The sequence below is a fragment of the Lithobates pipiens genome, unplaced genomic scaffold, assembly GCF_037356315.1.
Source record: "Lithobates pipiens isolate NorthernLeopardFrog02 unplaced genomic scaffold, aLitPip1_a1.2 Scaffold_13, whole genome shotgun sequence".
Taxonomy (NCBI): Eukaryota; Metazoa; Chordata; class Amphibia; order Anura; family Ranidae; genus Lithobates; species Lithobates pipiens.
Window position 1 is genome coordinate 172,952,524 of NW_027507718.1, and position 144,179 is coordinate 173,096,702.

Below are 144,179 nucleotides of genomic sequence, written 5' to 3' on the forward strand. Positions count from 1 at the left end.
TCTTGTACCATCAGAACTGCTTTTGTGGTGCTTGTGTGTGTGATAGCAGCCAGGACTGCTGCTCCTCTGAAAAGCAATCCATATACAGATCGCTTTTCAGAGGCATTTGAAAGGTGGTAAAGAGGCATTATGTTGCCTCCTCACCACCTGTTTTAAGCCCGTAAATGTAGCATCACTATACCGCAACTGTGCAGTCTACACAGTTGCGGGGTAGTTGCAGTGCAGGCCCATTCACCCTGAGCATACCTCCAGCTGCAGCCACAGCATGTGTACACCCCCAGCTGCTCCCTCTGCAGCTAAAGGGGGAGAAGTTGGGGGTGGTAAAAACAGCTTAACCATGTAGTTTTACTGCCCCTCCAATAAGCCCTTGGTTCACATCTGCATGGCTGCATGCTGTGTGTAGGGCAGCCCATGCATTTCAATGGGCTTCCATACCCACAAAAATGCAGGGAAAGAAGTCCCAGAGCTTTTTTTTTTTTTTTTAATTGCGCTGCACCAAAAGCACCCCATGTTTCCAATGTGTGGGGTACCATTAAGACTTAACGGTACCCCTAAAGAACAGAGCATTCGTCTGTGTGTCAGGCAAACGAGCGCGACAAAAGCACGAGAATTTTTGTTGGGCCAGGTATGAGTGCTCGAATGACCGAATTTTAATGGTTCAAAGAATGTCAGGCAAAATGGTCGGCCCTCACACATGTTCACTTCATCGAATCTGGCCCTCTTTGAAAAAAGTTTGGACACCCCTGTAGTAGAACATCTGCATTGTCGCAACCCACATTACCACGCCCTCTTTTGGGCAACACGAGTCAAGCGAGGGGAAAACAAACACAACACGTCACCATAGATACTGAAAAATACACTTTGGGTTTACATACACTTTAAGTGAACAGCCTCTACTTCTTTAGGATCTGTTTACACATTTACGGTATATTGCGCTGACATATACTGTATTGTATTTAGGCAGAAAAGTAAGAAATAGGGACTAGCCAGGCAGATGATGCCCAGGGCCCCAGTCTGTACGACTCTGGCATCTTAAAGAGGAAGTAAGCCTTCCTGCATACTTTGTACCTATAGGTATGCCTTATTCTAGGCTACACATAGGTACTGTAAATATCTCCTAAACATGTGCCGTCATAATAATAATAATGATGATGATAATGTCATCAGCGCATGCACTCTGAAGGAAGGACTGTTATACAGCGCATACAGTGCAGGCATTGCCAACAGGTGAGTTCATCAGAGCAAGGAGAAAATTGTTCCTCTGATAAGGATTTTGTTAACCGGTTCCCGACCAGTGCACGCCGATGTACGTCGGCAGAATGGCACGGGCAGGCATATTGGCGTACAGGTACGTCCAATCTTCAATGCCGCCCTGGCATCGCGAGCGCGCCGGTCGAGACCCCCGCGAGTCCGGTCGCTGGCCCCGTGGACTCGCTCGCTGCGGGCATACCCGCGATCGTCTCACGGGACGGCTGAATGGAGAAATGCCGTTGTAAACAGCATTTCTCCATTCTGCCTAGCAACTAGTGACGCTGATCTCTGCTCCATGTGATTGGAGCAGAGATCAGTGTTCACTAAATGAAAGCCCAGCCCCCCACAGTTAGTAAAACACCCCTAGGAACACTTAACCCCTACACTGCCACCCACTGGTTAACCCCTTCACTGCCAGTGTCATTTACACAGGAATCACTGCATTTATATAGCAGTGATTGCTGTATAACTGACAATGGTCCCACAAATGTGTCAAAAATGTCCGATGTGTCCGCCATAATGTCGCAGTCACAATAAAAATCACTGATCGCCGCCATTACTAGTAAAAAAATAAATAAAAAATTAAGAAAAATGCCAAAAAACTATTTTGTAAACGCTATAACTTTTGCGCAAACCAATCAATAACCGCTTATTGCGATTTTTTTTTTTACCAAAAATATGTAGAAGAATACGTATCGGCCTAAACTGAGGGAAAAAAAATGTTTTTTTTTATATATTTTGGGGGATATTTATTATAACAAAAAGTAAAAAATAATGCGTTTTTTCAAAATTGTCACTCTATTTTTGTTTATAGCGCAAAAAATAAAAACTGCAGGGGTGATCAAATACCACCAAAAGAAAGCTCTATTTGTGGGAAAAAAAGGATGTCAATTTTGTTTGGAAGCCACGTCGTATGACCGCGCAATTGTCAGTTAAAGCGACGCAGTGCCGAATCGCAAAAAGTGGTCTGGTCTTTGACCAGCAAAATGGTCCGGTCTGTAAGTGGTTAAAGAATGTAACACTGTTTCCCGTAGATGGAGAGAGCGAGGCTATAGTGGACAGTTAATAGATAGAGGCAGAAGACTGGCAGAAAATAGAGAACGTGGTGATCTGATTGGGATGGGAATTCTTCTGTTATTAAGAAGGTACGGTCTAGTGGGAGGAGAGGTGTTCACTTTGTGACCACTTACAACAATATAACCAGATTGTTTCTATCATAAAACACTGCTTCCCTGTCCTATATGCGGACAAAACTTTGCATCATATTTTAAGACAGGGGTGCAGTTTTTCTATTAAGAAAGCTCCTACTTTAGATACTATGCTTTTGCATTCTCTATTTCGTTCCACTTCCCCTTCCATTTCATGGTTGGGGACAGTGGGCTCCTATCCATGTGGTTATAACACCTGCAAACAGTGCAAAAAAGACACAGAAAAAGCAAGTCTGTCATTTATTTTTCAACAGGTAGAACATATCCAGTAAAACGTTTTAAAAATTGTAATTCAAAGATGATTGTTTACCTAATTGATTGCAGTACTTGTAGAGTACAGTATGTGGGATGCACTAGACGCAATCTACGTATTAGAATATCAGAACACTACAATGACACTTTAAATAGTAATGCAAAAAATATTTTAAATGCATCTAAACCCTTTAGAACAGTTCATGGTGGTAATCGGGAGGGGGGTGAATACACACCATACCCTACTTCAACAGGATGGTGTGGTGGATACACAGATTGAATACTTGATTTCCTAGTGGAATGAACAGTAGAATTCATGTGAACTTGCTTTTAAAATACAATAATATAAATTGATTCCACGGGGGGGGGGTTAATAATTGTTTTCCCTTGAGTTTTCAGTCTGTTTTCATTCTTTCCCTCCCCCTTTTCTTTGGTTCTACCAACCTAACATGATTTTAAATTTAATTGTGCCGCCCCTCCCCCCCCTTTTTTTTTTTAACCACTTTCAGACCGGACCATTTTGCTGGTAAATGACCAGAGGTCTTTTTACACTTTGGCACTGCGCTGCTTTAACTGGTAATTGCGCGGTCATGCAATGTTGTACCCAAACAAAATTTGCGTCCTTTTCTTCCCACAAATAGAGCTTTCTTTTGATGGTATTTGATTGCCTCTGCGATTTTTATTTTTTGCGATATAAACGTAAAAAGACCGCAAATTTTGAAAAAAAAATGATATTTTCTACTTTTTGTTATTAGAAAAATCCAATAAACTCAATTTTAGTCATACATTTAGGCCAAAATGTATTCAGCCACATGTCTTTGGTAAAAAAAAAGTCAATAATTGTATATTTATTGGTTTGCGCAAAAGTTGTCACATCTACAAACTAAGGTACGTTTTCTGGAATTTACGCAGCTTTTAGTTTACGACTGCCTATCTCATTTCTTGAGGTGCTAAAATGGCAGGGCAGTACAAAACCCCCCCAAATGACCCCATTTTGGAAAGTAGACCCCCTAAGGAAATTGATAAGAGGCATGTTGAGCCCATTGAATATTTTATTTTTTTGCCTCAAGCGATTGAATAATGACAAAAAAAATATATTTTTTTTTTTTTACACAAAGTTGTCACTAAATGATATATTGCTCACACATGCTATGGGCATATGTGAAATGACACCCCAAAATAAATTCTGCTGCTTCTCCTGAGTACGGGGATACCACATATGTGGGACTTTTTGGGAGCCTAGCCGCGTACGGGGCCCCGAAATCCAAGCACCGCCTTCAGGCTTTCTAAGGGCGTAAATTTGAGTTCACTTCTCACTACCTATTACAGTTTTGAAGGCCATAAAATGCCAAGATGGCACAAAACCCCCACAAATGACCCCATTTTAGAAAGTAGACACCCCAAGCTATTTGCTGAGAGGCATGTTGAGTTCATGGAATATTTTATATTTTGCCACAAGTTGCGGGAAAATTACAAACTTTTTTTTTTTTTTTTCACAAAGTTGTCACTAAATGATATATTGCTCATGCATGCCATGGGCATATGTGAAATGACACCCCAAAATAAATTCTGCTGCTTCTCCTGAGTACGGGGATACCACATATGTGGGACTTTTTGGGAGCCTAGCCGCGTACGGGGCCCCGAAAACCAAGCACCGCCTTCAGGCTTTCTAAGGGCGTTACAGTTTTGAAGGCCATAAAATGCCAAGATGGCACAAACCCCCCCCAAATGACCCCATTTTGGAAAGTAGACACCCCTAAATTTAGGGGTACACTAGTGAGACTAGGTAATAAATGGCGGGTGCCCTGAAACTATAAAAAAATAACTAACCAACCAGCGTCAGCTGTAACCGTTATATGGTGATCACTGGTGAAAGGGTTAACTAGGGGGCAATCAGGGGGCTTTATGCGGTAGTATAAGGGGGTCCCTGGCGCTATAAAAAGCTGCGGCGAACCTAAATACCTACCTGCCTAACTAGCGTCACCTGTGACACTAATACAGCGATCAGAAAAACGATCGCTTATTAGGCTGGGTTCACACTGGAGCGATGCGGGAACGCCACAAATCCGCGGCGGGTTCCCGCATCGCATGCCTCCCGGCGGCAGTTCACACTGCCCTATGCGAACTGCTGGGAGTGTCAGTGAAATGTTAATGACACCCCCAGATCAGTTCGCATATCGCAGTGCGATCTGCAAACTTGGATCGCATGGTGTGAACACACATGCGATCAGATTCTGCTGCGGACCAAAAAAAGGGTCCCGTGCGAGTTTGCGGCGGGTGCGACACGAATTCAGCCATACTATCTGTATAGCTGAACTCGAATCGCACAGAGATCGGATGTGATTTGCACTGCAGTGCGGTGCGAATCACATTCGTTCTCATAAACCGCTGCAATGTGAACCCAGCCTTAGTGACACTGGCGACGGGGGGTGATCACGGGGTTAAACCTTTATTGGGGGGGTTAGGGGGGTACCTTAGAACTAAAGGGGGCTAACCCTAACTGCCCTAACAGTTATTACAGTCACAAATGACACCCGCCGGGTGATCAGGGGGTTAAACCTTTATTAGGTAATAAATGGCGGGTGCCCTGAAACTATAAAAAAATAACTAACCAACCAGCGTCACCTGTAACAGTTATATGGTGATCACTGGTGAAAGGGTTAACTAGGGGGCAATCAGGGGGCTTTATGCGGTAGTATATGGGGGTCCCTGGCGCTATAAAAAGCTGCGGCGAACCTAAATACCTACCTGCCTAACTAGCGTCACCTGTGACACTAATACGGCGATCAGAAAAATGATCGCTTATTAGGCTGGGTTCACACTGGAGCGATGCGGGAATGCCACGAATCCACGGCGGGTTCCCGCATCGCATGCCTCCCGGCGGCAGTTCACACTGCCCTACGCGAACTGCTGGGAGTGTCAGTGAAATGTTAATGACACCCCCAGATCAGTTCGCATATCGCAGTGCGATCTGCAAACTCGGATCGCATGGTGTGAACACCCATGCGATCCGATTCTGCTGCGGGCCAAAAAAAGGGTCCCGTGCGAATTTGCGGCGGGTGTGGCGAATGGCTGAACTCGAATCGCACAGAGATCAGATGTGATTTGCACTGCAGTGCGGTGCGAATCACATTCGTTCTCATAAACCGCTGCAATGTGAACCCAGCCTTAGTGACACTGGCGACGGGGGGTGATCACGGGGTTAAACCTTTATTGGGGGGTTAGGGGGGTACATTAGAACTAAAGGGGGCTAACCCTAACTGCCCTAACAGTTATTACAGTCACAAATGACACCAATGCAAAAAAAAAAAAAAATAAAAAAAAAAAAATGACATTGGTGTCACTGTGACTGGGGGGCAGGGGTAATTGGGGGGGTGATCGGGGGGGTGTGAGTGTGCCTGGCATGTTCTACTGTGTAGTGACGTGTTGGTGCAACTCACCGATCCTCTCTCCTCGGTGTCGGAACGAAAAATACCGACACGGAGGAGAGAATACATCACTTCCTCTCCTGTGTTTACATTACAGGAGAGGAAGTGATGTCACGAACGATTCCTATTCGTCGGGAGCGATCGCGAGGGGGTGGCCATGAACGAATGGCCGCCCCCTCGTCCGGGATCGCTCCCGCACGAATACCGACCGCCGCAGGCACCGGGCGGGGGCCCGATCGGGCCCCCGACCCGCGGGAAGGCAGGGACGTACATGTACGCCAATATGCCTGCCCGTGCCATGCTGTCGACGTACATCGTCGTGCGGCGGTCGGGAAGTGGTTAAGGAGGAATGGATACTTTATAAACTTGATTTTATTGTAACTCTATATGCTACGGGGAAGGCTTTTGCCGAAACATGTTAGCGTTTTGATGTCGCACTGCTGTCTGTGCTCAATAAAGATTGAAGAAGAAGCAATCGAGTTGCTGGCATTCTTTTTGCAATTTTGATGTATGGGACACAATGGCCTAAGGACTGTTATTTTAGCTCATCATTCTATAAACATTCGGTAGAGCTTGGGCGAGTCTTCTTCTACATCCCCTCTCAAGCATCTCTTCTCCAGAGAGAATAAGCTCAGGGCTCGTAACGTTTCCTCATAACTAATATCCTCCAGATCCTTTATTAGCTTTGTTGCCCTTCTTTGTACTTCTTTGTACTTTCTCCATTTCCAATACATCCTTTCTGAGGACTGGTGCCCAGAACTGGAAAGCGTACTACATCTACTAGGACCTCCAGGTCCTTTTCCATCCTAGATTCCCCCCCCCCCCCCCCCCCCAGTGTATAGATTGCATTCATATTTTTGCCACCAAAATGCATTTTAAAATTTTCTACATTGAACCTAATTTGCCATGTAGTTGCCCACCCCATTCATTTGTTCAGATCTTCTTGCAAGGTTTCCACATCCTGCAGAGAAGTTATTGCCCTGCTTAGCTTAATATCGTCCGCAATTACAGAGATTGAACTATTTACCCCATCCTCCAGGTCGTTTATGAACAAATTAAATAGGATTGGTCCCAGCACAGAACTCTGGGGGTCCCCACTACCCACCTCCGACCATTCTAAGTACTCCCCATTTATCACCACAATGTGAACTCGCCCTTGTAGCCAGTTTTCAATCCATGTACTCACCCTATGGTCCATGCAAACTTACCTTTTTTTGTACAGTAAACGTTTATGGGGAACTGTGTCAAATGCTTTTGCAAAATCCAGATACACCATGTATACGGGCCTTCCTTTATCTAGCCTCCTCATAGAAGGTTAGTAGATTGGTTTGGCAAGAATGATTCTGCATGAATCCATGCTGATTACTGCTAATGATACTGTTCTCATTACTAAAATATTGTATATAGTACCCTATCATCCCGTCCAAGAGTTTACATACCATTGATGTTAGGCTAACTGGTCTGAAATTCCCAGGGATGTATTTTGGGCCCTTTTTAAACATTGGTGCTACATTGGCTTTTCTCCAATCTGCTGTTAACATTGCAGTCAGTAGACGGTCAGTAAAAATTAGGAACAATGGTTTGGCAATTACTTGACTGAGTTGCCTAAGTACCCTCGGGTGCAAGCCATCTGGTCCCGGGGATTTATTAATGTTAAGAAACATTACTTCCTCTTAAAAGGAGCCACCGGCCAGGTATACACAGGATTACAAATGAAAAAGGTTTTAAAGCCCAATTACAATGACAGCAGTCAGCACCCAGTAAAATAACTGTTCTACATACCCCTACTCTTATTCTGCAAAACATGTTTTAAAGTGGAACTTTACCCAAAAAAACTTGATAAAAAAATAATGTTCTTTAGCTAGGAGCATACATTCCACATTACTAATTCTGCTACCAATATTAGGGCTGTAAATTTCCTCCAGCATTGCTCCAGAATGAAGCCCAGAGCCCCTGAACAGCAGTAAATCATAAAGTGGAACTAAACCCATTAATTTAACAGTTTTAAAAAAAGTGACATTCCTGGAATGCTGGGATTGCTAACTTTCACATTTGCTTGTGTCCTTATGACCAAACTGTCAAAACATCAAATGGCTGGTGTCATAACTGATCATATGTGCAGCACCATGGCAGTTGAAGATCAAACAGATGCAGCTTCCTTGGCTGTAAAGGATAGGAGGGTTTAATTCCACTTTAAGGCTGCATTCACACCTGAGCGTTTCTTTTTATTGTTATTTTACCCACGTCAAAAGGTCAAACTGCAGGTGTTTTTCTTCAGGCTACAAAACGCTCAGAACAGGGGCCATTGAAATGAATGGAATTTTGCTTGTTGGGCGTTTTACGAGCTGAAAATGTTCAGGTGTGAATGCAACCTAAGGCTGGCAGCAGATCAGCCTCAACAAATTCGGCAGTGCCTAAAAAATGTCGAGCAACTGAGCATGTGAATAGCAGGGTGAGACAGTATTACTAGATTTTAAACAGTATAGGCACTTATTTTTAATGTTTTACATAGCCATACCTGCTAAAGATGCCAGCCTTAAAGAGGAAGTAAACCCTAATGGGTTTACTTCCTCTTTGATTCCCTGCAAAGGTAAAGCATAATCGATTACTATGCATCGCATAGTAGTCCATTATGTGTCACTTACCTGACACAGGAGCCAGCTCAGTCACCGCAGTCCTCTGTAGTCCGGAGCCTCCATCTTCTTGGTGGGTCTCGCTGCTCTGGCGCTGTCATTCGTCGGAGCCGCGATGACATCACTCCCGCGCATGCGCACAGGAGCCGCCACTCGCGGCATATCGCTGTTAACTGTGGCGCACTCAGTGCGCATGCGCCGTAGACAGCGGTGCCGGTCTTTCGGCAAATATCTCCTAAACCGTGTAGGTTTAGGAGTTATTTCTTGGACCTACAGGTAAGCCTTAATCTAGGCTTACCTGTAGGTCAAAATGGTTTGTAAGGGTTTACAACCACTAAGTTATTTAGTCTAAATTGTCCATAGTATGTGTATGTATGAATGTGAGTTGAATGTGAGACCTTAGAGTGTAAGCTCCTTGAGGGTAGGGACTGATGTGAATGTATAATGTATATGTAAAGCGCTGCATAAATTAACCCTATATAAATATCAGAAATAAATTTAGCAGGACTTAATTTTCTGATTAAAGTTCCACTTTAAGTGAGAACACTTGTGATGAGGGGTAGGTCTTGTTACTCAGCTACAGTACATCAGCATGGAGCACTGAAATTTAAGGACAGTAAGCACCCTTTTTTACTGACACATTTGATGGATATATTTGAAAAGAATGTCCTAGCACAAATCGGTCACAAATCCTAACATGTGAGAGCATAGGACTTTAAAGCGGAGTTCCACACATTCTTTAGATTTAATTTTTCTACAAAAAGCATAGCTGTTGACTTTTAATAAACCAACACTTACCTGCCCCATGGTCCAGCGATGTGGCTCCTCTCCTCGGCACCATCATGGTAACTGTGGGTACCTGGCCTTGACAGCTTACGGCTTCACCGCCGGGTGCGAGTCGCGCTGCTCTCTCCTATCGGCCAGCCAATCTTCTGGGGCCCGAGTTTTGTCCCAGAAGATTGCTCCCAGGGAGGGGCTGCCTAGGGCGAGAGGAGGAGTTGCCTAGGCAGCCGAAGATAGGAAGCAGGAAGTCCCATGAAAAAAAAGGTACACCCCCCCCAAAACATGACATGCCAAATGTGGCATGTCAGGAGGCGAGGAGTGCTTAAAGCGGAAATTCAACTTTTTGGTGGAACTCTGCTTTAAGGCCTTATGTATACAGGACATTTTTCAAACTCTCCTAGAAGCCTTTCCTCCTGGCAGCAGCGTTTTGGCAGGAAAAAAGCTTTTAGGCGTGTTTACAGGAGTCAAGGGGTTAGGCAGGAATTCATTTTATTGGCCATAATTATAATTTATTCTGGCCACTGAAATAAATGAACGCTCAAGTGATAAACGTGCCTAGCGTGAAATTGCATTTAGGCGCCTTTAGCGGGGGTTTTCCTGCCAAAACGCTGCTGCTCCTGGACGCATTGGCAATGGGTTTATTTTCCATGCCTCTAAAATCCATGGCTGCTAAAATCCTGTGTGTGCATGGACACATAGTCTAATATTAAGAGGAGTTTAGAAGCAGGGAAAAACAAAACAAAAAACGAACACCTAGGAGCAACTGCCACGAGGTCTAAGGGCCGGTTCATACTGCTGCATGGTGCGAGACTGCAGCACAATGCAGTGCAAATCACATGCGCTGTCCGTGCAATGCAAATTCAGCCATACAGATAGTATGGCTGCATTTACAGATCACACTGCGATATGCCAACTGATTTGGGGGTGTCATTAACTTTTAATTGACACTCCCAGATAGTATGAACTGCTGCAGGGAGACATGCGATGCTGTGGAGTCGCAGGGTTCCCACATCGCAACAGTGTGAACCGGCCCTTAAGCCTAATACACATGGTCCGAATGCGGGGTGGCATCAGCCAGTTCGATAGAAACGTCTGACATTCAGCCTATGTGTATGGCAGCCAATCCGACAGAAGCCGGCCGTTCAGCCAAAAAAGGATCATGAAGAAGGTCTGCCGATTGGCTCCTGATCTGTGCTCTCAGCCAATGGCTGAGAGTGCTGACCGGAATGATCTCGCAAAACACAATAGCACAGCAGGGGAGTTTGCGCTACTAACATTAAATTGTTAGTACGGCGGCTCCCACCGGAGCTGTAAGGTTTATTTTTATTTTTAAAAGACTAGTAGTGTGTACCAGGTTTTAAGAGAAAAGGGGTGGGGGACTTCAATTGGGCTTTTGAGACATTCACTCAACAACTTAAAGCAGATAATACAAATGAATCTATAGATTAAAGACTGACAAGTATCCACTGATAAGGTGACTGATTTGGTGTTTTTTTTTTTTTTTTTCCATCTCTACTGGGTAAAGGGAAGTTAGCTATGTGCTTTTCTATTTAACCAGTACTGAAAAAACATGCAAGTAGTTTCATTCTTATTTTTTAATAAAACAGATACAAACAAAAGACAACAGACAAAAAATGTAAGGTGGCGACATAAGGAGAAAAGGACCCTGCCCACACAAGCAATCAAAGATGTAAAGTATGGCAACATATATACACCAAATGCCTACCGTCATTCATGCTTAATTTCATGAATCAAGACTTATCCAGTGCTTATTCATCTAACTTTAAATTGGGGAATGGTTTAAAATATTAAACTGAGAAATGCTGTATACTCTTTAAAAAAAACTATCTTAAATTTCTTCAAAGTCTTACTTATCAGCATTAAACGTTATTGATTAAGAACGGTCTTAATCTTTAAAACAATGCATAGTTTTGCAACTGTTGCTATAAAACGTATAACATGTCTGCATACATGAGCAGCACTAGATTAGCAAGCATTAAACCAAACTTGTGTACAGCAACACTTGTCAGAAGGCATATGCTTTCATGCATAATTGAGTCGATTGACAATTTCTTGAAATACCTACAAGAACAAACAGAAATATTCAATGCAATAGCAATACTTTAAATTTAAATGGAAACAATGGGAAAATTGGAATATATGAATTCTTTACTTACACAAAAATTTGTAAACAAATAGGACATTGCTATGAAAAGGGTCTTCTCTTTGTCATCAAATCTCCAACAATGAATGACATGTCCTATACAAAAAAAAGGTGAAAGGATTTAAAAATGGGATATAACAGCTTACCTGTAAAATTCTTTTCTTGGAGTACATCATGGGACACAGGGCCACAGTAATTACTGTATGGGTTATATGGCACCTTCAGGTGATGGACACTGGCAAACCCTAAGACAGGAAGTTTAGGTCCCTATATAACCCCTCCCCTTACTGATAGTACCTCAGTTTTGTAGCAAAGCAATAAACGTGTAACCAAAGAGAGGAGGGACCTTTGTGTCCCATGATGTACTCCAAGAAAAAGATTTTACAGGTAAGCTGTTATAAAAATCCTATTTACTTTATAGTACATCACGGGCCACAGTAATTACTGTATGGGATGTCCCAGAGCAATTCCACCTGAGGGGAGGGGGCACAGACAAAAGTAGGGTACAATCAGACCAGAGGACCTATACTGCTGCCTGCAGTACACTGCGCCCAAAGGCGATATATTCATGCCTTTTTACATCCACCTGATAGAATCTGGTGAATGTATGGACTGAAGACCAAGTTGCGGCCTTGCAGATTTGAGCCATGGAGGCTTGGTGATGCACTGCCCACGAAGCACTAACAGCCCTAGTGGAGTGCGCTTTGATTTGAAAAGGTGGAACTTTCCTCTTCAAACCAATGAATGTAGTGACTTTTCTTTGTTAGAACAGGGTTCTGGAAAAAATTACGGTAAAAATATCCTGGTTTAGGTGAAAACCTGAAACCACCTTTGGCAGAAAGCTAGGATGAGGACAAAAACCAGGCAAGAGCTTTTTGCATGGCGCTTCGGCTGACCAACTTTTCAACCATAAGATTCTACGCATATGTACCAACCCAAGCGTAAGGCGAGAGGTTTGAAGAATAGAATCTCGGATTGTGTCAATTGCAAAACACAGAGCTGCTGGAAAGCTCAACTAACTCCTGGGCCTGCTGTTCAGAGAAAACCTTGATCACCTGTTTCAAATGGTCTCTCAAGGATTGAAATACCCCAATTGCCACTGCAGGTTGAGCCACTGAACCTGCCAAGGAAAAAATATCTTTTAACACGAATTCCAATCTCTTATCAGTTTTATCCGTAAGCATTTACGCATTGTCAACCAGACAAGTCAAACTTTTATTCACAGAGGATATAGCAGCGTCAATTGTTGGTATACTACACATCTTAGTGATTTTTTCCTCCATAGGATAAAGTGTTGAAAACTTTTTAGGAGAGAAAAAATGCTTATCTGGGCGATCCTACTCAGAATATATAAGCTTTTCCAGCAATGAATAGATAGGAAAGGCACACAAGGCTTGAGGAGGCTTCAGTGAACCCAAACAAGAAGTGGGCTCTTCAACCGACTCAATTAAGGGTAGCTTAAATGTAGACCAGACCATTTCAGTAAGAGAATGCACCAGCAACTTCTCAGCATGTGAAGCTGAAGAAGGTCCTTCCCCACTTGATCCCTCAGAAGAGGAGTCAGTCTCTCCATGGTCCCCTGAGGGGGATTCATTTTCCACCTCCCACTGTTCCTCTATTTGAGGATCCTAGGTGGCAGAAGGGGACCTAATGTGCTTTCTTCCACTCTGTGAAGATGGGATTAAAGTTGCTAACTTTTCCTCTAATCCACCGATAGTTGAGGAAAAACCTCCTCAGTTACATAGACAGGGGCTGAAATGTCAGAAGCAATTGCAGCCCCTGATGACCCGGATGGCTCACTCTAAACAGCCTCCCTAGATCTTTAAGGGGGGATGGTGTTGCAGAGGAGGTGTTCTTAGGGCCTGAGGGCGACCTTTTTGTGACCTTATTTTAGCAGTATTTGTACCATTCCCTCTGGTTATGGTGCTGAGCACAAACGCAGAGGTACAGCCAAGAAAATGCACCTACTGCTGAGCAATACTCCAGCAACTACTGCTGCTTATAAGCTCAACCTGATGCAAAGTAAATGTGTCCTGGGAATGCCTGTGTCAACCAACACTCACATACGACCCTTCTGCTCTGCGTCCCTCCTTTAGCTGTATGCACCTGAAAAAAGGTGCACTTTATAGCTACACAGCCTGTGTTGTGGGCGCTGAAGCACGCCGACATCGCTAAGCCCCGTCCCCTTTCCTCCGATCACCCACCGCACCCCCCTCCCTCATCTTTTTCAAAGATACAACTTTCCCACGCAGTCGTATATGGAGGAAGGCTGGGGTGGAGGAGAGCCACAGGATGGCGGACTGCTGTACCAGTGGCAGCGGGAGCGGCGCGGTACACCTCCGACTGAGCCACGATGCCTCTGCCTCCTGGGGTGAAGCAGTCCAGGTGGGGAACATTCCCCAAAGGAAAAAAAAAAAACCCTTCCCTCAGTCTTACCTGGGGCTTGGGCTGGAGGAAGCATGCAGCTTGACACAGAGGTGAGACTGACAAGCATGGAATCAGGTACGTGCTCTTGACAGCCCACTGGTGACTATAGGCATGACAACAACATTTATTTTAAAGGAGAAATACCCACAAGAATTAGAAAAATTCCTTAGGAATCTCCCTTACCTTATCCAGCTGCAGAGTTCTGTTATAAAAGACCCAAACTTCATCTCTCACGGTGGGCTCTGTTAAAAAACCTTCAGGGACTGGGGCCCCCCTTTTTATTCGGGGGATCAACAGCCCTGGGCCTGCAATGACCACCCCACCAGTAATATGGCTGAAAAAAAAAAAAAAAAAATACTGGATCCCGGGGTCCAGCTCTCTAAAAAGAGAAGCGTACAGGTAAACCTTGTTTCTTCGGACACGAGGCCTGGGTACCATTCTATTTGGTCTGGAAAAGACACTTTGAATGGATCCGGTTGCATGGCCTGCCCCAGTAAAGAATATTCCAGTGGAGCTCAGTACAGCACATCTTTACTCGTGAACAACACTTAAGACACTGGTGAAAAAAACTGAGGTACACCCAGTAAGGGGAGAGGTTATATAGGGAGCTAAACTTCCTGTCTTAGGGCGTGCCAGTGTCCATCACCTGAAGGTGTCATATAACCCATACAGTAATTACTGTGGCTCTGTGTTCCGTGATGTACGATAAAGAAAAAGTTATACAAAATCACAAACTGATCACCTTTTTATATACTGTATTTAGGCCTGTTAGACATGGGCTTTAGCTTCTATAGCAGCAGTGTGAACAGCAAGTTTTTACAAAACTTTCAGTTAGCTTCAAGCAGCTTTCTCAAATCTTTTAAAGCAGGGGTGCCCAACCAGTGGCCCGCGGAGCCCTCTGATGTGGCCCGCGACCTCCTGCTCTGGGATGGTGGGTTGGCAAGTCCAGATTGTGGGCTGCCAACCCATCATCCCAGAGCATCAGTGTGGTTAATGAAGCTGGCGGTAGAGAAAGCAAGTGGCTACAGAGCTGCATAAACCGATGATCCCTGTATATCGCCGCCTCCTGTCACAGGCAGAGTGATACCAAATGCAATCTGCCTGGGACAGCAACAGCCAGTGGTGATGCCTTTAATAACAGTCTTACATTCAGGTAAGTTTATTACTAAAATCGCATATGGGCATGTCTCTTCTGCAATGGTTACTGGGCTGCTTTCAAACTGATCCGCAGGTGCAGCGCAGAACACCTGTGGATTACCTGCATTGAGCCATAGACTTTTGTTATTACCTGCAGGTGTGGTGAGCTTTCAGAAAGTGCACCACACCTGCAGGATATAATAGAAATCTAAGTGCAGCTAACCCGCAGGAAAGCCACAGGTGTACTGCACTGCACCTGCAGTGCAGGTAATCCACAGTGTGTCAGTGTGAAAGCTGTATTAGGCCCCTTTGGCATGATCGGTCCAACCCAATCGGACCCTCTGTTCACCTCTATTGAGCCGCAGATGTAAACAGACTTGTGGCCATATACACCCATCTACTTCCAATCTGGTCCACTTAAAAAAACAGAAGGGGGATCCGTCCCATTCCATCTTTGCAGATCAGATCGGAGGGCCCATAGAGTAAAGAAAGCCATGTCCGTGTCCGCTCTGCATATGAAGGGTGGACATGGACTTGTCATCTGCCCACTCCACTCATTGTGGCCCGCGATTGGTTACTAAGTCGCTTAAGTGGCCCTTGCTCTTTAAAAGGTTGGGCACCCCTGCTTTAAAGGCTAGGTTCACACCTATGCAGGCTGCAGTTGATGCGTTTTCCTGGTGCATGTTTGATGCAATTTGTGGTTTTTGGGATGTGTCTGTCATGCAGGACAAACCAGCAAAAACGCCAATGTTTTTGAGGCATTTCTGTTGCAGTTCCATTGAAGTCTTCATATATATTAATAGTAAAAAGGTCAGGTCTGAGCATGTAGGCCCTTTACAAAATAATCTAGAGTGGGTGACTGGGAACAAAGAGAAGGCTAATTTATTAAATACTTTCTTCAGCTCTTTGTATACAAAAGAGCATGGAGAAGCGCATGTCCATAATGGGGGTGGTAGTGACACAGCCTGAATAATCCACAATGGCTCAAAAGTGATATGGCCCAGAAATATTTAGACAGAATAAAGGTGGATAAAGCACCTGAACCTTATGGCATCAACCCACAGATCCTAAAAGGATTGAGCTCTGTAATTTCAAAGCCATTGCATTTAATTTTAAGGGACTCATTAATGACGGGAATAGTACCACTGGATTGGCGCAGGGCGAATGTGGTGAAAGAATTCAGAGAGTAGTGGTTAATGATTCTAATGCCCCATACACATGGGTCGGATTTTCTGACGGAAAATGTTCGATCGGACCGTGTGTGGGCTCCATCGGACTTTTTTTGTCAGATTTCCCGACGCACAAAGTTTGAGAGCGGGATCTAAAATTTTCTGACAACAAAATCCAATCGCATAAATTCCGATCGTGTGTAGACAATTCCGACGGACAAAGTGCCACGCATGCGCAGAATAAACTAAGAGACAAAAGCTATTGGCTACTGGCACATTTATAGTCCCGACGTACGTGTTTGACGTCATCTCGTTCAGAACGATCGGAAATTCCAACAACTTTGTGCGACCGTGTGTATGCAATGCAAGTTTGGGCCAAAATCCGTCGGAAAAAAAATCAGACAGATTTTTTTGTCGGAATGTCTGGCTGTGTGTACAAGGCATTATTCTGAATTCTTATCAGGGGTGTACCCCAAGGTTCAGTGCTGGGACCCTTACTTTTTAATATCTTTATAAATGGGTCTGGGAACAAAAGTAACATTTCTTTCTGTCTTTGCAGATGACACCAAGATATGCAGTGGAATAACGTCCTTACAGGATGTCTCCAATTTACAAGCCGACCTCAATGCTCTAATTGGGCGACTATGTGGCAGATGAGGTTTAATGTTGATAAATGTAAAGTTATGCATTTGGGGGCTAAGAATATGCATGCATCATACATACTAGAGGGAGTACAACGGGGAATCCGTAGTTGAGAAGGATCTGGGGGTTTTGGTAGATCATAAGCTCAATAATAGCATGCAATGCCAAACTGTGGTTTCCAAAGCGAGCAAAGTCCTTTCTTGTATTGAGAAAGATATAAATTTTGCCCCTGTTCAACAAATCATTAATAAGACCTCATCTGGAATATGCAGTTCAGTTTTGGGCACCAGTTCTCAAAAAGAATATCAGGGAACTGGAGAAAGTGCAGAGAAGGGCAACCAAACTGATAAGAGGCATGGAGGAGCTCAGCTATGAGGAGAGATTAGAGGAACTGAATTTATTCACTCTTGAGAAGAGGAGATTAAGGGGGGATTTGATCAACATGTACAAATATATAAGGGGTCCATATAGTGAACTTGGTGTGGAGTTGTTCACTTTAAGGTCAACACAGAGGACAAGGGGGCACTCTTTACGTCTAGAGGAAAAGAAAATTAATCTACAAATAAAGGTTTCTTCACAGTAAGAGCCGTGAAAATGTGGAATAGACTCCCTCCAGAGGTGGTTCTGGCCAGCTCAGTAGATTGCTTTAAGAAAAGCCTGGATACTTTCCTAAATGTACATAATATAACAGGGTAATAACATTTATAGGTAAAGTTGATCCAAGGAAAATGCGATTGCCTCTTGGGGGATCAGGAAGGAGTTTTTTCCCCTGTTGTAGCAAATTGGATCATGCTCTGATGTTTTTTTTTTTGCCTTCCTCTGGATCAACTGTGGGTATAGAATTGGGCATATTGGATTGTACGATATTTATTTTATTTATTTATTTTTTTATGGTTGAACTGGAAGGACTTGTGCCTTTTTTCAATCTAACTATGCAAGTCTATAGAACCAAAAACTACTATAGGCCTTTCCAAAAAACGCACCCATTGAAAACGCATAGATGCGACCCATAGGAAATCATGGTAAAAATTACTGTAGTGCGTTTCTGCAGAACTGAAACCACATTGCAAGACGCAAAGGTGTGAGCCTAGCCTAAAGCACCCTTCAGTTTCCGTTTGGAAGCATCATATGTAGATTTTAAAGTCGTTGCAAAGTCTCAAGGTTTTTCACCTTAATGCATAGAATGCACAAAATCTTCTGTATGGCAGCTGCCCCCCCGAGCTCTCTTTTTTCTTACTCAAACCCGATCGTTATAGCGTAGAAGACAAGCCCAGCAGCTCCAGCTGCTGTCTTGGGTTCTCATTGGAAAGATTGATAGTAGCAGGGGCGATTGGCTACCGCTGCGGGAGTCGGGCCAAGTCCTGCTCTCTGTGTCAATGGACGCAGCAGCAGGACTCGGTAGCACACCCACACAAGTGCTCCTCTTGAAAGTGCCTCTCCGTTGTGGCACTTGATGAAGATGAGGGGCCAGGAGCACTGCCAGGGGCAAGTATGATATGTTTTTTATTTTAAAATAAATCACTTTAATGGGAGTGCTGATTGTCACTTTAACCACTTAATAAAACGGCATATAGCCGATTAACGGCTACAGGTCGGTTTGCTATCTCTGAGAGGCCGTTAATTAACGGCCTCCCGGAGAATAGTACCTGCGCGCCCCCCTGGGGCGCGCACGCCGGAACATCCGTGCTCGCCGAGTTCACGGGACCCGGCGCAACACGGATCGCGGGAAAAGGACCAATGGCAGCGGTCCTTTACCACGTGATCGCTCCGTCCAATGACGGAGCGATCACAAATGTAAACAATTCGGCTTGCCGGGTCATTGTAAGGTCATCAGTCTCCTCTCCTCACACTGATGCAGCGTGAGAGCAGAGGAGAACAATCGAGTGAAAATCTAAGAAACTGAGTGCCCAGCAGTGCCCAAATAGTGCCACAACAGTGCCATCTATCACCTGTGCCACCTCTGTGCCACCAGAGCCACACCAGTGCCACTACAGTGCATACCAGTGCCACACCAGTGTCACCTGTGCCCATCAGTGCCGCCTGTGCCCATCAGTGCCACCTGTGCCCATCAGTGCCACCTGCGCCGCCTGTGCCCACCAGTGCCGCCTGTGCCCACCAGTGCCGCCTGTGCCCACCAGTGCCATCTGTGTGCTAATCAGTGCCACCAGAGCCACACCAGTGCCACCAACGTCACTATAGTGCCCATCAGTGCCACCTGTGCCCATCAGTGCCACCTGCGCCACTGCAGTGCCCCATCAGTGCCGCCTGTGTCCATCAGTGGGGCCTGTGTCCATCAGTGGCGCCTGTGTCCATCAGTGCCCACCTGTGCTGCCTGTGCCGCCTGTGTCCATCAGTGCCCACCTGTGCCGCCACAGTGCTCTGCAGTGCAGCCTCACCAGCCACCAGTATGGCAAAAAAATATTTTACTAGTGAGGAGGCCTACAAGCTTCTAAGTATGACCAGCGAGAGCAGCGGGGAGCTCTCTGAGTCTCAGTCCGATACGGATTCGGCCTATGAACCCGTTACAAGCAGTGGGTCTGATACAGAATCAGAAGAGGAATGTGTGCCCGTGAAAAGAAGGCGTTCTGGTGTGGAGCCGCAGCCTACTACCAGCAGAGCAGAGCCGTCCACCTCGAGAGCAGAGCCGTCCACCTCGAGAGCAGAGCCGTCCACCCCGAGAGCAGTGCCGTCCACCCCGAGAGCAGTGCCGTCCACCCCGAGAGCAGTGCCGTCCACCCCGAGAGCAGTGCCGTCCACCCCGAGAGCAGTGCCGTCCACCTCGAATAGGGGCCATGCCAGCCTTCCCTATGCCCTTCAACACCCCCTGTGGCTGCCCTCTAATTCCGGAGAAGCAAATATCCCCCCCTTCACCGCCCAGCCAGGTGTCCAGGTGAACACCGATGATTTTTCAATGCTAGATTTTTTTCATTTGGCTTTCACCGAAGACTTACTATCATCCATTGTGGCCCAGTGCAACCTCTACGCACAGCAGCACATAGTAAGCAACCCTGGCTCTAGTTATGCCCGTCCCTTTCAGTGGAGAGAACTAACCGTAGAGGAATTCAAAATTTTCTTAGGCCTAACTTTTTCAATGGGACTTTCAAAAAAAAAAAAAAAACAATTGTACACCTATTGGTCTACCAAACCTGTCCACCACATGCCACTCTTCTCATCCTTTATGCCCAGATCACGTTACCTAATGATTATGCGGTTCCTCCACTACAATGACAATACCCAGTGCCTTCCCCAAAATGACCCAGCTTTTGACAAATTATTTAAAATTCGGCCACTTCTAAATTATTTCTCTGAAAAATTTCCCCAATTATATACCCCCGAACAGAACATTTCCGTAGATGAGTCCCTTGTAAAATTCTCAGGCAGGCTTGGCATCAAACAGTTTATCCCCAGCAAAAGGGCCCGATATGGGGTTACAATGTACAAACTTTGCGAACAAGCCACGGGGTACATCTACTCCTTCCTGGTGTGCGAAGGAAAGGACTCCCAACTGCACCCCCCTGAATGCCCAGAGTACATTGGAGCCAGCGGAAGAGTGGTTTGGCAGCTTGTCTATCCACTCTTTGGAAAGGGATACCATCTTTATGTGGATAATTTTTATACTAGCTTGCCCCTCTTCCGCAATCTTCACCGGAGAGACACCCCAGCATGTGGTACAGTAAGAGCCAATAGAAAGGGCTTCCCGCAAAAACTCGTCAATGAAAGGCTACAACGAGGGGAGACGGCATCTTTGCGGAACCAGGAGCTATTGGCTGTCAAGTGGAGGGACAAACAAAACGTCCACATGCTGACGACAATCCATAATGACACCTACATAGAAGTTTCCAGAAGAAACGGCCCAATCCAGAAACCAGCCTGCATCTATGATTACAATTTGTTTATGGGGGGAGTGGACTTTAACGATCAGATGATTGAACCATACCTTCCCACAAGAAAATCCCGCCACTGGTATAAAAAAGTGTCCATTTATCTTTTCAGTTTGGCCATGTATAACACTTATGTCCTTTACCAAAAATCTACAGAGAACCCCGTATCCTATCTGTACTACCAAGAAGTTATTTCCGCCCTTTTGTACCCTGAAGGCCCACCAGAAACTATTCGCTCTGATTGTGTGAGCAGACTCTACGAGCGCCACTTTCCTGACAAAATCCCCCTCCCCGAAACAGGCTACAGGCGTCAGAAGAAATGCCGGGTGTGCTCCAGAGGAGGAATTAGAAGAGACACCACGTTTTATTGTCCCGAATGTCCTTCCCAACCAGGCCTCTGTATAGGTGAATGCTTCCGCCGTTACCATACTTCTCTACATTATTAGGGAATTATGGTAAACCTAATTTCCTGTCATTTTCCTCCACACCCCTTATGCCACTGCACTGAACTGTACATACCTCTGCCTTCTCCGGAACCGACCCTGGCCTGTTATATGACCAAGCTTCTGCCTAACGCTAAACGTACCTCTGCCTTCTCCGGAACTGACCCTGGCCTGTTATACAACCAAGCTTCTGCCTAACGCTAAACATACTTCTGCCTTCTCCGGAACTGACCCTGGCCTGTTATACGACCACGCTTCTGCCTAACGCTAAACTGTACCTACCTCTGCCTGCTCTGGAACTGACCATGGACTGTTTCACCACGTTTTTTACCTGCCTCTTGGATTGATCTTTTACCCTGCTAGGCTAGTGGGAACAAAGGGGTCTCACATATGTGAGGGGCTCCAGAATTGTTTTCTGGATGAAGAAAACTAATTTTTTAGTTTTCTCATTCCCGGATTAAGGTCTGGAGACTCGGAGGCTTCAAAGAGATTTGGGCGGGAGAAGCCTCTACCCCTGTCCCCATTATTTCATAGCCTGCTACTCGGACCATGTCCCTGCTTACTCCCAGGATGGACAATATTCCTGCCTGCTACCTGGACAATTACATTCACTGTCGCTGACCATGTCCCTGCCTGCTGCCTGGATCAGGGCTCTCCTCCTGTGGACAATTGGACTACTAAAACCACAGGTAATTTTTTTTGTTTACCCCTTACCCAGAAGAATGTATTTTAGGGTGTAATTATTGGTATGTACGTGCTATGTTAGAAATATGAAGGGCCTTCAAAAATGTGATAGATTGTAAGGAAATTGGCTGCACAATTTATGCTCCTAGAACGCCTGAAGTTGCTACGTCAATGTTGGGCCTCTGTATGTGGCCAGGCTGTGTAAAAGTCTCACACATGTGGTATCGCCATACTCAGGAGGAGTAGCAGAATATATTTTGGGGTGTCATTTTTGCTACGTACATACTATGTGTTAGAAATATCTTATAAATTGACAACTTTTTGTAAAAAAAAATGCATTTTCATTTTTGTCCACATTTTCCAAAAACTTTGGGAAAAAAATGAACCGTTCCAAAGACTTATTATGCCTCCTAGATTATACGTCGGGGTGTTAGCTTTCCAAAATGGGGTCACTTTGTGGGCGTTTCCATTGTCCTGGTGCTCCAGGGCCTTCAAAAGTGTAATAGGTGGTTGAGATATTAGATGTGTAATTTATGCTCCTAGAACGCCTGAAGTTGCTACTTCAATGTTGGACCTGTGTATGTGGCCAGACTGTGTAAAAGTCTCACACATGTGGTATCGCCATACTCAGGAGGAGCAGCAGAATGTATTTTGGGGTTTCATTTGTGGAATGTATATGCCGTGTGAGAGAAATAGCCTGGTAAAATGACAATTTGGTGTGAAAAAAAAATTTAAATAAAAAAAAATCTTTATTTTGCAAAGAATTGTGGGAAAAAATTACAACTTCAAAAAACTAACCGTGCCACGTACTATGTATTATACAGTATAGCTATATAAATGCAGTGATTCCTGTGTAAATGACACTGGCAGTGAAAGGGTTAACCAGTGGGTGTCAGTGTAGGGGTTAAGTGTCTCTAGAGGCGTGTTACTAACTGTGGGGGGGGGGGGGGGGTGGTTGGGCTATCATTTAATGAGCACTGATCTCTGCTCCAATCACATGGAGCAGAGATCAGCGTCACTAGTTGCTATGCAGAATGAAAAAATGCTGTTTACACGGCATTTCCTCCATTCAGCCGTCCCGTGAGACGATCGCGGGTATGCCCGCGGCGATAGAGTCCGTGGGACCCGCCACCGGACTCACGGGGGTCCCGACTGGCACGCAAGCGCACCGCCGCCGGCGCACTCACGATGGCAGGGCGGCATTGAAGATTGGACGTACCTGTACGCCAATATGCCTGCCCGTGCCATTCTGCCGACGCACATCGGCGTGCGCTGGTTGGGAACCGGTTAATCACCTCTGGGTTTTTAATTTTTTCTTATTTGAAAAAAAAAAAAAAACACTTTCTTTGCGTTATTAAATTTTGCAAATAAACAATCTTTCTTCAAAAAATAAAAATAAAAAAAGGCCAAAATGTATTCTGCTACATTGTTATAGTAAAAGTAACCCAAAACAGGATGTATGTGATTTAGTCTGTATGACGGTTAGAGTCTACAAACTATGATATATTGTATATATTTGAAAACTGATTAATCCTGATGTACCGACTATCTCATTTCTTGAGACTCTAAAATGCCAGGACAGTATAAATACCCCTCAAACGACCCATTTTTGGAAAGTAGACAGCCCAAGGTAATTAGTAAGAGGGAGGCTAAGTTTTTTGTAGTTGTCATTTTTTGTCAGTTTTTTTGAAAATGGAAGAAATTAAAATACAATTTTTTTTTCACAAAGTTGCCATTTTTTTGGCACAAGATTTTGGAAACTGGAAAGAAAATGAAAATGTATATATTTAGTTATTAAACACAAATTGGATTTTAATAAGATATTGCTCACACATAGCGTGGGCATATTTATAATTACACCCCAAGGGGCGTGGCCAGGAACAGCATGAGAGAGGAAGTGTGTCTAACAGCTCCGCTACAGCACAGGCAATTGATCCTCTCACAGCAGCGATCCAGCGGTGACAGACGGCTTTCCAATTGGTCAACCTCCCGGTCCACCCGCCCGGCTCTCTGCACCTGTGGAATGGCGAGAAAAAGAGTCATCATACCTGTCAGCACAATACACACTGGAGCAGTCTGCAGGAGACACAGCATGGCATGGAACGGCTCCCCTCTCTGCCCACAGATCTTGATTCTGAAGAACCCGAGCAACCGACTTTGGCTGAAATACTAAGAGCAGTGCATGCGTGTACAGCTTGTATACATTTAAGGAACAGTTTGGGGGCCTAGGGGGAGGGATGTATCCCTGATGAGGCAGGATCTTCAAAAGATCTGGGAACGCACTACTGCAGTGGAGAGCAGAGTAAGCGACATTGAAGCTCGGGAAGCCCGTGTCGCCCATCAGCTGGTCAAAGACACTAGCAATAGAATCGTCAGAGATGCAACAACATACGCATAGTGGAGCTGCCAGAGAAAAATCGAGGGGAGAGACCCAACCTCCTTTGTTGAAGGGTGGCTTATTGAAATATTCCTAAAGGACACCTTTTCCCCGTTCTTTACTGTCGAGAGGGCTCATCGTACACCAGGTTGCCCACTGCAACCAGGTGCCCCTCCGAGGCCCATCTTCTACACTACAGGGACAGGAAAGCTGTGCTGAGAAATGCCCGGTAGAGGGTCAATGTCCAGTTCAATGTCCAGTTATCCAGACTTCTCTGCAGAAGTGCAGAGATGCGGGGCCAAGTTCTCAGATGTGAAGTGGCGTCTGAGGTCTCTGCAATTACGCTATGCCATGCTGTATCCTGCTGAGAGTCACTGCTAAACGACAGGCGCACTTCCTTTAAATCGGCCCACGATGCAGTCCGATTGCAATGAGCAGGACTTATGCCACTGCAGAGAAGATTGATGTGTGCCACACTCCTGCAAGATAAGGCAACTGGTTCCTGCCTGCGCAGAGCTCTCTACAAGCTTTGTAAGGAAAGTCCACCTTTTGTTCATTTATTTTATTTTTTTTTTCACTCTGGTTTTCTTCTTTTACATAATAATTTCTTAAAAGAAAAACGTTTTACGTTTTATTCTGTTGGGGGACATAATATTATGTGAACCATCTTGGGAAGTTGGCAAAATGTGCCTCATCTACGTGAGAAGTAGAGTAAAATCGCTGAATGTGTGTTTGTTCAAAATTGGATTACAGTGGCATGTCCCATTGATGGCTTGTTTTTTTTTCTTTTCCCCTTCCCTCACAAAGGCTTTTTATGGAGGATACTCGACCCTGGAACTCTTACTACACAAGGCTTTGCACACTAGTGCCATGTTGCATAAGGTTGGTGCTAGCAGCTCTTTGCCGGGGGAAGAGGCGGTAAGCAGTATTCTCATCCAGTCTGCCCACTAGGGGTTCTTTAGACCTATTCAGACCTGTGTACTGAGAAGAGTTTTACAGATAATATACTGACAATATGTCCCTATTTGTGCCCATTTCTAATTGTTCCCAATGGCTGAAATACCGGTAATATCTTGGAATGTTAGCTGTCTAAGCTCCCCACTTAAAACGCATGATGATTTCTACCAGTTTGAAAAATTTCCATCCAGCAATCTCATGTTTCCAGGAGACTCATTTAACTGCCCCAGATCGGTCTTAAATATTCTTGGGTGCTGAAGGCGTACCACCTCACTCACACTTCCTTCTCTAGGGGGGTGAATGTGGTGGTGCACAGCTCTATAGACTTCCAGGAGTTTGATACATGTATATATTCAGAAGAGAGCTATATCTTTTTGCATTGTCATTATGGTTTGTTGCAGTGTGTGTGTGTGTGTGTGTGTGTGTGTGTGTGTGTGTGTGTGTGTGTGTGGGCTGGGTAGATATTTAGAGACATAAGAACCCCTTAGATGAACAGTTTTCCTGTTTCTCTAAGATGCATGGAACGCTGTCTAGAATTGACCCATCGATCGGTAACTTGGCCATGCTCCCATCTGTCTCGGAGGCTGTATACAAACCCTGTACTGTGTCGGACCACTCACATATGGCGATTTGTTTGTGTCCCCACTGGCTGAAGCTATTTTCATCTCCCGAGGGGATGAATCGGAGCGGAGCATGCGTGAGTTTTTTGCTAGCCAGGATTCTGCTGACTCCCCTTTAGTGCAATGGGAAGCCTCATCTGAAAGGACTCCTTATCAAAGAAATTGTCAAAGTTAAACGTAACGTAATTCATCTGGGCTGAGGGAGGAGCTGGAGAAACAGGTGCATGTATTGGAAGAGCGGTATTGTACAAGACCCTAGTGACTCAGCCAGGGAGACTTGGTAGTCAGCTCAATCTGCTTATGAGCGGCTGCTGTCTTCCACGGCAGAGAAAAAGCAGTTATTTTCCAAACTAGCATTCTTTGAGGAGGGGGAGAGCATGGGGTGCCTTCTGGCCAGGACTGCTAATTCCCAGCAGCATTGCCATGCTATTGGAGCTATTAGAACACTCCCCAGATCACATTTTGCAGGAACTAGCGGGTTTCTATAAAAACTTGTATCTTCCTACCAGTGAGTACACCCTAGAGTATTTAACAGGGTATTAGCCCGTCACCTCACTTTGGAGGAGCTGCAGACTGTGATTGCGCAATTCCCCAACTGTAAGGCCCCTGGTGCGGATGGTCTTATCATGGAAATCTACAAGCAGTATGCGGGAATCCTTTTACCTTATTTGCTGAAGGGTCTTACCCCCTTTTATGTCCACAGCCAACATTGTCTTGATATTAAAACCTGGGAGGGACCCTGTGGATCTGGGTTCGTATAGACCCATATCTTGCTACAGGCTGGATTCATGCCCAACAAAGCCATGGCGGTGAACCTAAGCAGACGCTTTCTGAATATGCAATCTCCAGCTTATAACATAGGACAGAGGGCCCTGCTTTCACTATGAAGGCCTTCGATAGCGTTGAGAGGAATTATCTGGGGGAATTCTCCAGAAGTTCGGATTTGGGCAAACATACATTTCGTGGGTCCGCTTACTTTACTGCTGCCTGCCATTTGGGCATCGGGTAGTAGGTCTCATACTTTTGCTTTGGGTAGGGGCACAAGACGAGGGTGTGCGTTGTCACCCTTGCTCTGCACTAGCCATTGAACCCCTGGAAATTAAAATCAGAGACCACCCAGGTATTGCCAGCTTCCGTTATGGAGACAGACAGGAAAAAGTGATGCTCTATGCGGATGACACAATGATTCTATTTGGAGACATCGAAGGTTCCCTTAAGGAAACTACGTTCACCATAACAGAATTTGGTACATATTCAGGTCCCAAGTTCAACTGGACTAAGTCCTCCCTAATGCACATTAACGCGGGGGGGGGGGGTTGGTTTACACCATCCAATGCCATCTCCATACCACTGGCTACCTACTTCAGGTACTTGGGGGTCCAGGTGATGCCCAGAATCCTTGACTATGGGAGGCTGAATATCTCCCCACTGCTGCAAAAATAACAGGATTGGATTAAAGCGTGGAAATTTACTCTGCCTGTCGGTAGCTGGTAGGGTACCCAGATCAAAATGATTCTGTTGCCCCTGAAACTCTATGTGCTGCACAACTCACTATTCGTGGTCCTCCTTAAGACATTTCAAATAGTGAACTTCCTATTCCGCTCGTTAATATGGAAGAACCGCTCCCCTAGAATTAAACTTGAACATCTGCAGTGCCCTAAGGATGAGGGGGGTCTAGCAATGCCAAACCCCTGGCTGTACCATCTGCCGCACAGTTACAGTACCTGATAGGAGTGATGAGTTGGGGTACAGAGCGGAGGAGCATCAAAGGCAGCTTATTAGAGACTGTGATGCTGCATACAGTAAAAGGAGAGTCTGTTCTAGTGGCTCTGGAAGCTCTGGTCTTCGGTAAACCACATAAGATATAAACGACTTATAACCTTATGTCAGGGAACTCACCATGTGAATGTCCGTCCCTGTGTAGCAGCGGTTCACTTTCGTTCCAGGAGCCATGCGCAGTGTCCCCGTCAGAGGCGTACGAGTTCCGGAACGAACACGTGGACGCCAATACGAACACGTGGACGCACTCGCGCCAACAGAACGTAGGTACGTACTCACGCACGGCCACGTCCACCAATCCTGGCACATCTCACCCTATATAAACAGGATCCTGACCTGATATCAGTGCTGGATCATCTTCAGCTGTACCTGAGATACCCGATCGTTGTTTGTACCTGTGACCTTGTTCCTGATTACCAGGCTTGCTCGACTATTTTGGATCATCCCTGCTTACTATTTCCTGGACTATTACTGACCTCGGCTTGGACTTCCTACTTCGGCTTGCTTCTCGATTTTGTACCTCACTGCAAGCACGTTACCAGACCCCTGCTAGTCCTTGACTACGCACCTGCCCTTCATTCCTGTACCTCGTTGCCAGCCAGTTGCCAACCTTGCTTGTTCCTGACGTGTAGGGTTTTCCTCACACCTGCTTGGCTTCTGCTGTATCCCTCCAGTGACCGGCATACACCTCTTCTTCCGTGAGGACCCAGCATATTCAGGCCTTCATCTTCAATCCGCAGGCACCTGCACCCTTTCGCTGCCTCCACACTCCGTTCCCACCTCCAGGGGTGCTGAGACCGGAACTGTGCAGTCATTGACACCAAGCACCGCTGCTTCCCAAGGGGCCACAGCATCCCGGTGCTCCGGTCCGGCAACTTCAGCATCTGCACCTGCAGTAGTGGTGCCACCCCCAGAGCCTCGAGTTCCTACTCCAGAGAGGTTTTCCGGATATCGCAGCAAATTCGGTGCCTTCAGAAATGCTTGCCAGTTTTATTTTTTGCTACAGCCTCGTACCTTCTCCCTGGAAAGCACAAAGGTGGGATTCATAATTTCCTTACTTCAGGGGGAACCCCAAACCTGGGCTCACCGCTTATTGGAACAGGGCAGCCCTCTGCTTGATACTATGGACTTTTTTTTTAATGAGATGGCTAAGTTGTATGACCTTCAGTGTGCCACAAATGCAGAGGCCAGTCTCCATGCTCTCCAGCAGGATCGCAGACCCGTAGAGGACTATGTAATGGACTTCAGGCAGTGGAGTTCTGATACTCAGTGGAACGACACTGCCCTACGTTACCAGTTCTGCATTGGACTTTCCGAGCCTCTAAAACAGGGGTCTCAAACTGGTGGCCCTCCAGCTGTTGCGAAACTACAAGTCCCAAGAGGCATTGCAAGGCTGACAGTTACAAGCATAACTCCCACAGGCAGAGGCATGATAGAACTTGTAGTTTCGCACCAGCTGGAGGGCCGCCAGTTTGAGACCCTTGCTGTAAAAGATGAGTTGGCCCGTGTCGGAATCCCCAGTTCTTTGGAGGACCTAATACAAGTATCAATTCAAATTGATTGTCGTCTCAGGGAATGGAGATCTGAGAGAATCAGCCAAATTCGTCCCACATGGATGTTGCCTAAGGTCCCGAATCATCCTCCCATTCCTACGTCTCATGCACCTGCTACCACTTCTAAAGCTCCAGAGCCAATGCAAATAGGCTTGCTTCGTTCACCGTTATCTACGGAAGAAAAGCAGCGCTGACGCCAGAACAATCTCTGTCTCTATTGTGGAGAAGCTGGTCATTATGCAAATACGTGCCCAAACAAGACCCATAAGTTCAATCCTTCACCTCTTGAACCCAATGCATTGTCTTTGACAAAATCTATTCACATCGCTGTTCCCATTTCCTGACAACTTCCAGAAGGAACACTCCAGGTTCAAGCTATAGTTGAGTCTGGTGCCTGTAGCTGCTTCATCGATCATGCTCTCGTTCTTCAACACAATATACCATTGATACCCAAGCAAAGTCAACTCTACATACGGTTAGCGGATGGATCAAACATCAGATCTGGCCCCATTACCCATGAGACTCAACCATTATCTGCCAACATATTACCCGATCATCAGGAACTACTCCGGCTGGACGTTATTTCCTCGCCACTATTTTCAATCATTTTGGGAATGCCCTGGCTACAAGCCCACAATCCCCAAACTGGATGACTGGTGAGGAGCCTTTTCAGTCCGCTTATTGCCTTCAGAACTGCCTCAAGATCTCCCACCATCTGGTCCCAGTCATTGCCTGCTCAGGGCCTACATCTGAGACCCAAAGACTGGTCCCAGCCACATATCATAGTTTCCTAAACGTTTTTGACAAACGAAAGGCTGACACTCTTCCTCCTCATCAGGTTTACGATTGCCCAATTGAATTATCGCCAGGAGCTGAAATCCCTTTCGGAAGGATATTTCCCTTATCGGAACCTGAACTTCTGGTCCTCAAAGAATATATCGACGAGAATCTCAAGATGGGATTTATCCGGCATTCCTCTTCTCCAGCTGATGCCGGAATATTCTTTGTCGAGAAGAAGGATCATTCCCTCCGCCCATGTGTGGACTACAGGGATTTGAACAAGGCAATGATTAAAAATCGAGATCCCCTTCCATTGATCCCGGAATTATTCCAGAGACTTCGGTCGGCAAGAATATTTACAAAGCTGGATTTACGAGGGGCCTATAATTTGATCAGAATCCGTGAAGGGGATGAGTGGAAAACGGCTTTCCGGACACGCTTTGGCCACTTTGAGTACCTGGTCATGCCATTCGGACTCTGCAACGCACCAGCTACCTTCCAGCATTTTGTTAATGATATTTTCAGGGACTTTTTGGATTTGTTCGTGATCGTTTATTTGGATGATATTTTGATATTTTCAAACTCTAGATGCATATCGTGACCATGTAAAACAGGTTCTTCTCAGACTAAGGCAAAATGGACTCTATGCTAAAGCCGAGAAATGTGAGAACGTCGGACCATTCACTTTCTCGGCTTGGTGATATCGATTGAGGGAGTGGAAATGGATCCTAAGAAGGTTTCAGCCATTTTGTCCTGGCCACCTCCAACCGACAAGAAAGGGGTACAACGTTTCATTGGGTTTTCTAATTTCTATAGAAAATTAATCAAGAATATCTCCAGTGTTATAGCACCTATCACACAACTCACAAGAGAACAAAGTCGGTTTCAATGGACTGTTGCAGCTCAAGCTGCGTTTGATAAATTAAAAGGACTGTTCACATCTGCCCCAATACAAAAACATCCTGACCCTGCTCTGCGTTATACCCTGGAAGTGGATGCATCAGAGAATGCTGTAGGAGCCATCCTGTCCCAACGCCAAGGGCCTAAGTCCTTAATGCACCCTGTAGCTTTCTTTTCCAAAAAACTAGGTGCATCGGAAAGGAACTATGATGTGGGGGATCGGGAACTTCTGGCAATAAAATCAGCCTTAGAAGAATGGTGGTACCCCCTGGAAGGGGCAACACACCCAATATTGATCTTCACAGATCATAAAAATTTGGAGTACCTCAGAACGGCCAAACGCCTCAGGCCCCGGCAAGTGAGATGGGCTCTTTTCTTTTCTCGCTTTAATTTCCATATAACTTACAGACCAGGATCCAAAAACAGTAAACCTGATGCGTTATCCTGCATGTTCACAGAAACTGAAGTTTCATCTCCTCCGGACACTATCCTGCAAAAATATCCTGCTGGAAATTTCTTACTAACACAACCTAGTTTCTTATCACAGGTTCGTCAGTCCTCCCGAGGAACATCAGTCTCTCCAGATACAAACCTCCAAGAGAAGGATGGTCTCTTCTGGCAGAGAGACAAACTCTTCATCCCTCAAAATCTCCGCACTTCTGTTCTACAGGTCTGCCATGACTATCCCCTGGCAGGTCACAAGACTATGTATCTCGTTCAAAGACACTTCTGGTGGCCAAATCTTGCAAAGGACTGTAGGGACTATGTCAACTTTTGTCCAACCTGCCTCAGAAATAAAAATAGTAAAAATAAAGCTTGTGGACTGTTGAGACCATTACCCATCCCTGAAAGACCATGGGATAAAATCGCAATGGATTTTATTGTTGAGCTCCCTCCATCTGAAGGGTTCTCTTCTATCTTTGTGGTGGTGGATCGTTTTTCTAAAATGGCACACTTCATTCCCATGAAAGGAACTCTGTCTGTGACTGAGACAGCCAGAATATTCATTAAAGAAGTTGTTAGGCTCCATGGAATTCCTAGTGATATTGTCTCTGACCATGGAGTTCAGTTCACGTCAAAATTCTGGAAGTCATTGTGTGAAGCATTGGGTAACGAACTGAATTTTTTCTCAGCCTATCATCCCCAAACTAACGGGCAGACAGAACGTACTAATCAGACGTTGGAGCAGTACTTGCGTTGTTTCACTTCCTTTTCCCAGGAGGATTGGGCCTCATTATTACCCTTGGCAGAAGTTGCATTCAACAATTCTACTCTTATGGTTTTCATCCTTCTTTTCTGCCAACATTTATACTGGATTCTCCTGTACCAGCTGTCCAGGATAGGCTAAATTTCTTTGTTACCAACAACCAGGTACTTAAGGAAACCATTTCCAAGGCACAGGAAGACAATAAAAGATTTTGACAAGAACAAAAGGGGGGAATTGGACTTAAAGGTCGATGATCGTGCATGGCTTTCAACCGCAAATCTGAAATGGCATGTCCCTCTAAAAAATTGGGACCCAGATATTTGGGACCTTTCCCAATTAAAAAGAAAATCAATCCAGTGGCCTATGAACTTGAACTTCCCGACTCATTCAGTATCCATCCTGTGTTCCATGCTTCTTTACTTAAGCCTAATGTACTTAATTCCTTTCCAGATCGGGAGATAGGCCCTCCAGAAGCTGTGTTGGTAGATGGGGAGGAGGAGTTCGAGATCAAAGCCATTTTGGATTACAGGAAACGTCAAGGACAAAACCAATATTTAATCAAATGGAAAGGCTTTGGTCCTGAAGAGAATTCCTGGGAACCCGAAGTGAACCTCCATGCCCAGAGGCTCATACGGGCCTTTCATCGCTCTCAAAGTTTGGTTCGAAGAGGCATCCGGAGGCTGCCCTTAAGGGGGGGCACTGTCAGGGAACTCACCATGTGAATGTCCGTCCCCGTGTAGCAGCAGTTCACTTTTGTTCCAGGCGCCATGCGCGGTGTCCCTATCAGAGGCGTACGAGTTCCGGAACGAACGTACGCACACCAATATGAACACGTGGACGCACTCGCGCCAACCGAATGTATGTACGTACTCACGGCCACATCCACCAATCCTGGCACATCTCATCCTATATAAACAGGATCCTGACCTGATACCAGTGCTGGATCGTCTTCAGCTGTCCCTGAGATACCTGATCGTTGTTTGTACCTGTGACCTTGTTCCTGATTACCCGGCTTGCTAGACTATTCTTTTGGATCATCCCTGCTTACTATTTCCTGGACTATTACTGACCTCGGCTTGGACTTCCTACTTCGGCTTGCTTACTGATTTTGTACCTCACTGCCAGCACGTTACCAGACCCCTGCTCGTCCTTGACTATGCATCTGCCTTTCGTTCCTGTACCTCGTTGCCAGGCAGTTGCCAACCTTGCTTGTTCCTGACGTGCAGTGCTTTCCTCACGCTTGCTTGGCTTCCGCTGTATCCCTCCAGTAACCGGCCTACGCCTCTTCCTCCGTGAGGACCCAACATCTTCAGGCCTTCATCTTCAATCCGCAGGCACCTGCACCCTTTCGCTGCCTCCACACTCCCTGTTCCAACCTCCAGGGTTGTTGAGACCGGAACCGTGCAAGAGGCCACCCCCAGCAGTCTGACTCCGCTGTAAGGTACGGGATACCTTATTCAAAAAGTATGGAATAAAACCAGATATCTGCAGGGAGTGACTGGATACAGATGGAATTTGGCCCGATTTGGTCTAATGGAACCTACCTTGAAATTGCCAAGTTGCAACACGGGGCCTTATGGAAGAGGTACGGGGTGCTATACATTAGACATATTTTCCTTAACTGAGTAAACAGCTGTCTTCCATGCACTTTTATTATATGCAATTAAGGCATCCCTTAAGACAGCTCAAAGTAGATCTTCTGAATGGTCTTCTTCTCCGACACCATTGTTTAACTTGATCAAAAGAGCCTCTACCACCAAGGTATTTATATCACAATGTTATAGTATCTTGTTGCAGAATTTTCTGAAAAAACACCCTCTGTGAATGCTGGATAAAGGGGAGTGAGATGTAGGTCAGATGGATGGGGACCAATGGGAGGAAGCTCTCCAGGTGGTGTCAATCTGTTCACTGAATGTCTCGCAGAGGCTAATGCAACTGTACATCTTACTGAGGGTGTACTATACCCCCCATAGAATGTATATTATGGGTCTCAGGCCCACCCCGCTATGTACTAGATGTAAACAAGACCATGGTGACCTGATCCATCTATTGTGGAAGTGCCCAAAATTACATTCCTATTGGAAGTGAGTGGTGGGCACCATAAACAAGATATTTCAGATCTCTATGCCTCTAGACCCAAAACCCTATTTGCTCAATTTGCTGGAGGCATTTGAATGGGGAGAGTGTACTAGAGTAGCAGTTATCAGAACCCTATTACTGGCACACAAGTTAATAATGATACATTGGAAGTCAGAGGACCCTCCTACGATTAAGGAATGGATCACTGGAGTGGGAAATATGCTCCAGATGGAGAAAGTCATATTAAAACATAGGGGATGCACCCAAAAGTTTGAAAACTCTGGGGCCCGTGTCCCGGTGGATGTGGTTATGGGTAGGTTACTAGGTCTGAATGCCAGTTGAAACTGATCTCAACAACATTGGAATGGGAAACATGGGTTATGATAAATAATAGGGCTCCAGGAGAGAAAGACTTGGATGAGAGGGATAGTCTTTTATTGCACCATACTAGAGATCCAGTTATGTTCAATTCACAGTGTTGTTATATTTACTATGCTCTATAATGGACTACACATGAAGCCTCAGTCTGTATGTATATGTTTACTTTAATAAACCTTTTCTTTGGATAAAAAAAAAAAAAAAAAAAAAAAATTACACCCCAAAACCATTCTGCTAATCCTCTTGAGTAAGGAGATGCCACGTGTTTGAAACTTTTACACAGCCTGGCCACAGAGAGGAAACTGGCATCCAAGAAGCACCTTAAACTGATTGTAACCCTGCATCTTGTAAAAAAACTGTTCAATTTAAAAGAGAAACTCAAGGCAAAACATACACGCTATACAACGCAGTTTAAAAACAAACTGAAATAATGTGGTTGCTTAAGTGTACACACCCTCTTATAACTGGGAATATATCTGTGTTCATAATTAAGCAATCAAATTAAAACGCATGTTAAATAGGAGTCAGTACACACCTGCCATCATTTAAAGTGCCTTTGATTAACCCTAAATAAAGTTCAACTGTTCTAGTAGGTCTTTCCTGACATTTCCTTAGTTGCATCCTACAGCAAAAGCCATGGGCCTTTCAAAGCATCAAAGGGATCTCATTATTAAAAGGTATCAGAAGGGTATAAAAGAATTTTCAAGGAATTATATATACCATGGAACAACAATCTCTCGTATTCTTCATGTCTGGGCTATGGGGTAGAGTCGCAAGACTGAAGCCTTTTCTTATGAAGAACATCCAAGCCCGAAAATGTTTGCAAAAAACACATCTGAAGTCTCCCAAAAGCATGTGGGAAAATTTGTTATGGTCTGATGAAACCAAGGTTAACCTTTCTGGCCATGATTCCAAAAGATATGTTTGGTGCAAAAACAACACTGCACATCACCAAAAGAACACCATACCCACAGTAAAGCATGGTGGTGGCAGCATCACACTTCAGCGCTGTTTTTTTTCAGCTGGAATAGGGACCTTAGTCAAGGTAGAAGGAATAATGAACAGTTCCAAATACCAGTCAATATTGTCAAAAAACTTTCAGGCTTCTGCTAGAAAGCTAAACATGAAGAGGAACTTCATTTTTCAGCATGGCAACGACCCAAAGCATACATCCAAATCAACAAAGGAATGGCTTCACCAGAAAAAGATTAGAAGTTTTGAAATGGCCCAGCCAGAGCCCAGACCTGAAACAGATTAAATATCTGCGGGAGTGATCTGAAGAGGGCTGTGCAGAGGAGATGACCCCACAATCTGACAGATTTGGAGTGTTTTTGCAAAGAGTGGGCAAATATTGCCAAGTCAAGTGCCAAGCTGATAGACTCATACCCAAAAAGACTGAGTGCTGTAATAAAATCAAAAGGTGCTTCAACAAAAGTGGGTGCACACTTACAATAATTGTATATTTATTGGTTTGCGCAAAAGTTGTCACATCTACAAACTAAGGTACGTTTTCTGGAATTTACGCAGCTTTTAGTTTACGACTGCCTATCTCATTTCTTGAGGTGCTAAATTGGCAGGGCAGTACAAAACCCCCCCAAATGACCCCATTTTGGAAAGTAGACCCCCTAAGGAAATTGATAAGAGGCATGTTGAGCCCATTGAATATTTTATTTTTTTGCCTCAAGCGATTGAATAATGATAAAAAAAAAAATATTTTTTTTTTTTTTACACAAAGTTGTCACTAAATGATATATTGCTCACACATGCTATGGGCATATGTGAAATGACACCCCAAAATAAATTCTGCTGCTTCTCCTGAGTACGGGGATACCACATATGTGGGACTTTTTGGGAGCCTAGCCGCGTACGGGGCCCCGAAAACCAAGCACCGCCTTCAGGCTTTCTAAGGGCGTAAATTTTTGAGTTCACTTCTCACTACCTATTACAGTTTTGAAGGCCATAAAATGCCAAGATGGCACAAAACCCCCACAAATGACCCCATTTTAGAAAGTAGACACCCCAAGCTATTTGCTGAGAGGCATGTTGAGTCCATGGAATATTTTATATTTTGCCACAAGTTGCGGGAAAATTACAAACTTTTTTTTTTTTTTTTCACAAAGTTGTCACTAAATGATATATTGCTCACGCATGCCATGGGCATATGTGAAATTACACCCCAAAATAAATTCTGCTGCTTCTCCTGAGTACGGGGATACCACATGTGTGGGACTTTTTGGGAGCCTAGCCACGTACGGGGCCCCGAAAACCAAGCACCGCCTTCAGGCTTTCTAAGGGCGTTACAGTTTTGAAGGCCATAAAATGCCAAGATGGCACAAACCCCCCCCAAATGACCCCATTTTGGAAAGTAGACACCCCTAAATTTAGGGGTACACTAGTGAGACTAGGTAATAAATGGCGGGTGCCCTGAAACTATAAAAAAATAACTAACCAACCAGCGTCACCTGTAACAGTTATATGGTGATCACTGGTGAAAGGGTTAACTAGGTGGCAATCAGGGGGCTTTATGCGGTAGTATATGGGGGTCCCTGGCGCTATAAAAAGCTGCGGCGAACCTAAATACCTACCTGCCTAACTAGCGTCACCTGTGACACTAATACAGCGATCAGAAAAACGATCGCTTATTAGGCTGGGTTCACACTGGAGCGATGCGGGAACGCCACGAATGCGCGGCGGGTTCCCGCATCGCATGCCTCCCGGCGGCAGTTCACACTGCCCTATGCGAACTGCTGGGAGTGTCAGTGAAATGTTAATGACACCCCCAGATCAGTTCGCATATCGCAGTGCGATCTGCAAACTTGGATCGCATGGTGTGAACACCCATGCGATCCGATTCTGCTGCGGACCAAAAAAAGGGTCCCGTGCGAGTTTGCGGCGGGTGCGGCACGAATTCAGCCATACTATCTGTATAGCTGAACTCGAATCGCACAGAGATCGGATGTGATTTGCACTGCAGTGCGGTGCGAATCACATCCGTTCTCATAAACCGCTGCAATGTGAACCCAGCCTTAGTGACACTGGCGACGGGGGGGTGATCACGGGGTTAAACCTTTATTGTGGGGGTTAGGGGGTACCTTAGAACTAAAGGGGGCTAACCCTAACAGTTATTAGTCACAAATGACACCCGCCGGGTGATCAGGGGGTTAAACCTTTATTAGGTAATAAATGGCGGGTGCCCTGAAACTATAAAAAAATAACTAACCAACCAGCGTCACCTGTAACAGTTATATGGTGATCACTGGTGAAAGGGTTAACTAGGGGGCAATCAGGGGGCTTTATGCGGTAGTATATGGGGGTCCCTGGCGCTATAAAAAGCTGCGGCGAACCTAAATACCTACCTGCCTAACTAGCGTCACCTGTGACACTAATAAAACGATCGCTTATTAGGCTGGGTTCACACTGGAGCGATGCGGAAACGCCACGAATCCGCGGCGGGTTCCCGCATCGCATGCCTCCCGGCGGCAGTTCACACTGCCCTATGCGAACTGCTGGGAGTGTCAGTGAAATGTTACTGACACCCCCAGATCAGTTCGCATATCGCAGTGCGATCTGCAAACTCGGATCGCATGGTGTGAACACCCATGCGATCCGATTCTGCTGCGGGCCAAAAAAAGGGTCCCGTGCGAATTTGCGGCGGGTGCGGCGAATGGCTGAACTCGAGTCGCACAGAGATCGGATGTGATTTGCACTGCAGTGCGGTGCGAATCACATTCGTTCTCATAAACCGCTGCAATGTGAACCCAGCCTTAGTGACACTGGCGACGGGGGGTGATCACGGGGTTAAACCTTTATTGGGGGGGTTAGGGGGGTACATTAGAACTAAAGGGGGCTAACCCTAACTGCCCTAACAGTTATTACAGTCACAAATGACACCAATGCAAAAAAAAAAAAATGACATTGGTGTCAGTGTGACTGGGGGGCAGGGGTAATTGGGGGGGTGATCGGGGGGTAAAGGGGGGGGTGTGAGTGTGCCTGGCATGTTCTACTGTGTGTGTAGAGTGTTGGTGCAACTCACCGATCCGCTCTCCTCCGTGTCGGAACGAAAAATACCGACACGGAGGAGAGAATACATCACTTCCTCTCCTGTGTTTACATTACAGGAGAGGAAGTGATGTCACGGGGGATTTCTATTCGTCGGGAGCGATCGCGAGGGGGTGGCCATGAATCAGTGGCCGCCCCCTCGTCCCGGATCGCTCCCGGACGAAAACCGACCGCCGCAGGCACCGGGCGGGGGCCCGATCGGGCCCCCGACCCGCGGGAAGGCAGGGACGTACATGTACGCCAATATGCCTGCCCGTGCCATGCTGTCGACGTACATCGTCGTGCGGCGGTCGGCAACTGGTTAATGTACAAAAACACAATACAATACCTTATTTGTTAAAATATACAAGATGATGTTATGCCGAGTAAATAGACAACCAAAAACCTTTCACGCTTGATAGGCACGGCCGGGATGTGAGATCAAGCGGATGCGAGGCAGCAGAGCTCTGATCCTGACACCATCCTACATCCATCCTGGGACTTCCATTCCTCACCCGGCTTACCTGTACCATCATCTTGGGCTCCAAGAAGGCATCTAGCACACCGCGGGCTCCCCCGACGTCCCCTGGCAGGCTCCGATCCTCCCACAATATGCCAAGCTCTTTCCGCCTCCCTTCCTCGGCAGCGGCCAGATTGGACAGGAGTTAGAAATCGGCCAAGATATCTGTCAGCACACAGATGGCCCCTGTTGCCGGGGACCCAGCTGCACCCACTTTGGCAGACATCATGGAGGCAAAAAGAGCCTGGAAGGACAACCTAATGGTAAAAATCGATTACATGGCGACAGAAATCGGCCTGATCCATCACAATATGGATAAACTCAGGTCCAGGGTTTCTGAGGCAGAGGAGAGCATCTCCCATCTGGAGGAATACACCAGGATAGATTCTAGAGAACTCTATGTTTTGCAGATACAAGTGAAGGCACTGCAAGATAAGGCAATTGATACAGAAAACCGCCTCAGATGCAATAACATCCGCGTCCTCGGTCTACCTGAATAGGCGGAGGGCCCAAGACCTGCAGAGACATCCCTTACACAGCTGCTGGACCTTCCTGCTATGCCACCAATGTTTGTCGTGGAATGAGTTCATAGGGTCCCAGTCCCCCCCCCCCCCAATTCCTGGTGCACCTGGACCAGATCCTGACGGCCACCCGTGTTGGAAAAGACCTCCGCTATGAAGGCTTCAAGATCCTTCTTTTTCTTGATTATTCTCCTGAGATCCAGCAAGGTCATTGTTCCTTTACCGAGATCCCCCAAGAGACTCCAGGAGCAAGGTCTAGAGTATAGCCTCCTGTAACTGAACAAGCTCCGTGTGAGAGATGGTGACAGGGCAAGGTTTTTTGAGTCTCCCGAGGCTGCTGTGTCGCTGACATATGTGCTACCCAAGGTCTTCTGATACCAGGTTCCCTGGTATCTAGTACACTGAAAGTGTAACGGCCATCGGGCCTACCATGGTTTCCCCTCTGTTATGATATCCTTGCTGTTAGAATTTTCCTCCCTGATCTTACACATCTCACCTCAGGTCTCTTCCGGCTGTTCTGTCTGCCGAGAACCCCTTAATATCCTGCTGCAGGGCTTTATAGCCATCATACATTTATACATGAGCCCAACATAATGAGCGAGGTTGCCACATTGCTCCACCTCCCTGAACTTCTATTTTGTCTCCTTTGATATCTTTGGGGAAACAGAGAGCTGGACTTCCTTAAGGATCTCCCTGTTGAATTCTCCATTCCCCCCTACTGCCCTGCTGTAGCTCCAGAGTACTGTTCAGTTTTGGGTACAGGCTGCTACCTCGACCCCCCCCCCCCCGGGGGGTGTTGGGTACCAGCAGGGTTTAGCACTAAGTGCTTGGGGTGTTTTCCCTTTTAATTTTGGTTGTTAAGTTTAAGTTTCTGTATTAACTGCTTAGTTACTTTACCAGTGTGAAAATACTGCCCATCTAAGTGTTGCACAATATGCCTATGCCCCACCTTTATGAGGTACCCTGTGGTTTATGGCATTGCGTGACAGACATTCTTCGTACTCTCTTGGAATGTACAGGGCCTTAACTCCAAATTTAAGAGGGCATGCTTCTTCCAATATATCAAGCTTCCATCTTGGTAAATAAATCGCTACCTTGTGTGATCGAGGTAGTCCACACAAACCCACAAGGGAAATGTCATACTAGTAACCCAACTCTGGCAACAGCATTATGTTTTTGTAGGGATCTATATTCCCCCCCCCCCCCCCCCCCCACCATCCCAACCTGCTACCCTACTTCAGATTCTGGAGAGGATTGCCCCATACTGCCCTTCCAAGTTACTTTTGCTGGGAGATTTTAACGCAGTTCTAGCTACAGACCTCCACAGGGGAACTATTGAAGTGGGCCTTATCGGCTGGTCTGATGGAGGCCTGGAGGTGGAAACAATCTGCAACTAGAGCTTATTCATGGTTCTCTACCTCATACAAAACTTTCTCCAGATTGATTTTGCCTTCGCTAATCCTGCTATGCTAGCGGATGTGTTAACAGCTCAATATCTCCCCAGTGATCTGTCTGACCATAGCCCTCTGGCTTTGGAGCTGTGGTCCCCAATGGTGCGGAGTGGTTCCATGTGGCATTTGGATGCTCACTGGATATCGTCCCCTGATATCTCAGACCAAGCCCCATCCATTCTGAAAGAATACTGGAGCATTAATGCGGGGTCTTCTTCCCCAGAGGTAACTTGGAATGCTTTTAAGGCTTACACCAGGGGCCATTACATATCTGCCATTGAGGTGGTAAAAACTAACCAACAGGCCTATACAGTGCATCTGCAGTCTGATGTCCAGAATTATTCCAACAGATATGCTTCGGACCCCTCAGTAGCGAACTTTGACTTATTGCAGGCCTCTAAGAGGGCACTACACCTAGAAGAGGTCACTAGACTGACAGTTCACAATGCTAAACAGTTCTTTGAACAAGGGGACAAAAATGGTAAACTGTTAGCCATGATGTCGCAACACTATTCCCCTCTTACAGTGATCTCAGATCACAGGTGTTTTGCGTGATTGCCACAACTTATCAACGCCTCTATGACTCTACACTACCAACCACTTTAAACCCACAATTCCTAGCCTCTCTCCTTGCCCCTCAGATGAGCAAATGCTACACCTGATACGTCCGATCACCTCAGACGAGGTCCTATCTGTTATTCAGTCCCTTCCTGTAAGCAAATCTCTGTGCCCCGATGGCCTCCCCACAGAGTTCTACAAAACTCAGGGCAAGCTGCTGGTGCCTCTTTTAGCTTCCCTTTTCACACATTGTTTAACTGAAGGCCCATGTCTGAGGCACACGTGATCCTCATTTATAAATCCCCTAAAGACCCGAAGTCCTGTGCCTTATACAGACCTAACTAAACTCCTCACAATTAGGATTAATCCTGTCCTGTCCTCTATGATTGAACCTGACCAAACCAGGTTGGTTTATGGTCCACAAGTCTACAGACATTAACATGTGAAGACTGTTCACAAATATTCACGCCCACCATGATAATCAGGGTTCCAGTTATCGTCTTTTTAGATATTGAAAATGCATTTGACACTGTGGAGTGGCCTTTCCTGTGGGAGTTCCTTAGAAGAATGGGGTTCCCCCTGGTTTTTATTCAATGGTTACAAATAATCTACAGGTCCCCGACTGATGCCATCAGATTGGGAGGTCTTCTCTCACCCTCATTCCAGCGGTTCTGAGGTACCCTGTAGGGCTGTCCTCTCTCTCCCCGGCCCTTTTTGCCATTGCCATGGAACATGTGGCTGAATCTGTGTGTGTCACCCCTCATCAGGGACCTGTGGCTGGAGGAGAGGTTACGCAGACGACCTCCTGTTCCTACATGATGCTGGTCCCTTCCTGCAAGGTGCATTACAGGTCTTGAACTAATTTTCAGTTGTGAATGGGCTCAAGGTGAACTGGTCCAAATCCGTACTGTTTGCTATTGAGCTCAAAAAGGACATGGCGGCCGATTTACAGCCTCAATGGATAGATGGATAGATGAATTCACTTACCTAGAGGTCTCCCGTGAAATTACCAACTACATCCCATTGAACCTGACCCCAGTAGTTAAACAGGTCAAGACTAAACTGAAAGCATTTGAGAACCTTCCCCTCTCCCTAATAGGGCGTGTTAACCACATTAAAATGAAAATTCTCCCTAAATTCAACTGTTTCGCAATTCTCCGCAATGGATTCCAAAATCCTTTTTTACGCATTTGCATGGTATGCTCTTCTCTTTTCTTTGGGGTGCACGTACTCCTCGCTTTAAGCTGTCCACATTAATGCGCCCTATGTCACAAGGCGGCCTACCGCTTCCCAAGTGTCATAAATATTATTTTGCTACCCAGCTGGTCACCGTGGCCTGGTGGCTGAATCCAGACTTGACTAATTAATCTAGGGTACTGGAGGCTGCAATACTACGCTCCGTTGAGGGTCTTAAATGTCTGCCTTTTTGTGCACTAGAGCTCCGTATGACTTAACACCCTAAATGCTCACTACTTTCAGGACCTGGAAAGTGGGACTTGCCTGGGAGCATTATTCACACTCCGGGGTTTCCCCAAATTCTCCCCTATGGAAAGACACTATGCTACCTCAACTATTTAAACTCCCTGAGCCTGTGGCCTGGTCTAAATTTAACATCATATTAATGAAAGATGTCACGTCAGATCTATCACTCCACCCCTTTAACTATTTTGTTTCTAACCACAACATCCCCCCAGTGTATCTTTTCAGATATTTACAACTCTCCATTTCTTTCAGGAGTCATATTCCCCCTGAGGAGAGCCAGCTGGCGACAACGGATTTGGAAAGGATTACAAAGTTATGAATGCTCAGAAAATGCCACTTCTATTCTCTATGCACATCTCCTCAGGGTATCTTCTCCGGAGCTATCTGCGCTTCGTCAACGCTGGTTTACTGATGCTCCAGAGTTAAATCCTGAGACAGGGAGGACTTATTGGACTTTTCATTTAATATGTTAGTCTCCCTATGTGACCATCTCACCCAACTCAAAATTGTCCACAGAGCTCACCTTACCCGTATAAACTATATAAAATGGGACCTGCCCACCCTCCAGCATGCTGGCGCTGTGCTTATCCTCAAGGGCACTTTTATATTTCTGTAAAAGTTCTATTTTGCACACAGGTACCATCGGTATTCAAGTCGCTGGCCGACGCCCCCATTGCCCTCTTCCCAAAGATGTGCCTGCAGGGCCTGATTGAGGATAGAATTCCTAGAGTAGCAGAGAGAACCAGGACTGGTCTCATCCTAGGAATACTCATTCTCATGCTAGGAAAGCTATTACGCTCCACTGGAAAAAACAATACACTCTTCATTTCTTTCTGGAAACTGCAAGTTAATAATGCCCTACCATATTATAAAAATACATACCATCATAGAGTTTGTCCCCAAAAATATGATAAGGTCTGGGCGAAATGGCTAGAGGAGCCCTTTACGGCGGTGGATACTTAAATCCCTGCACATATTATCTTTCGATAGAGGCTTATTGCTTAACGGTGCATGGGGCTCCTTTATGCTTCCGAAAATGTTGACCAGAATGGTCTGTGATACACCGGTTTGCCTAATTTTTATTTTTTGTGTTGTACGGTGTACATCTCTGAGGCCGCACTATAATAGGCCTAATATTCTTGCCTTGGCATTGTATGTGCCCGTGTGGGCCAAGTGCCCGAGACTGGAATGTTGCACTTTGTTACGTGCACAGTTTTGTACCATATTGAAAATGAATAAAAAGAGCTTAATACATTTTTTTTTGTATATATGTCATGCTTTAAAATTGCATCTGCCCATGGCATAGCGCCACACTACGATACCTAAAAATCTGCTTAAGCGACACTTGAAAGACATTACAGGTTACCAATTTAGGGTAACACAGGAGGTCTGGAGCGAAAATTATTGCTCTCACTGGGAGGTTTGAGGTGATATTTCGGGCAGGACCAGTGTTCACATTTGTGTTCAAGCATGGGCAAAAAGGCGCTTTATTTTTATTTAAAAAAACATTTTTACAGTCGCTTTAATTTTTATTATAAATTTTATTGGTAATCACAAGGGATAAACAGCATCCCTTGTGACAGCATGGGCCATGACAGGTCCTCTTTAAGGATAGATCTAGGAACTATTAGACCCCAGGCCTCTCCTCTGGCCTCCATAGTAGCCAACCAGACACAGATCGGTCTGATTGGCTGCTTCCCAGGCCAGTGACAACCCGATTCTGACATTACACAGTGGGAGGAACAACATCAGTTCTTCTACGTGCCCAGACCCAGATGCTGCCAGTCGTTTCCTTACCAGGACAGTGGAAACATTTGGAAACACTGGCTCTGTTTACACTAGTACTTATATGGTGGTTGTGACAGACCTAGCCAGGACAGAGACTTTTGGAGAGGACGGAATGCTAGCCTCTTGCTGTGTGATTATGGGCCCTGGCATTTGGGAGAATGGTGCTCTTTGTGAGCTGTATACCTGGGGACCCCTGAGTTGGTGTTACTTTGGATTCAGGTCCATGTCCCCCCAAGACACACAGACTCTGGGAACCCTGTATATGCCATATTAGAAATAGTGGCCGATTCATAATGCTGGGACAAATACTGTTAGCAGATGCTGATATCAACTCCAGCCACCTGTCTGTCTGTTGTCTGCTATAATGTAAATTAGTCTAGTATGACTTGTCACAGCTTCTAAGAGTCTTTCACCCATTGTTGTTTGTGCTAATTAACCCTGCAATTGTATGAAGGAGTTCTGTGTTCAGATGTATGATAATGTGTATTGTAGTTAGGGAGTCACATCGGCTGCTTTACGGGATTAATTAGCTCATGTTAATTTATGTTTCTAGTTACAGGTGTATTGTTAGAGTAATATGAGCAGGAGGTAGGAACCTCCTCTTTAACAGTATATAAGACTTGTATTCTTGTTCTAATAAACTGTTTGAAGTTTTATCCTACACTGAGCTATGACTAGTGTATGGGAAAGCTAAGGGGTCTTAGATTGTGTGGTACTGCACAGAGGAGCGATATGGCGAACAGGCTCATCTTGGATACGGGAGTCCGTCACATCGGTAATCAGGGCGCTGGTATGGGGTATGGTGGTGATCTGGATGCTGATATGGGTTATGGCAGTGATCAGGACGCTGGTATGGCAGTAATCAGGATGCTGGTATGGGGTATGGCAGTGATCAGGATGCTGGTATGGGGTATGGCAGTGATCAGGATGCTGGTATGGGGCCTGGCAGTGATCAGGAAACTGGTATGGGGCCTGCCAGTGATCAGGACGCTAGTATGGGGCCTGGCAATGATCAGCACGCTGGTATGGGGTATGGCAGTGATCAGGACAATGGTAAGGTGTAATTGCATGAGAACTGGTGACAATGGGAAAGCTGAAAGGGGCTACCTGTATACTTTAATAATTGAAAAGGGGTCCTGCGCAAATCGTGCCACTCATATTATGTAATCAAGGAACTCGAAATGATAAATCGTGAAAAAATCAACATATATAATAAAAGAAAAAAATGTCCATAAAAAAGCACAAAAACGTTTTTGTGCTTTTTTATGGACATTTTTTTCTTTTATTATATATGTTGATTTTTTCACGATTTATCATTTCGAGTTCCTTGATTACATTATATGAGTGGCACGATTTGCGCAGGACCCCTTTTCAATTATTATTCATTTGATAGTTTGTGTTCACTATTTTTGTCTTGCTGCATTTTTTTGCACTATTGATTAGCACATGCACTTTATATCACTCAGTGGTTCACATTTCATTTATTTACTGATTTTATCTTTTTATATATTTCTTTCCATTTATTTATGATTACTAGTTTAGACATTGATTCACTTTAGTCACTTTTTTCACCGAGTGGCGCGAGGGCTTATTTTCTTTACATTTTCTTTACCTGTATACTTTATTGTTACACTTGAGGCAGTGATCAGAGACACTGGGGCAGGCTGGCACTGCAGTCTGAGTGTGCATTCAGGCTGAAAGGCTGCTGTACACTCACAGGCTGCAGCATTGGTGCTCTCTGCTCTCACAGCCGATCTGTGTGAGAGCAGAGAGAACCGATTATGTGATTGCTGTGATTGGAAACAGCAATCACATGGTACAAGACCATTTAAACCGCTGTGTCTGGGGCACGCACAGATCAGCAGGCTCCTGGTGTGCGCGCTGCGAGGCAACATAGAGGTATGTTAAACCCCATTTTCGCTGCTTCCTGTCTGCCCACAGCCTACAAACAGTTAAAGCAACAATCAACACTCCTATTAAGATCAGTATTCAATAGTTACAGACTGGAGCTGAAGGGTACTTTAAAAAGCTTCAGCAAAGTCTTCTCAAAACTCTGCTAATGCATTGTCAAAGCTTGCTGTTCACACTGCTCTTGTACAAGCTTAAGCCTGTGATAAACAGGCCTTACTGAAATGTGTTTGTCAATTCTAGCTCCCCTCTACTCTCTGCAGAACACATCGGGGGGATTTACTAAAACTACAGCGTGCAACATGCATAGAAACCAATCAGCTTCCAGGTTTTATTGTCAAAGCTTAATTGAACAAGTTAGAAGCTGATTAATTACCATGCTCAGCTGCACCAGATTTTGAATGCTCCAGTTTAAGTAAATCTCCCCATCATGTCCCACTCCAGCTTAAAAGTGTGCCTTCTAGTATAACTAAAGGAATTTTTTTTGTTTTTGGATAGAGTTTGAGAGGAATTGGAACACCGGTCAGGCTTTTATAAAGTGAAAGTAAAAGAAAATCAAAAAAATAAATAAAAATAAAAAATTTGGGTCGTCACCAGAACAGGAATAGAGGGAAAATTTTCCAGTGGTGATACTAGTTCAGGTGACCCTGGTGACAACCAAAGATTCCCTTTTACTTCCTATTTTAGCTAGAGGTCAACCGATATGGGTTTTTCTCTGGCCGATGCTGATATTTAGAAATCGTGGCGGCTGATATATGATGCCGATTTTTTTGGGCCGATATGTTAGGCCGATTTTTCTTTTTTCTTTCCCCTTTTCTCCCCCCCCCCCCCTTCATCTCATAAAATCTAACAGACACCTTTCACACTGGGGCATTTTTCAGGCACGTTTGGGCTAAAAATAGCACCTGTAAAGTGCCTGCAAAATGGCTCCCCTGCAGTCTGTGTGAAAGCCAGAGTGCTTTCACACTAAGGCGATGCGCTGGCAGGATGTTAAAAAAAAAAGTCCTGCAAGCAGCACGTTTTGGAGTGGTGTATACTGCTCCTCCACCATTCCTGCCCATTGAAATGAATGGGCACCACTGCCGAAGCACATGCAATGCGATTTGGCAGCGGCGCTTCACGGGCGCATTTAACCTCTTCCTCGGCCACTAGCTGGGTTATAAGTGCCCCGTTAGCAGCCGAATAGCGCCACTAAAATCACAGTAAAGCGCCGCTAAAACTAGCAGCGTTTTACCGTCAACGCCTGCCCGCTCCAGTGTGAAAGCAGCCTTAAGTAATACAGCAAATTTCTTACATTTAAACATTTATTAAACAAAAGAAACCTCCATTTAGTTCACTTGTATGTATAATTTAGATGAAAAAATATAATACAATAAAAAAAAAAATATATATATATATATATATATATATATATATATATATATATATATATTAAAATATTAAATACACAAAAACAGGTAATCAAACCTTTTTGACCAAAAAAAAAAAAAAAAGGGCTAACTTTACGGTTTTCGTTTTTTTAAAAGCATTAGTGTATTTTTTCCAAAAAAAATTGCGTTTGAAAGACCTCTGCGCAAATGCCGTGTGACATAAAATATTGCAACAACCGCTATTTTATTCCCTAGGGTCTCTGCTAAAAATATATATATAATTTTTGGGGGTTCTAAGTGATTTTCTAGCAGAAAATACGGGATTTTTACTTGTAAGCAAGAAGTGGCAGAAAAGATTTTGTCTTTAAATGATTAAACTGAGAACTCCTACACACAGCTCAGTTCATTCATAAGTGCCCGTTCACACTACCGCGACTTGTCAGGCGACTTAGCCGCCTGACAAGTCGTGCTCCGTTCTGTACTATGGAACCGTTCTAATAGGAGCGACTCAAGTCGCTCCGACTTAGAAAAAGGTTCCTGTAGTATTTTCGGGGCGACTTCAGGCGACTTGCATTGACTTCTATACAGAAGTCATTTTGCAAGTCGCCGCTGAAGTCGTGTGCAGGTCGCGTCTGAGTCGCGCTGCAAGTCGCGTCGCCCCTGTGTGAACGGGCACTAAGTGTAAACATTTGCTCTTTTCTTGGCAGACTGCCCAGAGAGGAAACAAGTTACTTCACTGAAGACTTAGGCAACTTGCAGTGACTTCTATTACAGAAGTCATTTGCAAGTTGCGCTGAAGATAATTGGCCTTTTTATCAGCACAATCGGCTGATGCTGATTAAAAAACACCAAATATCGGCCAGCCGATATATGTCAAACACCTCTGAAAAGTGGTCCACTGCAGAAAAGCATACATCAGAGGCAAATATAACAATTGGAAACAGTATGTACGAGAGACAGGCATAGGCCGATCCTTGACAAAGCAAGTGACTATTACTTAGGGCAGGAAAAAAAATTAGCAAGATTATTTTTGAAAGCAGGATAAAAATAAAATAAATATTAATAATTAAAAAAAAAGATTTTGAAATCTATTTTCAGGTGAACTGTCCCTTCCAGCAACCTTACCTTGTTCTTTTTGCAAACATCCCCCTGTTTCATCTCCAATAAAAAATAATCCTTCATCAAAGCTGATCTGATCATATTTTTCAAAGTTTACTAAAAGGTGTGATGGAAGTGGGTGATATAGGGTGCTGCCATTGGGCTTCCACTTTTCAGACTGGAAGATTTCTTGGTGGGCATGCAGCTGTACAAAACAAGTTCCTAAAAAAAAAAAAATACCACAAAGTAAATGCAGGCTATTATTCAAAAGGTGATTGATCTCCCTAAAAACAAGAATACAAAATTTCTATTATTTTTACATTTAGAATATTGTTATTATGAAGTTTGGAAGAAGGGCAGTGGCGGCTGGAAGTTTTAAGATGGTGGGGCGCCAGACCCCGCCCTTCCATTTGGACCCCTCCCAATTCTCATAATCCTCACCTCTTATAGCCTCCACCCGCTTCGTCCCCTGTATTCCACTTACTTCCAACTATAGCAATAGTGCTGTAACCTATAGTGATAACACATAGTGACAACCAGCCCCAGCCTTCATGACGGAACAGCTCACTGCTTACTATTGGCATGCAAGAGCCCCTCAATCGGCCGGAGGTGCAGTGATCAGTCTGGATTATTTCTGGGAAAAAGTCCTGTGTCCTCTTCTATTCAGTTTACTGTACACAGCCACCCTCTCCTCTTCACCAGTCAATGCGGGCTCTCCACACTCTGGACAGGGATTGGGCTGTGCAGTGACAGAGGGCATGGACCGATCACTAGGTACTGCGCTGATTATCGCACAATGAGACGGTGTGGGCAGCAGTTAAGATATAACCAGTCAGGCACCATAGTGATGACAGGGAGCAGTACCCTGCAACACACTGGCGGGAAGGTGTCCATACCATATACACTGGCTGGCATCTCATTTGCTGACTGTACCCCCATCATGTACAAGTTCCTGCACACAGTATGGGGAGTCTACAATTCTCAGCCCTGTCCTGTCACCAGTGATACTTTACACTATACCAGGGCTCAAAATGTCAAGTCCCGAGATACTAGCCAGGCCTCAAGGGTTACTCGCCACCAGTTGCCCCACCCAACCCCGCCCCACAACGCGGCCCACCTCGCCCCTAAACACGCAATTTAAAAAAAATGATCTAATTTAATGACACTTAAATGTTTTAGGCACAAGTTATAAAAAAAATTAACAACTTTATCCGTGCCCACCAATGCAGCCTGTGCCCCCATCCACCATGCAGCCCGTGTCCACCATCCACCCTGTGCCAACCAAGCAGCCTACCTGTGCAGGGGAGGAGAGGAACAGGAGAGCGGCCCGGATGTTCAGAGCGCAGCCAGGGAACACAGCGATATTGGCTTTCATTTCACATTGCTGTGTTCCCGCCGCTCAAAGTCATATACAGCCCCGCCCCCCTGGCTGGGGAACTGACTGACAGATCACCTGGCCCGGGATAGGACGTGTGATCTGTCTATTAAAGTCCTTGGTCTGACAGCGAGCGGCAGTGAACACGGCAATGTGAAATGAAAGCCAATATCGCTGTGTTCGCTGCGCTCTGAAAATCCAGGCCACTCTCTCGCCTTTCCTTGATCGCTGGGAGAAGGATTCCCATTCCACCCAGGCTACCGGCGGTGCTCGCCCCACTCCAGGCAGCCCTTCCTCGCCAGCCCTCAAAATGCACTCGCAAAATGCGAGCAGGCAACTGTACTTTTGAGGGCTGCACTATACACACTATACTATAGGACAGGAACCAACACTATGTATTAAAGTAATGAAGCTGGCACAACACTATAAGAGAGGCGACAACACTGTACTATATCACACTGAACAATTTTAGTGGACCTTGCACTGTTCTATATCGCTCTTACCCTGTTGGTGGCGGTGATTGGCCGGTATTTCTCCTCCCCCGGAATGGTGGCAATTCATGTCTAGTTAATAAAACAATACAATAGATAGATAAAGCAGTACATTACCAATCAGAATCCATCTTCCTCTGGTCTTGCATTAGTAAAATAAATTATATTTTAATTGGGTGCTTTAAATTGCTGCACTTAGCATTGTTGGGAAAATATGAGAATAGTATAGCACTAATCTCACTGAGACAGGGTGAATTTTCACAGTACGTTTCATTTTTCCGTTTAACCACTGGTGAACTGTTTCAGGGACAATATGCTCAGGGGGCTCCCATCCCTGGTGTACGGCTCTCAGCTCCACACTGTGTACACTGTCTTTCCACATGCCGGGAAGAAGACTCCAAGCATCATCCTGCCCGCCACACCCCAGACCACCTCCCATCACACACCTTTCACGTGCCAGGAGGTGCAACTCTGTGCGGGCACACCTACCGATCCCCAGAAACCTACCTGGCGAGGATGGGCTGCCCCTATTCCAGGCTTGGCGACTACTATCCTGGGAGCTGGACCTTCCAGATCTCCATCCCCTGGTGCAGGGAGCAAATTAGGGAGCTCAATAGGCATGCCAGGTCAGTATTTCAGGCCCGCCCTAATAAACTCCCATTAAAGAGAGGACAGACAGGCAGACAGTAAGCATGGAGAAACTTACTCAGGGTTTCTAAATTACAGTGTAATGATTTTTCGAACAGACGGTCTGTTGCTAGGCAGATTAGAAAAAAACTAAAAAAAAAAATCTAATTTACCTAGCAACAGCAGAGAGTGAGAGAGACCAAAATATACCGATACAGTATCTCACAAAAGTGAGTATACCCCTCACATTTTTGTAAATGTTTCATTATATCTTTTCATGTGACAACACTGAAGAAATTACACTTTGCTGCAATGTAAAGTAGTGAGTATACAGCTTGTAGAACAGTGTAAATTTGCTGTCCCCTCAAAATAATGCAACACACAGCCATTAATGTCTGTTTAAAAATCGCTGGCAACAAAAGGGAGTACAGCCCTAAGTGAAAATGTCCAAATTGGGCCCAAAGTGTCAGTATTTTGTGTGGCCACCATTATATTCCAGCACTGCCTTAACCCTCTTGGGCATGGAGTTCACCAGAGCTTCATAGGTTGCTACTGGAGTCCTCTTCCACTCCTCCATGATGACATCACGGAGCTGGTGGATGTTAGAGATCTTGCATTCCTCCAACTTCCATTTGAGGATTCCCAGCAGATGCTCAATAGGGTTTAGATCTGGAGACATGCTTGGCCAGTCCATCACCTTTACCCTCAGCTTCTTTAGCAAGGCAGTGCTCGTCTTGGAGGCGTGTTTGGGGTCATTATGCTGGAATACTGCCCTGCAGCTCAGTCTCTGAAGGGAGGAGATCATGCTCCGCTTCAGTACATGTTGGCATTCATGGTTTCCTCAATAAACTGTAGCTCTCCAGTGTCGGCAGCACTCATGCAGCCCCAGACCATGACACTTCCACCACCATGCTTGACTGTAGGCAAGACACACTTGTCTTTGTACTTCTCACCTGGTTGCCGCGACACACGCTTGACACTATCTGAACCAAATAAGTTTATCTTGGTCTAATCAGACCACAGGACATGGTTTCAGTAATCCATGTGCTTAGTCTACTTGTATTCAGCTGTCGTGTTTCTGGGATGACAGCCATGCAAACCAACGTGATGCAGTGTGTGGCATATGGTCTGAGCACTGACAGGCTGACCCCTACCCATTCAACCTCTGCAGCAATGCTGGCAGCACTCATACGTCATAAGTTTCGACATTAATGGCTGTGTGTCAAATTATTTTGAGGGGACTGCAAATTTACACAAGCTGTACACTCACTACTTTACATCGTAGAAAAATAGGATTTTTTTACTCACCGTAGCTCTTCTTGACCTTAGGGTTATATCGCTTCAAAGAAAAGGATTTTACGATCACAAAAATCCTATTTTCTCTATCATTCATTGACGGACACAGCAGTCTTCTTGACCTTAGAGATGTCCCCAAGCAGTGTCAAAGAAAAAAGAGCAAACAATAACTCCACCCACAACAACCATAGCTCCTCAATGGAGGAGTTGCAATCTTAAACAGCCGCCTGCAAAACCTTGCCTCTTGAAGCAAGCATCCGAAGATGTGCTCACATCAACCTTGTAAAATTTGGAGAGTGTGAACGGATGACCAGGTCACCGCCTTACACACCTGAGGAACAGACGCTTGATGTCAGAAAGCCCAATCGCACCTGGTAGAATGTGCCATGACTGTGAAGGGAGGCGCCCCTTCCCCTTATGGCCTAAGTCTGAACCACAATCTGTCTGTTCCACATGAAATGGTGGCCGATGAGACCGCCAGTCCCTTCTTCGGTCCAGCCACCGATACAAACAGCGAGTCCGACCTCCGAAAAAGGAGCCGCAGCAGATAGATACACCCCAGAGCCCAGACCACGTCCAAGGAATGCAAAGCCACCTCTTTGGGGTGTGAGGGCCGAGGACATAATGACGGAAGCACAATGTTCTCATTTAGATGAAAGCCCAAAACAACCTTTGGAAGAAACGAAGGCTGCGGACGCAGCACTGCCTTAACCTTGTGGAGGATCAAGTAGGGAGACTTGCCAGACAAGGCCGCCAACTCAGAAACCCTCCTGGCAGATGTAATGGCCATTAGAAAGACTACTTTCTGAGAGAGTGTCAATAAGAGAATCTCCCTAATGTTTTCAAACGACGGTTTCTGAAGCACCGAGCGCACCAGATTCAAATCCCACGGAGGTAGAGGTGGTCGAACCGGAGGGGCAATACGTCGGACCCCCTGAACAAACGTACTCACCAATGAATGAGTCGCCAAGGGATGCTGGAAAAAAAAAAAAAAAAAAGACAGCCAAAAGCGGATATCTGCCTCTTAATGGTGCTTAATGCAAGTTTCTGATCCACAACTCACTGCAAAAACAGCAGGATACTGGAAACTGAATACGTACACGGACGCCACCCCATCTCCTCACACATGGAGATGTAGGCCTTCCACGTACGAGAAGATAGCTTCCGTACCCTCAATATAGTGGATATTACCGAATCCGATAGACCTCGGTCCCTTAGCATCTGGCTTTCAACAGCCATGCCGTTAAAGCCAGTGACGGTAAAGCAGGATGAAATATTGCACCTTGTGGCAGAAGGTTCTCTCGCATTGGCAGTTACCAAGGAACATCCGCCAACATTCGTACTATGTCAGCGTACCACAGACGCCAAGGCCAATCTGGGACAATCGAGCATAAATCAGTCGATAATTCCCCCATGGAGCCACCAACGCGTCCGCCCAGGGATCCTTTGACTTGGCCACAAACGTCTGTACCGATTAAGTCAACAAGCCAAGAGATCTACATCTGGCATGCCCCACCTTAGGCAAAGGAGCCGAAATACATCTGGATGTAGCGACTATTCCCCTTGGTCCAGCATCTGACGAGTTAGTAGTCCACCTGACAGTTTTCTACGTCTGGAATGTACACGGCCAACAGAGCCGGCACGCGCCACCCTGCCCACCGCAGGATGTGAGCGACCTCCAGTGCTGCAGCTAAGCTCCTTGTTCCTCCTTGATAGTTGACATACGCCACCGCTGTGGCGTTGTCTGACTGGATCCTGACTGGATGCCCCTGCAGCCTCTGTGACCATGTGGAGAGAGGCACTGCCCGATTGCCCGAAGTTCCAGCACGTTGATCGGCAGGCGGGATTCTTCCTGGGTCCACCGACCCTGGGCTGACTGTACTCCCCAACCTCCCTCACAACCGGTCAGGCTGGCATCCGTTGTGATCACCATCCAATGAAGAGGAAGGAACGACTTCCCGGACCGAAGAGCCGGCCACCTCAGCCTGCCGGCGACCTCAGTAGGGAGTACCTGACTAGCTGGCTTACACAAACCTGACAGTCCAGGGACAATGGAGATTTGTCCCATTTTGACTGGATCTCCTTTTGCAAGACTCGAGTGTGGAATTGAGCATACGGTACTGCTTCGAAATCGGCTACCATGAGACCGAGAACTCGCATGCAAAAACGCAGCGACGACTCCCTGCAGGACACCAACAACTTCACCGCAGCTTGAAGAGTCTGCAGCTTGTCTGAAGGGAGAAAGACTCTCGCCTCCGTGGTACTCCAGACATTGAGTCGGCACCAAAACCGACTTCTGTAGGTTCAGTACCCAAACTCTCGAAGAGTTTGCATGATGATTGCCAACATCCTCCCTTAATTCTGAGGCGGAAGCTGCCCTCCGGAGGAGGTCATCCAGATAAAACCACGATTGAGAACCCTCGCTGCCTTAGCAAAGCCAAAATTTGGGCTAGCACCTTGGTGAAGACCCTCGGTGCCAACGCCAGGCCAAAAGGGAGCTACAAATTGGTAGTGCTCGTCCCTGATCGCAAATCGCAGAAACTTCTGATGATTGATGCATATGGGAACATGCAAGTATGCGTCCTTGATGTCCAGGGATGCCAGACAATTCCCCTGATAGAGTGCAGTGACCACTGAGTGAACTGATTCCATCCTGAACCTTTGTACTTTCACAAAGCTGTTGAGGGCCTTGAGGTGAAGGACCGGGACGGACCCCTTCCTTCTTTGGGACTACAAACAGATTGGAGTAGAATCCCTAAAACCTTTCCGGCGTCGGTAAAGGTACAATCACCCCGCGCAGCAGCAGGCCCTGTACTGCCCCAAACAGGGCCTCCCGGCCAGCCAGAAGGTTGGAGGAAAAAAAATCTGTTTGGCAGTCAAGAAAAACAAATTAACTATCTTGTACCCTGAGGAAACCAGTTCTCAGACCCACTGGTCTTAAAGTAGGGAGGTTCACCGGGCTGAAAACTCCCAAAGGCGACCCCCCACCCGAGAGTCGGGTGGTGGAAAACCTTTATGCAGTAACAGATTTGCTCGCAGGCTTGTTTGGCTTGCGAAACCAGGGACGCTTTTTCCTTCAGCAGACACCTTTCAGACTGGGAACGCTTACCTGCGACCCGGGTGGTCGAAAAATCCACTTCTGAGCGGAAAAGGAGGGCCCTTGTCTACAGCGTTTCTCCTTCCCCTTTATGGACTGTGGGAGTAATGTACTCTTACCCCCAGTAACATTCTTAATAATGTCATCTAGCGAGGCTCCAAATAGCCTCTCTCCCTGGTAGGGCAAGACCACCAGTGCTTTCTTAGATGCCTGGTCCGCAGACCAGCATTTTAGCCAAATCAGCCGTATCTAAGGCCGCATCACAGACATACTTAAGGCCCTGCACCAAATGGTCCGCCAGCTCCATGCAGACTGGGGAAGCCTGTTGCTTCTCCAATTCACAATGCAACAATTTAGCCCATTTAGTAAGTGTCTGTGATACCAGGGTCATAGGCTATCACTGGCCGCAATGCTGATCACACCACAGTAAACATGGACCGGGCAACTGCCTCGGCCCTTCTGTCGGCAGGGTCCTTGAAAGCAGGAGTCCCTTCTACCGGAATCGTGGTTACCTTATTTAACCTGGATAACGGGGGGGGGGTCAACAATTCGAGATGTCCATTTCTTCAGGAGTCTCTCCTCAAAGGGGTAATGCACCGCCATGCGTTTCGGGACTGAAAAGGCCCGCTACGGTTTTCCCCACTCCTTGTAAATAAACTTATCAAAGTAAGTTGGGTAAGGAAACACCTTAGCCGTGCTTGTGGGAGCCGAAAGGGACCGACGCCTCTGTAGATGCCCTCGCTGTATCCTCCATTTTTTGGGTATCCCGCACCGCTGTAATAAGTGCTCCTACAAGCGCCTTTTCCCAGACACTGAGTCATCCTCACTATCCTGGTCCGCATCCTCTGATAGATCAGAACAGGGGCCGCCTGTCAGGTAGGTTCACGGGAACCAGTTGCAATAACAGGGATGTCTGGGGAAGAAGCGCCAGCTTCTGACGCCATGCTGACCCACACTCACCTGTCACCACTTAGGGACCCAAGGCAAGTCACACAAAAAGTCCACACTCCTAGCTGCCACAGACTGAGGGGCCCCCCTCATGACGCACCACCCTGACCCAGGTATTGCGCTGTGCTGTTGCTGTCCACTCTTCCCTGTGTCCTCCACGAGGTCTGTGTGGAAAGCGCACTGTTCTAGAAGAAAACAAGCACGGAGTGCTAGAGGCAAAACTACCTGAGGCTACTAGAAAATGGCCACCCTTGCCACCTCAGCAGAAACGTCTGAGGGTGCCAAGAAAATGGCTGCCGCACTACTAGAAAATGGCTGAAATGCAAAAAAAACTGTCTGTGGCTACAAAAAAAATGTCCGCAGCCCCAGGAAAATGGCAGCGGCAGCCTCCCCACATGTCTCACACAGCACAAACACCCCACTGTGGCCCAAAAACAGGGAAGAGGAGGAGAGGACCCCCAACCCTCAGTGCAGCCCCCTGCCAGGACCCAGAGCCCGCCCCCCCCCCCGAGGACCCCGGCCAGGTACGTGCACCGCACCCCCATGTGCCCAGTCAAACAGCGGCCCATAGCATAGGGAGGAGGAAAGAGACAGGGAGAGAAGAAAGGGAGTGTGAGAGACGCCCTAATCGACCTCCCAGGGAATTCCCAGCTGCTTCATCCTCAACTTTGCCCTCCTGCAGGGACTGCCGGACGCATTCCACAGACAGACCCATCACCCAAGCAGTACAGGGTGGCTGCCAGCCACGGCACACAAACAGCAGTAGCCCGGTCATATGTGTGCCCCGAAGCATATAGCTCACTGGCCGCCCCTAGATTAGACAGGTCATGTCGTGGCCGACCCAGCGCATAGCTAGGGCCTGCTCACGCTCGATGGCCAAGCTGGGGAGACTACAAGGATCTATATTATCCAGCCTGTCACCCAGCCCGGCTGTTGATTGTAGATCACAGAAATCAAAAATGCAAAAAAAAGAAAAAAAAATACCCAGGACCAATGGTCCCACTGGGAGCCAAGTCCTTCTCCTACACAAGGCAGAAAAAACTGAGCTGCTGGATGCAGTGTGAGGGGTTATGGCCAGTGGGGCCGCCCCCTGGGCGGTACTGTGCAAGTGTTGCTGTTTATAACACTTTGTCTAGTCCTCTCCTAAAGGGGTGATATAACCCTAAGGTCAAGGAGAGCTGCTGTATCCGTCAATGAACAATCGAGAGTATATCTTCAGTGTTGTCACATGGAACGTTATAATAAAATATTTACAAAAATGTGAGGGGGTACTCACTTTTGTGAGATACTGTATAAACAAAGTTAGAAACTGAACAGAAAAAATTATATAGTTTATTTTTATTTATTTTTTTCCTGCAAAATTGGTGAGGCGCTGCCCCAGGAGAACCTATGGACGAGCTTTCACTGAAGGAGGGATATATAAATAATAGACAACACAATATATATCAAAAGCACAGGGTAAAAACTTGTATGAAATGCAATAAAAAAAAACAAAAAACAAAAACTCAACTATATTTGAAGTGTCATACTTTTTCCACACTACAATGCACCGCACATCACACCAGCATTATGTTGTGAACAGGGCACCTAGAAAACAATTGTGTACCCTTGTGGTTATCTGTGTTTATTTAGTGTTGAAAAACACAGGTCACCACACAGAGTGATCAAGCCCTTAAAATGGTCAACCCTTTACAACCACTTTTTGCTGCAGGTAAGCCTACTGTACAATAAGGCTTACCTGTAGCTAACCCTGTATATCTCCTAAACCTGTACGGTTTAGGAGATATCCCCTGTATCTGCATGTGCCCACATCGGCGGCTCCAGTGCATGTTAGTGTGAGTGACATCACCGCGGCTCCAGCCAATCACAGAGCCGGAGCCCGCGATATCTGGAAGTAACTCCGGGATTGATGTCGCTGGCCGGAGTGGTGAACGAGGACCACTGCGGGGGCTTCGATCTAAGGTAAGAAATACATAATGAGCTAGTATGCTATGCATACTAGCTCATTATGCCTTTGTCTTGCAGGTTTTGTTTTTGTTTGTTTTGTACTGGTTTGTTTTGTTCGTGGGTTTACAACCACTTTAAAGAGGAACTTCAGCCCTGTCCATGAATTTTACTTTCCACGTGCCACTTACCTTTGCTGCTATTTGCAGGATAAACATTTTCACAAGGCAGGGATCCTGTGTTGTCCCTTTCATCACCTACTGCTCTTCCCCAGCATGTCCCCTCCTGTACTGCCATCTTGAAATGGGACTTGGGCAGTTTACCTTTAATATTTTTGTTGTTAAAAATGTTCCTTTCCTGTTTAAATTAAACATTTGATATGTTTGTGATTTTCTATTGTGAATAAAATGTAGGTTTGAGTTTTGCAAATTATTGTATTGTTTTTATGTAGATTTTACACAGCGTCCAAACTTTTTTGGAATTGGGGTTGTACATTATTGAAAACCTCTTCATCCAACATGATAATGCCTTTGGTTATTGTTAAAAACTATGAGTCAGTTGTAGAATTTTAAGGTGAATTAAAAAAAAACACAAGCAGTAAGTGTGATGCTCTAAAAACGCACAACAAAATGTTCCCTGCTCAATAAAAAAGCTGCATTTTACCAAGCAGGATAGTGTAAATGTAGCCTAAGAGGGTAGATTCAATCTCCCATTTTTTCACATTTCCTTTCACACTGAGGCAGTTTTCAGGCACTTTAGCGCTAGAAATAGCTTCTGAAAAGTGCCTGAAAACTGCCTCCCATTCACTGCAATGTATGCTTTCACACTGGGGCCATGCTCTTGCAGGACTTAAGAAAAAGTCCTGTAAGCAGCATCTTTGGAGTGGGTTGGGAGTGCTATAAATGGCGCTCCGAAAACGCCCCTGGCCATTTAAATGACTAGGCAGCGCTTTGAAAGCGCAGCAAAACAGGCCTTTTTTTATCTTAAGCTCACATTGTCACGTGACCTTGGATATTTGGAGAATCTTTCTTATTAGTTTTAATCCATTACAAAAAATGTGTCATACTACTCTAATTGTTTATTGTCATTTTAGGACTTTTTTTCCGTAATATAAAAACACATTTAAGTCCAAATATGAGATCTGAGGACTTTTTGACCCCAGATCTCATATTTAAGAGGACCCGTCATGCTTTTTTCTATTACAAGGGATGTTTACATTCCTTGTAATAGGAATAAAAGTGACCCAATATTTTTATTTTTAAAACAGTGTAAAAATAAATAAAATCAAGTAAAATAATAAAAACATTTTTTTAAAACACCCCGTCCTGACTAGCTCGCGCACAGAAGCGAACGCATACGTAAGTAGCGCCCGCATATGAAAATGGTGGTCAAACCACACATTTGAGGTACTGCCACGATTTTTAGTGCGAGAGCAAAAATTCTAGCCCTAGACCTCCTCTGTAACTCAAACCATGCAACCTGTAGTATTTTTTTAAACATCGCTTATGGAGATTTTTTAGGGAAAAAGTTTGACGCCATTCCACGAGAGGGCACAATTTTGAAGCCCGACATGTATCAATTTACTCGGTGTAACATTATCTTTCACAATATAATAATCACAATAATAAAAAAATGGGCCAATTTTACTGTTGCCTTATTTTTTTTTTATTAAAAAAAAATAGGATTTTTGTACTCACCATAAAATCCTTTTCTCTGAAGTTCATTGACGGACAAAGCTCCTTTAAATCTTGACTGTAGGGCTATCACGCCACCTTCAGGCGAGGACTAGGCAGAACATGCAACACATGTAAAAACAGCAGAACTGCATAGCTCCGCCCTCTGGCTATAACCCCTCAGCCTGCTTCATGCAGCTCAGTACCGCATAAAAAGAGGGGTGGGTGCTGTGTCCGTCAATGAACTTCAGAGAAAAGGATTTTACGGCGAGTACAAAAATCCTATTTTCTCTTATGTTCATTGACGGACACAGCTCCTTTAAATCTTGACCGTAGGGATGTACCCAAGCAGTGTCAAAACAGCAAAACATAACTTCACCCATAGGCACCCCTCAACTGAGGAGTTGCCATGTAAAATGACCGTGCCAGAACTTGCGGTCAACGTATGCATCAAAACTAACTTTCTTAAAAAAAAAAAAAAAAAAAAAAAGGTGTACATCGCAACCTTTACACAGCCACCTGCAAAACTTTGCGGCCAAAGCAAGCATCTGAAGATGCGCTTACATCAACTTTGTAGATTTTTGTAAAAGTGTCAAGGGACGACCAAGTCGCCGCCTTACACACCTGGGGAACAGATGCTTGATGTTGGAAAGCCCAGGAGGTCCCAACTGCCGTGGTGGAATGGCCCATGATAGGAAAGGGGGCACCTGCCCCTTCAAGGCATAAGCCTGGACCACGATCAGTCTGATTCACCGGGAAATGGTGGTCGACAAGACCGCCAGACCTTTTTTCGGACCGGTCACCAAAACAGAGTCTGACTTCTGGAAGGGAGCCGTAGCAGACAGATATACCCTTAGAGCCTGGCCCACGTGCAGGGAATGTAGGGGAACTTCCTTTGGATGTGTCTGCTTAGGACAAAAGGGATGGTAATACAATGTCCTCATTGAGATGGAAAGCCGAAACCACCTTTGGAACAAAAGAGGGCTGCAGACGTAGCGCCGCCTTATCCTTGTGGAAAACCAGATAGGGTGACTTGCAAGACAAGGCCACCAACTCAGAAACCCTCCTGGCAGATGTAATAGCCACTAGAAAGACAACTTTCTGGGAAAGAGTCAACAAGGGAAATTTCCCTGATGTTCTCAAACAGCGGTTTCTGAAGCGCCGATGGCACCAGGTTCAGAGGTAGGGCTGGTCGAACCAGAGGGACTAAATGCCGAACCCCTTGCACAAAGGTGTTTACCAATGAGTGAGACGCCAGGGGGGTGTTGAAAAAAAAGACAGCCAAGTCTGATATCTGTCCCTTGATGGTGCTTAACTTTCCTGGCGGTATGATTATTTCAGATTTTAGGTGCTAAAAGCGGTACCATTATTTTGCATGGAAATTTGGTGTTTTATATTGTAGGCCTGTAATTCTTAGAAATAATTCACTTAAATTCGTCCAAACAAGAGTCTAAGCCCTTGTACACACGGTCAGACATTCCGACGGAAAAGTTCAGATCGGACCGCGTTGTCGGATAATCTGACCATGTGTGGGCTCCATCTGACTTTTTCCGTCGAAATGTCCGACCAACAAAGTTTGAGAGCTGGATATAACATTTTCCAACAACATGATCCGATCTGACTTTGTCCAATCGTTTGTAGAGAATTCTGATCGGACAAAGTGTCACACATGCTCAGATCAAATTACGAGACCAAAGCTATTGGCTACTAGCCGCAACGTAGTCCCGTTGCAATGACCGAACGTCATCACGTTCCGAACGATCGGATTTTCCCACAACTTTGTCCGACCGTGTGTATGCAACACCACTTTCGAACAAAATCCATCAGAAAAAAATCTGACGGATTTTGTTGTCGGAATGTCCGACCGTGTGTACAAGGGCTAACAGACATTGCGGGTATGATAAAATTTGAAATACTAAATCATATATTATAATATTAATAATTATATATTTATATTAAATAACTATAAATAAATTATAACAAATAAAAATGATTCAATAATATAATCAAAAACACTGAAATGTGCTGTGCAACGCTCGAAGGGAACGGAGTTTGGCACTGTGAGAGATCGAGCGAGACACGGCGGCTTGCAGATGACAGCGGGGAGACGTCGATGGATCCAGGGGACAAGGTAAGTAAACCTCTAAATGGATCCTGCAATGCGATCCAGAGTCTGGCTCAGGAATACTGCTTTTGTTAGTGAAATCTCACCCCGAGCCTGACTCAGGAATACTGCCAGGGAGGTTAAGGCAAGTTTCTGATCCACTCCTCGCTGGAAAAACAGTAGGATCCTGGAAACGGAATAAATGCGCAGACGCCACCCCATCTCCTCACACGTGGAGATGTAGGCCTTCCATGTAAGATGGTAAATCTTCAGAGAAGATTTCCGTGCCCTCAGCATAGTGGAAATTACAGAGTCCGACAGACCTCGGTCCTTTAGCACCTGGCTTTCAACAGCCATGCCGTTAAAAGCAGCGATGGTAAAGGAGTATCGGACCTTGCGATAGGGCGTTTACCGATGCGAGAAGACCTCCAAGGAGCATCCACCACCAGGCGTACTAGGTTATGGTAATAGTTTGAGTGGAGGAAAGGCATAAATCAGCCGGTACAGCTCCCATGGAGCCACCAACGCGTCCGCCCAGGGGTCTCTTGTCCTGGATACGAACCACCGTACCTTTCGATTGAGCCGAGAGGCCAAGAGATCCACATCTGGTGTGCCCCACCACAGGCAAAGCAGCCTGAATACCTCCGGATGCAATGACCATTCTCCTGGGTCCAGCATCTGGTAGTCCACCTGACATTTTTCTACGCCAGGGATGTATATGACCGACGTGTATCATTCTGCCCACAGGAGGATGTGAGCGACCTCTCGTGCTGCGGCTGAGCTCCTTGTTCCTCCTTGATGGTTGACATGCCACCGCCGTGGTGTTGTCTGACTGGATCCTGATCAGACGCCCCTCTGGCCTTGCTGACCACGTGGAGAGACATAGCCTGATCGCCTGAAGCTCAAGCACATTGATCGGCAACTGGGATTCCTCCCACGACTAGAGGCCCTAGGTCAACTGTACCCCCAGTACTCCACCCCAGCCGATCAGGCTGGCGTCTGTTGTGATCACCATCCAATGGAGAGGAAGGAACGATCTCCTGGACCAAAGGGCCAGAGACCTCAACCACCAGAGAAGAGAATCCCTGACCAACTGGCTCACCCGAATATGACGATCCAGGGATAACTGAGATTTGTCCCATTTGGACTGTATCTCCTTCTGCAAGACTCGGGTGTGAAATTGGGCGTATGGTACCACCTGACTTCTTTAGGTGCAGCACCCAAGCAAACTCCTGTAGAGTTTGCATGGTGGTGATCGCCACATCCTCCCTCAATTCTGAGGCAGAAGCTGCTCTCAGGAGGTCGTCTAGGTAACTCATGACTGTGATCCCACATTGCCTCAACAGCGCCAATACTTGGGTAAAGACTCGGGGTGCTGACGCCAGGCCACACAGGAGAGCTACAAATTGGTAGTGGTCTTACCTAACTAAGAATCGCAGAAACCTCTGATGCCTCAGGCATATGGATATATGCAAGTACGCATCCTGGATATCCAGGAAGTCCCCCTGATGGAGTGCAGCGACTACAGAGCGAACTGATTGTATCCTGAACTTTGCATTTTCCAAAGCATTTGAGGGCTTTTAAGTCCAGGATTGGACGTACCCCTTCCTTTTTGGGGACTACAAATTGGAGTAGAATCCCTGAAACCTTTCCAGCTTCGGAACAGGCACTATCACCTTGCGTACGAGCAGGTCCTTCACAGCCCCTAACAGGGCTTCCCAGCAATCCGGGAGTAAAGGTATGCTGGAGGAAAAAAAAAAATCTGTTTGGTGGACAAGAAAGAAACTATCTTGTAGCCCAATGAAACCAGTTCGCAGACCCATTGGTCGGACAGCAGTGAGGTCCACCGAGCTGAAAACTCCTGAGGGCGACCCCCCACCGGTGTGTCGGGCGGGAGCAAACCTTCATGCGGTAGCATTTTTGCTTGCGGGCTTGGGAAACCAGGGACGCTGTTCCCTGTCCGACTGGGAGCACTTACCTGTCTTTCCGGGCAGGCAAAAACAGTGTTATTACCTGTTACCTGTAAGATTCCTAGAAAAAGTAGTTAACCGGTAATAACACTGTTTTTCCAAGTCATCTTCCAGGACTGCTTACAGAGAGCAGAAAATAGGACTACCTGATCAGGGTGGGACCACAGCCTGCAGCACTTTCTTGCTGGAAGACTAGTCTTGGCTGGCAAGCAGATCCAGTCTAATGCTTTACGAACAACTGAAACCTGGCCAGGTTGCAGCCTTGCAGATAGGGAATTATATGAATTCCCTCCGATCTCAGAAACCACAGAGCTTCTGCCAAAATCTTTGTGAAGATGCGTGGTGCTGATGCCAATCCGAAAGGGCAGAGCATTGAACCCTTTCTTCACTGCAAACCTGAGAAACTGCCTGGACTCCTGTCAAATGGGGACATGAAGATAGGCGTCTTTTAGGTCCAATGAGACCATGAAGACCCCAGGGGTTAACAAATCTCTGGTGGTGTAAATCAACTCCATTCTGAATAATTTGTACCTAATGTACATATTCACTTACCGTGAGAATAAAACCCCCCTTTTTTTTTTAGGGTTGGGGGAATGAATCTTATCACCTTCTCCTCCAGCATACTCTGTAGGAGGGAAGACATAGCTCTCTTTTCTTTTTTTGCGAAAGGAAACCATTTTTTATTAGTCGACCTCTCTAGGACAGATTCTAGCTCTTTACCAATGAGCAAATCTTAATTACAGGGGAGGGAACAGAGTTTGGTATTTGACACTGTCTCCTCCCCAGGACTTCAGCCAGATAGCCCTCCTGGCTTCATTAATTAATGCTGTAGACATGGCTGAGAATATTACAGACTCCATGGACACATCTGCTATATAGGCTACTGCCTTATTTAGCGTTGGTAAAGCATCCAAAATCTCTTCCCTGGGAGTATCTGACTCCAGAAGAGTGCAGAGCTGTTTAAGCCAGAAATCAAGCATATGCGCCACGCATATAGTGGTTAGTGCTGGGTTAAAGATAGCGGAGCAGACTTCCCACGCTTTCTTTAAATACCCTCCTGCCTTTCTGTTCATTGGCTCCTTTAACCACTTGCCGACCGCCGCACGACGATATACGTCGGCAGAATGGCACGGGCAGGCATATGGGCGTATATATAAGTCCCTGCCTGCCCGCGGGTGGGGGCCCGATCGGGCCCCCTCCCGGTGCCTGCGGCGGTCGGCATTCCTTCGAGAGCGATCCGGGATGAGGGGGCGGCCATTCATTCATGGCCACCCCCTCGCGATCGCTCTCGACGAATGGAAATCCTCCGTGACATCACTTCCTCTCCTGTAATGTAAACACAGGAGAGGAAGTGATGTATTCTCTCCTCCGTGTCAGTATTTTTCGTTCCGGCACCGAGGAGAGAGGTTCGGTGAGTTGCACCAACACACCACACATACAGTAGAACATGCCAGGCACACTCACACCCCCCCTTTACCCCCCGATCACCCCCCCAATTACCCCTGCCCCCCCAGTCACAGTGACACCAATTGCTTTTTTTTTTTTTTTTTTTTTGCATTGGTGTTATTTGTGACTGTAATAACTGTTAGGGCAGTTAGGGTTAGCCCCCTTTAGTTCTAAGGTACCCCCCTAACCCCCCCAATAAAGGTTTAACCCCGTGATCACCCCCCGTCGCCAGTGTCACTAAGGCTGGGTTCACATTGCAGCGGTTTGAGAACGGATGTGATTCGCACCGCACTGCAGTGCAAATCACATCCGATCTCTGTGCGATTCGAGTTCAGCCATACAGATAGTATGGCTGAATTCGTGTCGCACCCGCCGCAAACTCGCACGGGACCCTTTTTTTGGTCCGCAGCAGAATCGGATCGCATGGGTGTTCACACCATGCGATCCGAGTTTGCAGATCGCACTGCGATATGCGAACTGATCTGGGGGTGTCATTAACATTTCACTGACACTCCCAGCAGTTCGCATAGGGCAGTGTGAACTGCCGCCGGGAGGCATGCGATGCGGGAACTCGCCGTGGATTCGTGGCGTTCCCGCATCGCTCCAGTGTGAACCCAGCCTAATAAGCGATCATTTTTCTGATCGCTGTATTAGTGTCACAGGTGACGCTAGTTAGGCAGGTAGGTATTTAGGTTCGCCGCAACTTTTTATAGCGCCAGGGACCCCCATATACTACCGCATAAAGCCCCCTGATTGCCCCCTAGTTAACCCTTTCACCAGTGATCACCATATAACTGTTACAGGCGACGTTGGTTAGTTATTTTTTTATAGTTTCAGGGCACCCGCCATTTATTACCTAATAAAGGTTTAACCCCCTGATCACCCGGCGGGTGTCATTTGTGACTGTAATAACTGTTAGGGCAGTTAGGGTTAGCCTCCTTTAGTTCTAAGGTACCCCCCTAACCCCCCCAATAAAGGTTTAACCCCGTGATCACCCCCCGTCGCCAGTGTCACTAAGGCTGGGTTCACATTGCAGCGGTTTATGAGAACGGATGTGATTCGCACCGCACTGCAGTGCAAATCACATCCGATCTCTGTGCGATTCGAGTTCAGCCATACAGATAGTATGGCTGAATTCGTGTCGCACCCGCCGCAAACTCGCACGGGACCCTTTTTTTGGTCCGCAGCAGAATCGGATCGCATGGGTGTTCACACCATGCGATCCGAGTTTGCAGATCGCACTGCGATATGCAAACTGATCTGGGGGTGTCATTAACATTTCACTGACACTCCCAGCAGTTCGCATAGGGCAGTGTGAACTGCCGCCGGGAGGCATGTGATGCGGGAACCCGCCGCGCATTCGTGGCGTTCCCACATCGCTCCAGTGTGAACCCAGCCTAATAAGCGATCGTTTTTCTGATCACTGTATTAGTGTCACAGGTGACGCTAGTTAGGCAGGTAGGTATTTAGGTTCGCCGCAGCTTTTTATAGCGCCAGGGACCCCCATATACTACCGCATAAAGCCCCCTGATTGCCCCCTAGTTAACCCTTTCACCAGTGATCACCATATAACTGTTACAGGCAACGCTGGTTGGTTAGTTATTTTTTTTATAGTTTCAGGGCACCCGCCATTTATTACCTAGTCTCACTAGTGTACCCCTAAATTTAGGGGTGTCTACTTTCCAAAATGGGGTCATTTGGGGGGGGTTTGTGCCATCTTGGCATTTTATGGCCTTCAAAACTGTAACGCCCTTAGAAAGCCTGAAGGCGGTGCTTGGTTTTCGGGGCCCCGTACGCGGCTAGGCTCCCAAAAAGTCCCACATATGTGGTATCCCCGTACTCAGGAGAAGCAGCAGAATTTATTTTGGGGTGTCATTTCACATATGCCCATGGCATGCGTGAGCAATATATCATTTAGTGACAACTTTGTGAAAAAAAAAAAAAGTTTGTAATTTTCCCGCAACTTGTGGCAAAATATAAAATATTCCATGGACTCAACATGCCTCTCAGCAAATAGCTTGGGGTGTCTACTTTCTAAAATGGGGTCATTTGTGGGGGGTTTGTGCCATCTTGGCATTTTATGGCCTTCAAAACTGTAATAGGTAGTGAGGAGTGAAGTCAAATATTTACGCCCTTAGAAAACCTGAAGGCGGTTCTTGGTTTTCGGGGCCCCGTACGTGGCTAGGCTCCCAAAAAGTACCACATATGTGGTATCCCCGTACTCAGGAGAAGCAGCAGAATTTATTTTGGGGTGTCATTTCACATATGCCCATAGCATGTGTGAGCAATATATCATTTAGTGACAACTTTGTGTAAAAAAAAAAAAATATATATTTTTTTGTCATTATTCAATCGCTTGAGGCAAAAAAATAAAATATTCGATGGGCTCAACATGCCACTTATCAATTTCCTTAGGGGGTCTACTTTCCAAAATGGGGTCATTTGGGGGGGTTTTGTACTGCCCTGCCATTTTAGCACCTCAAGAACTGAGATAGGCAGTCGTAAACTAAAAGCTGCGTAAATTCCAGAAAACGTACCTTAGTTTGTAGATGTGACAACTTTTGCGCAAACCAATAAATATACAGTTATTGACTTTTTTTTTACCAAAGACATGTGGCTGAATACATTTTGGCCTAAATGTATGACTAAAATTGAATTTATTGGATTTTTCTAATAACAAAAAGTAGAAAATATCATTTTTTTTCAAAATTTGCGGTCTTTTTCCATTTATATCGCAAAAAATAAAAATCGCAGAGGCAATCAAATACCATCAAAAGAAAGCTCTATTTGTGGGAAGAAAAGGACGCAAATTTTGTTTGGGTACAACATTGCATGACCGCGCAATTACCAGTTAAAGCAGCGCAGTGCCAAATTGTAAAAAGACCTCTGGTCATTTACCAGCAAAATGGTCCGGTCTGAAAGTGGTTAAGGTGCCTGAGTCCTCAAAGGAAAGCTCTGAACCCTTTGAAACCTTAGATAGGGAAGCGTCTAGTCTGGTGCACTTTTCCCACAACATTGTATCTTGCTCTTTAAAAGGGAAACCTTCTTTTCAAATTTTTAGGGAAGAAGACTTCCTTTTTCCGGTTTCTTACATTCCCGGAAGTATTGTCTCACTTTAGAGACGTATTTACCAGAAAGGTTCAACTCTGCTTAGGCTGAAGGCCTGCATATAAAAGGTCATGTACAGACAACTCCTGGTCTCTGGCTCCTCCAGCTCCAGGGTGTCGTAGATAGCCTGTAATAGTTCCTCTGTTTCCTCTGCAGGAAAAAGGGATCTTTGATGAGCTTGTCTATAAAGTCCTGACATGCACTTTTCTTCCACCCATAAGGCATTTTCTTGGTGCACATCGGGCACCTTTTTCTGGGTATCTCTGTTTTGCTATCTCTGGGCTCGTGGGCTTTGACCTGAAATGAATCATATGACAAATGCCAGCACATTGCTTCCACTGAAGACAATACCCGTAACAAAAACACCCTGTGGATGACAAAAATTCTAATCTAAAAGCCTTTTTAAAAGTACCCACCACGAAGCCTATGCTAGTATGTGCGACACCTGTCCACACTAAGCATAACAATAAACAGACTCTGGAAGAAAACACAACGCCCCCTGCGCCCCCATACAGGAGGATAAGAAAAGGGAAGGAGCAGTCTTCCCCCTATTTTCTTACCTTAGGACCTGAATAAATGGATGGCGCCTCCAAAACCTGCTTCCATGGATCCTGGTGTCTCCATGCTCCTGGAAGCCTTTGGCACCATCTTGCTATTCGGGCCTTTATATAAAGGAGGTGTGGAGAATCCGGGGCGGCGCTGTGGATCCGAGGCCGCCCTCCGGCACAGCCCTGTTATCCCCAGCTAGGCTTCAGCTGGGTGTACAAAGATGGCCGCCGCTGGACTTCCTGCCATGTCACTTCCTGTCACCAGCCCTGGAAATTAACTCATCACTTTGCGCCACCAGCATGATCCACATGCTGGGGAGAGAGAAGCCCTGCACATGGAGAACTCTGTAAACAGCAGAAAAAAAAAAGAAAAGAAAAAAAAAAAAAGATATCCGGACCATGCAGTGGCCTGCGCCTCCACTAGGAGAACACCCTGCTATGCCATTTCAGGTGGACCCACTGGATCACCTCCTCCACTCCTCACAGGTACCTCACTGAGGCTACAACTCAATCGGGAGAGGGGGTCCCTTACTTTCACCCCAGACCGCTCTATCAGGTGGCCCAAACTGACTTATACCCCAGGAGTACTACCCCCGTTTGCCCTGGGTATGGACGTGGGGAGACCCCTGCCACCTAGCACGCAGGCCGGAAAAATAACAAACATCTGTTTGGAGTTCCTGACTGGCTGGAGGAAACACAAATACTGAGGGGCTAATCCATGTGTGCTGCTTTTATGATGTGGATCATGTGTTTCCTGTGCTAGGTGGGAGGAGCCTCTCTCTCTGTAAGTCATCCTGGAAGATGACTTGGGAAAAAAGCAGTTTCTGAGCAGAAAAGGGGGGCCCTTGCCTACGGCGTGGCTCTTTGCCCTTCCTGGACTGTGGGAGTAATGTGCCCTTCCCACCTGTAGCATTCTTAATAATGTCGTCCAGGGAAGCTCCAAATAGCCTCTCACCAAGGAAGGGTAAATCCGCCCAAGCTTTTTTTTTTAGATGCTTGGTCCGCAGACCAGCATTTCAACCAAATCAGGCGCCGTAGCACCACTGCTGATACCGATGCTCTAGAGAGCAGGGGGACCGTGTCCAGGGCCGCATCACAGACATACTTAAGGCCGTGCACCAACTGGTCTGCTAGTTTTATGCAGACTGGGGGGGACTGTTGCGTCTCCAATTCATGGTGCAATAACTTCGCCCACTCAGTAAGCGTCTGCGACACCAAGGCCGTGGCCAGTACAGGTCTTAATGCTGACCACGCTACCGTAAACATGGACCGGCCACTGCCTCGGCTCTCCTGTCGGTAGGGTCCTTGAATGCAGGAGTCCCTTCTACCGGAATCGTGGTTACTTTATGCAACCTGGATACCGGGGGGTCAATGACCGGAGGAGCCGTCCATTTTTTAAGGAGGCTCTCCTCAAAGGGGTAACGCACCTCCATTCTTCATGGGACTGAAAAGGCCCATTGCAGGCTTCCCTATTCCTTATAGATGAACTTATCAAAGTAAGTAAAATACGGAAACACCTTATGTGTACAGGTCTGTTTACGGGACCCAAAAGGGACCGACAACTCAGCAGAAGATCCTGCTGCATCCTGTATTTTCAGGGTATCCCACACAATAGTGATAAGCTCCAACTAGCGCTTTTTCCTGCGCTGACCCGGAATCATCCTCATTGTCTGAACAATCCTGGTCTGCATCCTCCGACACGTCAGAACAGGGGCCGCCAGTCACCGTGGGGCCCGAGTCTGAATCAGAGCTTTCCCCAGAGAACGGGGAGCAGGGGACATTTTTTACCCCCCCTGTGCCCACACACTGCCTCCATCCTGGCAACGAATGTTTCCAGGACCACCGGCAAAGCGTCCATAGGCACTGCATTGTTTGCAATCACAGGGATGTCTGGGAAAGAAGCGCCAGCTTCTGACGCCATGCTGACCCACCTCGTCTTCCACACTTGGAGACTTAGGACAGGGTACACAATCCCACCCTCTTAGCTGCTCACAGACTGAGAGGCCCCACCGCAGGACTCACCACCCTGACTGAGTGCTGAGCCATGCTGCCACTAATTGCTATTTTCTGTGTCTAGTCACAGGTACCCAGAGAAAAACCGCGCTGTTCTGAGGTGAAATGACCCAGCACTGGAGGTAAAACCACTCTGAGGCTACAAGGAAATGGCCGCCTGCTATTCTTGTATACAAAAACACCAGGAAAATGGCCGCTGGACCTCTAGAAAATGGCTGACAGCTATGCTCTGCACAGAGATTAAGGGAAAATAGCGGCGGCGGCCAGAAAATGGCACCAGCACATGCCGAGGAAAAGTCACACAGGCACAACACAGAGAAAAAAGCACCACACGGACCCAAACAGCCAGCGCAGCCCCTGCCAAGGTTAAGAGCCCAATCCCCCCCCGATGACCCTCGGCCCAGGTGCATACGCCGCACCTCATGCCCAGTCATGCAGCTTACCCCGCAGGGAGAGGAGGGAAAACAGGGATTAGGAGAGAAGGGAAAACAGGGATTAGGAGAGAGGAAAGGGAGAACGAGTGGCCCCCTAATCGACCTCCCAGGGATGTACTTACCCGTCCAGTCGGACTAGCTGGAGGCATTCCACCACAGACCCATCGCCCAAGCAGTACGGGGGGCTACTTGCCACGGCACACTGTGACACGGACAGCAGTAGCCCAGTCATATGTGTGCTCCGGAGCATATAGCTCACTGGCCGCCCCTGGAGCAGAAGGGGCATGTCGTGGCCGACCCAGCACGTAGCTAGGGCCTGCTCACGCTCGATGGCTGGGCTGGGGAGACTACAAGGATCTTTTTTTTCAAATATAAATTTTATTCAATCCACAGCAAGGGGGAGAGACACACGTTACAGGTAAAGGTGAGATCAGCAAAAATTAATAAATCATACAGCAAAAAAAAAAAAAAAAAAAAAAAAAAACAGCATCCAGTGGCTTATCAGTTACGTCACAATATACCTGTCCGTTTTCAGCTTCCAATTCCCGCTCCGGGCACATACCACCCGGATCTAAGGAGTTGGAAGGGTCAGTGTTAGGGTCTCTCCCACTTCACCCCCACACCTCCCATACAACGAGAGAGACCTAGCCGATATTATAAGGAGGGCACAATTGGGGACGGGCGGATCATGGGATAGAAGGGGGAGAAGGGAGGGGGGATAGCAAGAGAAAAAGAGAGAGAGGCAGAAAGAGGAGACATGGCGGCAGACGTGGCATACGGGTTCCCCTACAAGGGGGGGGGGGGGCGCTACAGATTTAGAAGACGTCGTCCCTCAACAGAGTAAATAAAGGTGGTCCAAATGTCCCAGGTCTTCTTCAACAATTCCTGTTTGTGTAGTGCAGTGAGGACCAAGTCCTCCAGTTTTCTCACGTCCTCCACCTTCCGCAGCCAGTGTGAAATGGCCAGGGGGGGGGTTCTGTTTCCAACAGACGGGGATACAGGCCTTTGCTGCATTGAGCAAGTGCTGTATCAATGACTTCTTATACTTTTTGAAGGGGATCTCAGAGTGGTGCAGAAGGAAAAAAGCAGCGTTATCTGGGATGACATAGTCGGTAAAATTTTTGTGTAATACGGCGAACTTCGCCCCAAAAGTGTTTGCAATGCAGGACAAGACCAGAATATGTGCATCAGCGTTCCCACGCCCTCATTGCAGCGCCAACAACTACTCGAGGCGGCGGGAAAGCATTTCTGTAGTCTGGAGGGTGTTAAGTACCAATGTGTTAACAAGTTAAAATTAGTTTCCTGCGTTCTAGTGCACAGTAAGGATTTAAAGGCTAGAGTGATAATGCGTTGCTGCTGAGTCACTGAAAAAGGTACAGTTAAGGTCCACCTCCCAGCTGGACAGACAGGGGAGAAGTGGCTGCGTCTTGGGAGAGATTAGCAGAGAATATACTTGGGACAGGATGTGAGCTAGCGAGTCCCGTCCCGAGCAAAGGACCTCAAAAGTCGTCAGCTGACGCGAAAAGTCCAGGTGGTTGGGGAGGGAATGGAGGAAGCGTTGGAGACGTATCGCCTTCCAGAAGGGCAGTTTGTAAGCTCCCGTCGCATCGGTCAGGTCCGAAACGGATAGCCACTGCCCTGCAGCTACAAATTTAGCTGCATGATCACAATCACATTCTCTAAGGTCAGCGTATTCCGTCGAGTGTAGACCCGGTTCAAATTTAGGGTTGCCAAGTATTGGGAATAGTGGTGAGTTCTTGGACGTAAGGACCATAGTAAATGCCACCCGTTGGCTATGCTTCAGGGTAGTTCCCAAAAGCGGGTGCATCTTCATTCCCTGCGGGAGGTCCCCATAACACCACAGCGCACCATAAAGTAGAACGGGGGCCTGGGAATGTTCAAGCTGCACCCACAACTTGGTTGACTTATTGCGCCGCCAGTCAAGTATCTGTCCTAAATGGGATGCGAGGAAGTATTGACGTACGTCCGGTAATGCTAGTCCGCCACAGTGTTTAGGAAGCGTCATTTGAGAACGTCTGAGTCTGGGCTTTTTATGGGCCCAGACAAATCTGGTAAAAAGGGCTGGTACTTGTTTCACCACTTGCTTACTGGGCACTTAAACCCCCCTCAGTCCCAGACCAATTTTCAGCGCTAATGCACTTTGAATGACAATTGCGCGGGCATACAACACTGTACTCAAATGAAATATTTATCATTTTTTTCCCACAAATAGAGCTTTCTTTTGGTGGTATTTAGTTACAGCTCGGAGTTTTATTTTTTGCTAAACAAACAAAAAAAGATGCAAAAAAAAAAATCATGTTTTAATAGTTTGTTATAAAATTTTGCAAAGGGGTAATTTTTCTCCTTCATTGAAGTGCGCTGATTAGGCGGCACTGATAGGCTGCACTGGTGGGCACTGATAGGCTGCACTGGTGGGCACTGATAGGCATAGTTAAGGCGGCAGTAATAGGCACAGATAAGGCGGCACCGATGGGCACAGATAAGGCAGCACTGATGGGCAAAGATGGGCACAGATAAGATGGCACGGATGGGCACTGATAGGTACCACTGATAGATGGGACTGATGGGCACTGATAGGTGGCACTGCTGGGCACTGATGGGCGGCACTGCTGGGCACTGATGGACGGCACTGGGGTGCAGCATCTTTGAGGCAGATTGTAGGCACTGCTGAGTGGCACTTCTGGGTGGCACTGTGGGCACTGCTGGGTGGCACTGTGGGCACTGCTGGGGGCACTTACTTTTAATAAGTGGGGCACTGCAGGGGGCAGGTGGGCACTGTCAGGGGGCAGGTGGTCGCTAGCAGGGCTGGCCGTGATCGGGACTAATGTCCCGATCACGGCCGCCGGTGATCGGCTTTTTTTTTTTTTCTAATATAGGAATAATAGCCGATTACCGGCTCTGTTATATCACATGATCAGCTGTCATTGGCTGACAGCTGATCACGTGATAAGGGGTCGGGATCGACCCCTTGCACGGATTGGTGATCAGGCGAGTCTCATGGACTCGCCGATCACAGAGCGCGAGTATGCTCATTTTAAGAAGATTACATCGTCCAAACCAGGAATGAAAGCCGGAATGCCACTTCTCCAGTAGGGCACGTGTCTTAGTCAGTAGAGGAGGGAAGTTAAGATTAAACGTCTGCTGAATATCGGAAGGCATCTTCGTGCCCAGATACGTCAACGCTGTATTAGTCCATTTAAAGTGGAAATTGGCTTGTAGGTCCTATAAGGTGCGAGTGTCTACCGCCACCCCCATAGCTTCAGATTTAGAGAAATTTATTTTCAGGTGGGAGATTGCCCCATAGACTTTAAATTCACGTAGCAGGTTTGGGAGGGAAATTCTAGGGTTCGTGAGAGAGAACAACAGGTCATCCGCATACGCAGAGATTTTGCAGTGGTGGCTGCCCACTTGGAGCCCTGTAATATTCGTATTTGCTCTTATTGAGCAAAGGAATGGCTCAAGGGAGAGGGCAAAGAGAAGGGGAGATAACAGGCATCCCTGCCTGGTCCCGTTTCCAATATGGAAAGCGCTCAAGAGCACTCAGTTTGCCTTTACCTGGGCCAAGGGGTTCGAATATATGCTGGAGATCCAGCCCAACATTTTATCCCCCAAGCCAATGTGTCGGAGGACGGCAAACATGTAGTTCCAGTTCACCCTATCAAAGGCCTTTTCGGCGTCAGTGCTCACGAATATACAGGGGGTCCCGCTAGAGCTTGCCACATGGAGGAGGTTGAGCACTTTTATAGTGTTGTCTCTCGCCTCTCTCGTGGTTATGAACCTGACCTGGTCAAGGTGTATCAGGTGATGGATGTGGCGCGCCAGTCTGGTGGCTATAATCTTTGAGAACAACTTTAGGTCCGTGTTTATTAGGGAGATGGGTATGTAACTGCTGCATAGGCTGGGATCTTTGCCCTCCTTGTGGATCAGGGATATATGGGCTCTCAAAGTATCGCTAGGGAAATTAGTACCAGAGCCTAGAGCGTTAAAAAAACGTCACCAATCACCGTCCTAGAATCTGTAAGAATGCTTTATAGTATTGGGTGGTGTATCCGTCAGGGCCCGGGGCTTTCCCCAACTTCATAGCGTTCACTGCCCCTTGTAGTTCCTTCAAAGATATGGGCTCGTCAAGTATTTCCTGGGTTTCTGTTGGGAGCGTTGGGACATGGGAATCAGTAATATAGCTATTAGCTATATAGCTATAGCTATAGTCACTTGAGGGGAGGTCGTACTCGGCAAGTTATACAAGTCTGAATAGAATTCTTTGAACTCCCTGGTAATTTGCATTGGGGTCGTGGCCCTCCGACCGGTAGTGCAGGTTATCTGAGGGATATAAGATGCTGACTTAAGGTCCCGGACCGACCTGGCTAGTATTTTCCCACACTTATTGCCCGCTTCGTATGAAAGTTTGCGGCAAAATTGTAGAGCCGCCTTCGCTTTATACTGTAACAGGTCTGTTATTTGTGTGCGCAGAGCCTGCACCTCAGTCTCAAGTAATGGTGTAGGGGCATGTTTATGCCACGCTTCCACCAAGGCCAACTTAGAGGGGAGGCCGGCAATTTGTTCATTCCTTTTCCGTTTTATGTTTGCTCCACGTTTAATAAGGACTCCACGTATAACGTATTTGTGGGCTTCCCACAGTACTCCGGGATCGCAGTCCTGTGTGTCATTCTCTCGGAAGTAATTTTCCAACTCACTAGTTACATCCGCTAGAACTTCAGGGGTTTGTAGCAAGCTCTCGTTTAGGCACCAGAATCGGGATCTAGGTGAGGGGCTCTCACGGAGAGCATAAGTAAGGGTGATCGGAGCATGGTCTGACCACGTGATCTGACCTATCGATGTAGAGCTCACTAAGTGAAGCTGGTCATGGGGAATCTGATGTGGGGATCAATGGAATATTAAAATCTCCCCCAAGAATAAGTTGGCCTGTTCTAAAATCCATCAGTTTGTTTAATGTGTGTTTCAAGAACGTGTCTTGGTGAGCATTGGGTGTGTAGACTGTTGCAAATGTGAATGGGATCTCACCTAGTAGACCCTTAAGGAACACAAAGCGCCCCCCAGGGTCCGCCAGTACGTCCTGGCACTGCCATGGTATTTTGCTGGAGATCAAGATAGACACCCCCTTTGATTTAGAAACGGGGTTAGTGGAATGATACACTCTGGAAAAGTGTCTGGTCTGGAGCAAGGGGAGTTTGTTTTTAAAATGTGTCTCTTGGATAAGGGCAACATCCACACGAGATTTCTTATGATCATGTAAGAGCATACGACGCTTCTGCGGTGTATTTAAGCCCTTCACATTAAGGGAGAACACTTTAATAGAGTCCGCCGCCATGTCTCCGTGAACAAAGGGAAAAGAAAAAGAAACGGTCAGGGGATATCCCTGCCCAAAGAGTAAAAGGGGGCAAGGCAGGAGGTGGAGAGAGAGGCCAAGAGGGAAGAGAAGAGAGAAGGGAAAAAGAAAGGGAGAAAAGAGAAGAGAAGGAGTGGTTGGGATATGGGGGTAAGGGCCGGGAACGTTTAGCCCAATATAGCCCCCCAAGTAAAATTATCTAATATACAATATTATAACTGTATGAGGTGTATACACGAACCGGGTCCCAAATGTATACACTGGCCTAAGTGGGGTTCAGGCAGGAAATTACCAACACAGAGAGGTCCCGGGGCCTCCCCCCCACCCCGGCAACTAATACACGTACATAAGAGGCAACAAATAATAAAATAACAATGAAAGAAAAGGAAAAAGGCAGTTAAACAATACAATATGCAGCAACACATCTGGTAAGTGGGAGGCCGACCAGTGCCACATACTGCACGCCGTGCCCAGAGGTTCCACTGCGGTGGCGCCCGGAGGCCACACACCCCAGAGGCGGCTCTAAAGCAACATAGATTAGCCCCCATAGCTGCAATTATTACAACATACTATCAGCAACCGCCCCCCCGGATTAAGCCAAACAAAAGCCGCATGACAGAGAGAGGGGGCTAGCCCCCCAGTCAGGGGCGTAGCATATATCACCAAGCTGCGGGGGGGGGGGGCGTCACCCCCAGGGCAGTGCCTGTCGGCAGAAAATAGTAACCCACAGACGTCCCGAGCTGATCCGGCGAGCCAGGCGGTAAACATTCCTCAGCTCTGATCATCATCAGGTCGGGACGATGTGCCCACCACGTCAACATCCCCCCAGACACCTCATCAAGTGGCGGGGAGGACACACTCCCCACCACAAGACGCGGCACAATGCTCGCCATCAGGACACCCCCACAAAAAAACAAAACAAACAAAAAAACACCCGACACGCAGATCCCCCATGCAAAGCTAAGCGTAAGGAACAAGAGTTTGAGTCAATTAGGGCAATACCAAGGTCCCGTAGAGATCCAGTGTCTTCCGGGGAGCACACCCAAATAGTAGCAAACCGGGAGTGCCCCAATGAGCTCATCCAATACATGCATGAGACACCAGCGGCTGACTCAATCGCCATAGTGCTCCACTCATGGCATGGCTCCCCATGCTGCAGTGGTGCGCCAAGCTGGGTCAGGGGAGACAGCGTCCCGGGTCGTCCAGTGTCTGCCCCAGGGTCCCACCAGTCTGAATATATGGGGAAGGGCTCCATGGAGGGCTCTAGGGCCAGGCCCCCCAAAAAGGAGACGGCTGTAACCCCCCCACCCCAGACACACCCGCAGCCGTGGTGAGGATCCCCTCTGTACCGGCCTCATATAAACACAGGTCCTGCCCAACATGGACAGGCCAGGGCCACTGGTATGCTGGTAAGGGGGAGAGCCGGCTCAGAAGGCAGACAAGGGTAGGAAAGAGCAATGAGGGGAGCATGCCAGGGGGGGCGGGAAGCTCGGCCACAGGGCAGGCTGACAGCAGGCAAATGGGGAGCAGCAACAACAGGGTATCCGCAGGGGTTGCACAAGAGGGCTAGTGAAGGAAGGGCAAGTAGGAGCACATACGACATGGCAGCGGGGCAACAAGGGCACACAGACCTACTCACGCCTCCCGGGGTCAATCTTGAGAGAGGGAACGGGGTCTTCGTCCAGATCTCATCCATCTCTGAGGTTGTGGGGCGAAGGCCCTTCCCGTGTTTGGTCTGCCCGGTGCGCGCGGGAGGTATCCCAGCCAACCAGGAAGGACAATCGGCTCCGCGCCGAGGAAGACAAAGAGTTCAGGCAGAGCTTCTGGTGAGCGCAGGAGAAATGTCTTCTGCTTCTTGATGAAGGTGACCGATAGGGAAAAACCCCAGCGATAGGTCGCATCATGTCTCCTGGCCAGGTCCAGGAGGGGTCGCAAGAGGGCTCTGCGGTGTAAGGTGGGCCTAGAGATGTCCTGTAGGAGCTTGACGGAGGCCCCATCAAACTTAAGCTCGCCTACTTCCCAGGCCCTTCGGGCTATGGCCTCCTTGTGAATGTAGTGGTGCAGCCTACAAATCACGTCTCGCGGTCTTGAAGGATCAGGGGAGCGAGGACCGAGGGCTCTATGTACCCTATCTACCTCAATCCGGACCGGTAGCTGTTCTCCTGCGATCCGCTTAAAGATATCCGTGACTGTGGCAAGCAAGTCCGCAGGACCCGTGGCCTCCGGCAGGCCTCGGAGCCGCAGGTTGTTCCTGCGACTCCGGTCCTCCATCCGCAGCTGCAGATCCACCGCGGACAGCACCTGGGCTCCATGGCGAGTTTCCAGGGTCATCACCCTCTGCTCCAAGGTAGAGAAGGTATGCTCCCCAGCAGACAGCCTGGTGTCTAGAGAGGCCACCTCCTGCTTAACAGTGCTGAGTTCTTTCTGATGTGCGGCCTCCGCTCTCCCCACGAGCGCCCCTATGTCTGCCTTGGTCGGCAAAGCCTGCCGGATGGCTCGCAGCTCCTCATCCGCTCGGTACAGGAGAGAGGGCTGTGATCCATGTCCCCAATCAGATGGTGTAGCCGTCGGGGAACTGGGACATAATATTGGGCTCTGTGAACCCTCTGACACCGCTATACCTCCGAGGTCCGGGGCCGGCGAGATAGCTCCACGCGGGTCCGCCATCTTGGATCCATGGGAGCTGGGCTGCGAGCGCCCGAAAAGCCTCTGTATGTTACCTGCTGCTGGCGGGAGGCCGGCCGGGCTGGTCCGCTGCCTATTCCGCCAATTGCTCCGATTCTTGGCTGAGAGCATGCCGTGAAAGAGAGCTGTATATGCCGGGATAGGCGGAAGGTGACCGGGAGCTCAGCAGCAGCACAGCTCTACTCGGCAATGTCCAGACCACGCCCCCCACTACAAGGATCTTATCCAGCCTGTCACCCAGCCAGCTGTTGATATTTTGATCCTGTGATCTTTTCTTGCAGAAAAATCCAAAAATTCCCAGGACCAATGGTCCCTTCAGGGAGCCTAGGTCCTTCTCCTTTACTAAGTAGAATAAAACTGAGCTACAAGAAGCAGGCTGAGGGGTTAAAGCCAGAGGGACCGCCCCCTGGGCAGAGCTATGCAGTTCTGCCGTTTTTACATTTGTTACATGTTCTGCCTAGTCCTCTCCTGAAGGTGGCGCGATAACCCTATGTTCAAGATTTAAAGGAGCTGTGTCTGTCAATGTACGAAAGAGAAAGGGAATTTTTTCCCAAAAAAAGTGTGCTTGTAAGACCGCTGCGCAAATACGATGTGAAAAAGGGTATTGCAATGACCGCCATTTTATTCTCAAGGGTGTTAGAAAAAAAAAACCAATATAATGTTTGGGGGTTCTAAGTAAATTTGTAGCAAAAAAAAAACAGTTTTAAACATGTAAACACCAAAATCTCAAAACGAGGCTGGTCTTTAAGTGGTTAACCAATAAAAAAGGCTACCACATTTATAGCATTATGAAATACAAGAGAAAAGATACACACACCATACTCCATTGTCTGCCACTTACTAGTTTATAAAAATGAAGAAGTCACAACCCCTGCCTGAGCATCTCACTCCAAAGTGTTTTACTTAAAGCGGATGTGTAGTCAATTTTTTTTTTTCTTTTTACCTACAGGTAAGCCTATAATAAGGCTTACCTGTAGGTAAAAAAAAAAAATCTTCTAAAAACTTATATGCTTTAGGAGATATTCCCCTATCAATGAGCTGCTGAATGCAGCGGCACATGCGCACAGGGGTTTCTCAGCTGGAAGCCCGGCAGACGCCGGACCTGCCGGAAAGAAATATCCCATGCGCACACGCAGGAGTGACGATATTGCTGCTCCAGCCACTCACATCGCCGGAAGCCGCAATATCTGGAAGACACGCCGAGGGAACATGCCAGGTCCCTCGGGCATGTATCCGGTGAGCTGTCGGGGCCTTGTTCCAAGTTAAGGATTTCATAACGAGCTAGTATGCCGGTTTACTACCCCTTTAAATTCTACAATTAAGTCGAAATGGACGGTAAAATGCATTTGAGGGAGCAGCTCAGGTGGGCGATAGGAGTCCCTTGGAATAATAACATACCAAATGGAGAAGACTTAAGGGCTGCATATGTGTCTTTTCTAAAGTATATTTTGGTTGGGGAGGATGGACCTGAGTGCTTAAACCTAGACGTGAAGAGGTGGGACTGCATGGAAACCTAGAGCTGTGTGCTAAAGTAATGTGAAAGGCTGAATATGACTAAAATACCTGACCTACCTTTTAACATAGATGGAGCTTTATAATCATCTGTCTCATCACTCTTATCCCCTAAAATGCCATTTTCAGTCCTTTGCCTTTTGAAGCATTTTCCCCTTGAATGTTCATTGACACAATGGGTGAATTTATAAGCGAATGTATTGTCAATTTCCATCCCAGTAGACTGATTTCAAAAACTGTAATAAAGGAAAAAAAAAAAAAAAAAAAAAAGTGTATAAACAATTTAATACAACACAAAGAAAAACATTACACAATTTATAATTGTTATCAGGAACAGATTCCCTAGTGTGGCATAAATTGCTCCATGCTAATTCGCACAGATATGAATGGGCACCATTGTAAACAATGTGATTTGCCTTGTCATGTGATTCAGTGCAGCTAAAGCCACATCTAAAATCGCACTAATATGAACCAGGACTTATAGTGGGTGTTACGGAAGTTGGCCCTACACTGATCAAAAATTGACTGGTCCAGCAGGGACCAGCCAAATGTTGATTAGCATGTGGGCAGCACTGCTTGACTGAAGTTGCTTAATCAACTTATGTCAAAGAGACACGTTGGAAAATTTTCTATTAATTAGAGGCTGCAGCTGAGTGGCTACAGGCGCTGACTGATCAAAACCAGATGCCCGCTCCCCTCCAAAAAGTGCTAAATGTGGCAGTTGGGTGGGGTTGAGTTGCACAAACAAGCTTTTTTCTCATACTGTCACCAGTCAGGCAGTGTCCCTGATCAACGCCACATCCATGATATGGTTATGCTGTGGTGACAGTATAAAAATTTTTTTTTTATATATATATATATATATATATATATATATATATACATACATAGACACACACACACATTTTTTAATTTTCCCAAAAAATACAACTTCAAAAAACTCTCCATGCCTCTTACTAAATACCTTAGGCTGTCTACATGTCCTGACATTTTTGGGTCTCAAGAAATTAGATAGTCCTTCAGTACATCAGATTGATCAATTTTCGGATATACATTATCTCACAAAAGTGAGTAAACCCCCCACATTTTTGTAAATATTTAATTATATCTTTTCATGTGACAACACTGAAGAAATTACACTTTTCTACAACGTAGTGAGTGTACATCTTGTATAACAGTGTAAATTTACCGTCCCTTAAAATTACTTACACAGCTATTAATGTCTTAACTGCAGGTAACAAAAGGGAGTACACCCTTAAGTGAAAATGTCCAAATTGGGCCCAAAGTGTCAATATTTAGTGTGGCCACCATTATTTTTCAGCACTGCCTTAATTAACCCTCTTGGGCATGGAGTTTACAAGAGCTTCACAGGTTGCCACTGGAGTCCTTTTCCACTTCTCCATGATGACATCACGGAGCTGGTGGATGTTAGAGACCTTGCACTCCTCCACCTACCTTTTGAGAATACCCCACAGATGCTCAATAGGGTTTAGGTCTGGAGATATGCTTGGCCAGTCCATCACCGTTACTCTCAGCTTCTTTAGCAAGGCAGTGGTCATCTTCGAGGTGTGTTTGGGGTCGTTATGTTGGAGACTGGGCCGCAGAGCAGTATTACAAAGGGAGGGGATTATGCTCTGCTTCAGTATGTCACAGACCATGTTGGCATTTATGGTTCCCTCAATGAACTGTAGCTCCAGCGTGTCGGCAGCACTCATGCAGCCTCAGACCATGACACTCCCACCACGCTTGACTGTAGGAAAGACACACTTGTCTTTGTACGCCTTACCTGGTTGCCAGCACACACGCTTGACACCATCTGAACCAAATAAGTTTATCTTGGTCTCATCAGACCACAGGACATGGTTTCAGTAATCCATGTCCTTAGTCTGCTTCTCTTCGGCAAACTGTTTGCAGGCTTTCTTGTGCATCATTTTTAGAAGAGGCTTCCTTTGGGACGAGAGTCATGCAGACCAATTTGATGATTTGATGCAATGTGCAATGCGTACGGTCTGAGCACTGACAGGCTGAACCCCCACCCCGTCAACCTCTGCAGAAATGCTGGCAGCGCTCATACGTCTATTTCCCAAAGACAACCTCTGGATATGACGCTGAGCACGTGCACTCAACTTCTTTGGTCGACCATGGCAAGGCCTATTCTGAGTGGAACGTGTCCTGTTAAATCAGTGTATGGTCTTATGAGCTGAAGCTGTTTCATAGTCTTGGCAATCTTCTTATAGCCTAGACCATTTTTAAGTAGATGGAACTGGATGGGTCTTTAATTGTGCCTCTGAGAAGTGTAAAAAAATGAAATGCAATAACAAACTTATGAAAAAATAGACAATTTACTATAAAAACAGTTGAAAAAAGTACACAGTTTGTACGATTAGATTTGAATTCAGGGTGTGCAGATCCCCAACAATTAATATAAATATGGCCTACGCGTTTCGCGGACAGAGCCGCTTCATCGGGGCCTTGAAGATAACACAATATGTGAATTCTACAAATAAATCAATTAGTACTGTATAGATTATATAATTACATAGATAAGAATTGAATACACACTGTATACAGACGGTAATGCATTAATCCTTACATAGGTAAATATTTATGATGACATGCTATTAATATATATCAGTAAAATGAAAATATTTGTAAAACTTTGAACAAATACAGTTACATTTTCAACTCATTGGTGGTATGCTTTTCACACAGGGAGCTAGAACAAAGGGAGTCAATCGCATGCTGTTAATTATCTAGATATGTGACGCTAAACTATGGAATTATGTAAAAAAAAAAAAAAAACACACACACCACCATACAAACAATATATATATATATATATATATATATATATATATATATATATATATATATATATATATATATATATATGATTCATTGAAATTTCGGCCGTCGCGACATATATTGGCTGAAAATTGCCTTTTCTGCAATTTGCCAAAAGAGAAAAAATTACCATTACAGGGGTGTTGTATAGCACAGAGAGAGGAGAAACGCCGGGAACATCACAGCTTTCATTTCAATAGCTGTGTGTTCCTCCGCTGTGCGTGCCATCATATATAGCCCCTCCCCCTTGTTCAAGGAATTGATAGACCGATCACCCCTCCCAGGATTGGACCGGTCATCTGTCTAATAAAGTTCCCGGACAAGGGGGAGGGGCTGTATATAATGGCATGCATGGCGGGGAACATACAGCTATTGAAATGAAAGCAGTGATGTTCCCTGCGCTGTAATCAAACAGGCGGCAGCAGCTCTCCTCTCTCTTGCCCTGAACGGGCCGGCTGCACTGGGGAAACACAGGCAGGGCTGGGCCGGCTGCACTGGGGACACACAGGCAGGGCTGGGCCGGCTGCACTGGGGACACACAGGCAGGGCTGGGCCGGCTGCACTGGGGACACACAGGCAGGGCTGGGCCGGCTGCACTGGGGACACACAGGCAGGGCTGGGCCGGCTGCACTGGGGACACACAGGCAGGGCTGGGCCGGCTGTATCTGATGGGCACTTGTGAGGCTGCATTGATCTCTTGTACCATGTCCCCAGTCTCTGACCATCTCCTGTACCATGTCCCCAGTCTCTGACCATCTCCTGTATAAAAATATATTTTTTTAAAACAGTCATTTTCAGTATCGGTTTTTAGCCTAGTGTACTTTTCATCTTCGGTATCGGTTTCGGCACCAAAAAACCCATTCAGTGCACCCCTAATTAATAAATAAATATAATTATAATGTTTCATGACAGAGTATCTCTCACTCACACAGAAACTCTAATCAGAGGATACCGGCTCAATGGGACAATGTGAGGCCTGGGAGCCCATGGGAGAACTATACCCCACCTTAACTGGGAGGAATGGGTGGGTCCCTATACATTGTACAGGATGCCAAGGTTGGGTCCTGGGCGGGTGCTATGTAGCACCAGTATTCGGGTTGTGTTCCCTTTAAGGGAGTCAAGGTAGACTTCAGGGGGTCACCCAGAATGTGTAATTCCGGGTGTAGTCAATCAAGAGAGGACCGACTCAAAGTCCCCTCTATATTAATAGAGAGTTAGTTGGTATCTGGAATTTGGGAGGCTCTGAAGTGATATTAGATGGGAAAGAGCCTCCCTCCCTGACCACAGGGATTCAGCACACAGGGGGTTAAAGGCCTCCAGGAAACAGCTCATAAGAGACAGGAAGTAGTGAAGAGGTGGTGGTGAAGAGGTGTAGGTTATTTACATCTGTCTGATGAGCTGTGTTGCTGTTTGGAGGCTGCTAAAGATTCGATAAGGACTCTTAAAACTCTGGGGCAAAGACCCGGCTACAAAACTATGTTTTTTCTTTAATTTTTGCTTTGTGCTGAAGATAAGCGGACTTTTTTTATGCTGAAGATAAGCGGACTTTGTTTTATAGTTTGACCTCTGTGCTGAAGAAAGCCTTATTTTTGATTTGCTTATAAAGATCTTTTGGTTTCAAGTTTAAACGGTTTATGCACTTAGTCCCGCGGAGCTATTATCCCCAAAGTTTACAACATGCAGATGAAAAAGTATGATAAACCAAATGGTCAAACAGTGAACTCAAAAAAAGATAGCTAAAGCCCCATACACACGATCAGATTGTCTGCTGTTTTTTTCCTTCAGGTTTACCAAAACCATGTAGTACAAGGGCCTGCCTGATTGCATACACATTGAAACCCCTAAGGTTTGACCTCCTATTATATGGTTTTGGTAAATCTGATGGAAAAAATCAGCAGACAATCTGATAGTGTGTATGGGGCTTAACATGACTAAGACACAAGAGAAAGAGGGGACAGAGTAAATATGAAGGGAAATATCGAGGAAGGAAATGAAAAGGGGTAGAGGGAAAGAAAGTGGAGTAGGCGAAAAGAATGACGGGAACAGGAAAAAAAAGAAAAATGCCAAGAAGGCTGCACAGAAAAGAAGGAATAAAGAAAAGCCAAAAGATACTTTTCTTCAACTTTCTTGAATACACATATTTCTATTGTTGTGTAGGATATGGGCCTGCTGTCCCTCCATCGCTCTCTCATTCATCTCAGACTCTAACCACTCCCCTTAAAGCACTGTCCCTTTAAGCCACGCCCACTATTTCGCTGAAACCATACCAATTTTACGCTATGCCAGGCCTACAAATGAATGCCATCCCCCAATTATAAGGGTGGGGCTTATGAGAAATGGGAGGGGTAAAAAAAGGAAGGGCGGGTCTGGCACCCCCCATCCTAAAACTTCACCAACCGCCACTGCTTTAGGGGCTGCCCTATGTGCATTTGTCCCCGGAAAAAATTGGATTTTTGTACTCACCATAAAATCCTTTTCTCTGGAGTTCATTGACTGACACAGCTCCATTACTCTTGACCATAGGGTTGTTAGGCCACCTTCAGGAGAGGACTAGGCAGAACATGTTATACGTGTGAAAAAACAGAACTTTCTACTTCTGCCCAGGGAGCGGTCCCTTCAGTAAAAACCCCCCAGCCTGCTTCCTGCAACTTCAGTAGGTCAACAAGCAGTATAACATAAATAATAGGAGGGGAGGGTGCTGTGTCAGTCAGTGAACCTCAGAGAAAAAGGATTTAACAGTGAGTACAAAAATCCTATTTTCTCTTTCATTCACTGACTGACACAGCTCCATTATTCTTAACCACAGGGACGTCCCCAAACAGTGTCATAACAAGGGGTGGGAACAGCATAAAAAAACTTCACCCACAACCAGAAGTGCTCCCCAACAGGGGCGTCACCACCTTATCTAGCCGCATCAGAACTTGTGGTTAACAATGCAACAGTGCATTATACTCAAAGATAACTATTTTTTATTTTTATTTTTATGAAAAAAAGAAGTGCAATTGCAACATTACATGGCCGCCTGCAAAAGTTTGTGGCCAAAAACAGGCATCGGCCAATGCGCTTACATCCACTTTGTAGAATATGGTAAAAGTGTGGACGGATGACCAAGTCGCCGCCTTACACACTTGAGCGACTGACGCTTGATGTTGGAAAGCCCAAGAGGTTCCAATTGCCCTGGTGGAATAGGCCTTGACAGTAAAGGGGGGCACCTGCCCCTTCAAGGTGTAGGTCTGTACCACAATCTGTCTGCTCCACCTGGAAATGGTGGCCGACGAGATCGCCATACCTCTTTTTTTTTCAGACCAGCTACCAAAACAGAGTCTGACTTCTCAAAAAGGGAGCTGTGGCAGACAAATACACCCTTAGAGCCCGGAGCACGTGCAGGGAATGAAGGGCTACCGTCGTAGGACACAGAGATGGTAACACAAGGTCTTCATTGATGTGGAATGCGGAAACCACCTTCCGCAGAAAAGAAGGTTGCGGATGCAACACCAACTTATCCTTATAGATAACCAGATAGGGTGACTTGCAAGACAAGGCCACCAGTTCAAAAACTCTCTTGACTGATGTAATGGCCACTAGAAGGACCACTTTCTGGGAAAGAGTCAACAAGGGAATTTCTCTGATGTTCTCAAACGGTGGTTTCTGAAACGCCGATAACACCAGGTTCAGATCCCAAGGGGGTAACGGTGGACGCACCGAAGGAACTAAATGTCGGACCCCCTGAACAAAAGTGCTCACTAGAGAGTGAGATGCCAGGGGTCGCTGAAAAAAAAAAAAAAAAAAGACAGCCAAGGATGATATTTGTCCTTTAAAAATGGTGCTTAAAGCCAATTTCTGGTCTACTCCTCGCTGTAGAAACAGCAGGATCCTGGAAACAGAATAGGTGTGCGGACGCCATCCTTTCTCCTCACACAGATGTATGCCTTCCAGGTATGATGATATATCTTCCAAGAAGATTTCCGTGCTCTAAACATAGTTGAAATCACCTATAGGCCTCTGTACCTTAGCACCTGGCTCTCAACAGCCATGCAATTAAAACCAACAATGATAAAGCAGGATGGAGAATCGGACCTTGAGACAGATGGTCTTCCCGCATCGGTAGTCGCCAAGGAGCGTCCGCAACCAGGCGTACTAGGTCGGTGTACCAGGGATGCCGAGGCCAATTGGGGGCAATCAGAATTACTGGAATCCCCTCGGTCTCCACTCTGTGAAGCAGACGTAGTAGCTTTAAAAAGGGAGGAAAGGCGTAGATCAGTCAATAGTGACCCCACAGAGCCACCAGCGCGTCTGACGCGTCTGCCCAAGGATGTCTTGTCCTGTATACGAATCTCGGCACCTTCTGATTGAGACGGGAAGCCAGGAGATCCACGTCTGGTGTGCCCCATCGCAGGCACAGTAGCCTGAACACCACCAGATGCAGCGCCCATTCTCCTGGGTCCAGCATCTGGTGACTTAGGTAGTCCGCCTGCCAGTTTTCCACTCCCGGGAAGTAAATGGCCGATAGGGCCGGTACATGTAGCACTGCCCACTGAAGGATGTGAGCAACCTCCCGTGCTGCAAGCGAGCTTCTTGTTCCTCCTTGATGGTTGACATATGCCACTGCCGTGGCGTTGTCTGACTGGTTCCTGATCGGACACCCTCGCAGCCTCATCGACCATGTGGAGAGGCATAGCCTGATCGCTTGAAGCTCAAGCACATTGATCGGCAACCTGGATTCCTCCCCCGACCAGAGGCCCTGGGTCGACTGTACTCCCAGTACTCCACCAAAGCCGGTCAGGCTGGCATCCGTTGTGATCACCTTCCAATGTAGAGGTAGGAACGACTTCCCAGACCGAAGTGCCGGGGACCTCAGCCATCAGAAAAGTGAGTCCCTGACCCACCCGAATCTGCCGATCCAGGGATAACAGAGATTTGTCCTATTTCGTCAAGATCTCCTTCCGCAAGACTCTGGTATGAAACTGAGCGTACGGCACCGCCTCAAAAAGGAGGCCACCATGAGCCCCAGGACTCGCATGCAGAAGCTTAGTGACGACCACCTGCGGTTCATCAATAGTTTCACCACAGCTCTGAGAGTCTGCAGCTTGTCTGAAGGGAGAAACACACTCGCTTCCATGGAGTCCATTAGTAAACCTAGGTACTCCAAGTGCTGAGTCGGTATAAGCAATGGCTTCTTTAGGTTCAACGGGCACCCCACATCTTGCAGGGTATGCATGGTTATCGCCACATCCAACTTTAATTCTGAGGTGGAAGATGGTCTCAGGAGGAGATTGTCTAGGTAACCTACGATCGCGATCCCGTGTTGTCGCAACAACGCCAAAATTGGAGCCAATACCTTGGTAAAGACTCGGGGTGCTGAAACCAAGCCAAAGGGCAGAGCCACAAACTGGTAGTGGGCTTCCCCAACTACGAATCGCAGAAACCTCTGATGCTGGAGGCATATGGGTATGTGCAGGTACGCATCCTGGATGTCCAAAGATGCCAGGGAGTCCCCCTGATGGAGTGCAGTGACCACTGAGCGAACAGTTTCCATTCTGAACCTCTGTACTTTTACAAACCAATTGAGGGCTTTCAGGTCCAAGATTGGATGCACCCTTTCCTTTTTGGGGACTACAGATTGGAGTAGAACCCCTGGAACCTTTCAGACTCCGGAACAGGCATTATCACCCCGCAATAGCAGGTCCCTTACCACCCCCATGAGGCCTCCCGGGGAGAGGCCCACCGGGCTGCAAACTCCCGAAGGCGATCCCCCACCCGAGAGACGGGCGGGGCAAAGCTTCATGCGGTAGCACTTTTGCTCGCAGGCTTGTGGTTCCAGGGACGCTTTTGTCCCTCAGGAGGTCATCCTGGAGACATTTAGCCGAAGCCCCGGGCAGACAAAAAAACCACTTTTGAGCAGAAAATGAGGGCCCTTGCCTGTGCCATGGCTCTTTAGTCTTCCAGGTTTGTGGGAGTAAGGTACTCTTGCCACCTGTGGAATTCTTAATGATGTCATCCAACGAGGTTCCAAAGAGCCGTTCACCAAGGAATGGTAGATCCATCAGGGCTTTTTTAGATGCTTGGTCCGCAGACCAGCATTTCAGCCAAATCAGGCGCCTCAGCACCACTTCTGACACTAAAGCTCTGGATAACAGAGGGAGCGTATCCAAGGCCTCGTCACAAACTTACTTAAGGCCTTGCACTAACTGGTCCACTAGTTCCACGCAGATAGAGGCCTGTTGCTCCCCCAATGTATGGTGCAAAAGTTTTGCCCATTCAGTAAGTGTCTGCGACACCAGTGCCGAGGCCAACACTGTTCGCATTGCTGACCCCACAACCGTTAACAAGGAACGGGCAATTGCCTCAGCCTTCCTGTCCGTGGGATCCTTAAAAGCAGGAGTCCCCTCTACCGGGATTGTGGTTACATTATTTAAGCTGGATACTGGGGGGTCCACGACCGGAGGAGTCGACCATTTTTTAAGAAGGCTCTCCTCAAAGGGGTAACGCACCGCCATACTTTTTAGGACTGAAAAAGTCCATTGCGGTCTTCCCCATTCCTTGTATATGAACTTATCGAAATAAGTCAGATACGGAAACACCTTTAGGTGCACGGGCTGGCTTACAGGACCCAAAAGGGACCGCTACTTCAGCAGAAGGATCTGCTGTATCCTGAATCTGCAGGGTCTCATGCACAGCTGTGATAAGTGCTCCAACTAGCGCTTTGTCTCGCGCGGACCACCAACAAAGCATCCAAAGGCATTGCACTGTTTGCAGACAAGCTGGTTGCAATTGCTGGGAGTTCGGGGGAAGAAACACTTCTGAAACCATGCTGACCCACCCTGTCTGCCACCCTCAGGGACTTAAGACAGGTGCACAGTCCCACCCTCCTAGCTGCTGCAGACTGAGGGGCCCCCACCGCAGGACTCACCACCCTGACAGAGTTCTACGCCATTCAGCTACTAGTTCCTGTGTCCGCTCCCAGGTGTCCCGAGTGAGAAACCACGCTGTTCTGAGCAACAGGGACCAGCGCTGAGCCTAAAAACCACGCTGGGCTACAACAAAATGCCCGCTGTCTGCCCAGTATAAAGGAAATAATCACAGGGAAAATGCCCGCCGAGCTACAGCAAAATGGTCCTTGACAATGCTTTCCACTCAGGCACACCAAACATGGCTGACAAAGAACTGTACACAGGGAAAGGACAGTGAAAATGGTGGCAGAACAGCGCTATGGCGATCAGCATATGCAGACCTCCGGACACCCAGCGGGGAGACCAGACCCACTCCCGAAGAGTAAGGGGTGGCTGCTGGCCATGGCACGCTGTGACACAGACATCAGTAGCCCGGTCATATGTGTGCCCCGCAGCGTTGCACTCACCGGCTGCTTCTGGAGCCTGAGGAGCATGTCGTGGCCGAACCTGCACACGCTTGATGGCCAGGCTGGGGAGACAAGGATAAGGGTATCCAGCCTGTCACCCTGCCGACTGTTGATAGTAGACCACCGAATCCAAAAATCTTGCGCAAAAGGCAAATTCTGCAAAAAAAATCCCAGGACCGACGGTCCGATAGGGTTCCTAGGTCCATCTCCTTCACTAGGCAGAAAATGGAAGCTGCAGGAAGCAGGCTGGGGGGGGTTGTTAGTGAAGGGACCACCCCCTGGGCGGAACTAGAAAGTTCTGCTTTTTCACATGTATAACATGTTATGCCTAGTCCTCTCCTGAAGGTGGCGTAACAACCCTATGAACCAAACTGATGGTGAACAAATATATCGCCCCCTCCTTGTGTACCCCACTGGGCTTGTGGACAAGTGAAAAAATTTTAACTACAGCCACCACTTAATTAAAAAAAACTGAATATATATACCTAGCTCCCAATAAAGATAGGATTTATTATTATAATACACGATTTATATAGTGCCAACAGTTTACGCAGCGCTTTACAATGTATAGGGAGGACAACACAATTACAGTACAATACAAAAGGTACAGGAGGGCCCTGCTTGTAGAGCTTACATTCTAAAGGGAGGGGGTGGTGGTACAAAAGGTAATAGCTGCAGAGAATGATTTGATGGGGGTGGCTCGGGACAGTTGTTAGGTGGGTGTGGGATAGGCTTCCCTGAATAAATGAGTTTTCGGGGATCTTCTAAAGGTGGACAGGGTAGGGGCTGATCGGACAGGATGGAGCAGGGAGTTCCAGAGGATGGGAGAGGTTCTGGAGAAGTCTTGAAGGCGAACATGAGAGGAGGTAACAAGGGGGCTAAAAAGCAGGAGGTCCTGGGAGGAGCGGAGGGGACGATTTGGGCGATATCTGCAGATGAGGTTGGTGATGTAGATGGGGTCGATGTTGTGGATGGCTTTGTATGTTATGATTAGCATTTTGAATTTTACACGGCGGGGTAGGGGAAGCCAGTGAAGGGATTGGCAGAGAGGGGCGGCAGTCACGGATCGATAAGTGAGCTGTATTAGTCTAGCAGCAGCATTCATAATAGACTGAAGGAGAGAGTTGCAGTAGTCAAGGTGAGAAATAATCAAGGAGTGAACGAGTTGCTTTGTGGTGTCATTAGTCAGGATGGGTCGAATTCTGGAGATGTTGCGGAGGTGAAGACGGCAGGATTTAGCCAGTGATTGGATATGGGGGCTGAAGGAGAGGTCAGAGTCAAGGATTACACCCAGGACCCTGGCATGTGTGGAGGGACCAATGGTTGTGATGTTGATATTAATGGTGAAGTCATGGGGGGGGGGGGGGGGTTTAGAAAGATTAAGTTTGAGGAAGTGGTGTGACATCCATACTGATATGTCATTCAGTAAGTTTGAGATCTGTGAGGAGATTGAAGGGGTGAGTTGAGTGGAGAGATAGATCTGGGTGTCCTCTGCATAGAGGTGGTATTGGAAGCCATGGGAGGTTATCAACTGGCCAGGGAAGGGGTATAGAGCGAGAATAGGAGGGGGCCCAAGTACAGAACCTTGGGGTACCCCAACAGAAAGAGGAAGAGGAGTAGAGGAGATGGAGTTGTAAGTGACACTGAAAGTGCACTGAGATAGGTAGGAGGAAAACCAGGATAAAGCAGAATCGCAGAGGCCAAGGGAGCGTAATTTGCTGAGGAGGAGCAGGTGGTCAACTGTGTCAAAGGCAGCAGAGAGGTCTAAAAGTATGAGTATGGAGTAGTGCCCATTGGTTTTAGCAGTTAGTAAGTCATTGGTGAGTTTTAGTAGGGCAGTTTCAGTAGAATGTTGTGGGTGGAAGCCAGACTGTAGGAGGGTGGAGAAGGTTGTTGTCCATGAGGTAGCGACTCATTTGATCATGGACATGGAGTTGGATGAGCTTGGAGGCAAACGGGAGCAGGGAGATGGGTCTTAAGTTGTTCAAACAGGTGGGGTCTAGTGAGGGTTTTTTGAGTATGGGGGTAACCAGTGCATGTTTGAGCAGGGAAGGAAAGGTGCCGGAGGAGAGGGAGGAGGTTGAAGATGTGGGTTAGGGAGTTGAGGGTAGTGGGAAGGTGGTAAAAGTAATTGTAAGGGGACAGGGTCCAGGGAACAGGTAGTGAGGTGGGTAATGGAGAGAAGTTTATTAACTTCATCTGTGGTAACTGAGCAAAAAGAGGAGAGTATTGAGCGTGGTGTTGGACCTGTTGGGTAGGGGAGGAAGTTGAATGCTGGATATCTTCTTGCGAATTATGTCGATTTTGCTATTGAAATGGTTGGCAATCTGTTGAGTGGTAAGCAAATTGGTGGGTGGGGGGAGTGGGGGTGAAGTAAGGAATTAAGGGTAAAAAGTTGACGAGGTTTGGATGAGAGGGTTTTGATGAGAGTGTTGTAATAGGTTTGTTTAGCAGTGTGGAGGCAGGAGTTGTATTTGAGAAAGGTAGATTTGTAGAGGGTAAAGTCTTGCAGGGACTTAAATTTACGCCATGCTCGCTCAAGAGCACAACTGTGTCTCTTGAGATTTCTGGTGTCGTCTGTTTGCCAGGGTTGTGGCAGACGGGGCCTTGTTCTGGGTGTAGAAAGAGGAGCAAGTATGTCTAGTGATGATGATAGTGATTTAAAATTATTGAATTAGAAGCTGATAAAACCAGGCTTGTAGTGGGGTGGGGTTTTACAACTGGCCTGGACAGATTGCAGTGCAAGAGGGGGCAACGGAATAAGGTGAAATGTTTGATCTTGTTCAGGGGAGCATAATACAAAATAAGTGACACTTTCAAAAACAAACAAATATAGACAGTAGTTTCAAATTCTTAGTAAGGCATAATTAAAGATCAGTTAGGCAATGTAGTCCAGTGTTTAAGAGTGGAGTCTTTGCAGTTACTAGGGGTGCGACGGATCGTCACCAGAGATCCGAATGGGTCACTCCGTTTGGATCGGCACACGCCGCAATCCACGGAGCGCTCCGCGGCCTTAGGAAAGACCGCGGCTTCGACCTAGTTCCAGAGCAGCGGCCATCTTGGTGCATCTGTCGGCGGTTTACAATGTGAACGCTCTGTCAAATGACGAAGCAATCACTTCTAAACAAACCGGCGTCATGATGATGCCGGTTTCTCTCTCCCCTCTGTGTACACATCTGTGGAGGGGAGAGATCGGATGGCAGCAGCACTGTGGGCTGCATCCGTAGTGCCCACAGCGCTGCTCTGTGACAATTGCAGTCACAGCCATCCCTCCATACCCTGTAATACCCAGCCATACTCAGCCAATATTACAGTGGGGGAGATGAAGTGGATATTACAGTGGGAACTACATGGTGGTGGAATTTTCATAGGTTTGTGCAAATTATTTGCTGATCCAAAAAATGATCCAATCCGTGACTCTGATCCGAGGAACGATCCGATCTGTGAGTTTTTTTGATCTGTTGCACCCCTAGCAGTTACCAGAGGGTATGAAGAGGAGTCAGGTGGGAAAATCACAGACAGGTAGAGTGACAATGGGATCCCATTGAAAGTCTCCTATGACAAAACATGCCTGGGTGTGGCTTCATGGCAATCTATCGAGCAGGGTGTAGGACGGGTAGACGCTATCTGCTGCATCAGCTTGCGCTTCACGGGGACAAGGAGTGGGTGAGAGCATTGAAGATTTATCGCACACCCTGGGTCCACCGTGACCGGTCCTAATTTAATCACCAATGTCTGGTTATGCTACAACGTGATTGACTTTGGCTCTGTTTGTTTTGGACACATGCAAAATTTGAGTGCTTTTTTTTTAATAAAGCGGTGAGACATTGTTACACTATTGGAGCATTTCTTTATTTTCACATGTGGAGCAAACTGATGTGTGACACTTAGGGCAGCGTGTCACGTTTGGCAGAAGTCTTACAATTTCACTTGAATCCATATCCAGCAGTGGATGCGAGAGTGGGAGGCAAATTCATTTGGCGAGTGTGATTGGACAAGGGTAGTGGAAGCACTAGCACAGCGGTGTGGTGGAAGAGTATTAGCCGGATTAATCATTTGTTTTTTTCACCATTCATTGGGCTGTTTATTTTTATTGCATTTATAATAATTATATGCAATTATATATATATTTTTTTTGATCACCAGATTTTTTGCGATACTAATGTGAGATATATATATATATATATATATATATATATGAACCTGGAATATTGTCACTTGTCGCACATTTTTTCTTTGTGTTGTATTAACTCCATGATACAGTGAGAGGTGTCTGTGGTTGCATTCACTGTTTCTATATGGTTTTGCACATAAATTTAGGAGTATGTATTTTTATATTTAAATCACTATCTAGGTTATATTTTGCTTTAGCTCCATATATCCTATCTTTATTGGTAACAACCCTATGGTAAAGAATAATGGAGCTGTGTCAGTCAGTGAACGAAAGAGAAGCTCATGCACTGACCTTGATCGCTGTAAAGAGCTTCTGATGGTCACATGTAAATACAAGTGCCGGTAATCGGCTCTCCTCGCCTCACACTGACATGTGTACGGAAAGGAAAGCTGATCAGCGGCATCTCCTCGCAGGGGAGAACAGGGCATTTAATTATTACAGTAAAGCCCCAGAAGTGCCACCAATCAGTGCCCATGAGACACAAATTATGCCCATCAGTAAGACAAATCAGTACCCATTACTGGTGCCAGGCAGTGCTGCCTTTTAGTGCCCATCAGTGCCATCTATCTGTGCAGAATAATAGTGCCTCCTCCTCAGCACACATCAGTGAAAGAGAAAAATTACTTACTTTATAAAATTTAATGACAGAAACTGAAGAAAAACTTTTTTTTCCCAAAATTTTCGGTCTTTTTTCTTTGTTAAAAAACAAAAGTACAGCAGTGATTAACTACCCAAAAAAAGCTCCATTTGTGTGATGAAAATAATTAAAATTAAATTTGGGTACAGTGTTGCATGACTGTGCAATTGTCATTCAAAGTGTGACAGCGCTGAAAAAATGGCCTGGGTAGGAAGGTGGTGAAAGTGCCCTGTATTGAAGTGGTTAAAGAATAATGCCACCCAAAGTGGGCCTTGTAAATTCCCCAGTATATAGAATCTATCTAGATACATGAACTCCACACAGAACAGGGACGCAATCCTTACCACACTACAGACAACACTCTCTTCTCTCGGGTGTGACGCTATTGTGAGTGTTCACTTCCCGCTTCTTTTGGCGTTTGTTGATTGGTAGATCCCTCAGGTCATGTGAGCTTACACTGTAGAGCGAGTTCTCAGCGCTTTGTCCCCACACACACACCGTAATGCGGAAGTGTAGTCAGGAAGTGTTGCTGTGTCTGTGTTTCTCCCATTCAGATGTGTAGTTCGGCTTAGCTGGTAGCCGGTGACAGGGGAGCCATGAAGATTGGCTCGTCGGTGCTTGCTTGCTGCTGCCTGCTTGTCCAAGTGGTGGGCCTGGCTCTGTTCTTGCGGGGGTTCTTCCCAGTCCCTGTCCGCTCTCAGTCCAGGAGAAGCAGCGCCTCTGATGTACCTGCAGAACCATCGGCCACAGGTGAGAGGACACACCTCTCTCCCTTCCAGAACTTCTTTGGTTTTGTATAATGAAGGGGAGAGAGGAAAAGGCTGCTAAGACGAAGAACTTAAGCATTTACCTAGATCTACCCACAAAGATGTAAGATTATGTCACAACTGGGGCATGGCAAGCCATCATCATTTTTGTTAGTGCATCTTTTCAGAAAAAAATCTAAGGGCAATTGAAAACGGTGTAAACCCTCCTTTGTCCATGTTTCCATTGATGACAGCTATATACAGCTAGTGTAGCAGTCAGTAAGGATGAGCTCAGGCGTGTTCGCATGGTCCACGCGCAGCGCCCGCCAGGAAGTCGGTGCTGCGCTAATCACAGGCAGTGAGACATTTCCCAATCTCTACAGCCACGTATCGGGGCAATGCCTCACTGCCTGTGATTAGCACAGCACAGTGCCGACTTCCTGGCGGGCTCTGCACATGGATTATGCAAACAAGCCTGAGCTCATTCCTAGCAGTCTGTTTTTGAAATCCTCGCTCTTCTTCCTCTGCATTCTGCAGGGATTCAGGGACAGGTAAGAAAGATTGTGATTAGTCAGAGCCAGCATCGCTCTGATCTGTTAGGGAAATGCTGCAAAAAAAAAAAAAAGCAGGAGGAGAGCAGGGATTTCAGATCCCTGCTCAGCTTTACCAGTGCTGACAGCTCATCACCCACAGAGGTAAGTACAGCAGAGACCAGGGTGGGATGGTGAAGTTGTATGGAGAAATTGCCAAATTAAGGCAGGTCATACACTGTGCGAATTTCCTTCCTGCAACCTCAGGAGCTGATATAATGGTCCTATATTTTTTTTTCTACCTTCTGCCATTTGGAGGGTTGTTTAACATGTAATAGCCCTTAACTACTTCCCACTTGGCCACTGCACATAAACGGCTGGGTGGTTCTTTCCTCGTTCTGAGTGGATGCTCAGGAACGTCGACTCAGAACCAGTGCTCACAGCGCGGCCACGAGGTGCACTGCGGCTCGATCCTGTGAGCATTCTGATCACAGGATCCAGCAGAGCAGAGATCAGGATATGGGCGCTGTGAATGGTCCTCCCGATCACCTGAGGACTGTGTCCAATCACAGCCGTCACAATGTAAACAGAGACACGCGTCTCTGTGACAGATCTCCCCACCGAGATTGGGGGGGGGGGAGGGGGAATCTGCAGATCTGTGACAGCTCTCTGTGTGAGGATGATTTTACACAGAGGGCTGTTACAGATCACCCCACAAAGTACACCAAGCATCACTGACACACCCCTGTCCCTATACACATTTCAGTGTTCCAATAAAAAAAATCTGTCCTTCCCCTATCACTGCCAACACCAAATAAACACTTATTTGGGTTATTTTTACCAAAGAAATGTAGCGGCATAATTTTTGGTCAAAAGAAATTACTTAATTTTATAACAGAAACTAAGAAAAAAATATTTTTTTGGGAAAATTTTCAGGCTTTTTTTTTTACTTGTAACATAAAACAAATAAAAACCCCATCAGTGATTAAATGCCACCAAAAAGAATTTCCATTTGGCTTAAAAAAAATGATAAAATTTCATTTGGGTACAGTGTTACATAACCGCACAATTTGTCATTCAAAGTGTGACCGTGCTAAAAGCTGAAAATTGGTCTGGGAAGGAAGGGGTGAAAGTGCCCAGTATTGAAGTGGTTAAAGCGGGATTCCACCCTAAAGTGGAACCTCCGCTGATCGGATCCCTCCCCCCCTCCGGTGTCACAATTGACACCTTTCAGGGGGGAGGGGGGTGGAGATACCTGTCAAAGACAGGTATTTTCACCCACTTCCGGGCATAGACTCCCACGGGAGTCTACGCCATTTCCTGCCCTGCCGCGCTGTCTGCTGGGACACACACGGGTCCCAGTGACAGCGTGGAGATTTCCTATTGCGCGGCGCGGCTCGCACATGCGCAGTAGGGAACCGGGAAGTGAAGCCGATTCGCTTCACTTCCTGATTCCCTCACCTAGAATGGTGGCGGCAGCAGCCGAGGGCCGAGCGATCGATCGGCCTCGGCTGCCGGTATCGCTGGAACCCGGGACAGGTGAGTGTCTATTTATTAAAAGTCAGCAGCTGTAGTATTTATAGCTGCTGGCTTTTAATATTTTTGTTTTTGGTGGAATCCCTCTTTAAGTACAGCGTGTATGTACATGTGCCTAGGGGAGACTTTTTTATTTATTTGATCACATTTTACTATTTGTTTCCACTTCATCTTCCAGGGCAGCTACTTGAGAGATGATTGGCTCCGCCCTCTACAGGAAATCCAAATCGGACACAATTTAAAAGACCCCTCCCTTGCCTCTGACCCTCAGTAGTTTTGTGTTTTCAGACCCTCCAGGAGTGCACACCGAAACATTTGTTTTTTTGCATTGGTCTGGTAACTGTGGTTGGTGGACCCTCTCTTTTGGTATATGGCTAGACTAAGTTGTGGTTATGTTTGCCATATTTTTCTTTTACCAAAAGTCTAACATAAATGTAAGCATCGTGTGAGCTGAGACAGGAAAACTCCAAGGTTGAATGGCGAAGGGCTAAAGTCCCGCCCACATCCATATTTCAGTAAATTGGGTAGCCTGCGATGGAGGCATTGTTCTTCCATAAAGCCAGTTTGAATAAAATTAATAAGTGACTTCTGCGTACTAAGCTAGGACTCATATCTCTGTGCCTAAGTACTCGGTCTAAGTTATGTGCCAATCGGTATGTATCTCCACTGCGTCTTGGTAAATTGTAAGCTAACAGATCTCTCGGCTAGCTGGATTGGAGTGGAAATCTCCCTCTAGTGGTGGCCAAAGGTAGTGCGGGCTGTGAAAGTACCACAGCCAGTCTTTACATGCTCAGTATATGTTCCCCGTTATTTCCTCTTATACCCCAAGTCACGGAACCATGTCTCGGTTAGCTAGACGCTGTGGGCATGCGTAATTGTGAACAAAGGGGTTCCCTTTTTTCTGTTTATTGTGGGTTACTAGCTGTTTTTACTTTAAACTGGCGACTTCCACTCCCCAGCGTCCTTGGATCTGGAGTTCATCCTGCTATGGTGGACTTGGGTGAGGAAGATGGGCGAGAGTTGATTTCCTGGTGTCCATTTTTCTAGCCGGCTGTTCCAAAATGGTGTTGAATGCTGGCACACAGGCAATTTCTTGGCCTAGCAGTGTAGTATGAGGTATAGCGCTCCTTGTTTACAGCATCCTTCCCTGTCTGCTAAGGGTTTTCCCTCTTTGCTGCTCAGTACATCCCTACAGATGGAGCACCCGCTCAGACTGATCAGTATCTCTATCCAATTCCAATTCTGCTCCTAAGGTACGTATCTCTCTCGTTTACCATATATGGGAGCTAACAGGACAGGGGCTATTTGTTTTTATCACATTCAGTGAAAAAGTATTTTCCTTATATGCTTTTCCTGTGCTGACAATCCTCCCTAAGAAAGTATGGGAACTGTAGATCTAGGCTTCCTGACGGCTGTAAGAAGGTTTTATGTGCAAGCTGTTGCCTCTTTAAAGGAATTAATGTCTTCTTTTGAGTCTTTTAACAAAATGTTAGCAGGCCCAGGTCCTTATACTTTAAAGTCTGTTACTGTAATTCAGAAGCCTTCAGTCTTGGCTGGGTCTCTACTTCCCTTAGATTCAGAAACCTTTAGTTCACGAGCTGTTTCTTACCTAGAAGAGGGAGAGAATTCATAATCGACATCTGATGAGGAGTTTGCATCGGAGGTAGAAGAGACTGTTAGTTCAGCAGTTCTTGATGATCTTTTAGAAGCAGTTTAAACTTCTGATCAGATTGAGATGCCCCAACAAACTCAATTTTTTCAGGATAAAATGTACAGGGTCGGCAGGGATGTAAAACCTAGGTCTTTTCCAGTAAATTTCTCTCAAAGAATGTAAAGCCTTGAACAAGTTGGTGGTGGGCACGGGGCGGCACAGGCTTTCCGGATGCTCATACCGAGGGACAGACGGGCTGTGAAGGGAGTGGGAGCTCCAGGCACATGAACACTATGTCCGTGTTAGTTTGGACTTTTGACCCCTTTTTTTTTTATAGGGGTTTTCTTACTTTTTGTCTTGTGGTCCTTTTTGACCCATCAAGGCTATGCCTTCCGGGACTGTTTTTGGACTCAGTTTGGGGATAAGCTGCGTGTACATGTTTTTTGGTGTTGTTACACGGCAGCAGGGTGTTTTTGGGGTTCACGGGGTAATGGGGGGGATAGGTGCAGCCCTCCAAGGTAAATGGTTTATCTATATGTTTCATGTTATCTCTGAATTCAGTCTGCCGGTGTATGTATCACTGCTGTTGTTGGTACTGTATTCACCGTTTAATGAGTTATGTGGGGAATGATGGCGGGATCGGGGTTTAATGTAGTTTCATGGAATGTTAGAGGTCTTAATGATAAATTCCGTAGAGCTTTAATGTTTCAATATTTAAAAACGTTCAATCCTCATGTGGTGTTTTTGCAGGAGACTCATTTGGATGGGAGCAGGGTGCTGGCCTTGCGCAGAGCCTGGGTACAGAGGGCGTTACATGCTACATACTCTACCTACTCCAGGGGAGTATCAATTTTAATCAGTAAGGCGGTACCGTGCACCATCCATCATGTGATCTCGGACCCGGGTGGTAGGTTTTTGGTGATTGTGGCGGATGTGGGTGCGTGCAAAATGGTACTGGTGAATGTGTATATCCCACCCCCCTTCCAGATTCAGATCCTATATGACCTTTTGGGTAAATTGGCGCCTTACACGCATCTCCCTCTCCTTATAGCTGGGGACTTTAATGCTATCCTCTCTACTGCCTTGGACTCGTCCAATGCATCTAGGGTGGCGTCGGCCCATCTCTCTGCCTGGGCAGCGGTTGCTTCCCTGACGGAGCTTTGGCGTTGGAAAAACCCTGTCACTAGAGGCTACTCATACTTGTCAAAAACTCATAAATCCTCTTCGAGAATAGATTTAGCATTTGCAAATACTTCTATGCTGCAATTAGTGGGGGGGGCACAATATCTAGCGGGGGGTATTTCAGACCATTCGCCCTTGTCAATCCATATTGGATCCACTGTTGGTCCTACGGGGAGGGGGTGGAGATTGAACCCGGGGTGGCTGGAGGTGGAAGAGGTGTCCTCTCATGTAGCGCCACCTTTTGAAGCCATCTTTTGAACAAGGGGATAAGAACGGTAAACTGTTAGCCATGCTGGTGGCTGAGCAACGGGTACAGACTAATATCCCTTGTATTAAGAACACTCAGGGTGACCTGTTGACAACCCCGACGGACATACTGGACACATTTGTGGAGTACTATAAGACTCTGTACGCACCCATTCCGACTTATGACATGGCGGAGTTGGATGGGGTGTTAGCATCGTTGCAGATCCCGAGGCTGTCTGAGGCGGATAGGGACTTTTTGGAGGCTGACATAACGACGGAAGAAATTGAAAAAGCCATTAGGTCCTTTCCTCCCCGTAAATCCCCAGGGCCCGACGGCTTCTGCATCGAGTGGTATAGACAGCATTTGGAAGAATTGGTTCCTAGACTTAAAAACCTATATGACTACTGTTTGGAACACAGGTGTCTCCCGGCTTCTTTGCTGGAGGCACAGGTGATCTTGCTGCCGAAGCCGGGCAAGGACCCCTTATTATGTTCGTCATATCGACCGATTGCACTGCTGAACCAGGACTTGAAAATTTTAACCAAGGTGCTGGCTACCCGACTCTCTCAGGTTATCACGACTCTGGTGGATATAGATCAGACGGGTTTCATACCGCAGAAATCTACTGATACTAATCTACGCAGACTGTTTGCCCACCTACAGATTGAGCGCGCAGACAGGGGATCTAGAGTGGTGGTTTCCCTGGATATGGCCAAGGCCTTTGATTCAGTAGACTGGCAATACATGTTGACAGTTCTGCGGAAAATGGGCTTTGGGGAGACCTATGTGACCTGGATCTCTTTGCTTTACAGTTCTCCACAGGCGGGTATCAAGATAGCTAACTTAGTTTCACCCCAATTCAGCGTTCACAGGGGCACGCGTCAGGGGTGTCCTTTATCCCCGTCTTTATTTGCATTGGCAATAGAGCCGCTGGCTATAGCCCTGAGGCTATCACCTGGGGTAGGAGCATTGGAGGTGGGGGGCATTAGGGAATGTGTGGCGCTGTATGCAGACATGCTTCTCTTCTTGAAGGATGCAGGGCCATCTTTAGAGGCGGTGTTCGGGGTGCTTGACAAATTTGCTGAGTTCTCCGGGCTCCGGGTCAATTGGGAGAAATCCAATGTGCTGGCTATTGACGGGGAGGCGCGGGAGTTGGCGACCACTACGGTTCCCATTGCCTGGGTGCAAGAATTTAAATACTTGGGAGTGAGAGTCTCACCAAGAGTGGGCGACTTTGTCTCTGAATCTCCTTCCCTTGCTGGCCAGGGTGAAGGGGCAGCTGGAAGCTTGGAAGCATCTGCCGCTGTCCCTCATAGGTAGGGTTAATTTGCTCAAAATGAAGGTTCTGCCTGTGTTCCTTTACCTTTTACGTAATTCCCCTATTTGGGTTCCCTGCTCTTTTTTTCAGAGGGTTAATAGTCTCTTTGGATCCTTTTTATAAGCCGCTGCGCACCCCCGCATAAGTCTCAGGGTTTTGCAAGAGCCATGGGGTCAAGGTGGCTTGGCATTGCCGGATCTTTTTAAATATTATTTAGCTGGGCAAATGGTGGTCGCCGGACGGTGGCTGACACGGGAGGACGGTGATTCGGCGAATGTACTGGAGGCGGCCCTTTTGGGCTCCTATGAGAGCCTGTCCCATCTGGTGTATAGGGGTTCGGGGGCTTCACCAGCTCTGACGGCCTCTATGCGGGCAACGATACGGGCCTGGGAAAAAGCACAGGCTTTGTTGAAACAGCCAGGGGGGAGTTGGTCTCCTGACACTCCTCTATGGTTCAATCCTAAATTGCCACATTTTGGGGACATACCGGATCCGGTGATATGGGCTAGGGTAGGCATTAAGCAACTGAAGCATGTGGTGAGAGGGGGGCAGCTCCTGACGTTTGATCAGCTTAAGGTAAATCATGATCTCCCAAATTGGTACTTTTTTAGATACCTACAGTTGCGGCACGCTTTTCTCTCTCAGTTCGGTCCTGGGGTTTTACAGGTGGAAGTCTCACCTCTGGAGACTGTGCTGCGGACAGAGGACCTGAAAAAGCCTCTCTCCGTTGTGTACAGCATGCTGTTCCCGGACAGGCCGAAGCCTGTCCAAAACTGTAGAGATGTTTGGAGTGCTTTAATACCTGACTTTGGAGGGGAGGATTGGGACGACATGTGGGGACACCCGTTTCAGACCCTAGTATCGGCCAGAGACAGACTTATCCAGTTTAAAATTCTGCATAGAGTATACTATACCCCAGCCAGACTGGCTAGGATTTACGGTACCGGCGCGGGAGGGTGCTGGCGCTGCACAGCTGACCGAGCTGACTTTGACCATATGTTTTGGCAGTGCCCGCGGATTGAGGAGTTCTGGAAGGGAGTGACACAGGTTATACAATCTGTCCTTTCGGTGCCGATTCCAGTCACAGTTGCGGTATGTTTGCTCGGACTGGTGGAGGAGTTGGCACCTCGAAGGGCGCAGAGAACTCTGATTTCTCTGGCGCTGTTTTATGCACGTAAAGCTATACTGTTGTGTTGGAAGAAACCCGAACCTCCTACGGTTTCTTATTGGAAAGGTTTAATTAATAATGCTTTGCCGTTATACAAAGCCACCTATCTTAGCAGAGGGTGCCCTAACAAATTTGAGAGAGTGTGGCGGTGCTGGTTTGATGCCGCAGATACTGTGAATTAATCGCTAGGTGAGGGGTTTTTTTCCTTGAGGGTAGAGTGAGGGGCGGGGCAGGGAGGTGCTTTCCCTTGGATTGGTTATATACCCATTTCAAATAGTTCACTATTCAGTTACCGTACAGGCTATGTGTTTCTTATGAGTGGTACTGTCGGTGTTTATAGACTGAACTAGGAGGAAGAATGGAGGGCTGCACAGGAGGGAGTTTGGTTGGGTGGGGGGAGGGGGAGGGTGGAAGGGAGGGGGGGGGGTTTGGGGAGGTGTTTGGGACCGTTTGGTATGTTTGTATGTTTGTATGTTATTAATGTATTGAAAACTTTCAATAAAAATAAATTTATAAAAAGAATGTAAAGCCTTGGATGCCTCTGCCTTTTCTCTTGGTTCAGCCCTAGCATCCACTTGTGTTGCAAGGAATCAGGAGGCGGGGGTTCAAAGGCTGGATGGACTTCTTTTCTCCGACACTCCTGTGGAGGAGGTCAGGGATTATCTCCCCCTTATTGCCAAGTCGGTTGCATTTCTGGCTGTCACAGAAGCAGATACAGTTAGATCAGTGGCGGGAACATCAGCACTCATTAATTGCACAAGACAAGCCACCTGGTTGTAATCCTGGGAGGGTGATCTAACCTCCAAGGATAAACTGTGCAGGATTTCCTTTTCAGGGCAAGATTTTATTTGATTCAACCTTGGAGGAAGTCTTAGCTCGTTTCTCAGAGAAGAGTAAACGGTTCCCATCTTCTGGAAGGCCTCAGAGTAAGAGGACTTTTCATAGCTTCCAGAACAAAGCTAATTTTAAGATTGCTGTCCAGCGAATTTACTGGAATCAGCAGTAATTTCTGAGATTTATCCTCGCAGAGAACAGTTCACAACGTTGCCAGTTTAGAGCCCTTCCTTTTGATCTCTCAGCAGCCCCGAGAATTTTCACGAAAATCATGGCCAAGATTATGGTCTATTTTCAGATACAAAAGATCTCAATCGTTGCATATCTGGACAATTTTTTTGTTCTTCGTCTTTTACAGGATCTACAGTTGATTTAGCAGACGTTTCAGAAGCTTGGCTGGAAGGTCAATCTGAAGAAGTCTTGCTTGCTTCACTCCCAGAATGTTTTCTTTTTTTAAGGTTACCTGATAAATTCAGTCGCCCAAAGGTTTTTATTTTTATTTTCCGGGGGAAAAGATCGCAAACATTCTTCACTCCGTGCAGAGTTTCAGGTTACTCCCGTAGCCATCACTTCATCAAATAATGCAGTTATTGGGCTTGATGTCTGCAGCAATTCCAGGGGTGCCATGGGCCCAATTGGATTTCAGGCATCTTCAGGCATGTCTTCTGCATCATTGGGATCGCAGGAAACACTCCTTGAATCAGCTTCTTCAATTTCCAGGAGAAGATTTTCTCAATCTGTCCTGGTGGGATCAGCCGGAACATCTGCAGAGAGGGAAAACTTGGGCACAGCATTTCCCAATATCAATTACCACAGATGCCAGCCTGTGGGGGGTGGGGAGCTCATTCAGAAGACTAGCAGGTTCAGGGCTCCTAGCTGCCAGAGGCAGCCCAGTCGTCATACTTCAGAACGCTTTTCGCCATGGGGAAAGCTTTAGTAGCTCTGGAGGTGAGAGTCAATGCAAATAACCTGTTTTTTTTTTTTTTTTTCAGACAATACCACGACCATCTTATACCTCAATGAGCAGGGGGCACTCACTCGGACAGGCTTCTGTTGTTGAGCTAGCAGATTCTTACCTGAACAGAGAACAGTATTTCTTCGGTCAGGGCAGTTCACATCAGTGTGGTTGCAAATGTTCTGACAGTCTTTCTGAGCAGAATAAGTATCTGCTGCAGCAATTGGTAACTGTACCAAGAAACTTTCAAGGGGATCTTATTGGAGTAGGGTGTTTCCAAAGTGGATCTCAACAGGAAGCTTTCGGCTTTTTTGTCAATGGAGAGAGAGGCGGGGTCCTGAGGGACAGATGCACTCTTACACATGGGACTTCACTCTGATCTACGCCTTCCCTCCATTCCCTCTGTTGTAATTCGGAAGATTATTCAGGAACAAGCAGTTGTCCTGATTTGCCCCAGGCTTTGGTGGCCCAGGAGGAGTTAGTTCTCCAGACTGACAGCACTTTTAATAGATTCCCCCCCTGGCCCCTGCCGTTCTTCTCTGCTCTTTTCCGTCAAGGGCCAGTACTCCATCCAATCTCTCAGACTTACAGTTTGATGACCTGGAGGCTGAGCAGTGCATCCTACAACTAAATGGGTGTTCAGTTAAAGTTAGTGAGACTATTCTAGATAGCTGTAAGTTAGTCACTAGAAAATGTTATAGGACAGTTTGAAAGACTTTTGTTTCCTTACAGAAAAGCAATCAACTCCTGCTTTCTTCTATCACCTGTATACTGCCATTCTTGCAGCAAGGGTGGAAAGAGGGCTTTCTGTCAGCACCCTTGGGGTTCAGGTTCCTGCCCTGTCTCTGTTCATGGAAAGAAGACTAGCGGAGGAACCTTTTGATTAAAGGATTTCTCTCAGCAAGAACTAGACATACACCCAAAGTTTAATGTTTCTCCCCTGGAATCTGTCATTAGTTTTGAATGGTTTTACCAGAGCTCCCTTGGAACCGTTAGATGAGGCCTCTTGAAATTGATTACTTTAAAGATTACCTTTCTTCTGGCCATAATTCCTGGGAGAGGGATTTCCAATTTGGAGTCCCTCTCTTGTAAATACCCTTTCTTGAGAATTTTAGAGGACAGGGTAGTGAGTAGTCCTGATCCTTTGTTCTTGTCGAATTTTCTAAGTTCTCAGGAGGCAGGTTTTCCTAGTTGTTCCTCCCCCAGGAGTTCAGAGGAGGAAACATTTTGTTTTCTGGATGTAAAAAGATGTATTTTTATACTTTTTTTTTTTTTTTTTATAGAAGTGCTTAGTGAGTTTAGGAAATCCTCCCAATTGTTAATTTCATTAAGTGGCCCCTAAAAGGGTTCCATTTCCAGATGGATGCCCGAAGCTATTTGTGTAGCTTACAGGTCGTCGGGTCAAACCCCTCCTACCAGAGTTAGAGCTCAGTCTACTAGATCTCTGGCTGCATCATGGGCAGGAAGAGCGGGTGCACTATGGTAAGATATATCCAAAGCTGCTGTCTGGTCCTCCTATCATGCATTAGAGTCCAGATGCTCTTTAGCCAGGACCTCTCCTTTGTTAGGAAAGTACTTCAGGCTGTTGTCCCTCCATAAGGTATAGCATCTTGCTTATCTCAAGTAGCTGTCCTGGAGGATGAAGGGGGAAAACCCCTGTTAGACTTACTGGTAATGGTATTTCTGTGAATCTTCCAGGACAGCATCTATATTCCCACCCTATTATTTATTTAACCTGGTGGTGTTTAGTCAGATTCTGTTTTCCTCTGCCTGGTACACTTTTGGTGGAGGTTTACTTGATCTTCAAACAACTGAGGGTCAGAGGTAAGGGAGAGGGGCCTTTTAAATTGTCTGATTTGTTTCCTGTAAAGGGCTGAGCCAATCATCTCTCAAGTAGTTGTCCTGGAAGATTCATGGAAATACCGTTACCGGTAAGTCTAACGGGGGTTTTTACTAGGGGTGCACCGAATGGGTTTTTTGGTGCCGAAACCGAAAAATACACTAGGCCGAAACATATTTAAAAAAATATATTTTTATACAAGAGATGGTCCGAGACTGGAGACATGGTACAGGAGATGGTCAGAGACTGGGGACATGGTACAAGTGATGGTCAGAGACTGGGGACATGGTACAAGTGATGGTCAGAGACTGGGGACATGGTACAGGAGGTGGTCAGAGACTGAGGACATGGTACAGGAGGTGGTCAGAGACTGGGGACATGGTACAGGAGGTGGTCAGAGACTGGGGACATGGTACAGGAGGTGGTCAGAGACTGGGGACATGGTACAGGAGGTGGTCAGAGACTGGGGACGTGGAACAGGAGGTGGTCAGAGACTGGGGACGTGGAACAGGAGGTGGTCAGAGACTGGGGACGTGGAACAGGAGGTGGTCAGAGACTGGGGACGTGGAACAGGAGGTGGTCAGAGACTGGGGACGTGGAACAGGAGGTGGTCAGAGACTGGGGACGTGGAACAGGAGGTGGTCAGAGACTGGGGACGTGGAACAGGAGGTGGTCAGAGACTGGGCACGTGGAACAGGAGATGGTCAGAGACTGGGGACGTGGAACAGGAGATGGTCAGAGACTGGGGACGTGGAACAGGAGATGGTCAGAGACTGGGGACGTGGAACAGGAGATGGTCAGAGACTGGGGACGTGGAACAGGAGATGGTCAGAGACTGGGGACGTGGAACAGGAGATGGTCAGAGACTGGGGACGTGGAACAGGAGATGGTCAGAGACTGGGGACGTGGAACAGGAGATGGTCAGAGACTGGGGACGTGGAACAGGAGATGGTCAGAGACTGGGGACGTGGAACAGGAGATGGTCAGAGACTGGGGACGTGGAACAGGAGATGGTCAGAGACTGGGGACGTGGTACAGAAGGCGTCCCCCATTGCAGGCCAGTGTGCCCCATTGCAGGCCAGTGTGCCATTTTGCAGCCAGTGTGCCTGTGTCCCATTTTGCAGCCAGCCTGTGCAGGGAAGAGAGCCGCCTCCGCCGCCTGTTTGATCACAGCGCCGGGAACATCACAGCTTTCGTTTCAATAGCTGTGTGTTCCCTGCCGTGCGCCGTCACACACAGCCCCTCCCCCTTGTCCGGGCACTTTGATAGACAGATCATCCGTCCAATCCTGCGGGTGATCTGTCTATCAAAGTGCCCGGACAAGGGGGAGGGGCTGTGTGTGACGACGCGCGGCCGGGAACACACAGCTATTGAAATGAAAGCTGTGATGTTCCCGGCGCTGTGATCAAACAGGCGGCGGAGGCGGTTCTCCTGCGCTACACCTCCCCCATGATGGGCAGCACCAGGGGCGGAGGGCAGAGCCCCGCCCCCACCCAGGCCACGCCCCATTTTCGGCTCTATTATCGGCCGTTTTTCTCTTTTGGAAAATTGCCGAAAAGGGCATTTTCGGCCGATATGTTTCGGCGGCCGAAATTTCGGTGCATCCCTCATTTTTACACTTTTTTTTCCCTCGATTTACTACTTAAAAAGGGGCTTTTTTAAAAAGGGTTTACTTTCCTTATTTACTTTTTTTTTTTTCCTTGTGTCTTATAAAAATGCACAAAATGTTAAAATCCAACACAGGGAATTTTATGATGAAGGGAGGGGGTGGGGGGATTAAAGACCTGAGCATTATTTAAAAAAAAAAAAAAAAAAAAATACATACACTCCACCAAGATACTTGTAACGTAGAAGAAACTTGAAAGCTGTTTCTTGGCATTACGTGCAACATAATTACATTTTCTTGATTTGTTCCACCTTGCAATGTGGTCACTGTAATTGAATGAATTTATTGTAGCTTTTAAAATTATTTATAATTGTACTATCCGATAATGTATACTTTTATTTGTAATCTTTACAGGCTTGTCATCCAACTGGACTCGACCTCCACATCCTCTTTTCAAGAGGGTCGTCATTTTTCTCATAGATGGCTTGAGGCAGGACTTTATATTTGGAACAAAAGGCAAAGAGCACATGTCTTATATTACACAACTTATTCAGAAAGGAACAACACACAGCTTTATAGCAACAGCAACTGCACCAACGGTTACCATGCCACGGATTAAGGTTTGGGAATTCATTATAAATTATATGGTTTGAAGTACAATCCCACCTTTTAGATTTTGCACCTCCTGTAACTTTGACTCTTTTATCCACATTCTAATCAGCTCATTTGAGCTATTAATTGTGACCTGTGGTTTCTCCAGCAGCCTGGCATAAAGAAACAGGAGGACTATTGTGTACTTGCAGTCATTACTGATGTATGACTATCAGATACTCCTGGCGTAAAAACCACAAGGATGGGCTGTATAGCACTTGTGATTATTTTTCACATATGCCTACACGTGTAAAATATATTCTAACTTTATTTTATTTATTTTTTTATTCCACGGAGTGTGGCATACATGCATGTTTGCACATACAGTGAGGGGGAAAAAGTATTTGATCCCCTGCTAATGTTGTACATTTGCTCACTGACAAAAAAATGATCAGTTTATCATTTTTGATAGGTTTATTTTAACAGTGAGAAACAGAATAATAACAAAAATATCCATAAAAACACATTTCAAAAAAGTGATGAATTGTTTAACATTTCTATAAGTAAAATAAGTATTTGATCCCCCTATCAATCAGCAAGATTTCTGGCTCTCAGGTGTCTTCTATAAAGATAATGGGGGTTATTTACGAAAGGCAAATTCACTTTGCACTACAAGTCCACTGAAATAGTATGGAAATAAAAGCTGCACTAAAATAACAAAAACGGTAAATGGCCTCAAAGATTGACTTGACTAGAAAAAGTGATAAGTATTAACTGATATTAATAGTGATGAAAGTAAGTCCATAAAAGAAAATCCAATGAGCGGACGGTGAAGGTGATCAGAAGATCTAAATCATCCAAATAACACCCTAAGTGCAATCCACAACCATATGAAATGCGCACTTGCCAAACGGCAAGCTTTTGTAAGCTGGTAGAGTAGGTCAATATCCGATCAGCAATGGAATCACAGCACCCCTCCACAGTTGGGAACCAGAGACAATCAAGATGGCTCAGTCCAATAGGCATTGAGGATAACCAGGCAGGACTTTGCACGTGGATACAAGGTTAGTCTGATGGCTACCTGATAACCTTGTATCCACGTGCAATCAGGTAGCCATCAGACTAACCTTGTATCCACATGCAAAGTCCTGCCTGGTGATTATCCTCAATGCCTATTGGATTGAGCCATCTTGATCGTCTCTGGTTCCCAACTGTGGAGGGGTGCTGTGATTCCATTGCTGATCGGACATTGAGAAAAGCTTACAAAAGCTTGCCGTTTGGTAAGCGCGTATTTCCATCTGAGCTTTTTAAGGAAAGCCTCCACGCAGCCTCCTCAGTTTTTTTTTTTTTTTTTTTTTTGTTTCCTCCAACTGGGAGGAACACCTCCGGTGGGAGCCATGGTCACTTGGGTTGGTCCTGAGAGTGGAATTTTTCCTTGGAGCTAGTCCTCCCACTGCCTCCCAGTGAGGACGGTGCCATGGGCTCTCTCTTCCCCTTCAGTGCTCAGGAAGAGCCAGTACGCCGGTTGTCTTTTCCCCTGTTTTTCTTTTTCAGAGCTTGGCGGCCGCAGGTTTTGTTTTTCCCGAGTACGGAAGAGGCGGCCGCCATCTTTTCTGGTGGCCAGGAGAGCCTTCGGCTGCATCCCCTGGCAAAGGGCGGGATTTCTGACGGTGTGCAGCATCATTACCTGTCGCTGGCACGCAGGGGGAGAGAGAGGAGGACCAACTGGTGCCTTGTTTTCGGTTCTGGGTCGGCACAGCTGTGTTTTTTGAATCCCGGGACTGGCGGTGCATGATTCCACGCATCTGCTAGAGCTAGCGATGGAGAGAGATGCAGACAAGGGGGCAGGCCAAGGCGCCAGCAAGGTGAAGGTAGGAGCAGTGTTGGGCATTGGGAATTGTGTGGTTTTCCCTTGTTGCACCTGGGTGTTATCTGCATCAGTTTTTGCAGAGTTTAAATGACGTGGTTTGTTTTTTCCTTGTCTATTTTCTGTTTGTTTAGGCAAAAAGTGCTGCCCAACCAGTTAAGAGGAGATGCCCTGAATGCAAGGAAAAACTAAGTGAAACCTGGATCAAAACGCTCTGCATCTTGTATCTCAAGCCTGGTTAGGGTAGAATCCCCATCCATTTGTGGTGATTTAATTGCAACCATTAAGGATGAGCTTAAGGCTACTTTTCAGGTGTTCAGATCTAACTTATCGGACAATCCTGGAATGTCAGGGGAGCATAGAACCCAGCAGTCATCCTTGGAGCCCCAGGGGTGTTCTCAATTGATGACCGGGGGGGGGGGGTGGGGGGGCGCATGTCTCAAGACACCTTGCAGGATTCTATATCGTTGGCCTTAGATTATCTGACTCGGAGGAGGATTCGGAGGCAGCCTCTAAGTATAAATTATCCTTAGTATCATCATTAGTATCTCAACTACAGTCCAATCAGTCCCTGTCCATCAGAAGATTATGTATGTGTTGGGAACTTTAACTTCTTCCATCCCGGCCATCCAATGGGTGAAGCATCATTTCAGACCTCTGCAGGCCTTTTTATGGAAGGTTTGGGATCACCAACAGAGTTTGTTGGATTTTCTGGTAAAGATCCCCACCACAGTAAAGAGAAGTGTCTGGTGGTGGAGGAACCGGGAGGTTCTTTCAGTAGGCCTGTTGTGGTCCTTCCCAGTCCAGGTTCGGCTGACAACCGGCCAGCTCCTGGGGTTGGGGGGGGGCTCACATGGACAGCCAGTGGGTTCATGATCCGCAGAGGAGGCAGGGAGGTCCTCAAATTGGAGGGAACTGAAGGCAGTGGAAAGAGCGATGCTGGCTTTTTCAGTGGTTATCCAGGAACAACACTTCCAGGTCCTGTCGGACAACGCCACGGTGGTGGCATACATAAACAGTTAAGGGGGAACCAGAAGCAGGGCGCTTCAAGATATGGCAAAGGGTATTCTGACTTGGGCAGAGCAGCATACGCTATCCTTGTCAGTGAATCCACCTGAAGGGATCTCTTAACGAAAAAGCAGATTTCCTCAGCAGGAACCAGGTCTTAGAGGCAGAATGGCAGTTGAATCCAGAGGTCTTCAGGTTGATCATGGAAAGATGGGGGCAGCCAGATGTAGGTCTCTTTGCCACTCAGGGAAATGCCCACTTCCCCCTCTCCTTTTCTTTGAACAGGTATGAGCAGTCGCTGGGAGTAGATGCCTTGGCACACAGATGGAATTTTCACCTTTCACCTTTCCCCCTGTTTCAGTTGATACCGCGGGTTATGAGCAAGATCAGGAGAGAGGAGGCAAAGATAATTCTGATCACTCCATTTTGGCCCAAAAGACCGTGGTTCTCGGCCCTACTACAGATGCAGCTAAAACCATACTGGCATCTTCCTCTAAGACAGGATCTCCTCCTGCAGGGCCCTCTCGTCCATCAAGATCTAGCAAAGCTAAGACTCACGGCTTGGTTTCTGAGGAGCAGCTCTTGAAGAGAAAAGGGTTCTCAGACAAGTTGGTGGCTACTCTGATGTCCAGTAGGAAGAAGGTCACAAGGGCAATATATTTCAAGTATTGGAAAGTGTTCAATTCCTGGTGCAAAACTTCTGCAAGGTCGCCAAGACAAATTGCTTCAGTTTTGGAGTTTCTGCAAGAAGGGGGCAATTATTTAGCAATTGGCACCCTCAAGGTGCAAGTGGCCGTACTGGGGGTTTTCTTGGAGAGACCTATTGCTTCAGACCCTCTAGTAACCAGGTTCTTCAAAGCTCTCTCTCGGTCTAGACCGGTCATGACTAAGAATTAGGGCCGAAACAACTAATCGATTATGAAATTAATCGATTACTATTTTCATAATCGATTAATCGGCCACTAACATAATGGGGTTAAAAAAAAAAAATTTGCCCTAAATATTACTTCACTGTCCCATAGTAAAAAATGACCTGGGTCATGCCACTGTTTTTTTTTTTTTTGTGCTTTTTGCAGAAACACACTACAGTTCATTTACATAGTTACCTATGGGACATGTTCACATCCATGTTTTTTTCAGCTGCTGCGTATTTGGAAAAGACAAGGACTTTTTTTTAATGCAAAATGGTGCTATTTTGTGTGTTTGGTTCAATATACTTCAATGGAGAAGCTGCAGAAAAGCATATAATAATGCATTTTTGCGGCGTTTTGCAGTGTTTTTTAATCTGCCCAACAAAATATTGGCCAAAAAAAAATGTAAAAATGAAAATCGCAGCAAAATTACCTTTTTTTAAAATTAACCGATTAATCGGTTACTCGAAACAATAATCGGTCAACCAATCGATTATGAAAATAATCGTTAGTTGCAGCCCTACTAAGAATTGCCCGGTATGGGACTTGACTACTGTTCTGCAGGCCCTGTCCAGGGATCCTTTTGAACCTATTAATTTGGCCTCCCTGAAATGGATTACGTTGAAAACAGGGATAGGGGTAGACACTCACTCAGGTTGAACTGGATGGACTAGTGTCTTTATTCAACCTTACTAACTATGAAACTATGAAAAGTTTTTTTTTTTAGTGGCCATTACTCGCAGAGTCAATGAGTTGCAGGCCTTATCAATCAGGGAGCCGTTCTTTTCTTTTTTTCCGGATAGGATAGTCCTAAAAACGGATCCTAATTTTTTTGCCCAAAGTTGCATCTGTTCAGAACCGATCTCAGGAGATAATTCTTCCTACATTCTGCTCTAATCCGTCAGGTAAGAAGGAAGAAGAATTCCATACCGTGGATGTTAAGAGAGCAGTCCTAAGTTATTTGGAAACCACTAAGGACTTTAGACTTTCAGGTAATAAAAAGGCAAAATCAAGCTTCCAGAGGAACCATAGCAAAATGGTTAAGGATGACTATTGCGGAAGCCTATTCCTGTGCTGGCCAGAGGAGTCACCCATGAAATATTGAGCAGCAACCCAGATTTTTATATTTTATTTTTTTCACTGATCTATACATGGTGCAAATTTACGCGCCTGTGTGTACGGGCCCAAAACCAACGGGTTGCATTTAGATCAGTTAAAAAAAAAAAAACATAACGCCTGAATCCCTAAAAATGTGGCGTTTTTAGGTTTCCGTGTGCAAGAGGCCCTATATGCATTGGCAGCTTCTAATTAGCTTTCATGTATTTACATTCGTAGAGCCTGTATGTGATGCAGCCTATGCCAGAAGCAATTGTTTTGTTTGCAAGCACTCGGGGGCCACACACAGGAGCTTCTAGGGACAGCTAATGTTCACATTTACTGCGCCTATGCTGTGATGAGGCCATTGCTGCAATACAGATAGCAATGGGGGTGAAGCCTTTTGTTTACCTGGAGCCCAACATTCAGTGGTCTGCACACAGGAGGAAGTTGGATACAGTTGGCTTTTTTTGCCACTTTCTTAAAGCGGTTGTGTACCCCCCCCCCCCCCCCCCCCCTTTTAAAAAAATAAATCTGTGCCAGTATACCACCACTTTAAGGCATGAGACAGCTCTTTAGAGATTGGACCTCATTTAGTGTGCATTTAATGAAAAATCCAAAACGCAGTAGCATGAATCAGAATACAGTGTAATACACATGTTTGCAAGTGATGGGGCATTTGCAGAGTTAAAACTGGCACTGAGGAGGCAGACCAGGGGCCCCAAGTCTAAACCTAGGCTTAAAGCTGGAGTCTCGCAAAACTTTTTTTTTTTTTCTTTTTAAATGTCAGCAGCTACAAATACTGCAGCTGCTGACTTTTAAAATAAGGACACTCACCTGTCCCAGGGTCCAGCGGGGTTGGGGGGCGGGGGGGGTGGAGTCAGGACATGGCATTATAAAACCGCTATTGTGGGAGATGCAGAGGAATAATTTAAAAAGCAAAGGTACCAAAGAGACAGGAGCAGCATTTTTTATTTATTTTTTGTTAACAAACACTTTAACCCTTTAAATAATGTGTTGTACCTGTGCCCTTTTAGATGGCATCCATCCTGTACCACCTCCCTAAATGACTTCCTGTGCATAGATGGTGTGATAGTCTGTTGCTGCAGAGGTTAAGGGTATTTATGTATTTGCTTTGTAATTGAATAATTCCTAGGGGATTGAATATCGCCTAGTATTTCCGGTTGGCTGCAGTTGCTGATCAACATTTGTTTTCCAGCATGTCCATTCAGTAGAAGTCACTCTAAGGCTGACCGTACATTATACAATTTTCTTGGAATTTTTTTTTCTCCCTTCAGATTTACCATATAATATGAGGTCGAACCTAAACACTTTCAATTTGTATGCAATCAGGTAGGCTCTTGCACTACATAATTGAAGGAAATTAACTAATAAAAATGTATAATGGCCAGTTAACCACTTAAAAAACGCCCCATAGCCGAATGACGGCTACAGGTTGGTTTCTTAACTCTGAGAGGCCGTCATATGACCCCTGGGGCACGCACTCGAGAGCATCCGTGACCGCCGGATCCACAGGACCCGCCGGATCACGGTAAACGGCCGCTTATCGTGGCCGTTTACCACGTGATCGCTCCGTCAAATGACGGAGTGATCACTTGTAAACAAACCGGTGTCATGTTATGATGCCGGTTCCTCCCTCCCCTCTCTGTACCAATCGGTAGAGCGGAGGGGGAAGAGATCTATGTCAGCAGCGCTGTGGGCTGCATCTGCAGTGCCCACTTCGCTGCGCACTGAATTTAACCCCTCAATACCTGCCAATACTCTGCAATACCTGCCAATACTCTGCCATAAATTCCCATACTCTGCCCTGCAATACCCAGCCATAGACGTCGTATGGCCCCCCCCCCCCCGCCACCTTCCGGTGCTTCTACCGACTCGCCAATACGATCAAAGCCAGAATCTTTTTCTATTTCAGGCTTCCCAGTCTAGAGGTGAGATGCGGGATCTTATTGACCCCATGTCTCACTGTAAAGAGTACCTGTCATGCCATATTCCTATTACAAGGGATGTTTACATTCCTTGTAATAGGAATAAAAGTGATCAAAAAAATAATTTTTGGGGAAAAAAATTTCAAACTAAAATAAAGTAAAATGAACAATAAAAAAAATTAAAATAAATTTAAAGCGCCCCTGTCCCCATGTGCTCTCATGCAGAAGCGAACGCATACGTAAGTCCCGCCCACATATGAAAACAGTGTTCAAACCACACATGTGAGGTATTGCTGCGAACATTAGAGCAATAATTTTAGCCCTAGACCTCCTCTGTAACTGAAAACATGTAACCAGTAAAAAAATTTAAAGCGTCGCCTATGGGGATTTTTAAGTAGTGACGTTGGCCGCCATTCCACGAGCGTGTGCAATTTTGAAGAGTGACATGTTAGGTATATATTTACTCAGCATAACTTCACATTATGCAAAAATTGGGCTAACCTTTACTGTTTTTTTATTTTATTTTTTTAAGCACAAAAATACGTTCGAAAAATTGCTGTGCAAATACCGTGCGAGATAAAAAGTTGCAACGACCACCATTGTATTCTCTAGGGTCTTTGTAAAAAAAAAAAAACATATATATATAATGTTTTGGGGTTCTATGTAATTTTCGAGCAAATAAATGATGATTTTTACATGTAGGGGAGAAATGTCAGAATTGTCCTGGGTGCTCCAGAACGTCTGATGGCGCTCCCTGCATGTTGGGCCTCTGTATGTGGCCACACTGTGTAAAAGTCTCACACATGTGGTATCGCCGTACTCGGGAGTAATAGCAGAATGTGTTTTGGGGTGTAATTTGTGGTATGCATATGCTGTGTGTGAGAAATAAACTGATAATATGACAATTTTGTGAAAAACAAAAAAGTAAAAAAGAAATCTTGATTTTTGCAAAGAATTGTGGGAAAAAATGACAACTTCAAAAAACTCATCATGCCTCTTGCTAAATACCTTGGAATGTCTTCTTTCCAAAAAGGGGTCATTTGGGGGGTATTTGTACTTTTCTGGCATGTTAGGGTCTCAAGAATTGAAATAGGCCGTCAGTACTTCAGGTGTGATCAATTTTCAGATATTGGCACCATAGCTTGTGGACTCTATAACTTTCACAAAAAACAAATAATATACACCAGTTTGTACTTCTTTTTATCAAAGATATGTAGTAGTATAAATTTTGGCTGAAATGTATGAAGAAAAATTACTAATCTGCTAAATTTTATAACAGAAATGAAGAAAAATTCATTTTTTTACAGAATTTTTGGTCTTTTTTTCTTTTATAGCACAAAAAATAAAAAACTGAGCGGTGATTAAATACCACTAAAAGAAAGCTCTATTTGTGTGAAAAAAGGACAAAAATTTCATATGGGTCCAGTGTTGCATGACTGAGTAATTGTCATTCAAAATGTGAGAGCACCGAAAGCTGAAAATTGGTCTGGTTATTAAGGGGGTTTAAGTTCCCAGTGGTCAAGTGGTTAAAAGTGGACGTAAACCTGATTCATGAAATTTGAGCTGGGCATATATACCTACAGTGTTTTCTTATCTCTCTTCCAAGCACTGTGGCTTTCTCCTGCTCCATTCTTCTGTTATCAGCATAACTTCTGACAAGTTATCCAACATATGATAAAATCAGGCTGAATTTTGTGTCAGGGTGGGAGCTATAAATAGATTAGCAGAAAGTCTCTGCCTACCTGGAGGGTGTTGTATGCCTTTGCTCCAATCGGCTGTCTCCCAGTGTAATCCAAAACTTCTCACAGTGCAGAATGAGGAAGTGAAAAATCTGAACTTTATAAGCAGTATATAAAGCTGAAGACTGCAGAAATGCATGTAAAACGTATGTAGGAGGATTTGTTTCATCTTTTATATATATCATCTGAGGTATATGGGTATGTGTGAGGGTGTACATCCACTTTAAGAGCCCATTCACAGTGGGCCACATTAGTAGTAAAGCGCTGCTAGTTTCAGCGGGGCTCTACCGTCATTTTAGCAACACTATTCGACCGCTAGCGGGATGCTTTTAACTAGGGCTGGGGAAAAAATTGATTTGAATCGAGTTGAGAGGTCAAATCGATTTCAAATTTTCAGCAAAAAGATTTTTTTAGAATTTTTTTTATTTATTTATTTTTTGTTCACCAGGAGCTGCGGGCAGGAGTTTTTAGGTGAGGCCGCGGTTTTGGCCTAGTCCGCGAGGCTGGACGTCGTGGGCTAGGCCGAAGTCGCGTCCTCGCCTAAAAACTCCTGCCTGCAGCTCCCCAGGACTGGCGCTAACACCGTTCCGGTACTGAGGAGCTGCGGGCTCGGACTAGGCCGGAGCCGCGGGCACATCTAAACTCCTGCCCACAGCTCCTCAGTACCGGCGTGGTGTCCGTCAAATAAAAAAAAAAAAACTCTATTAAAATCGTGAATCGAGTTTCTTTTTGTTTTTTTATTAAATCGCAGATTTTTTCTTTTTTTTTTCTTTTGGGAGAAAATCGCCCAGCTCTAATTTTCAACCCCTGCTAGCAGCCGAAGAAAGCATTAAATGTGCCCGAAAAGCGCAGCTGCCAAAGTGCTTTACAGGCATTTTGGCAGAGGTGCCCATTCATTTCAACAGGCTTTTCTGTACAATTTAGGTCACCACCTGCCTTTGTTTTGTATCACTCTGTTGAGAGGTTCCTATACCTGGTGGCGCCATCTGTAATATTTGTGATCAGTCCTTTTTTGGAGGAAATTTATCAACATCCCTAATATGGTAATTGCTCACTTTTATTATTTGATGTGTTGTTCCAGAAGATGATTTGTGAAATCTAGAATTACTTTCCAGGACAGCAGGATTCCTGCCCTTGTGTTTTATGGAGTTTTTTTTGTTTGTTTTTTTTCTGTTCATATATTTTCCTTTTTTATATTATATCCCTTTGGTCTCATTGACCAGTTGGGTAGAAGGACTTTTTCTATGTATTTGATGAAGCATTCATATTAGATGATGTGCTTGTCTTTCTTATGTGCTGTCCTGGAAGACACCTGGAAATGGAGTAACTGAATTTTTTTTTATTTGTAATTGTTTTTTTTTTTTTAATTCTTTATATACAATTTTCATCATTTACAAAGTTAAAAGGAGACAAGATAGCACCTATAGAACATATATAAAAAATTATAGGGGCTAATGCTCATTTGTCTAATATCTCAATCACTTATACACGTTCTTAGCTTACTTATTTCCTACTATCTATTCCCCTATTTCTTAATAACTTCAGTCCCTCCTTTCCCCCCATCTCCACCCCCCCTCCCCATCCCTTTTTATTATATTATATATATATAACACCAGTAGGGAAAGGGGACCTCCTTCCCCTCTCCTCCCCACAACCTATATACCTCACTATATTTCTCCGTTGACTTAAAGATTTTCAATCTCTACTTCCATCTTCATCAATATTAAAATATTCCATCCTAAATATATTGTCTATTTTCTCAAACCATTCTTTTATCGTAGGCCCTTCCACTTCCTTCCATTTTTTCGGAATCATACTCTTAGCTACATTTAGAAATTGAGGTATCAGATTTTTTTTATATTCTTTTAAGGGTATATCTGTCCCGTGGAACAGACACACCCAAGGATTTTTGGGAACCTGGACATTAGTTATCTTTTTTTTTTTTTACATATTTTAATATATCCTCCCAATATCTTTTGATCTTTGGGCAATTTCACCACACGTTACCCATAGATCCTATTCTCGTACCAAGATCTTATATATCGGTGAGGTCCCTATCAGGTCCCAATGCTGTTTTTTTTCCCCTCACATATATGCTCGAAGGCGGTGAGTTCTTTTCCACCTCTCAGAGGGTACGGTAAAGCCGAGACAAAATGTCTGAGCGGTAGGTATCGCCAATCATTTAATTCAAACATTTCTTTTTCCCTCTTTAACTTTTCCTGTATTATTTTCCCTCTGTGTATTAGGTCTTTAAGTTGAACCTTTTCATCTTTTATCTAATTCCCTCCCTATACTCTTTTACCTGGTGGAAAAAAAATCATTCTCTTTTAAAGCGGGAGTCCGCCGGGAGTTCCGCCGTTTTTTTTTTTTTTTTTTTTTAAAAAGCCAGCAGCTACAAATACTGCAGCTGCTGACTTTTAAAATAAGGACACTTACCCGCCCAGCGCGCCCGCGATGTCGGCACCCGAAGCCGATCTCTCGATCGTCTCTCGGTTGCTGCCGCTGCCATCTTGGGTATGGGAACCTGGAAGTGGAGCCTTTCAGCTTAATTTCCCGGTTCCCTACTGCGCATGCGCGAGTCGCGCTGCGCAATAAGGATGGTCCCGCTATCTCTGGGATCTGTGTGTTTCCCAGCAGGCAGCGGGGGACTTTCGGAAAGGGGCGTAGATCTACGCCCCTTTCCGCAGATAGCTATGCTGGAAGTGGGTGCTGATACCTGTACTGTACAGGTACCTGCACCCCCCTCCCCCCTGAAAGGTGCCAATTGTGGCGCCGGAGGGGGGGAGGATTCCAATGAGCGGAAGGTCCACTTTAGGGTGGACCTCCGCTTTAAATATATCAGTGGGGAATTATATTTCCATTTATTGTGTTTGTGCATTTCATCCCAAATTCTAATCGCATTGGTAGTCAATATAGGTGTATTTCGCCCTAGTGCTCTATATTGTGGTGGTAACCAGATATCCTTCCCCAAATTTGTGTCTGCCATACAGTGCTCTATTCCCGCCCACCTTTTTTTTTTTTTTTTCCCTCCCCTTATGATTTTCCTGTGTTAATCTTAACCATTTCAGCCCCTGACCAATTTTCAGCCGAAGGACCAGAGGTCTTTTTACAATTTCGCACTGCACTGCTTTAACTGGTAATTGCGCGGTCATGCAATGTTGTACCCAAACGAAATTTGCGTCCTTTTCTTCCCACAAATAGAGCTTTCTTTTGATGGTATTTGATTGCCTCTGTGATTTTTATTTTTTACGATATAAAAGGAAAAAAACTGAAATTTTTTTTTAAGAAAGATATTTTCTACTTTTTGTTATAAGAAAAATCGAATGAACTAAATTTTAGGCATACATTTAGGCCAAAATGTATTCAGCCACATGTCTTTAGTAAAAAAAATGTCAATAAGCGTATATTTATTGGTTTGCGCAAAAGTTATAGCGTCTACAAACTAGAGTACATTTTCTGGAATTTATACAGCTTTTAATTTATGACTGCCTATCTCATTTCTTGAGGTGCTAAAATGGCAGGGCAGTACAAACCCTCCCCCCCCCCCAAATGACATTTTGGAAAGTAGACACCCCAAGGAAATTGCTGAGGGGCATGTTGAGCCCATTGAATATTTTTTTTTGTCCCAAGTGATTGAATAATGACACAAAAAAAAAAAGTTTACAAAAAGTTGTCACTAAATGATATATTGCTCACACATGCCATAGTTATATGTGGAATTGCACCCCAAAATATATTCTGCTGCTTCTCCTGAGTACGGGATACCACATATGTGGGACTTTTTGGGAGTCTAGCCGCGTACGGGACCCCAAAATCCAATCACTGCCTTCAGGATTTCTAAGGGTGAAAATTTTTGATTTCACTCCTCACTACCTATCACAGTTTCGAAGGCCATAAAATGCCAAAATAGCACAAAACCCCCCCAAATGACCCCATTTTGGAAAGTAGACACCCCAAGCTATTTACTGAGAGGCATGTTGAGTCCATGAAATATTTTATATTTTGCCACAAGTTGCAGGAATATTAAAAAAATAATTATTTTATTTTTGCACAAAGTTGTCACTAAATGATATATTGCTCACACATGCTATGGGCATAAATGAAATTATACCCCAAAATACATTCTGCTGCTTCTCCTGAGTACGGGGATACCACATGTGGGGGACTTTTTGGGAGCCTAGCCACGTACGGGGGGCCGGAAACCAAGCACCGCCTTCAGGATTTAAATATAAAACGCTACCAAAAAAAAAACTGTTAGCGAATGCAGGGATCAGGCCTGACTCTGCGAACTCTGCAGTTATGTGTTTAGTGTTTTGTAAGTGACAGTGATCGATCGATACTGCACTTGGGTGGGCTGGGCGGAGGGGCAAAATGCAGGTGCTAGCAAGTATCTGGGCTGATCCCGCTAACAATGCGTTTTTTTGAAACCCTAAACTGCTGGGGACGCTAGTATAGATCTGATCAGATATTGATCTGTTCAGATACTATACCACTACGGGAGTTGTATGCTTTGTGCGTGGGTGTTAGCAGTACTGTCACTAACCTAGCGCTGCCTGGGGCGACGCAGACCCTGACCCTAAAACCTAATTGATATCACCCGCCGAGTGATCAGGGGGTTAAACATTTGTTGGGTAATAAATGGTGGGTGCCCTGATGCTATAAAAAGCGAACTAACTAACCAGAGTCACCCATAACACTTATACGGTGATCACTGGTGAAAGGGTTAACTAGGGGCAATCAGGGGGTTAAAATCTTTATTAGGTAGTATATGGGGGTCCCTGACGCTATATAAAAACCTGACGGGGAACCTAAATAACGAACTGGCTAACCAGCGTCACCAGTGACACTTATACGGTGATCGCTGGTGAAAGGGTTAACTCTAGGGGCAATCAAGGGGTTAAAATCTTTATTAGGTAGTATATGGGGGTACCTAACGCTATAAAAACCTGGCGGTGAACATAAAAAATAACTAGCTACCTAGCGGCACCAGTGACACTAATGCAGTGATCAGAAAAACGACCCTGCTTAGTGCTTAGTGACCCTGGCAAAAGGGCGTTAAAGGGTTAACTAGGGGCAATCAGGGGGTTAAAACTTTTATTGGGTAGTATATGGGGGTACCTAGCGCTATAAAAACCTGGCGGTGAACTTAAAAAATAACTAGCTACCTGTGACACTAATGCAGCGATCAGAAAAAAACGATCGCTTAGTGACACTGGCAAAAGGGGGTGAAAGGGTTAACTAGGGGCAATCAGGTGGTTAAACCTTTAATGGGGGGGTAGGGGGCTACCCTTGACCTAACACTAACTGCCCTGACAGTTTTTACTGTCACAACTGACACTAAATGCAGTGATCAGTAAATAAATGATCACTGCAATCAGGGACACTGTGACTGGGAGGGGGGGAGCGGCGGGGCGATCGGGGGGTGATTTGTGAGCCGATGTGTACCTACATGTCAGTGTAGTGTTTGGTGCACTTACTATGTGTTCTCCTCGCAGTCCGGTCAAAAAGACCGCCCCGATGAGAATGACATCACTTCCTCCTGCCTGTGTTTACACTACACAGGCGGGGGAAGCTTCTCATTCGCCAGGAGCGATCGAGAGGGGATGGCCAGAAACCAACAGCCATCCCCTCATCCCAGATCGCTCCTGAAGCGTTAGGCATAGAGATTCGGGGGTCCGAGATATAGAATAATACATCGTCTGCAAATGCAGCCAGCTTGTGTATCTCTTCTCCTACTCTAACCCCTCCTATGTCTGGGTTACTCCTTAGCACAGGGCTCGACAAACCCCAGGCGCCAGGTCGCCAATGCGTCCAGAAATCGCAACCTGGCGCCTAAGCTGCCACCAGCCCACTCACTATCGATGCCCCAGACATGCAGCGCATGAACACTGACTGTCGTCGTCCTCCCTCCTCCACACTCAGTGGCGCCGTGCTAAGTGTGTGAAACTGACAAGCAACGGAGAGAGGAGGATCTGTCAGATTTCAGCCTGATTTCGGGGGGTGGGCGGGACCCGGCCACTATCAAACACCAGCCAATGGGATCTGGGCGGGCCGCTACATGTATGTGGCCCTCCCCTTTTCTTAAGCAGTTCAATAGTTGGCTGGTGTTTGATAGCTGCTGGGTCCCGCCCACCCCGACATCAGGCTGAAATCTGACATATCCGCCTCTCTGTTACTTGTCAGTTTCACACCCCGGCAGGGTCCCGCCCATTCCGACATTAAGCTCAATTCTGACAGCTCCTCTGTTACATTTCAGTAACAAAGTGCTCCGTGTGAAACCTGCCAGTGCCACCTGCCAGTGTCAGTGCCACCTGCCACCACCAATCAGTGCCACCTGCTAGTGCCAACCAGTGCTACCTCCAATCAATACCACGTGCCACCGCCAACCAGTGACACCTGCCAGAGCCAGTCAGTGCCACCTACCAGTGCCACCTACCACTACCAATCAGTGCCATCAGTCAGTGCCACCTGCCAGTCCCGAGTGTCACCGCCAATCAGTGCCACCTGCCAGCGGCAACCAGTGCCACCTGCCAGTGCCACCGCCAATCAGTGCCACCTGCCAGTGTCAGTGCCACCTGCCACCACAAATCAGTCCCACCTGCTAGTGCCAACCAGTGCCACCGCCAATACCACCTGCAACCACCAACCAGTGCCACCTGCCACCACCCAGTGCCAGTGCCAATCAGTGTTACCTGCCAGTGCCACCGTCAATCAGTGCCACCTGCCAGTGCCATCTGCCACCGCCAATCAGTGCCATCTGCCACCGCCAACCAGTGCCACCTGCCAGTGCCAACCGGTGCCACCTGCCACCACGTACCAGTGCCACGACCTGCCAGTGCCAATCAGTGCCACATGCCAGTGCCACCGCCAATCAGTGCCACCGCCAATCAGTGCCAACTAGTGCCACCACCAACCAGTGCCATCGCCAACCAGGGCCACGTGCCATCGCCAACCAAGGCCACGTGCCATCGCCAAACCAGTGTCACCTGCCAGTTCCAAACCAGTGTCACCTGCCAGTTCCAAACCAGTGTCACCTGCCAGTTCCAAACCAGTGTCACCTGCCAGTTCCAAACCAGTGTCACCTGCCAGTTCCAAACCAGTGTCACCTGCCAGTTCCAAACCAGTGTCACCTGCCAGTTCCAAACCAGTGTCACCTGCCTGTGCCATCTGGCAGTTCCACGTGCCTGCCAGTGGCAACCAGTGCCACCTGCCAGTGCCAGCCAGTTCCATCTCTTGCCAGCTCTACTCTTTCTGGTCAGCCCATAACCCTGATGTAACAGCGTTTCAATGGAGTTATTGACTGGGTGCTCCATTGTGAGTTAGGGATAGGGGGTGAAAAATTAGAAACCGTACCCCAGGAGCTGAAAAAAAAAAACTGGCTCCTAAATTCAAAGCAAATTTGTCAACCCCTGCCTTCATCATCAATAAAGGTTCTAATGTCAAAACAAATAGGAGCGGAGATGGCGGGCACCCCTGCCTGGTTCCATTGAACACTTTAAAAGGGAAAGATAGTATTCCGTTAACCATTATCGCTGCAGTTGGGTTTCTATAAAGTACCTCAATCCACTCCAGCACTCTAGGACCAAAACCCATTACCTCCAGAGTACCCATCATGAATCCCCAGTCTGCTTGATCGAATGCTTTTTCTGCGTCAATCAAAAAGTGTAGACTGGGCATGCCACTCTTCTTTATCCTCTGGAGGAGAAGCAATGTCCTTACCCTCCCTCCCATCTACGAAACCTGACTGATCCGGGTGCACCAAACTCGGCATTAGTTTTTTTTTATCCTAGTTGCCACTACCTTGGAAAACAGTTTGATATCGTTAATGAATATAGATCCCAGTCTGTAGTTGGAACAGATTGTGTTTTCTTTACCTTCTTTTAACACTGTAGTAATTGTCACTCTCAAAGCTTCTTTTACTCAGCCCGTATCCCTTTCCCAGCCTATTAAAGTATGCAGAGTTTCGGGGGTTAAAATTTCTCTACATTTTTTTTAAAGTATTCTATTATAAAGCCATCGGGCCCAGGAATTTTTCCTCCCGCTGATTCCATTATTACCTGATTTATCTCCTGTACTGTTATTGGTTTCTCTAATTCCTGCGTTAGCTCTTCCGATACACTAGGAACCTTAGCCCAACCCACATATTCCTTAATTATTGCTCTTCTATTAATCTCTGCTTGTCCTGGTTGCATTCGTTTAACTGAATACAACTGCTTATAATAATCTCAAATACTCCCACAATATCCTTAGTATTCTATACCGGTACCCCTTCCTTATCTAGAATTTTCTCTATATAATTTATGGATTTTTTTTTCCTCAGCATTCTGGCTAGGCATTTACTATTTTTATTACCCCATTGGTATCTTTCTTTATCTATCTTATTATAGGTTTTTCTCTTTTCCAATTCTATTCCTTTAGCTCTCGTCTTTTAGTAACTAGTTTATGTTGCAGTTCACCATCTTGTTCTCTAACTTTTTTCTTTTTTATGGGATTGTTCTAGAGCTGCAACTAACGATTAATTTGTCTGTCGACTAATCTATTGATTATTTTTTCGATTAGTCAACGACTAATCTAGTGTGTTCTTTTTGTGATTAGAGAATTAATCCTTTTGATAACTTTACAAAAAATAAGTACAACTTCTAATATAATATTTCAACTTTTATTACATTTTTTTCCAAAAAAGTACTTCAATGTGGTAAAGTTTTTTTTTTTACAGTAGAAAAAAAGTGCCAAAAATAACATGTAAACAACACTTTGGCATTAGGCACTTATAATGGCATTGCCATTAATTCAGAGCCAGAAGCATTAGAAAATGTGCCATATAAAAATGCTACAAATGCACTGCTGCTCAACATTGTACAAAACGCATGAAAGACATAATATACAAAAATAAAAAGTAACACTTTAGGGCATGAGGCATGAAAGTGTCATATAAATTCTGCCTAACACTTTGCAAAAGATGCATTCAGAAGGCATTGTGTGGAAACCTTACTACTCAACCACACGTAATGCCTTCAGAATGCATCTTTTACAAAGTGTTAGGCAGAATTTATATAGCATTATGCCTCTTGACCTAAATTGTTGTTTTTTAATACCACAAAAATGCTGGTCAACATACAATAACACTATGTAATTGTAATCATTACATAGTGTTGTTGTAGAGTGTTGATTGAGCAGTATTTTTGTGGTGTGTTGCTTGTAATTGTAAAACATACCTGAGGAGGTAGCATAGTTTTCAAGAAGGAGCCATATCCACAAAAGCACTGCTGCTCTGAAGTGCTGCTCAACACTGTGTGTGCAAAAACACAAGTGCCAAAAAATAAAACGTAATGCTTTAGGGCATGAGGCATGAAAATGCCATATAAATTCTGCCTAACACTTTGCAAAAGATGCATTCAGAAGGCATTGTGTGGTAACCTTACTACTCAACCACACGTAATACCTTCAGAATGCATCTTTTGCAAAGTGTTAGGCAGAATTGATATGGCATTATGCCTCTTGACCTAAAGTGTTGTTGTTTAACCACTTGAGACCCGCGCTATAGCCGAATGACGGCTACAGCGCGGATCTCCTTTTCCGGGACAACGTCAATAGACGTAGTCCCGTGCACGAGCGCCCTGCACGTCCCCTGAGGGGCGCGCTCTGTGATCGGCGAGTCTGTGAGACTCGCCTGATCACCGATCCGTGCAAGAGGTCGATCCCGACCCCTTGTCACGTGATCAGCTGTCAGCCAATGACAGCTGATCATGTGATATAACGGAGCCGGTAATCGGCTATTATTCCTCCTTGCGCTAACAGCGCGAGGAGAAAAAAAAAAGCCGATCACCGGCGGCCGTGATCGGGACATCAGTCCCGATCACAGCCAGCCCTGCTAGTGCCCACCTGCCCCCTGCCAGTAAAACATTAATAAAAAGTTAGTGCCCACAGTGCCACCCAGCAGTGCCCACAATCTGCCTCAACAAAGGTGCTGCACCCCAGTGCCACATATCCGTGCCCATCAGTGTCATCTACCAGTGCCCAGCAGTGCCACCTATCAGTGCCCATCAATCCCATCTATCAGTGGTACCTATCGGTGCCCATCCGTGCCACCCATCCGTGCCATCTTATCTGTGCCCATCAGTGCCGCCTTATCTGTGCCCATCGGTGCCGCCTTATCTGTGCCTATTAGTGCCGCCTTAACTATGCCTATCAGTGCCCACCAATGCAGCCCATCAGTGCCCACCAGTGCAGCCTATCAGTGCCGCCTCATCAGCGCACTTCAATGAAGGAGAAAAATGACCCGTTTGCAAAATTTTATAACAAACTATTAAACATGATTTTTTTTTTTTTTTTGCATCTTTTTTTGTTTGTTTAGCAAAAAATAAAACTCCGAGCTGTAATTGAATACCACCAAAAGAAAGCTCTATTTGTGGGAAAAAAATTATAAAAATTTCATTTGGGTACAGTGTTGTATGCCCGCGCAATTGTCATTCAAAGTGCATCAGCGCTGAAAGCTGAAAATTGGTCTGGGACTGAGGGGGGTTTAAGTGCCCAGTAAGCAAGTGGTTAATACCACAAAAATGCTGGTGAACATACAACACTATGTAATTTAATCATTACTTACATAGTGTTATTGTAGAGTCGATTGAACAGTATTTTTGTGGTGTGTTACCTTGTAATTGTAATGTAAAACATACCTGAGGAGGTAACAGTTTTCAAGGAAGGAAGGAACCAAGCCCACCAAAAGCACTGCTCAACACTGTGTGGCTGTGCAAAAATAATGGCCAAGACACTGAAGGCAGCCATGAGCCATCTCAACATAAATACACTAATATAGCCCAACAAGAACAGTGTATGAGTGCAAAAGGTTGGGGGCCTATGTTACTTACTCCATTGCAATGCTATATTTTAGCATTGCAATGGAGGAAGGTTAGCATATCGACATGCTCTGATGTTAGGCTTGCTCTTTTTTTAGTCACAATTTTGCCAGCAACTGAGAAAAGCCTTTCAGATGGGGTTGATGTTGCAGGCACAGACAAGTAACTCTTTGCCAGCATGGCCAAGATGGGAAACCTCTTTTCGTTTTCCTTCCACCATTTCAGCGAATTTTCTTCCTTTGGAATAGCCTGCTCACTGAAATACATGTGTATCTCATTCCGCACAACTTCACTGTGGGTTTCTTGATCTTGGATGTGACCAGTGTCATCCTCGCTGTGGTGGTCATCTGAATCTGAAGAACCGAGCAAAGTGTCTAACAGAGACACTTGACTCTTCTCAGAAAATTTCATGTCTGCACTGTCTGACTGTTGTTCCTCACATCGATGTTGCGTTTGCTCTTCCTCATCTTCTTTTCACTTCAAGAGCAAGAGCTTGGAACTTGAGGTGAACTTTTAAACTGTCCTCTGCTGGCAGGAATTTTAGTTTGCGGAATCTAGGGTCCAGGGCTGCTGCAATAAGACATATATTTTCTCCACCATCATCTCTGAATTTAGTTTCCCGCTCCCATCTTGATGTCATCTCCTGTGCAGCAACACTTTGGAAAGCCTTGACTGCTACTGTCTCGCAAATTGTGCTCTGTATGGATTTCTGAAGGCCCTTTACCAGAGGTAGAGCAGAAGCAATCACATAGGACTCTCCACTCAAGAAAACAGTAGCACACTCAAATGGCTTCAGGACTTGTTCCACTTCCTCAAGTAAGCTCTGCTGATAATGTTTTAAATCCAGGAAGAGCTTCCCTCCTAGTGTGACATCAGGATCGGAAAGAGTTGCAGTCGCAGGCCACCTCTGTTCAAGCAGGCGGCTGATCATGTGTAAAGTACTGTTCCATCTTACGGATACATCATTTATTAGTGCATGCTCAGGGGTACCCATTTGTTGCTGCTTTGCTTTAAGCTTTGTAGTGGCCAGCTCACTTTTTTTTAAATGTTCCACAAGGCACTTTGCAGCCCTCAGGGTCTTGCTGATCTGGGGATCCCTTAGGGCATGGTTGACAACTAACTGCAATGTATGACCAGCACACCTGAGAAAAGAGATGCCATGCTTTTCTTCCAAAATACGCAGAGCAGCGACAACATTTCGGGCATGATCATGGACAACTATATTTACATTGGCCATGGATATCTCAAACTTTGCGGCTGCTTTTTCCACCCAGTTAGTAATGTTTTCAGCTGTGTGCCGATCTTCAAGTGGCATAGTGGTCAGATTGTACGATGTAAAATTCCAGTCTTCATTGATGAAGTGGCATGTGACACCCAAGTATGCCTCTGTGGCCATACTGGTCCATGCGCCTGTGGTGAGAGCTATTTTTGATTTCACATCTTTGAGTGATGCTTTCAATCTTTCAAAATTCTCCTAATTTCTTATTCATCAGCTTAGTGAAATGGGACCTGGAGGGAAGTGTGTATCCTGGGTAAAATGTGTTGATCACCTCACAAAATCTTTGACCGTCTACAATGGAAAGAGGTCTCATATCTTTTACAATCATGTTGAGTATGTTATTGGTATATGCAACGGCCATTTAGAGTGTGCAAACAGTGACATCCTTTTTATGGAAGAACTCCTGTACACAGCTTTGCCTCTTCCTGAGAAAAAACAACAACAAAAAACACAATCATAATTAACATTTAGGAACCTGAACCAAGTTTAACCAACATGAATGCTCAATGTTAATAATGTACTTGTACTGTGTATTTCAAAGAGGGTACGGGTAGGTAGTAAATGTCTGCAATAAATTAATATTATATTGTTGCTGCTCTGCGTATTTTGGAAGAAAAGCATGACATCTCTTCTCTCAGGTGTGCTGGTCATACATTGCAGTAAGTTGTCAATGTCAACCATGCCCTGAGGGATCCCCAGATCAGCAAGACACTGAGGGCTGCAGTGCAAAAAGTGCCGTGTGAAACTTTAAAAAAAAAACATGAGATGGCCACTACAAAAAAGCAATTGGCAAAGCACAGCACAGTAACAAATATGGGTACCCCACCCCTGAGCATGCACTAATAATGATGTATCATCCATAATAATTATTTACTAGTAGCATATATTAATTGACCACATCCACAACACAATTTGACTTTGTATTGTAAATTACTCCCATTGTCTCCCAAAATGAAAAAAATACTAGTAAGTACTTACAAAGATGGCTCGTCCGTTTGAGGCCGTAGAGCGCCAGGATGTTTTCTTCTGAGGAGCTTGTGCATGAGGGAACAAAGGACCATTTTATCTGGCCTCTGTTTAAAGAATTCCCATGCCTTTGAAAGTCATGGCCTGGCTTTTCGTGCTGCACCGGAACTTTTTTCCCCGTTCCCGGAAGCAGGAGGAGGAGCAGCGGCCGCAGCCGCCATTTACCCGCGAGATGAGCGTGACGTGTCAGCGACTTTTAACGCACATCGGCGTATTTTCGTAGTCTATTACGTTGACGCGTCGTGGCAGCTCTAGATTGTTCTAATGTAAAAATGTCCTCAATTCGTTTTTTTCCTTCCTTCCTTCTCCCATTGAAATATAGATTTTTTTCGTATATAGGCTTTGTGAGACTCCCAGATGATGTTCTCTGCCTTCTCCCCTGTATCATTTATCAGGAAGAAAGTCTCCAACTCCTTTTATTTATTTATTTTTTATTTAGTTCCTTGTTGAGCTTCCAAGAAAATGGCCGCTTCTGTATGCCAAGAATCTTAATTTTCATTAGCGACGGGGCATGGTTGGATAGAGATCTTATTTCTATATTTGTAGATATCACCCAGTCTAATATTCCATTGTTCCATCAACCAATAGTCTATCCTGGTGTACGTCCCGTGCACAGGGGAATAAAACGTGTAATCCTGTGTTCTCGGGTGTTGAATTCTCCATACATCCACTAATTGGAGCTGGTGCATCTGATATTTTATTGCTTTTTTTTTCAAATCTTTTATGTATATGATGGGCAAAGATACACCAAATACAACATCCATAAGTAACCTATGCAAAGGATACCATGGTATGCAATGAGCTGAGCAAGCCCACATGACATATGTGGGATGTAAAATTATGAGTAAAGAACAATAGTCTTTGAAACGTCACACAAAGCCAACTGGAACATCAAGTATCTCCATGGTGGACAAACGTGTTAATTGCAATCAACTCTGCCCCTAGCTGTAATGGGAGGTATCTTGCTGCAGAGGGATCTCTTGGACCACAGGATGGTTCCATGAATCTCGTCCCTTTTTTCCCCATTTTCGTGTGGAAGTAGAGCACCACTGGCCCATGGGGCACCCAATAGGACTATTTTATTGCTTTTAACTGTATTTCTTAACCCCTGTGCATGGGACATACTATCCTGTTCGGGGTCCACACAGAAATTTAAATCTCCGGCCATGATGACAAACCCCCCTTAAACTCCCATATTTTACTAAAAATTTCCCTCAGGAAAATTGTGGGCCCTCTATTAGGACTATATATGTTAGCCAGGGTATATTCCACTCCCCAAAGCTTTCCCTTTAGAAAGAGGAATCTTCCCTCCAGATCACATAGTCTGTCCTCCAGCGTGAAGCGTACCTCCCTCCCCATGCCTATGGCTACCCCTTTTGTTTTGTTTTATTTGACATTGAATCGCCCTAATGCCAAGGATACCGTGGAGAGTACAATCTGATCCTAGAGTCATGACATAAATGTGTTTCCTGCATGGAATCCCTGCACCATACTGCTGAATCTCATTCAATACTTTGTGTCTCTTTACAGGTGAATTCAGGCCTCTAAGGTTATACGTCAAAAGATTAACAGTAGTCATACGTAATGTGTAGTTCCTTCTGTTTCCTTCTCCTTTTAATCACTTCCCTATTGGGTGTCTCTGTCCTCGAGATTCTAGGTTGTAGACTCCTATTTCCCCCCCATCTCCCAGCCACAGTCCCATGGACTCGGATAACTCCCCATCCTACCCACGTACCTTACCCCCTGGGGTGTTACTCCAATCGCAGTCCCCCCGTGTCGGACCTCTTCCCCCTAACTTAAAATTGGAGGTGAGGTCTGAGCGGGCATCCCCGGAGAGGCCCCAGCTCCCACTCATCTCATCCCTCCACCCACCCATCTTCTTTGTTAATAAATAGCAGTTTATGCACTACTCAGACCTCCCCCCCCCCCTTTTTTTTTTTTTTTTTCCTCCTCTTTTGTTTTCTCCCTTTTCACTCTTTTTTTCTTTCCTTTTTTTTTCTTTCCTTTTCCTTCTCACCCTCTCTCCCTCCCCTTATTCTCAGTCCAATACACAGTCTATTAGGCTCTCTGCCATTCTCCTTCCTTGCTGATCACTTCATCTCCATCTTGTCATCCAGGGAGGAGTCCTGTAACTCATCCAGATATATTAATCTTACTGTTCTTCCTTCTCTAGGCACAACTAATGCTGCCAGGAACCCCCAGCTATATTTTATATTTAACCCCCTTAGTTGTTCCAGTATCTATTTTAATTGTCTTCTTTGGGTCAGTGTCCCACGGGACAAATCTGCAAATACTTACACCGCTACATGTTTATATAATGCAGCGGCGGCCTCTCTCTGAGGTTGCTCCATATTTTTGCTTTGTCTTCATACTGGTGAAATTTTATAATAATGTCTCAGGGGTTTCTTCCCTCAGGCCCAGGGGTTTTCTAATCCTGTGTACTCTATCAATCTTTAACTCCTCTCCATTGCCTCGACCCAACAGGGGGTTAAATATTGTTTGCATTATTTCCTCTAGATTTTCTCTGTTTTGTTCTGGTAAAGCTCTTACTCTTAAATTTTGACGTCTGTTTTGGTTTTCCCGCTCCTCCAGTTTATATACAAAGTTCCTCTGGTTTAATTGCAATCTCTTTAGTTGTGTTTTTAATTCCACTATCTCTTGCGCTTGCTTTTGTTTCCTCCTCTGCTTCCTCTACTCTCCTTAAGAGGTGGCTAAAATCCATCCTAACATTTGTTCTCTCACTTTAAATCGAATTTTCCAACTTCTCAAACATTTCAAATAACTCCATTTTAGTTGGCATTTGAGATAAGCTTCTCTGTTCTTCTCCTTCACTTATGTCTATTTCTCTCTTCATTTCCGGGTCCTCTTTCTCTTTATCCCCCGAGTCCCCTTTTGTTTGGCCGACTCTTTCTTAGAGGTTTTTATCCCTTGAGATTTTTTTTCCACTCCTGGGCGAAGAGTTTTTCCGGCTGGTTTAATCCAGATATCAGTTGGTTACTGGATTCATTTGAAACCACCAGTAATGCTCTATCCGTCACCCCCTAATTAAGTTCTTGTACCACCAGAGCTCTTCTGAACAAGAGAGGTTCTAAACACAGCTCCCAGTCATTATACAGCTCATAGTGAGGGAGAGACAGTTTTACCTGAAGGGAGATTCCACAGGGTTATTGGGATGTAGGATATACAGTATGTAAAGCAGTTTGCCATGCAATTTCTCCTCTTCTTTCTCTATTTCCTCTGTTTCTCCTCAGTACCTCTCTATTTTATAGTCCTCTCACTGGTATTGCTCTGAGGGTTTCTTTTGGCTCCCAGCGTTGTCCCGGGGACACTTGAGAGGTTGACAATGCTGGCGGGGGGAGAAGGGAAGGGGGAGGGAGAGGGAAGGCTCTGGTTACTGCTCCAGCCGACCTGCCGGGCAGGCTCACAGAGCCACTCTCGCCTCCTTCTCTGCTGCTTTAGTCCGCCCCCACTGCTTGTCTCCGGTGATCTCCAATGGCGATAGCCACGGCCGGCTGCCTCACCGCCATCAGGCTCCTCCCCCAGCGCCATCGCATCACGTCGGCATCCAGCCCCTGTCACTTTGTAAAAATCTTTATGCTTGATCAATGGGCTGTTTACATTATTGCTGTGTAGCTATAGTCACAAAGCACTATGCTTACTGACAACATAGTTCTTGTTTTTTTGTGTGTTGTGCATAGCAAATCTTATCCCAATGTCATGACACTACATCACATCCAATAATCCCTAGACTGCATCTTTTGAAATGGCTGTAAATCTCAGACATAAAATATGAACAAAGCATATACTAGGGCTGGGGAAAAAATTGATTTTAATCTTGAATCAAGTTGTGAGTTCAAATCGATTCAGATTTGAAGAAAATCGATTTTTATTATTTATTTTATTTTATTTTTTTCCCTTCAGGGTTTCCGTAGCAGGGGGTGTGTCCGCAGGCCTGTCGCGACAGGGCAGGCAAAACGAGCTGCTTTGCAGAGCACACAGTGGACACGGGAGGCTGTATTCCCGTTCTAGCAGCAGCGATGGGGCAGGCCGGGAGCTCCACTGACACACTGACTCCGCTGCATATAGCCTGCATGCTCAGAAAAGAACGGCTGTAGTTAGAGCAGTGATCCCAGTGGGCGCATCAGTGGAGCTCCCGCCGCCCCCCATACTGGCTGGGGAATACAGAGGTCCGGGGGCGAGGTCAGAAGCTCCACTGATGCGCCCACTCCGATCACTGCTCTAACTACAGCTGCTCTGTTCCGAGTGGAGCTCCTGGCCCGCCCCCTCTCTGCTAGCGCGCAAATACAACCTCCTGTGTTCTCTGTGTAGTGCACTCTGCAAAGCTGTCATCGGGGCCCAATTCACAGGTAATCTCTTGCAGTATATCCACAGTCTCTGATAATCTCGTGCAGTATGTCCGCAGTCTCTGGTAATCTCGTACAGTATGTCCGCTGTCTCTGGTAATCTCGTACAGTATGTCCGCTGTCTCTGGTAATCTCCTGCAGTATGTCCGCAGTCTCTGACTCTCTCCTGTAGTATGTGTATTAATGTACAGCTTTACTTGCTCAATGACTTTTCAGTTAGAGAAAGGGTTTGCCTTTGCAATTTTGTTTGTTGATGCACTTTAACCACTTACCGACCAGCGCACGACGATGTACGTCCTATTTTTGAAGAGGGATATCTCGGTAACGGCAGCAGCTGCTGCCACAACCGAGATATCCATCTCTTCAGGCGGCGGTCGGCTGTACGATAACGGTGGTCTCCGCGGCGGATTCGCCACGACATCACCGCTATCGGCGGCGAGGGAGGTGCCACCCCCCCTCCCGCCGCCCTCCTGCACCTTCCGCCGCTTACCGGAGCCGTCGGTAGCGGCAGAGGCGATCGGGTCCTTTCGCTAGCTGGGTATGGAGACGAGTGAGGCTCAGATGGCCCCCACTCGTCTCTATACCATAGGAGGGCGGAAGCGACGTCAAAACGTCACTTCCGCCCATACCTCTTAAAGGTATATTTTATTTTAACCACTTTCAGACCGGACCATTTTGCTGGTAAATGACCAGAGGTCTTTTTACACTTTGGCACTGCGCTGCTTTAACTGGTAATTGCGCGGTCATGCAATGTTGTACCCAAACAAAATTTGCGTCCTTTTCTTCCCACAAATAGAGCTTTCTTTTGATGGTATTTGATTGCCTCTGCGATTTTTATTTTTTGCGATATAAACGTAAAAAGACCGCAAATTTTGAAAAAAAATGATATTTTCTACTTTTTGTTATTAGAAAAATCCAATAAACTCAATTTTAGTCATACATTTAGGCCAAAATGTATTCAGCCACATGTCTTTGGTAAAAAAAAAGTCAATAATTGTATATTTATTGGTTTGCGCAAAAGTTGTCACATCTACAAACTAAGGTACGTTTTCTGGAATTTACGCAGCTTTTAGTTTACGACTGCCTATCTCATTTCTTGAGGTGCTAAAATGACAGGGCAGTACAAAACCCCCCCAAATGACCCCATTTTGGAAAGTAGACCCCCTAAGGAAATTGATAAGAGGCATGTTGAGCCCATTGAATATTTTATTTTTTTGCCTCAAGCGATTGAATAATGACAAAAAAAAAATTTTTTTTTTTTTTTTACACAAAGTTGTCACTAAATGATATATTGCTCACACATGCTATGGGCGTATGTGAAATGACACCCCAAAATAAATTCTGCTGCTTCTCCTGAGTACGGGGATACCACATATGTGGGACTTTTTGGGAGCCTAGCCGCGTACAGGGCCCCGAAAACCAAGCACCGCCTTCAGGCTTTCTAAGGGCGTAAATTTTTGATTTCACGCCTCACTACCTATTACAGTTTTGAAGGCCATAAAATGCCAAGATGGCACAAAACCCCCACAAATGACCCCATTTTAGAAAGTAGACACCCCAAGCTATTTGCTGAGAGGCATGTTGAGTCCATGGAATATTTTATATTTTGCCACAAGTTGCGGGAAAATTACAAACTTTTTTTTTTTTTTTTTTTTTTTCACAAAGTTGTCACTAAATGATATATTGCTCATGCATGCCATGGGCATATGTGAAATGACACCCCAAAATAAATTCTGCTGCTTCTCCTGAGTACGGGGATACCACATATGTGGGACTTTTTGGGAGCCTAGCCGCGTACGGGGCCCCGAAAACCAAGCACCGCCTTCAGGCTTTCTAAGGGCGTAATTTTTTGAGTTCACTTCTCACTACCTATTACAGTTTTGAAGGCCATAAAATGCCAAGATGGCACAAAACCCCCACAAATGACCCCATTTTAGAAAGTAGACACCCCAAGCTATTTGCTGAGAGGCATGTTGAGTCCATGGAATATTTTATATTTTGCCACAAGTTGCGGGAAAATTACAAACTTTTTTTTTTTTTCACAAAGTTGTCACTAAATGATATATTGCTCACGCATGCCATGGGCATATGTGAAATGACACCCCAAAATAAATTCTGCTGCTTCTCCTGAGTACGGGGATACCACATATGTGGGACTTTTTGGGAGCCTAGCCGCGTACGGGGCCCCAAAAACCAAGCACCGCCTTCAGGCTTTCTAAGGGCGTTACAGTTTTGAAGGCCATAAAATGCCAAGATGGCACAAACCCCCCCCCCCAAATGACCCCATTTTAGAAAGTAGACACCCCTAAATTTAGGGGTACACTAGTGAGACTAGGTAATAAATGGCGGGTGCCCTGAAACTATAAAAAAATAACTAACCAACCAGCGTCACCTGTAACAGTTATATGGTGATCACTGGTGAAAGGGTTAACTAGGGGGCAATCAGGGGGCTTTATGCGGTAGTATATGGGGGTCCCTGGCGCTATAAAAAGCTGCGGCGAACCTAAATACCTACCTGCCTAACTAGCGTCACCTGTGACACTAATACAGCGATCAGAAAAACGATCGCTTATTAGGCTGGGTTCACACTGGAGCGATGCGGGAACGCCACGAATGCGCGGCGGGTTCCCGCATCGCATGCCTCCCGGCGGCAGTTCACACTGCCCTATGCGAACTGCTGGGAGTGTCAGTGAAATGTTAATGACACCCCCAGATCAGTTCGCATATCGCAGTGCGATCTGCAAACTTGGATCGCATGGTGTGAACACCCATGCGATCCGATTCTGCTGCGGACCAAAAAAAGGGTCCCGTGCGAGTTTGCGGCGGGTGCGGCGGGTGCGACACGAATTCAGCCATACTATCTGTATAGCTGAACTCGAATCGCACAGAGATCGGATGTGATTTGCACTGCAGTGCGGTGCGAATCACATCCGTTCTCATAAACCGCTGCAATGTGAACCCAGCCTTAGTGACACTGGCGACGGGGGGTGATCACGGGGTTAAACCTTTATTGGGGGGGTTAGGGGGGTACCTTAGAACTAAAGGGGGCTAACCCTAACTGCCCTAACAGTTATTAGTCACAAATGACACCTGCCGGGTGATCAGGGGGTTAAACCTTTATTAGGTAATAAATGGCGGGTGCCCTGAAACTATAAAAAAAATAACTAACCAACCAGCGTCACCTGTAACAGTTATATGGTGATCACTGGTGAAAGGGTTAACTAGGGGGCAATCAGGGGGCTTTATGCGGTAGTATATGGGGGTCCCTAGCGCTATAAAAAGCTGCGGCGAACCTAAATACCTACCTGCCTAACTAGCGTCACCTGTGACACTAATACGGCGATCAGAAAAATGATCGCTTATTAGGCTGGGTTCACACTGGAGCGATGCGGAAACGCCGCGAATCCGCGGCGGGTTCCCGCATCGCATGCCTCCCGGCGGCAGTTCACACTGCCCTATGCGAACTGCTGGGAGTGTCAGTGAAATGTTACTGACACCCCCAGATCAGTTCGCATATCGCAGTGCGATCTGCAAACTCGGATCGCATGGTGTGAACACCCATGCGATCCGATTCTGCTGCGGGCCAAAAAAAGGGTCCCGTGCGAATTTGCGGCGGGTGCGGCGGGTGCGGCGGGTGCGGCGAATGGCTGAACTCGAATCGCACAGAGATCGGATGTGATTTGCACTGCAGTGCGGTGCGAATCACATTCGTTCTCATAAACCGCTGCAATGTGAACCCAGCCTTAGTGACACTGGCGACGGGGGGTGATCACGGGGTTAAACCTTTATTGGGGGGGTTAGGGGGGTACATTAGAACTAAAGGGGGCTAACCCTAACTGCCCTAACAGTTATTACAGTCACAAATGACACCAATGCAAAAAAAAAAAAAAAAAAAAAAAAAAATGACATTGGTGTCACTGTGACTGGGGGGCAGGGGTAATTGGGGGGGTGATCGGGGGGTAAAGGGGGGGTGTGAGTGTGCCTGGCATGTTCTACTGTGTGTGGGATGTGTTGGTGCAACTCACTGATCCGCTCTCCTCCGTGTCGGAACGAAAAATACCGACACGGAGGAGAGAATACATCACTTCCTCTCCTGTGTTTACATTACAGGAGAGGAAGTGATGTCACCGGGGATTTCCATTCGTCGGGAGCGATCGCGAGGGGGTGGCCATGAATGAATGGCCGTCCCCTCGTCCGGGATCGCTCCCGAACGAAAACCGACCGCCGCAGGCACCGGGCGGGGGCCCGATCGGGCCCCCGACCCGCGGGAGGCAAATCACGTACATGTATGTGCTTATGCCTGCCCGTGCCATTCTGCCGACGTACATCGGCGTGCGGCGGTCGGCAAGTGGTTAAATGTAATTTTTTTTTTTTTTTTGCATTTTAGTCCAAATATGAGATCTGAGGACTTTTTGACCCCAGATTTCAGATTTAAGAGGACCTGTCATGCTTTTTTTCTATTACAAGGGATGTTTACATTCCTTGTAATAGGAATAAAAGTGATACATTTTTTTATTTTTAAAACAGTGTAAAAATAAATAAAAGCAATTAAAATAAATAAGAAAAAAAACGTTTTTTAAAAACACCCCGTCACGACGAGCTTGCGCACAGAAGCGAGCACATACGTGAGTAGCGCCCGCATATGAAAACAGTGGTCAAACCACACATGTGAGGTATCGCTGTGATCAGTAGAGCGAGAACAATAATTCTAGCCCTAGACCTCCTCTGTAACGCAAAAAATGCAACCTGTAGAATTTTTTAAATGTCGCTTATGGAGATTTTTGAGGCTAAAAGTTTGACGCCATTCCACGAGCGGGCGCAATTTTGAAGCGTGACATGTTGGGTATCAATTTACTCGGCGTACCATTATCTTTCACAATATAAACAAAAATTGGACTAATTTTACTGTTGTCTTATTTTTTTATTCAAAAAAGTGAATTTTTTCCCAAAAAAGTGCGCTTGTAAGACCGCTGCGCAAATACGATGTGAAAAAAAGTATTTCAATGACCGCCATTTTATTTTCTAGGGTGTTAGAAAAAAATATATAAAATGTTTGGGGGGTTCTAAGTAATTTTCTAGCAAAAAAAACTGTTTTAAACATGTAAACGCCAAATCTGAAAAAGAGGCCTGGTCCTTAAGTGGTTAATATAATAAAAAATCGTTTCGAATCATAAATCAAGTTTTTTTTGGGGGGGGAGAATCACCCTGCACTAGCATATACCTCTATATTGTGTAGTTGGCTCAAGCCAGAGAACTAAGTGGCATTTCTGTCTGCTGCCTCATTCCTCTATCTGCAGGAGTCTCTTTTGACAAGTTTTCCTGACACCAGGAGGTAAAAAGGTGACAGGGGAAGGATTTCTACCTGATTGTCAGCCTCAGCTCTGTTCTTGTGTGCAGGAGTGTGTCCCTTCTCTCCAATCAGCTCTCACTGAGCTCTGAAGAGTGTAATTTTAGCTCTCTGCCCCCTGTTTTCAAACAGCCTAGACAAGCTGTAAACAAAATCTGCACTTTGGCTGTAGTGAAGACTGCAGATAAGCAAGTACAATGTATGTAAGAGGTTTTGTTTAATCTCTGTTTATAACCTGAGGAAAGTCCCTTTTCTGGGAATATGTAAGAGTTTTTAAACCACTTGAAATAGGATCATAAGGCCTGTCTTTAGGAAGGAATTTTTAACTTTTAAAATGTATTATTCAAGTGAATACATGTATCAAGTGCTTCTCTATTGAATTTTGTCTTTTATTATGTCTTATTGGTCAAAGCCATATTATACTAAATCTAACCAATTGTATGATCGCAGGCCCTGATGACTGGTACCATACCTGGGTTTATTGACATCGTCATGAACCTCAACTCACAAGAACTACAGGAAGACAATTTGATATGGCAAGCTAAGCAAGCAGGGAAAAGAATAATATTTTATGGTGATGATACTTGGATAAAACTTTTCCCAAAACATTTTGTGGAGTATGATGGAACAACATCCTTCTTTGTGTCAGATTTTACTGAGGTATGTTGGTTTTTCTACTAAATCTATTTATACAAAAGCTAAGGTTCTAAGATTAAACAAATTTTAAGTCAGATATTTTTTTTTTTCATTTTGGATGTAGTGGTATTGATCACATAAAAGCAAGATAGCGAGAGAGAGCCAGAAATAAAAAAAACGCCACATCCCAATTAGACAATTGAAAACCCTTCCAATTTCCCGCTTTCTTTTCCCTCTTTCCCCCCCCCCTTTTCCCCAAATTTATTTTAATAAATTTAATATGATTTATATTCTTTGTCAGTAATGTATAACCAGTGTATATGGATAAATTTTTCCCACATTTCTTGTTACATATACAAATTTATTGTCACTAAAATATATATATATATGTTCAAAGAAGAGTATAAATATTTATAAAATATATATATTTTTTGTTGCTTAAATTTTCATTAGCCACTATGCAATATCTCCTGAGGAAGCTCTGTGGAGCGAAACATGTTGAGAAAAGAGTGGTATTGATAATCTATGTGTAAAGTCTTTTGAAAGTGCAACAATGAATAATGTAAAAATCTTGTCTTTTGTAATTATTTTTTTTAATGAATCTTGTAATAAAAAACTGTATATGTAATTTATGATGAATTTCTGTCATAATGTGTTAGACACACAAACACCTAATAAGTCCCGAGGTCCAGTGACCTCCAATCCCCTCTGTTTTCAAATTGGTTTTTATCACAGTCTATTACATAATTGGATTGGAAAAAGTCCAATGTAGTTCAACTGA

General features: G+C 46.0%; 1 protein-coding gene across 3 annotated transcripts; it reads right to left on the reverse strand.

Annotated features, from left to right (window-relative positions):
* Positions 1-11,135: 11,135 nt before the first annotated feature.
* On the reverse strand, positions 11,136-97,626 carry LOC143974462 (uncharacterized). 3 transcript variants are annotated; one of them, XM_077475894.1, is made up of 6 exons: positions 97,462-97,626; positions 82,166-82,341; positions 51,345-51,404; positions 49,494-49,688; positions 11,733-11,815; positions 11,136-11,637 (listed from the first exon to the last, which is right to left on the reverse strand). In XM_077475894.1, exons 2-6 carry the CDS (start codon positions 82,317-82,319, stop codon positions 11,599-11,601), a joined length of 531 nt encoding a protein of 176 aa, XP_077332020.1. In that variant the 5' UTR covers positions 82,320-82,341; positions 97,462-97,626; the 3' UTR covers positions 11,136-11,598. The 3 variants fall into 3 exon arrangements, with proteins under 3 accessions (XP_077332020.1, XP_077332021.1, XP_077332022.1); XM_077475895.1 differs by lacking the exon at positions 97,462-97,626 and adding an exon at positions 59,436-59,601 and having other exon boundaries at positions 82,166-82,301; XM_077475896.1 differs by lacking the exon at positions 51,345-51,404.
* Positions 97,627-144,179: the final 46,553 nt, after the last annotated feature.

Excerpts from the sequence above, each read along its gene's own strand:
- LOC143974462 (XM_077475894.1), bottom strand. The coding sequence starts at position 82,319 with ATGGAAATTGACAATACATTCGCTTATAAATTCACCCATTGTGTCAAT. Across the intron at positions 51,405-82,165 it reads AGCTCCATCTATGTTAAAAG|ACATGAATTGCCACCATTCC; the intron begins GTAGGTCAGGTA and ends TTTATTAACTAG. Across the intron at positions 49,689-51,344 it reads CAATCACCGCCACCAACAGG|GAACTTGTTTTGTACAGCTG; the intron begins GTAAGAGCGATA and ends TTTTTTTTTTAG.